At 52.6% G+C, this 138,606-nt stretch overlaps 6 protein-coding genes across 7 annotated transcripts in view; 4 read left to right on the forward strand and 2 right to left on the reverse strand.

Moving 5' to 3' along the window:
• The window catches only part of FIBCD1 (fibrinogen C domain containing 1), a gene marked incomplete at both ends in the record, with an annotated part of 13,466 nt that extends 5,979 nt beyond the window's left edge, over positions 1–7,487 (reverse strand). Inside the window, 4 exons of the mRNA XM_084272364.1 lie at positions 18–154; positions 908–1,067; positions 2,061–2,537; positions 7,416–7,487. Coding sequence (XP_084128490.1) covers positions 18–154; positions 908–1,067; positions 2,061–2,537; positions 7,416–7,487 — 846 coding nt within the window. The remainder of the gene's footprint in view (positions 1–17; positions 155–907; positions 1,068–2,060; positions 2,538–7,415) is intronic.
• A 13,261-nt stretch (positions 7,488–20,748) lies between these two features.
• Positions 20,749–41,323, forward strand: LAMC3 (laminin subunit gamma 3; the record flags this gene model as incomplete). The annotated part of the gene is made up of 29 exons (XM_084272724.1): positions 20,749–21,148; positions 24,970–25,274; positions 25,459–25,589; positions 26,437–26,603; positions 26,998–27,186; positions 27,351–27,468; positions 27,555–27,653; positions 27,928–28,064; positions 29,507–29,623; positions 29,933–30,131; positions 30,317–30,429; positions 30,662–30,880; positions 32,782–32,970; positions 33,056–33,301; positions 33,653–33,806; positions 33,906–34,048; positions 34,137–34,315; positions 34,414–34,552; positions 35,019–35,224; positions 35,489–35,565; positions 35,701–35,835; positions 36,186–36,330; positions 36,457–36,612; positions 36,930–37,032; positions 37,131–37,330; positions 37,585–37,731; positions 37,938–38,037; positions 38,653–38,893; positions 41,272–41,323. Exons 1-29 carry the CDS (start codon positions 20,776–20,778, stop codon positions 41,321–41,323), a joined length of 4,779 nt encoding a protein of 1,592 aa, XP_084128850.1. The 5' UTR covers positions 20,749–20,775.
• A 108-nt stretch (positions 41,324–41,431) lies between these two features.
• Positions 41,432–53,178, forward strand: AIF1L (allograft inflammatory factor 1 like; the record flags this gene model as incomplete). 2 transcript variants are annotated; one of them, XM_084272360.1, is made up of 5 exons in its annotated part: positions 41,432–41,509; positions 45,662–45,728; positions 48,755–48,796; positions 49,909–50,071; positions 51,678–53,178. In XM_084272360.1, 5 exons carry the CDS (start codon positions 41,432–41,434, stop codon positions 51,763–51,765), a joined length of 438 nt encoding a protein of 145 aa, XP_084128486.1. In that variant the 3' UTR covers positions 51,766–53,178. The 2 variants fall into 2 exon arrangements, with proteins under 2 accessions (XP_084128486.1, XP_084128487.1); XM_084272361.1 differs by lacking the exon at positions 41,432–41,509 and adding an exon at positions 42,553–42,670.
• Positions 53,179–54,604: 1,426 nt separating this feature from the next.
• NUP214 (nucleoporin 214) lies at positions 54,605–98,903 on the forward strand (the record flags this gene model as incomplete). The annotated part of the gene is made up of 36 exons (XM_084272520.1): positions 54,605–54,646; positions 56,111–56,306; positions 57,085–57,236; positions 57,490–57,694; positions 58,162–58,232; positions 58,556–58,619; positions 59,304–59,407; positions 59,988–60,094; positions 60,760–60,826; positions 61,334–61,457; positions 63,293–63,454; positions 64,465–64,918; positions 66,185–66,360; positions 67,013–67,104; positions 67,712–67,801; positions 68,172–68,321; positions 68,554–68,712; positions 70,893–70,996; positions 71,480–71,662; positions 72,136–72,221; positions 72,322–72,405; positions 72,738–72,983; positions 73,672–73,833; positions 74,782–74,890; positions 77,903–77,978; positions 78,630–78,738; positions 80,085–80,190; positions 82,222–82,295; positions 84,117–85,883; positions 87,382–87,452; positions 87,984–88,140; positions 90,323–90,472; positions 93,403–93,574; positions 97,034–97,176; positions 98,004–98,028; positions 98,693–98,903. 36 exons carry the CDS (start codon positions 54,605–54,607, stop codon positions 98,724–98,726), a joined length of 6,273 nt encoding a protein of 2,090 aa, XP_084128646.1. The 3' UTR covers positions 98,727–98,903.
• A 6,265-nt stretch (positions 98,904–105,168) lies between these two features.
• FAM78A (family with sequence similarity 78 member A) lies at positions 105,169–119,153 on the reverse strand. Its single transcript, XM_084272373.1, has 2 exons — positions 118,513–119,153; positions 105,169–109,834 (listed from the first exon to the last, which is right to left on the reverse strand). Exons 1-2 carry the CDS (start codon positions 118,773–118,775, stop codon positions 109,306–109,308), a joined length of 792 nt encoding a protein of 263 aa, XP_084128499.1. The 5' UTR covers positions 118,776–119,153; the 3' UTR covers positions 105,169–109,305.
• Positions 119,154–125,411: 6,258 nt separating this feature from the next.
• Positions 125,412–138,606, forward strand: part of PLPP7 (phospholipid phosphatase 7 (inactive)) — a 13,469-nt gene continuing 274 nt past the window's right edge. Inside the window, exons 1-2 of the mRNA XM_084272578.1 lie at positions 125,412–125,958; positions 138,017–138,606. The exon at positions 138,017–138,606 is cut by the window's right edge and continues 274 nt beyond it. Coding sequence (XP_084128704.1) covers positions 125,508–125,958; positions 138,017–138,381 — 816 coding nt within the window. The 5' untranslated portion in view covers positions 125,412–125,507 and the 3' untranslated portion in view covers positions 138,382–138,606. The remainder of the gene's footprint in view (positions 125,959–138,016) is intronic.

A 138,606-nucleotide genomic window follows, 5' to 3' on the forward strand; every position in this document is an offset into this window, starting at 1 on the left:
GCACAGCGGCAGCTTACCGTCCAGCCACCCCCGTCAGTCGTCATGTCGCAGTAGACCTGGAAGCCAGAGGGATAGTGCATGGGGAAGATGGAGTAAATCCCATCCTCTTGCTGTCCGCTCGCATAGATGTCAAAGCAGTCTCGGGGCCGGGAGCCTGCAGTGTGGCATTGGGGTGGGGTGGGACGAGAGGGAAGCTGGTTAATTAATGCTCTAATTTAATGTCTTGCCATTTCTTTCAGGCTCTCAACCTCGCTGCCAGCTCTAGTTGGATGCTCGGTGCTGCCTTGTTCTTCCCCTCCTTTCTCCTCCGATGCTCAGAGTGAGCAGTGCCTGGGGGGGTGACACAGCCACCAACGGGGACTCCCCGCCGGGCAGCTGGCAGGGACCAACCCGTGTCCCCCTGTGATGGCAAGGGCAGGCTGGGACCCAGCTGGGGAGGAGGGAGCGGATGCCGGGGGGCAGCTGCAGGCAGAGCGTGGGCACGTGCTCGCTGCCCCGGGACAGCCTTACTCAGCTTCATCTGAACCGAACGATGATGAGTGTGGCTGTTCCTCCCCAGCCCCATTGCGGCGCTGCTGCCAGCACCCAAATGAAGTCGGGGGGTGTGGAGGGGTGTGTGTGTGTCACTTCATGCTCTGCTTTTGCCCCTGCTACATCTGCGCAGGGGGCAGGTAGGTCTGCAGAGTGCAAGGTGGCTTCTGTGCTGGTTTATGGGCCACACGGTGAGAAACATGCAACCCCCCTCCTGCCCCACCTCCCCCATTTACTGCAGCCCCCCCCCGCCCCCAGCTGAATGAAATCCCTTCTCCCAGGTGGTTGTCTCCATCCCCTCTTCTTGGGAGAGACCTGCTGAGAGCAGCCCCAGGCGCATCCCTCTCCCCAGGGATGGATGGGGCCAGGGGCTCACCGTTGGAGCAGCCCCGGGGCCGTGCTCCTCTGGCTGATGCTCGCTGCAGGTCGGCCTTGAGCCGGGGCCGGGCACCGCCGCGCTCCCTCTGCAGCGCTTCCAGCACGTCGCTGACGGAGCTCACCAGCCGAGCCATGTTGGTCTGGCTCTCCGAGAGCAGCTGTGGGTAAGAGATGTGTTGGGGACACACACACACACACACAAGGTTAAATGTGGTTAAACCCCTTCCACCCCCAGCTTTGCCATCTCCCCACCGTGGGGATGCTCTGCCTGCTCCCACTGGTCCCAAGTGCCTGTGGGCAGCAACGCTCCCTGCCAGGGGATGGGCTGGTGAGGGTCAGATTGGGATGTAAAAGCCACAGCAGATCCCATACAGCATCTGTGGTGCTTTTTGGCCTGGGGTCAGGGTCCAGACAGCACCTATTGTCATTGGGCCTGAGGAATCCCTGAACCTGGGTGCGCCGGTGCCGCCACCCCGCGGGATAAAGAGCATCTCTGGGCAAAGGGATGGGATGATGGAGGCGGCAGGAATAGCCGTGTCCTGAGACAGCCGCCAGCTCTCCACTGTCCCCCGAGGTGACCCAGGCCAGGCAAGTGACGTGGGGTGCCTGCAGCAGAGCAGCAGGACGGGGAGCGAAGAGCAGAGCAGCCCTGGCCAGAGGGTGATGAGCACCACAAGGGACGGGCACAGAGCCGAGCATCCAGCCATGCCCTGGGTCTTGCTACAACACCCACCAGACCCCAGCATACCCAGGTAAACATTTCAACACAGCTCAGGGCCTGGGAAATTTGGGGGACTGTAAATAAGAGGGGGGGTGATGGCTGCAAGAACAGCTCTTCCCGTGGTCCTGTGCTGTACTTGGCTCTGCTTGGAGCCCCCAGGCTGGACTGGGAGCTGGGAGACCCTCAATGTGAGAGGCTGCACCGGGGTGGTTGGGCAGCTGGGTACAGGCAGCTTATGACCTGGAGAGGAGGTTGCACTTCCTAACTCACAATTTCTAAGCACCTGCCTTAAACCTCAGCTCCTTCTCCTGGGGGTCTGCCCTGGATGCCGTGGGCAGGGGCTTCAAGCAAGCAGCCATGCTCTGGGGACAGTGTGTGTGGGGGTCTGTCCCCAAAGGAGCAGCGTGTGGTACCCCCAGCCCCAGCTCACCTGGATGAGCCTGCCCTGCTCGCTCTGCAGGGCGCTGAGCTCCTGCCCCATGGCGCTGTGCCCCTTCTTGAGCCCATCGCAGTCGGCGCGCAGCTGCACGGCGTGTGTCAGCAGCTTGGCCACCTCATCCGCCACGGTGACCAGCAAGACCTTCTGCTGGCTCTTGGTGGCCTTGGCCTCGGCGTCGTGGTCGGTGACGGCGCGCAGCACGGAGCTCTGCAGCCCCTCCAGGCGCCCGAAGGTGCCCGCAGCGTCGGGGCAGTTGGGGTCGATGAAGATGTTGATGCGGGAGCTGTCGGCTCTCTCGATGGTGACCAGCGCGTTGGCCTCCTCGGGGTTGGTGCTGATCACGGGCGGTGACTCGGTGACGGGCGTGTGGTAGTGGTTCATGAAGAGGATGGCCCCTGTCACCGTCACGGCCAGGAGGACAGCCACCGACAGCAGGACGGTGCACAGGATGTACCCACAGCTCGTCCTCTGCGGACAGAGACACAGACACCATCAGGACCCATCCGGATGGACCCATCCCGCTCCCCTTCATCCCGGAGGCGGCGTTCAACCCCTCACAGGATTTGGGGGGGGGATCCAGCGATGAGGGAAGTGATGTTGGACACGGAGATGGTGGCAGAGGAAGGGATGCAGGCACCCCGGGGAGCCCTGGGGTTCTGCCAGGGATGCGGAGACCACGGGCACTCGGCAAGGAAAGCAGCTGAACCCACCTGGGACCCCGAGGTATGAAATAATAAAGAGAGGGAGCGTGCAGCAGCCGCATGCTCCGGCTGGCATGTTTTATTTAAGGTGGTGATACTGGGCTGGAGCAGCCCCAGCTCCTGGGAGGGGCGTGGGTGGGTCCCTGCTGCCCTGGGCACAAAAAGCAGAGAGGGGAGAAGAAGGGAAAGAATCCCCAGTGTCCCAGGACCACAGGGAAAGGGAGGAGGCGAGGGAAGGCCATCCCCAGCAGCAAGGAGCAGCTGTGGGTCAGTGTTGGGACAGACCTGAGCGCCATGGGGACCACTTTGCACAGGACATCTCCTGGCTGCAGGGTAGAGGGCTATGCATCCCTATTCCCTTCATCCTCTCAGTGCCTGCCAGGGAGCAGAGTTGCTACCAAAGCCCTTCCCAGCGCCTCCCAGTGACGGGGAGTCCCTGTGGGGAAGGGTCTGTGACCCCTGTGAGCTGTGCTGCTCCAGGGTCCCACGGGCTCAGCCGGCAGGAGCTGCCCCATGTGCACCAAGAGCCTTTTCTCCTCGCAAACCGCGAAGTGCCAACGCTGTCAGCATGGAGGGACCACGGCACCACCCAGCCACACCACCCCCTGTGCCCCCCCCCCCCCACTGCCTCCCCTCCTCATTACACCTGCGGGACAGAGGCTGTGATTTTCCCCTGACCCCAGCCACGGCTGTCACAAGGAATTGCAGGGCTGCCAGAAAGCTGCAGATTCGGAGAGACAAAGGCTACTTTCCCTAGAAACGAGGGGAAAATTGCTGCATCTGCAAAGATTTCCCAAGCCCTGTCCCCTCCTGTGCACATCTATCTGGAGTGACACCTTCCTTCAAGCACCCTTCATTTCATTCATTTGCATTAAGGTGACCGTGGCTGCGGCGGGGCTGGCTGGGCAGGGGCTGGGGGGTGGGCTGCGAGTGCCCTGCCAGCCCTGTGGGGATGCTCCAGGTTCCCCCCCACCTAGCCCAAGGAGCAAGGCTGGAATGCAAAGAGCATTGGGCTGACTGGGAAACCAGCCTGTGGGGACCTTGGTATCAAGGCTCAACCCCTCGGTGTGCTTGGGAAGGAGAGGTCAAAGGCGGGGGTAAGGAGAGGTTTTGGGAAGAGGAGGGTTGAGGAGTTTGCCCAGAGTTTGCAGACGTGGAGCCATGGCTCAGGGGCACCAGGAGCAGCGGGAGAGTGGCTGACAGAAGTGGGAGATGCCCATCGCTGATGCCCTCACATGGACACCTGGGACCTGGGCTTGACCCAGTCCCTCAGCACCCTTCCAGCGCAGAAGTGACAGGAGGGATGGCAGCTGACCAGATGACATCAAGTGGTTCGAGATCCATGGGGTGAGCAAGGACCGTGTCCCCAAAAGCTGTTGCAGCACCTTCAACTCCCTGGTTCTGCACCCTCCTGCCCTACATGCTGCTGCTCCCAACACACTGATGTCCCCAGCTCACAACGTGCCTGACGGGACGCAGGGATGGGCTGCAATGACTGAGGGACCCATTGGAGCACCAAGAGTTTCAGGAGCAGAGCTCTGCACGGACGATGCTCAGAGCCCCACAGCCATGCAAATCCCAACTGGGCTTTAACACCCCAAAACCTGCAACTTTGCCCAGGATCTACATCCTGCTATCCTTCCAGGCTGTGAGCCCAGCATCGCTGCCCTCCTCCCAGCACCAGGAACTGGGGCAGGAGCGGGGGGCTGATCCCCCTCACACTGAACCACCCCTGCTCACAGCCACAGGATCCTGAGCAGCGGCAGCTGTACAAGTCCCGCAGCATTTTGCTGGCAGGTTGTGTTACCTGGCAACCTGCAGTGGGGAGAGGAGGGAAACACTCAGCCAGCGGCACTAGCAACACTCCGAACTGGGGTGTGGGTCCCCCCAAACCTGCCCTGCAGCTGCCCACCCAGCTCCCAGCACGGGCCTTGCAGCTGCCTCCCCCTGCCCACCACAGCTCTCGTGGCTCTGGGGGTTTCTGCTGCCTGTGACAGGGTGTTGGGCTCCTAGATCCCCTGGCTGAGGCTCCCAGGCAGCTGCAGGACATCTCCCTCTTGACCATGTGGCAGCTGCCTGGGTTGCTGATGACAACCTGCCTGGGGACATCCATGGGGTTGGGGGGGTCCTGATGTTTCCAAATCACCTCCTCCTGAAGGGAGGAGAAGCTGCGAGCTGTTCAGGTCGAGCAGAGCTTCACTTGCAGACCTGCTTCGGACCTGGGACTGGAGATCCAGAGGAAGCCCCAGGCAGGAATTGATGCACTGTTGCCTCCCTGGTGTAAAAGCACGCTGGGCTCTCCGTGCCCTCTCTGTGTATGACCACTGTGCCCCAAGGGGTTGGGGTCCCCAGCACCCCAGCCACGCTGCGTGAGCATCCTTACACCATTGTGCCCCCACCCCGCACCCCCCAGCCCCCTCAGGCAGCAGGACAGGAGAGCGGCTGCGCTGGGTGTGGGACACGGCAGCTCCAGCACACGCAGCCTGCGGGGAGGGAAGGACACAGCCGGCTTGTTCCCGGGGCAGCCGGAGCGGAGCCGGAGGTGGGCTGTTACGCGGGGAGCATGGATGGAGAGCGGTGGCGGGAGAGGCTGAGCCCTGGCGTGGGCGATGCTCTCTGAAGAGGAGGGTCCCTTTGCTCCTGCTGAAGCCTCTGCTCTTTGCTGAGCTCTGCACTGTGGGATGCTGGGCAGTGGCTGCGGGCAGCCCCGGGGGGCTCTCCCCTCGAGCCGTGCCCCCAGTCAGGTACAAACCAGGACCCCGGTTGCGTTTCCGAGGCAGGTAGACACTGTGGTTTGCATCACCTGGGCTCAGCTGCTGGGACAAACTTCAGTCCAGGTACCCCCACCTTACCACCGCCCCAGGACCTCTCTGAAGGAGCCCCAGGGCAGCAAGGGCCGGACCCCTCCCCCTCCCCTCTCCCCAAACCGTTGCTCACTCCAGAGCTGCTCACGCAGCTCATTTCGCATCCCAGCCGCTCGCCCTGCGCTGCTCTGCTGCCCGTCTCCCTTCTCCCTGCCTGCCCAGCTCTGCCGCTGCTGCTCAGCGCTGTGCGGGGCTGCACCCCCCTGTCCCTGCCAGCCCTGTACCCCAAGCATACCCCCCCCCCCCCTTCACCCCGCTGCTCCGCTCGCTCCCCGCAGGCTCGGAGGCTGATGAACTGAATTTCGCTCCCGGTACCTGCTCTCCCCCGTCATCCAAAGCCAGGCGCTGCCACCGCTCCCACACAGCGCGCTTTGCGGCTCGCAGGGAGGAGAGGAGAGGGCTGGGGAGCACGTCGGAGCCGGCTCCATCGGTGAGCACCCAGGCGGGCTGGGATGGGTTTCCACCCTGGAGCTGAGGGGAGCTGGGAGCCCAGCACAGCAAACTCTGCACCCCCCCCCCCCCTTGCGACCCCCCTGCACAAGCCGTAGGCTCTGGGCTGTGTTGTCCAGCCCCATACAGGCGGTGGGGCTGGATCCATCCTGCCCAGCTCATTCTTGGGGCTAAGGGGGGGGGCACAAAGCCGGGGGGCTAGCGGCAGCCTGGCTCTAGCCGGACGACACCGCTCGGACCCCTGCGGGGAAGGGCTGTGTACCGGGGATGCAGCTCTGCAGGGATGGGGAGAGGAGAGTGAGGTTTCTCTTGGGGGGTGTCTGGGCCCTCCCGTGCTGCTCGGGGTGAGCAGCCCCTCTCTGGCAAGGTGAGGAAGCCGCTCGGCATGGATGGGCTGAGTGGGGAGAAGAGAGCTCAGAGGAGGGTGTGCAGGGGGAGAAGTCAGGCAGAAGTCCCTTCCCCTCATCGCTGGAGGGGGCTCAGGGAGGTGGCAGATCTGTAGGGGGGCAAGTTGGCCTCACAGCCAGGGCCAGCTGCTCCTCACCATCCTCACCCAGCAGCACCTGGGTACGGAGGGAAGGCAAATGCTGCCAGCTCCTGGCTCCTTCCCTTGACTCCCAGACTCCGTGGGTGACTGGCTTTCCCTCGGCGTCCTTGCCCGTACCCAACACCTCATCCCTTCCTGCCCCAGCCCTGCCAGCTCCAGCACCCCCGGAGGCCGGAGGCCAGGCAGCTGCCCCCTCCCTGGGCCGGAGCAGCGGGTACACGTGCGGTGGGTCGTGCACACCGGCTCCGGCACGTGCCGGGTCCCCCCGCGTCGCCGCGTGCTTCACCGCACCCCACCGCAACACCGGCCTCTCCCCCAGAAACCAGTGGAGGTGCGGTGGGGGGTCCCCCGGAGGTTAAGAGAAGGCCAAGCAGTTGGGAGTCCCCGAACCTCTGGCTGCAGCAGGGAGTTGAGGTGCCGAATCCCTTCCGAAGGGTTACTGAAGCAGTTTGAAACGTGCAGTGGTTTTGGGAGGGGTGTGTGTGCCAGCGCCGGAGCATCACCCGCTGCCTGCCCGAGGGGCACCCCGGCGCTGGGGGGGGTGAGGGGGCACCGGCTGCAAATACATCAACTCAATGATCTGGGGGGGGTTGGTGGGGGGGGGTGGCAGACCCGGGGGGGTCCGCATGGGAGAGATTGGGGGGCAGCTCAGCTCAGCCTGCTGGAGTGCACCAGGAGAAAAGCTTGGTGGTGAGAACTGAGGGGAGGGGGGGGAGACACACGACACACACACTTCGGTTGGACCCCCCGGGTTGGCTCCTGCCCCGCCGCCCCTGCCCCGTACCTGCGATTTCTCCTGCTGCCCGTCCTCAAGTTGCGAGGCTCCTCCCATGGTTTTCCAGCGCTCGTTCCCCATCGCGCCGCAACTTCCAGCCCAAGTACCCGGTACCCACCCCCCAGGACCCTCTCCCCAGCAGCGCAGCCCCCGGCCCGCCCGCGCTGCCCGGCTGGCCGCGGCGGGAGGACGGGCGGCGGCGGCGGAGGGAGGGAAGGGAGGGAGGGAAGGGAGGGAGGAAGAGGAGGGAGGGAAGGAGGGAGGACACGGGCACGGACACGGGGGTGGATCTTCCCTCCCCGCCCGCCCCGCTCCCCCCGCCCGCTCGCCCCTGCCCCGGGGGGCTCTTCCCGCTGCTCCCCCCTCCCCCCAGTTCCTTCCCGCTCCCCCGCGGGTCTATCCCGGCCCCGCTCCGGGGACTCCCCCCGGCCCCCCAGCACTGCCCTGCGCCCCTCTGCCCGCCCCGGCGCTCCGGAGTCACTCCGGAGCCGAGGCCCTGTCTCCTGCCCCGGGGCTCCGCGGCCGCCCCCCCCACACCCCCGGACTGCCCAAATGTGGCAGCGCAGCTGGAGGAACGGCAGCAGGTAAGGCAGGGGTTGGGGCCAGGGGGGTGACACGGGGGGCAGGTGGGGGGTGGGTGCCCTTTCTAAAGCTCCAGTCCCCAGTTCGGCATCCCACGCGGAAGGGGCTCAGTCCCACCAGTGGGCAAGGTGCTGGGCAGGGCGCTGGGCAGGGAGGGTGGGGCACTGCCCCCACCCAAACCCTTGTGCCCGAGGGTAGCTAAAGCACTCGGCCCTGTTAGGAAAACCCAGCACACGGTGGGAAAGGTGGTGCTGGGCGGGGAAGGGGGGTGGGGGGGAGCAGCAGGGACCCCCCACCAAGCACACAAGGTCACACCAATGCCCACTGGAGCATCACTTGCCCAAACCCTCACGTTCCCAGCCCAAAGCAGGGGTGCTGGCCCTGCATGCTGCCAGCTCCTGTGTGTGTCCCCCCAGCCTGATTTACCCCCTCCTCTCTGGGCGTGGATGTGGCTTCTTTAAATTTGCAGCACCTTGTTTCAATCTTTGCTGGTTGTCTGACCCCTGGGCAGGGGTGTTGCTAAGAGGTTGAGAAGAGCATCGTGAGAGAAGCGATGGTTCAGCCCTGTGTTAATCCAGTTGGGGGGGGGGGGGGGAGGCTGGGTTCTCTCTTGATGCCAAGAAACCCCCAGGAAACCTGCCAGGGGGAGCCTGCAGCCCCCCCCCCCCCCTGCCCCCCCCCCCCCCCCCCCCGCCTCCCCCTGAATACTCCCACCACTGCACTGCAGGGCTGTCCCCTGGGCAGGCAGCACAGCAGGGCTGGGGGTCACTCTGCACCCCCCAATATGGGTCTCTGTCCCAGGGACTCAGCCTGGGTTGGGACCACCCCAGCAGCTTCTCGTGCAGCAGATATGGTGCAGGGGCAGCAGGCTGTGTGTGCTGGGGGCCAGGAGTCCAAGGTGCTCCTCTCCAGGACACATGAGACATTTTGGGGAGTGCCATGCATGCCGGGCTGATGAACAGTGCCAGAGGGGTCTCTGGGGTGGTGAGGGAAGCGCAGCCATCACCTTGAGTGGGCAGGGGTTGTGTGTCTCTGTATGTTGTCTCCTGGCGAGGAGCAAATCCTGCCTTTGGCTGTGGAGATGTTGTGTGGCTTTACCGGGCGATGCTCATGGCCAGCAGCCCAGCTCCCTCCCCACAGACAGCTTTCAAGGACTTCCCTTTACAGCTGAGACCGTCCAACTCATTCCACCAGTGGGGTGTTCAGTGTGTTTCCACCAGCCAGGCTCAGTGCCCACCCCCCCAGCACCACTCAGCCATTCTGGAAGCAGGAGGCTGTGGGTGCCCGGGAGGCTGTTTTAGCTGAACTCCAAACAATAAAAACTTATCATTAAAAAGAAATGTATCTTGGCTTCATGTGGCCTGGCAGCGTGGGGAGGAGTGATTCAGTGGCTTGTCAGCCCTGGGTGTTAGGCACGCCGAGCTGCACAACTGGACACTCTCCAAGCCCAGCAACTCATTTTCCGCAGATGGAGCTGGGACCGTGCAGGGCGCTGATGTTTAATTTGCAATCCAACATACCTTGACATAACCCACAGCTGAATCGCTGGCATGGGATGGGATGCTTGGAATCCCACTGGGTGTGTGGGGGGGGTGTCTGAGCAGGGCTGGCCCCTCACAGCCCCCACCAGGCATGGGGTGTCCCCTCTGTATGCTGATACAAGGGTGCTGGTGAGGGTGTGGGTGCAGGGTCTGGCTTGGTGGGTCCCAGTGCCATTCCTGGTGCCCAGCCTGGTGTGTGGCTCTCCAAGCTGTGGCAATGCAGGTGCCAGCCTGGCGTAGGGTACCATGTTTCTGGGAGCCTGAGTGATGCCCAGGGTGAGCCCTACCCATGCCTGCTGCTCAGCCCTGCCAGAGGCTGGTGGGGACGCTGGCCTGGCTTGTCACTGACTCACATGGAGCTGTGTCACCTTGTGTTACCCATCACAGGGCCTGGCTGGAGCTGAGGCACTGGGAGAACCTGGGAAGGGGCATCCCTGGCTGGCTGAGCCCTACACTCCAGCCCTGCCACCCTCAGCAGCCCCCATGGGCTTGGATCTGGCCCTGTGGGCTGTGCAGGGAAGGGTTGGATGCTGAGCTTAGAGCCATGTCCCCAAGGACTTGGGCACACACCCTGGCCGTGGGCCCCCCCTGGGGCTGACAGCCGCTTAGCTGGGTGAGGAGGGGGGTTTCTGCCAGCATCCCAGCCCAGATCGATAGGCAGACGAGGGGATGATTCATGTCTCAGGCTGTGGCCCGAGGGCAAAAATGGGAGAGCTGTTTGATGTGAGGATGCTGGCAGGCCACTGCTGCTGCGGGTCCTGCCGGGAGCTGCCGCTCCTGGCGGCATTTCCCCTCCCCAGCCTGCTCTGCCCACGCTGCCCGGGGGTCCAGGCTTGGCCTGGGGGAAGGAAACAACCGAAGCAACGTGGGCTCAGGCCCATGCACTAAAATTAATCTTTATTTTTTTGAATTTCAGACACTATCTTCTACTTTCTGGTCCAAGACGGTGAGCAGAGTTGCAGCGGTGGTGGCTGGGCTTGGGTTGGCTCCATGTCCCCTCCAGAGAGCAGGACACCGTGACACAGAGCTCAGTGGCACTTCACCCCCCTCGTTGTCTTCAGCCAGCACTTGGTTTGCATCCCCAGGATATGATGGGGATCCAGGAGGTAAGAGGACCAATGTCCCATGGGTCCAATCCAGCGAGGGGCTGCGCAGGGCAGAACCACTCTGTTATTTACCCTCCAACACACAGACTGATGCTGAGGCTGGGGAAAAGGCTGATGGGGAAGGGGGGGGGACAGACCCCCTCCCCGAGGAACCACGTGTGCTTTCCTTGGCAGGGTGCCACTGGAGGCAGAGAGCCATCGCTGCGCACACGCGGCGTCAGACATCATCATCATATTAATAATGAAAGGGCAGCTCCTTCAAAGCTCTTCGCCCCTGCGCCGGCGAGAGCGCGGAATGCAGAGGAGATGCGTGAGCCTCATCCCAAGCAGCCGTGGGGAGAGCACTGCCATGCCCGGACAGTCCTCTGGTGGGGCTGTTGACCTGCCGGGTCCCCTCCTGGGGTGCTCTCCCTGCTGTGAGTTTGGCTGCCGGGGTGTCCCTGTGTTGGGAGTGGGGCAGCCTGTGGTGCTCCTCCTGTCCCGTCACTGCCCCGTGCAGGATGCCCCGTCCCTCCCCTCATCTCCCTGGGAAAGGCTGTTTGGGCTGCTGGGGAAAGAGCCCCTCTTGCAAGGGCAGAGCCTCTGTCCATCATTTCACCACGGCACTCGCTGTGCCAGGGCCTTTTCTTTCCGCTGGAGGAATCGATAGTCAGACAATGAGACAAACCTCCTGCAGGGAGGGCTTGGGCTGCAGCCAAAAGTGGGTCCCTGGCAGCAGCTCCGGGGGCAGCTCTTCTGCTCAGCCTCGTGCAAGACCTTTGGGTTTCCAAAAAAAACCCCAACCCCTTCTGTAAGGCATCTCTTTTGTCCAGAGCATCCCTGAGGCTGGTCACTCTTTGTGGGGGTCTCAGCAGGACCGGAGAGGGGGCTGAGCATCTCCTCACCTCTCTCTGCCCAAGCCCCTCCTCTACCTTTTGCCCTGGTAGGGACTGGGAAGGTTTCACTGTGGATGCCCTGTTTTGGGGTGGGGGAGTCAACCCCACCCTGTGCTGGGTGCAGGCAGAGCACCCTGTGCCCACCCCATGTCCATGTGCTCTCCCTGGCATCGCACATGTTTGGGAGGGAGGGTGGAGGGTCTCGCCCTGCAGCAATGCCCTAGGTAGGGGGGACCCTGCTGTGTGTCACCCCCCCTTTCCTACCCAGCCCTTTCTCAGGCTTTTTTTCCCCCTCCCTCCAAACACAACAAACCCCCCAAATCCTCCACAGCTGAGAAAGCTCTTTGTGTTCCTCTTCTCCCTCTGCCTCCCGTGGCAGGGTATCGATTGAAGCTGATGCACTGTAATCCGCTGCTTCTGTGAAAAGTTGGCATCCCAGATCCCCTGAAGGGCCAGATCCTGACCCCACGTGGGTCTCGCTCCTCCGCCAGACTCGGGGCACAGCAGGGAGGCTGTGTCCCCCCCCATCCCTCCCCATCCCTCCCCATCCCATCCCATCTCTGGGGCTAAGTGCTTGAGGATGGGGGGGTATAGTGGGAGCAGCTGCTGGGTGGGAAAAGGTGCTGGGCTGGAGTGGAGCCCAAATCAGATCCTGCTGGGATGAATGGCTGCAGCACTGAGCATCCAAAGGAGCCCTCCTGCCCCCACCTCCCCCGGTGAGGCAGGAGACAGTGGGACAAGGGGACATCAGAGCTGGTGAGGGGGCTGGCTGTGGGCTCGGCTCAGCATGGAGTGGGTGTGCAGAGCAGAGCAATTCAGCTTCTTGGCATCTAAGGAGGGCTGTGGGGAGCTGGGGCTGTGCCCCCACCCGCAAGAGGCTTGTTGTGGGGTGCACAGCTGTTAATCGGCAGGGCAGGACCACAGCTGGAGACCCCCTGTAAGCCCCACTCTGTGCTTGCAGCCCCCCCCCCTTCCCCCTCCACTCTCCCACCCTGCTCCATCGCTCTGCTGCTCCATCTTCTCCTTACTGGTGGCAAATGGGCCGGAGCTCTGGGAAGCGAGGGGAGAAAAACCAGCCAAAAAAGCCTCCAAAAACCACAGGCAAGATTTTAATTTAAAACCTTTTCCTGCATGAAGAGCAGCAGCCCAGGCCATCTGGAAGAGCATATGCAGGTGAGCGGGAGGTGGCGGTGCCTCCCCCAGCTCCCTCGCCTGCAGCAGCCCCCCGAAAGGCTGGTTAAAAACTAACCCCATCGGGGTGTGGGAGGGGTGGGGAGTGAGGGGGGCACGCACTCTGATCTCCCAGCCAGCAGCCTGGGGGAGCCCCAGCTTCTGCTGCTGAGACCTCTCTGTTTAATTGTTACACTGGTAGGAAGAGTGATGAGGAATCCCAACACAAACTGCAAAGCATCCGAGTTTACTGTGAGAGATTAATGCGGTGGTTTAATTGTTAACTGCAGGAGCAGGATGGGAAAGCATCAGTCCGGGGCTGGGAGGAGGAAGGTCAGCCTTGCTCAGCCATACCCACATCCACCCCTATCCCCCAGCAATCAATGAAACCCAAATTAGCAGATTTACTCATCAGAGGAGTCCTCCATTGGCTGAGCATCACATCCAGCATCCTAAAGCCCCAAGTCTCCTAGCAACTCCCCGGAGCTGCCTCTGCCCACCCGTTAACCCCTTCCCTGGACCACCCCCAGCACCACACGCTGCACCCAGTGCTTCGAGGGCATCACTGCTGCACGGGGGGGTTTATCCAGCAAATAAATCTGTGGTGATACCCAAAGGATGCTCACGCTGCTCGGATGGATGGGTGAGCCAAGCCGGGCTCATTAGTCAAGACTTGGAGCTTTTTATTCTTGATGGCACAGAGAAGTCCTCAGGTTTGTGTATGGATAGCAGGGGGATGTGTGGTTAAACATCGTGGTATTTTGGAAAGGTTTCACCCTCCTGGCTTGTGGAGATGCTGGGAAAAGGTCAGGGAAACCCCACATTGTGGCCAGTCCATGCAGCTCCCAGCTGGCATCAGCGTCAGGAGAAGCAGAGCACGAATCTCCCAGCCCCTTCCAACCCTTTCAGTAATAAATCAATGATAACCTTTCTCTGGGAAGCGGGTGAGGAGTCCTGAGACCGCTCTCCTAACCTCCCTGCACAATAAAATGCCCTTGGAAGTGCCAAATCTCAGCAGGACATGGTGTGATGCCCGGGCTGAAGGGAGTGAAGTTGCTCCATTATTGGTGTCATTTCAGTTCTGATGTCTGATACCCCCTTGTTTTGATCAGAAGGCTGGAAACAAGGGTTAGGAAAAAAAAATACAGTGAAAAATAAGAGTTGACATGAGGGAAAAAACAAAACCCCAACAAACAGTCTTGGGTTTGGGTTTTTTTTTTTCAAAGTGTCTTAATATTTATGGGCTGGGAAGTCCATCTGAAGATCATGTGCCCCTGAAAAGGATAAATCACTTCTCTTTCTTTAATGTGCTTTGTTGGGCTTTAGCTGAAACATCATCATAAAATTACCAAATTGAAATTTTAAAGTTGGGGGGGGAGGGAAGGGGGAGAGGGAAGAGGGGGATATCTGGAGGGTTTGTTGCTGCTTCTATTTTCTTATTGCCAAATAAAATACAATTAAAGCAGTGGTTTATATGCCAGCCGGCACGGCTAACGTTGGGTTTCTGACGGCACTTTTTCCCTGTCAGCCAATGAAAATAAATGATGCAGGATTACCAGTGAGCATCCAGCCTCTGTGGCTGCAGGGGAACTCGGAGCGACAGGCATTGGAGTAGGAAACAGAGGGATTTTAGTCCTGCTCTAAGTGGAAATATCTGGGGACATTACCCACAGAGTTCTGCCACAGCCCGGAGCCATGCTTTGCCTTGACTGCTCTCCCAGTGCTTCCCAGTCTAACCCAGTCGCTGGTTAATTAACTCAGGAACCCCCGATACTTTTAGGGTGGCCCTGAACAGACCCATGTGGGTCCAGTCCCACGTGGGGCTCACTCCTGTGGTGGTGGCTGCCGGCGGCTGCCAAGGGCTGAGCTGCTGACTGCACCGAAATCCCCGTGGTAATTGGATGAGGGTACTGGTTTTCATGAGGATATTAAATCAGAGCCCCAGCCCCAGTGCAGGGTGATGTGCTTGGGAATATAAAGACACGGCAGATCACATTATAGGGTGGGGGGTATTTCTCCTGCTTTAAAGTCAAAGGTATGACAACAGCTTCTTACCTGTCACAGAGTCTGTTGGGCCATCTCTCACTGATGGGTGGGAGAGGAAGAGGGGAGGGAAAAAGGACCCAGAGGGTGATTTCAGCCATGGGCTGTGGTGGCAACGCTGATGCCAGTGTCCTGGAGTTGGAAAGGTCCCAGGGGCTTCATGGGCAGGAGCTCGTTGCCACCCTCCCAAGCTGGTGATCCCTGTGGGATCAGTCTAGGCAGTCACTTAGCAACTGAGGGGGCTCCAGCGCCCTCCCAGTTATCCGTTTAACTGGGCGTCTGCTGGTGGGGACCATCTGGTGGCATCTGCTGCTGCTCAGCTGTCATTGACCCACCTCATGGGTGGGGTACCCAGGGATGTGTCCAGGGACCAGGGTTGGGGACAACCATGCCAGGCACATACCATGGCTCCTGCCATGGGGGGGAAGGATGGATGGATGGATGGATGGATGGATGGATGGATGGATGGATGGATGGATGGGAGGACTTTTCCCCACCCATAACAGGGAGGCAGGGGAGGACAGACAGATATGCCTCATTAGCCAACAAGTTGGCCTCAGGTGATGCTAACAAGCCCATTAAAGGGGTTTATCAAGGGAGGCCCTGGGCTAGCAGGGAAGGCTGCTGGTCTTATCTGAGATGCTGCTTTTGTGCTGAGGGAGCCTAAGCTGCTACTTGTTAATTAGAAAGGCTTCAAGGAGGTTTGTACTGGTTGGCCTCGCTTGTGAGCTGCTGTAATATGATGAGTGATTAGGGATTCTGAAGCTTTTTAGTGGGTATCATTAAGCTACTGATGAGTTCAGGCAGGGAAAAGGACTTTTTGGCTGTTCCTGGATCTGGCTGCTCTGTGCTGACCTGGCTCTTCCTCCTTTTGTGGTCCCTGACCTCCTGAGCCTTGATGAGGTGGGTGAAGCCTGTGTCCTGGGGAGATGATGGCTCGGCTGTCACTCTGTGTCCTTGGGTTGAGCCAGATCTGGTGTCCTTCAACTCATCTGGGAGATGATGAGCTTGTGGTCGTGCATGAGTGAAGCTGGAATGTCCCTATTTTTACTGCCAGGTACTGAGAAAATCTGGGGATGATTATCTCTGAAAAGGTGGCTTCCAGCCTGTTTGTGCATCAGGGGAAGAGGGGGGGTGATGCCTGTCCTAGCAATTGCTTTAGGAGAATTCTGCCCCCAGAGACCTCACTTCCCACTTATGGGGTTTGCCCACTTCTCAGGGTGCTGCTGGTGGAGCCACCTCATTCTGGGGACATTTCTCCCAAGGGCCAACATCCCTGCCCCTTCCCCCTGGGGCACAGCAGGAGCCAAAAATCTGCTGCTTTTTTTTCTCTGCCCTCTCTTATCTTCTCCAGTCTGCCTTGGCAAAACTTCATCAGCCCAGCAGCATCCTGCTCCGTCGTGGTCTAGTTGGCATCACTAGTGCTGTATTTACGGCGGTGTTAATTAAATACTTTCTGCAATCAGTGCTGCACATGACCCTGCTCCTCGAGCCGGGCTGGGCTGTAATGTGCCATCACCGAGTGAGAACATGACTGCTGCCGTCCTGGGGAATTTCTAATAGAGATTTACTCATCCCAGGCCTCCCATTTCTCTGTTCTGTGACATTTTGCAAAGTTCAGGTTTACAAAACAAGCCGGCGAGCAGAAGAGATGCTCCAGACGTTATTTACTCTGCACGTGCCGTTCCCCACTTGATGGGCTCTTCATGTTGTGGTGGGCAGGATTGGGGAGGGGGGTGGTGGGGGGTGAGCTGCCAGTTATTCTTTCCTGGGCTGGTTGTCTCTGCCCAAGGGATGGTTGTTTTTGATGAGGACTGCTCCACCACCCTGCCACAGAGGCCTTGGTGCTGGAGATCTCTGGTCCTCACACAGCCCTGCATGCCAGGAGAGCAGCAGGGCACTGCTGACTGAGAAGCTCACGGCATTGCCTGGCCACACCTGCCTCCATACCCTGCTCTCCCAAAGGATGGGGTGGGAGTGGGTACGGCTGCTGCCCTGGAGGGGCCAGGCAGGGCAGGGAGGTGGGGCTGCTGTGGTTTGAAGGGGTTATTTGTGCTGCTCAGCCGCTCTGCTTTTAAAAATAAGCCTGTGCTCAGCGGTGGGGTGGTGTGGGGAGTGTGGGAGGCCCCTGGCTGCCGGCCGAATCCCATTAGCGTGCGACAGCATCCCAGGGGCTCGGCTACGGGCGGAATAGCCCCTTTCAGCAGATCTCTGGTGCAGGAGCTGCCTGCTCTGGGAGGTCTGTGCTGAAACCTGGGGGTGAGGAACGGGCAGGAGGGGGAGTCCATCCTGGCAGGGGGCATTGAGACTTGGAGACTCACCCCTCCTGTCACAGAGATGCACTGGCACAAAGAGGTACCCGGTGCCTCTCCGACCTGCTCCCAGCTCCTGGGGGCTTCGGTGGTGGGACCTGAGGTAAACAGCTGAGCTGGGTCACCAAACATCCTTCTTCTCTTCTTTCTGGGCTCCATCAGAAGAGAGATGGTCAGCAGGGACAGGAAGGGGATTGTCCCTCTCTGCTCAGCCCTTGTAAGGCCCCAGCTGGAGTCCTGTGTCCAGAGCTGGGGTCCTGATACAAGGAAGATGTGGGGCTGTTGGAGAGGGGTCAGAGGAGCCACGGAGATGATCAGAGGGCTGGAGCAGCTCCCCTATGAAGAGAGCTGGGCTGGTTCAGCCTGGAGAAGAGAAGGCTGTGGGGGGACCTCATTGCAGCCTCCCAGTCCCTGAAGGGAGCAGAGGAACAGGAGGGGAATCAGCTTGTTAAAGGGCAGAGACTGGCAGGACAAGGGGGATGGAGTGAAGCTGAAGGAGGGAAGGGTTAGATGAGATATTAGGGGGAAGTTCTTTCCAGAGAGAGTGGTGAGGGGCTGGAACAGGCTGCCCAGAGAGGGGGTGGGTGCCCCATCCCTGGGGATGTTCAAGGCCAGGTTGGATGGGGCCCTGGGCAACCTTGTGTAGCTCCAGGCCTGGAGGTTGGTGTCCCTGCCTGTGACAGGGGGGTTGGAGCTCTGTGATCCTTGGGGTCCCTTCCAACCTAGACCAGTCTGTGATTTTATGACAGAGCTGGCCAAGGGAGACCTCATCTTACCCAGTGCTACAGCAGGAGCAGCTCATCCCTTCTGGGGAAGATTCCTCTGGAAACTGATTGCATACGCATCTTGCAGTCCTGGCTCAGGGTGCAGCCGGAGTTGGGGTACTGACCCTGCTCCCAGCCCCATGGGCAGCGGAGGCAGGTAAGTGGTTGGAGGCACCCAATTCCATACCCAAGAGCCCTGCTGAAACCCAGCCCTGCTCCCAGCTTTGAGCTGGGTTGCAGGAGGCTGTGGGCTCTCACACACCTCACTCCCGCCCCGTGCCTGCTTGTCAGGTTTGATCAGAAGGAGGATCAGTCGGCCCTGCTCGCTCTCTCTCCAGATTTAATTAACAGGCCTTTCATCTCTACCCTGAAGGAATCTGCTATCTTCTGTCTCCTTAATTAACGTTCATTAAGCAAATCAGAAGAACGTTTTCTCCTTACCGCCTCCGTGGCTCTTAACCCTTGCAGGGCACCAGGTCTGTGCCTGGGCAGGAGAAGGTTCCTGGGCTGCGATGGCAAGATGGGGTGTCACCACAGCCTTTGTCACTGCGTCTCCACCGTGCTTGGACCGAAGTCCTGGGATGGTGGCTGAAGTCTCTGCTGGAGGAGAGGACTTCAGGTGAGGTTGGGCCTTGCTATACCAGTGGGGCTGGGGGCAAAGCCCAGCTCTGACTGCTAGTATGAACACCCTTGTTGAAGCTCACCCATGTCCCTGGAAGACAAGCAGTTTCCCATCACCAACTTTAGCTCTTCATCCTGTCCATGGCAGGGTGATGCAGCTGTGGGTGAAGGTTTTGCTGTGAGAAGCCGCCATCCAGACCCAGTAGGCATTGCAGCACAGGAAAGATGTGTCCAGCATCTTGCCAGAGAAAAGGGGATTATTTGGGGCTGCTCCTGCCCTTATCTTGTGGACTGGAGTTAGAGGGGATGGTCTTTTTCCTTGCTTTTGGGGGACATTTGTGGGGGACAGGGTTACACCAAGACCCTGGGCTGCTTCGTCCCCCTGTGAGCCCCAGCAGGGTGGCTGCCAGTCACCAGGCCATGAGGGTTATATGCAGAGATGGGGTCTCCCACCTCCCAGGTTTGCTCTCTCAGTTGACCCAAGGAAACCTGACTGGAGGGAGTTGCTGTTCTCTGCCTGTGCATGGGAGAGGAGCTGAGCCTTTCCAGCTGGCCTTCACCCCCAGTCGCCAGAGCAGTGCTGGACCATGAGTGAGGGACAGATCATGTCCAGAGCACCTGTCCTGTGCACAGCAAGTGCAGGGCAGCTCCTTGAATAGGCACGAGGGTGTCACCACTGGTTCCATCAAGCTCTGTCCCCACGGGCCATCCCCCTGTGCCAGGTGGGCCACGTTGGAGAAGGAGGTGGGGTTGGGATGCCCATCAGCTTTGCCTGAATCCATTGTGCATCCCACAAGCAGTCATTGAGCCCTGGTTGCGTGATGTCATCGCTGTTTAATCCAGACCTCTCTGCAAGAGGGGATGGACCAGACAGAGAAATCATCTGCTGGGTGTAACATCTGGAAGGTGAGGAGGTGGCAAACCCATGACAGGAGAGAACCCCTCCTACCCAGATCTTTCAGCAAGGGGGAAAAAGCCAAACACCTGGAAACCTTCATCCCTGCAGGATGCAAATCCCCTTAGAACTGGTGGTGGAGATGCACAAGGCAATTACTGAGCTTAAAAAACCCTTCTCTCTCTCTCCCCAGAGACTGACAGTGGGTTTGCCACCGGCCGCCCGCTCCCAGGCAGCTGCTGCACGTCTCGGTGCTGGGAAACTCGCCCTTCCCAGCGGAGCTGGCTCTGGCTGTCAGAGCCTGGGTCAATATATGGTAATGGGGCTTTGAAACGGTGCTGCTGCTGCGGGAGCCGCTGCCGAAGCCTCTGATTCACAGCTTCCCTCCGGTGCTTTCTCCCCGCAGCGTGCACAGAGGAGGAGAATAAAATAAATAAGAGTAGAAGGGAGGGGGAGGAAGGGAGCTTAAATTATAAATGAGGGCTAAGTTTCCAGGGCTCCTGAGGGCAGCTCAGCTCAGCGAGGGCGGTGGGGAGGGGCGGAGGTGCTGGTCCCCTGTGCACCCCATCTTTGCAGATTGAAGAGTGGGGCTAATGGGGGTCAGGGGCTGCCCAGGAGTGTGGTACTGGGGGAGCCTGCCTGTCTCTCTGCTTGTTGTCACCATCCTGTCCCCATGGGTTGGTCCTGGAGGGTGCCACAGTCCCAAGAGGGATCCCCTCTTGGCACGGATTGTAATTAGTGTTACCTGAGGAGATGCTAATGAGGAATGGTGACTGCCTGGTTTTACTGCCCCGTGGAGATGCTTCCACAGGGATGTGCCCTTACCCTGATCCAGGGGACTGGGCTGCCCCATGGCAGCAGGCAGGGATGGGACTCCCACCTGTGAGTGTGAGGCATTGGGGGTGTCACAGACGCACAGCCTGCTGGGCTGGTGTGAGCAGGGGAGCAGCAGGGTCCCCATAAATCACTGTGGAGGGAGAAAAGGGTACTGGAGGGGTGCTGGCTCTGCCTTTCCTCCCCTCCACCGCAGTGATTTTTGGGGCTGTGAGCAAATTGGTGACCCCCACCAATTTAAGGAAAAACCCCACGAGGGGCATGAATGGCCACAAGCTCATCCCCAGGGCTGGGGCATGGAGGAACTCGGCTCCATCCCTGCAGGCGATGGAGCATCCTCCCTCGCCCCTGTTCCCCAAGCAGCAGGGCTGGGGTGCACCCCGCTGCGGGGGACCCATCCTGCCTGTCCCCGCTGCCTGGGGACCGGGGGTGGTCTGGGGGGAAACCCAAACCCCGCAGCCCGGGCTCGCACACGAAGTTTTCGACATTCCCAGCAGCTTCCACAAGATGGACCTCGGAGCAAGAGGAGGTGCCGGGCAAGGCGACCCGTCCCATCCCATCCCGTCCCGCCTGCTCCCGCCGTGCCAGCCCGAGGAGGCTCAGAGTCCGGCCGGGCGAGCCCCGCCATGGCACGGCCTCCCGGGCTCTGTCTGCTGGCTCTGCTGGGGCTGGGGCTGGGGGCTCGGGGCTCCCCCGCCTGCCAGGACCCCCACGGCCAGCCCCGCCGCTGCATGCCCATCTTTGAGAACGCTGCTTTTGGCCGTGCTGCCCAGGCCACCAACACGTGCGGGTCCCCTCCTGAGGACTACTGCCTGCAGATGGGCGCCCGGCACGCCAGCACTCTGTGCCACCGCTGCGATGCCACCGACCCCCAGCACCACCACAACGCCTCCTTCCTCACCGACTTCCACAGCCAGGAGGAGAGCACTTGGTGGCAGAGCCAGTCCATGGCCTTCGGCATCCAGCACCCCAATTCTGTCAACATCACCCTTCATCTGGGTAAGTGCCGGCGGGAGCTCTCGTGGTGCTGGTGAGGGATACTGGGTGGTGGTTGCATCAAAACCTGGGTGTATGGGCAGGGAGGTGGATGCTCCTGCGCCCTGCAGCTTGTGGTGCTGCTTTTGGGTTAAAGACAGGATCCTCTTGAGGACTTTTAGGGGGTGTGAGGAGGGGGATGCCCTCTGCGAAGTGCTGCGGGTCGGTAACTGAATGGACCTGGGGAGGGTCCATCAGCTGAGCCCCAGTCCATTGCAAAGTTGGGATGTCAGCAGCTGTGCCAGCATGGCCAAGAGTGTCTGCTCCCTCATTCCCCCCCAGGGCTGCTTTTTCCTGATGATGCAAGTTTGTGGAGCCAGGCGACTCCCTGCCCATGGCCACCCACCCAGAGAGCCCCGTCTGCTGGGGTGTGGGGAGCACTGTGGGTTTTGCCCTTGTGTGTTGCCAAGGATGCTGGGTATGTCTTGCAGGGGGAGAGTTTTGCAGTGTGCAGCCCCAGCAGCTTTCCCCAGCTGGGAATCGACCCCCACATTTTAAATAGTGTGCAAGCTGCCCCCCTTGGAGGGCACGTGAAGCCACGGGATGTGCCTGGCTTTTGAAAAGGGTTTTTTATTTAACATTTTCCTGCCATCTGAACTGCCCTGGCTACTGGCCAGTGCTGTAAAGTCTTCACTCTCCTGGCCATCTCCTGCTGTCTGTGTGTCCAAGGGGGGGGGGGGGGTGTGGGGGTGTGGTTGGAGCCAGTAAGGGGACAGTTGAGCACTGATGTGGCATGGAGCCGTGCTGGTGGGACCCGTCGGATCGGGCTGGGCTGGTGGTGGAGGGTCTGTGTGTGCCCCAGCAGAGATGCTGGAGCTGCCCAGCTGGGCGGAGGTCGCTGCTTTCCCAGCCTCCTGCGAGCGGGCGGACATCTGGTCCTCGTCCCCGGGCCAGGGCTGGGCTCCCCACCGGGCATGAGAAGCGATGCTGGAGGAGCCCACCAGCCCCACTCCCTGCTCCTGCCAGCCCCCTAGGAGGAGGGGACCTGCCAGCCCCTTGCTTGTCTCACACAGACTGTCAAATCCCCCCAGAGTCCTTTGTATCTGACCTGGAGCACAGACAACCCGAATACAACCAATGCAGCTGAACGCCACCATCGGCTCCTCCAGTGTCCAGTTACCCCCTGCTGCAGGTGACTCCCAACCTGGATTTTCTTCCCTTTGGCCTCTGGGATGACCAGGAGAGCTTGTGGTCACTGGTCTCAACCCAGCACATGGATATGTGCAGGCTCCCAGCAGGCTGATGTGAGCAGTGGCCCCTTCCTCCAGTCCTCAGGGCTTGCTTCCCAGTCTCTGCCATTCTCCTGGCCCTTCCCTGGGTAGTCAGGTTTCCAGTGGAGTCTTGTCCAGCCCCTGTGACCACCCTGCTGTTTGTCTTCTGTTAACACATCAGTACATTGCACCGAACTCATCTTTAACCCTGGTCCCCATGTCCCTTCCTGAGCTGGAGCATCCCCCTGTAACCGTACCCTTCATCCAGCAGGGTTCATATATATTCCCAAGCTAAAAAGTGCCGTGTTGGTGCCCAGTGCGTTGCTGCCTGACCTTTCCCACAGCTGCTGAGCCCTGTTATTGTCCCAGCTGCAGAATTCTTACTGCTACCTTACTGCTTTCACTTGGGGTAAGGAGGAAAAGCCCCCCTCGGGACGTGGGCCAGGACAAGTCTGAGCTCCACCAAGTAACCGGGGTTTTTAACCCACGCAGTGCATCCCTGCTCTGCTCAGTCCTGAGTCCAACGTCGTGTAGTTTCTCCAGCACAGTTACCTGGGGAGCTTATTAAATAAGATATCGAATGAGTTGGACAAGACTTGTGTTTACCTGCGCGCTGTTGATTGGCATTAATTAGATTATCATCCTTTAAATCTCTTCTCCATGAGGTTTTAGCTGTGCAGTTGCAGCACATCGGACTTGGAGCGGATCGATAATCCGGAGCGCCCGTGGCCATTGCGTTTACACTGTCAGGTGTCAGGGAGGAACCCAAGATACCAGTGGGCTTGCAAAGGCAACAGGCAGTGAGGCTCCTTGGGTAGCACTCTGAATGCCAGCAGCTCGTGTCGGAGCATCGTTAGGCACTGGCTGTGTCTGTGACTCCGATGTTCGTGTGGGATGTGAGCAGCAGGTTCCTAAAGCTGAGGTCTGGGGGGGCTGGAGGTGACTAAGGAGGCAGAGGTGATGTGACTGTCCCAAACGCCCCTTTCTCCTCTCAAACCCTTGCCTGGAAGTGCTGGTGTCATATGAGCTGCAGTTTGGCATCTGCAGGAGGTGGGTGAATACATTTTTGGGGGACAGCTGAGCTGGAAGAGCATCCAGGGGTCCTGCTGCTGTCCCCCTCAGCCCCACCTCTCAGCCAACCCCCTGTCCCACAGTACACCAGGCTTTGGGACATGTCACAGCAGGAAAGGGGACACAACTGACCTGGATTGTTTTCTGTATTTTATTTTCTTTTCCCCTAAGCAGAATTCTGCTGATTTAAAAAAAAATCCATCTGGTAAAAGCAGCCACTCCCTTGGGACAATTCCCCACGGCAGCGAGTCTCCTCCATCCCAAGCTGGAGGCACCACTCCGGCTCCCCCCGTCCAGCCGCCCCCTCCCCTCTTGTAGGGCCGCTCAGGCTGTTTATTGACCCAGTGCCGAGCTCCCTTCCTCTCCCAGAGGAAACTGCTCTGGCCAGCGATGGCCCTGACCTCCCTGTTTTGATAGACATCCCCCATGGGACCCCGCTGTCTGGGAACTGGCGCCCGTCAGGCATCCCCCTCCACGGGGTGCAGGGCAGAGGCACCCCCACTGCCACCAGCCCATTGGGGAGTCAGTGTGGGGAGAGGCACAGGGGAGCATGGTGATGGTGGCACAACCCAGTCCTGGCCCTTGTAAGCTCTGGGTGGGCTGGGAGTGGGTCTGTGCCTTCGCTGAGTGCTCGGCTGGGTGCTCCCTGTATCCCTGATGGGAGACAGCTGCTTTTCCCAGCGCCGGTAGCCAGGCTGCCTCGGCTCCCCCGCAGCAAAGTCGCAGCGCATATGCGACAGTATTCATATGGGCCCAATTAAAGGCTTGTTTTCCTAGTCCCGGAATAACCCCTCTAACATTCCCAACTCATTATCTTTTCAAATAAAGCCAAAACCTTGCAGCTAATTGTTTTGCGCTGTCAGGAGCAGCGCTGTTATGGAGCAATCCAGCCTTTGAGCTGGTCCTTCATCTCTGGCAATTAAGCGGTTCTGATGTTCACTTTGGTGTTTTCTTTCCCTCTTTTTGCTAATTCTTTCAAGCGCTTTCAGAGCTGCACCAGCCACCCCGGGGATTGGTGGCCTCTATTTGTCTTCCTCCCAGCAAAGACAGCAGCGATGCTGGGTACCGGCACGCAGCTCCCTGGGAAGGGACCGGCCTTGACACTTTCCACCTCCCCATCCCTGTGTGTCTGTGGCTCTGGGGATGCTGCTCAGTGCCGTGGGCCTGACTCTTCCTTCCCCTGGATGCTGGTTAGAGCCCAGCTTTGCAGCGGCCCCTTGCTCAAGCAACCTGCCTGGGGCATCCATGCAATGAATGGGTCATGGGGTGAGGGCTGATTTGGGGATGGACCGGGTTTGGGCAGCAGTGAGGAGGAGCAGTTGAGGGCAGCTGGATGAGGATTTCTCCTCTTTCAGCTGAGGTAGGGAGAAGGGAATGGTGGGAGTGGGGGGGTGCTGGCAGCCATACAGGACAGGGCACCAGGGTTTCAACCCTGGTACAAGCTGTGCTGCACATCAAGTGGCCGGGAAAGGGTGACAGCGTGGTGTCTCTGTCTGTCCCCAGGCAAAGCCTACGAGATCACTTACGTACGGCTGAAGTTCCACACCAGTCGCCCCGAGAGCTTCGCCATCTACAAGCGCAGCCACGCCGAGGGGCCCTGGGTGCCCTTCCAGTACTACAGTGCATCCTGTGAGAAGACCTACGGGAAGCCGCAGCGGCACTACCTGCGGCCGGGGGAGGACGAGCAGGTGGCTTTCTGCACCGATGAATTCAGTGACATCTCCCCGCTGAGCGGGGGCAACGTGGCCTTCTCCACCCTCGAGGGACGGCCCAGCGCCTACAATTTTGATGGGAGCCCCGCACTGCAGGTGCTGTCAGGGAGGAGGGGATGTACAGCTCCCCCCTCCCCCCCCACCCCCCCCGGACTGGGTGTAAAAGTGCCCATGGTGCTCTGCACCCTGGTAGGAAAAGGTGCAGGATGCATCCCAGTTGGGATGGGGAGTGGGTGGCCCATTCCGCTCGCTGAGGTGCCCCCCGCTGTGTTCCCTGCAGGAGTGGGTGACTGTCACCGACCTGCTCATCTCCTTGAACCGGCTCAACACGTTCGGGGATGACATCTTCAAGGACCCCAAGGTGCTGCAGTCGTACTACTACGCCATCTCTGACTTCTCTGTCGGCGGCAGGTGAGGAGCAGCAGAGCTGGGGTGAGGGCAGGAGCGGGAGGACCTTCCTGGGGCCGTGGGGATGCAGCAGCTGATCCCCACCTCGGCCTTGTTTGAGTTGCGTTTTTGGGACAAACTGGAGCTGATAGTAGAGAGACGAGTGATGGAACCTGGGACCCTTTGAGCTGTGTACAAAGGAGGCCTTTTCCCTGTGGCTCTGTTTGCCACCAGCAGAATTTGCTTTGCCCCCTCCCGGCCCCATGGCTCTTAATGGCCATGGGTGTCATGAGGCTCCTCCTGTGAGTCTGCCCGGTCCCTGACCACAGCAAAAGTGGAGTCCCGGGCTGCACACAGGGATGTCCCAAGGCCACAGAGGCTGATAGAATCAGCATGGCCACAGCCTGGGGAGCCAGAGCAGCTGGCTGTGGGATGGGGAAGCTGGTGTGGGACAGAGACATCAGTGGTACCCACAGGGTGCTGCCTGTGGGCTGTGCTGCGCATGCCTTTCCCTGGCTGGGAGGAGTGGGAATCCTTGACATCCTTGGCAGCAGAGTTGGGGCTGCTCCCAGCCGGCCAGCAGCCCCCGTCACTGTCATCTGCCCCCAGGCCCCAGCAGCTGGAGCTGGTTAGCATCTCACACAGGCCACCCTCAGTGTGTGACCCCCCCAGCTCCCCAGGCCAGGAGTGCTACAGGGATGCGTGGGGCAGCCTCAACACTGGCACAGCCCAAACTGCTCTCTGCCCTCTCATACCCCACAGCTGCCCCAGGCGAGCTGACCCATCAGTGGGGCTGCATGGTGCATGGCCTGGGCACCGTCCCACTGCACCCACACCGGTGCTCAGAGCAGCTTCTCTGCTCTCACTGCAGGTGCAAGTGCAACGGCCACGCCAGTGAGTGTGCACCAGACGAGGCTGGGCAGCTGGTCTGCGTGTGCCAGCACAACACCACTGGCACCGACTGCGAGCGCTGCCAGCCCTTCTACCAGGACCGGCCCTGGGCTCGTGGCACCGCTGAGGCCGCCAACGAGTGTCTCCGTGAGTATGTCCCGGGCTGGCTCCATGGTCACAGCGTGTGGCTGGCCCTGGCAGGCTGCACCAGTGCTGCACCCGCTCATCCTGCAGCTCCCACCCTTCCTGCACGGGAAGAAAGTGCCCACTCTGTTTTGTGAGGCTGCTCTGACCAGGCAGGGAGGATTTGCACCCCAGCACCCTGAGGATCCCCCGACATTTCCTCACCCCACGAGTGCAGCCATCTGCTCCATGCATGGTCCTGCACCCACCCCTTCTCCCAAGGGGAGGCACTGCCAAAGGCAGAGCCAAGCAGCCCCTCTGACTCATCCATCCCCACAGGAGGTTGCTTTCACCCTTGGCTGAGCCCTGTACCCCCCCCACGTGCTGACCACCCCTTCTGCATCCCCCTCTTCCCCAGCTTGCAACTGCAGTGGCCGCTCAGAAGAGTGCTTCTACGACCGGGAGCTGTACCGCCGCAGCGGGCACGGGGGTCACTGCCGCAACTGCCGCGACAACACGGCCGGACCCCACTGCGAGCGCTGCCGGCAGAACCACTACCGCTGGGACCAGCAGGCAGCCTGCCAGCCCTGCCACTGCCACCCCGCAGGTACGTGGGGCTGTGCTGAGCCAGGCTCTGACTGCAAACCCCCTTGTCCTGGCTGGGAGGGATGGGTTTGGTTGGGTTTCCCTTGCCCAGGGTCTCCCCCTGTCCCCCCTTTGAGTCTCGCCCTGGCTGGGGAAGAGCTTCAGGGCTGGCCGGGGTCCCCACAGGCTCGCTGCAGCCTCAGTGTGACAGCTCGGGTACCTGCCTCTGCAAAGCCAACGTGACGGGCTGGAAGTGCGAGCGCTGCAAGGATGGCTACCACAGCCTCAGCGAAGGTGGCTGCAGGTGAGGAGGAACCCACCTGCTGATGGGGACAGCAGCTGGACAGGACAGGGTTTTTTCACTTCATGCCTTCATTTTGCCCTATCCAGACCCTGTGCCTGTGACCCGGTGGGCAGCGTGGGCACCTGTGACCCCAACACGGGGCACTGCACCTGCAAGGAGAGGGTGGAGGGGCACTTGTGCAACAGGTATGGGATGGGACCATGGGATGGGACCATGGCCCCTTTCCTGGCTGGGATCTGTGCCAGGGGTTGGTGGGGGAAATTGCTTCCACAGGGCAGCTCCCAGCACCCCCCCCCCCCCCCCCGACCCCTCCCAGGGATAGGAATCCTGAGGGATGGTGAGGCTGTGGGGACTGGGTTCACTCATGGCTGCCACCAATGTCCCCCCGGGATGCTGCTGTGGTCCTCCACCAATGTGGTGGCCTCCTGCCATGTGTCCCTGTTTCTTCCCCACACCCAGGTGCCAGCCAGGCTGGTTTAACCTGCATCCCCAAAATCCTGCCGGCTGCATCAGTTGCTTCTGCTATGGCCACTCCACTGCCTGCGTGGCAGCAGATGGCTACGAGGTCACCTACATCCGCTCTGACTTCAGCCAAGGTACCCACCCTGGCAGGGGAAACGGAGGGCACTCTGGGGCTGAGCATCCTGCTCTGGGGCTGACTGGTGTTTATGGTTGGAGGGGGTTTTGTCCATGTTAAACCACTGGTTTTGTCCCCGACTCTGTGGGGACAGGCTCTTCCTGGCTCCCCATGGTGTCCCTCCGTGCCGAGCTGATCCCAGGACTGTGCATGGCTGAGGAAGGGCTGTGGGGCCAGGCACAGCTCTCCCACCACACCAAGCGCTGCAGGAACACTAAAAATCAGCTCAGAAAGATGAAAACTAAAAGGCTGGAGCCTGGCGGGACCCTTTATCCCCTCCTCTCCTCATCTTTGGCTGGGATAAGGCCGGACAGGCCGGGGCCAGGGAAGCAGGATGCTCTTGCCCAGCCGCAGCCAGGGCTGTGCGCGACGGGGCTGGATGCGTGCGGGATGCTCGGGGAAACCCTGCCATCTGCCGCACAGCCTGACGTGTGCAGCCCTGGCTGCGGGCACACCGTGAGCCCCTGCTCGCTGGGGACCACCCAACCTGCACCCCAGCAGGGTACAGGCACCCAGCTCTCTGCCGAGCCCGTATCCCGATGGGGGGGATGTGCCGGTGAGCAGAGGGATGCGAACGCACCAGGCGTGAGTTTCTCCCAGTTGCCTTTAAACCACGATCGCTGCTGGGATGCCCCCCGATGCCGTGATCCCTCCCGATGCTGTGCTGCCTTCTGCAGCCTTGAAATGGAGCCAGGGGCTTCTTCCACTTGTCGTGCTGCCAATTTGGGGGTTCTCCTTTCAGCACGGGTTTGGCAGAGCCCTGGGCTGGGTTGCAAGAGGCTCAGCACAGCCGGGGCAGTGCAGGGCAGGGCGCAGCCACCCACCCTCCTAAACGCTCCCCCAAAACGCTCCCCCTGTCTGCAGCTGAGCTGGGTCAGCTGGAAGCTTCCTGTGCTGGGTGAAAGGGTCCAGATTTGGGATGATATGTTAATTGAGTGCAGCCCACTCCACAGCCAGGGAGGGATTTCCAAGTGTTCTTCCTGCGGGCGCCCAGGGCTGGAAGAAATCGCTCACCCTGGGAAGCTGGGGGGAGCTTAACCAATTTCCGAAGGAAAGCAACTTAATGCAATTACGCCCCATCTCTGCCTGGGCTTCCTGTGCTCTCCAGCCCTCAGTAACATTGGAACCGCAGCACAGGCAGTGGGGGGGAGTTTAAAGATAATAATTTCCTCCAAATCTAAAAAAATAAACAGCTGGAAGGATGCTGGGGACACTCTGTGGTGCATGGGAGCACAAAGCCTGAGCAGAGCAGGGTGTTACAAACCCGTGGTTCCTTATAGGAGCCTGGAGAGTCTTGGGAGGAGAGATAGAGCCCCTAAAAGCAGCAGCCTGCTGGTACTGGGCTACTGGGGACTTGCTGCTCTGTTCACCCATGCACTGCTGCTGTCTGTCATCACACAGGGCTGGAGGGATGGGCTGCCACAGCTCCAGGCAGTGCAGACCTGCCTCTACGTTGGGCTGATGGAGAGGTTGTCCTCGAGTGGGATGGAGAGGAGCCAGTGGATTTTCTTGCACCAGGTATTGTGTGTTCTGGACCCCAGGGGTCCTGCTCTGATGTGGAAACCCCCCATCTGGTGTTTTTGGGGGACATTCCACCTCTAAGCTGGGGCCTGAGGTGCTGGGCTCCATCCCAAAGATGAGCATGTTTCAGTAACATGAGGTGAGGCACTGGGGGGATTAGAATAGTGGGTTGGGGTACCAGGAGAGCAGACTGGAGCCAGCCCTGCTCTAGGAGGGTGATGGTGGCTCCTGGTGATGCTGGTGGGAACAGGACCATGTAGGGGTACATCCGTGTTCCACAGACTTTGGTCCTCTCTTCCCTTCCAGAGAAGTTCCTGCAGAACCAACGTCTCAGTTACGGGCAGCTCCTGTCCCTGCTGCTGGGAGTGGAGGAGAACGGGATGGGGATGGAGACCGGAGTGCTCCTGCCCCGGGTCCAGCTGGTGCTGGAGGGCGAGGGGATGGAGATCACCATGTCCAGCAGTGAGAGCCACCCCCAGCACGGAAAGCAGGCTGTCACCTTCAGGTACCCATCACAGTGCTTTGGGATGGGACACAGTGTGTCTGATCTCTGTGCTGTGGGGTCCAGCCCTGTTCCCTGCCCCCTTGGGAATTTGACCATCACTGTGCCTGGGGCTGGGGCTGAGCTGTTCTGTGGTGGGTGGCTGTTGGGCTGGCCCTGTCCTTTCTCCCACGCTCCTTCTCCTACAGGCTGCACGAGGCAGAGGAGGGTGCAGAGCCTTCACTGTCGGCCTTCAGCTTCCAGCGCCTGCTCTCCAACCTGACCACTCTCCGCCTCCGTGTGAGCCTGGGCACCATGCAAGGTGGGTGGCTCCACGCAGTGTCCCCACGGGGACCGAGCTGGGATGGGGCTGAGGACATGGACAGCATCACACTCTTGGGGACGTGATGGGGCTGTGAACACCCCTGGGCTCTCCAGGTGTTATTTTGGGGTCTCCTACACCTGTCTGGAGCATTCCCAGGCAGGATGGAGAGAGCAAGGACTGGTGGGGAGGACACGCCATCCCATCCTCATACTACTCTCCCCTCTCACAGGCCGGCTGTCCCTGAGCGAGGTCCAGCTCACGTCCGCCCGCCCCGGGCCAGGGGCAGGGGCAGGTTGGGTGGAGGGGTGCACGTGCCCCCCGGGCTACACCGGGCAGTTCTGCCAGTCCTGCGCGCCCGGCTTCAAGCGGGAGACGCCCTTCGGCAGCCCCTTCGTCAGCTGCGTGCCCTGCGCCTGCAACCAGCACGGGGACTGCCACCCTGACACAGGTCTGCACCCCTCCTGGCACCCACTCACCCTGTTGCTGTGGGCATGGATGGCAAACATGGGGCTTTGCTCATGTGTGAGGGATGCTGGAACCCACCCGTGAGGTGTCGGTACCCAAAACTCAGAGGTGGAGTTGCTTGGCTGGTTTTAGGGGCTGGGCTCATACCCATGGAGGTAATTAGCAGACAATTAAGTAGTATTTAAGAGGGGCGCCTTGCACGGTGCTTTATGACCTTAAAGGAGGAGAAAGGAAGGGTGCTGGTCTCCAGAGGGGTGGGGATGCAGGGGTGAGGGGAGGAGAGAGGCAGAGGGTGTCAGGACAGGCAGGGCTGCCCAAGGAGAGGGACAGGACCAGACACAGTTTGTGGGCAAACTGGGGTGAACCTGAGCAGAGAAACAAGCAGAAGACCAGGCAAACACAGCCGTGTAGGTGTGCAGGGAAGGGATGTGCCAGGTCTTGTGCTGCCAGCCTCAGCTCTGCTCTACCTCCAGATCTCAGAGGTACATGACTGCAGCAGAGCTGCAGCTTTAAGGGAGGAAAACCCAAAAGCAAAGTCCTTAGGGAAGCCTGGCTGTGTCCGGGTGGTTCAAAGGGTGCTGGTGGCTGTGTCTGGATAGTTTGAAGGGTGCTGGCTCTGCCCTGTCCTGCCAGGCAAACCAGCTGGATGGATTTTTGTCAGTGAAGGGGGCAGGATTGTAACCCCCTGCCCTGGAACTTGAGGTGAGTGATGAATCCAGCACTGGCCTCACCGCTGTCAGCCCTGGGGAAAGGCAGATCAGAGCCCTGAGGGGCTTGTGAGATGCTGCCTTGCTCCCCGTCCACCCCTGCACAGAGCAGTAGCTCTGATCAGTGCCAAAAAGAGCCTGGAAATAAGATGATGCTTTAGGTACCCAGAGGGAGAGCCTGGGGCTCCTCACTGCCCGGCTCCCCTCTGCAAGGAGCAGCAGCAGTGTGGCAGGGCTGGAAGGGGCTGGAAGAGGCATTGTTGTGCTCAGCGAGTGCCCCTGCCCTGCCAGAGGAAGCACGGCAGCAGCTCTGCAAACTCGCCCTCATCTCGGGGCCAAGGGCTGGCACCACCAGCTGCACGATCCCCAGGGACGGGGGCCAGGCTTTTGATGTCCCAGCCCTGGCACTGCCAGCCCAGCCAGCCCTCACACTTCCTTTCATTTGTTCTTCCACTCCTTCCTGACACCCCCTTTTCTTTATTTTCCATCATCTGGCTTTGCCTGGATGTGGGGAAGACGGAAAAACACCCATTTCCTCTTGTACAGCGCTCCTGGTATGACCCAACCCCACAAACGACAGGGAAAAATCCTCTCCCTGGCTCCTTTCCTCTCTCCAGTCAAGCGGAGCATCTGCCCGGTGTTGAGGGGGTGCCTTGAGCATCCTTCCTCCTCCTCCTCCTCCTCGCGGCTGATTTTGGAAGGCAGTGACTCACCGGCTGGGCTCGCAAGGAGACGCTCGCTCCCCGCTGCGTGCCGGCCGGCTCTGGTGTTTTCCTTGCCAGGCTGGGAACGCCGTGCCTTCTGGCTGGGAAATGTGTTGTCGATTATCGGAGGCGCCGACAGACTCTGTGCACGGCGATGGTGCTGCCGGAGAGTGCCAGGGCGGCCGGTCCCCGCGCTGCGGGGGAGCGTGGGGCTGGCGCTGGGCCCCGCCGTCCTCTCCAAAAGCTTCTCCCTTGAGCACAGACGGGACAGGGAGAGGGGAAAAAAAAAGTTCTGAGTCCTTCTTGGTGATGTGCAATCCCAGCGTGATCCTTCGGCTGGAGCTGCACATCCCTCTGGGCACCTGCGGTGCGCCACGGTCATGGGCACCCGGCTCTCCATCTCCCCTGTGGTCCCTGCTGTTCTTCTGGACTGGGTTTTTGCAGACCCTCAGCTCCCTTTTTCCTCCTCGCAGGGCACTGCCGGTGCTTGCACAACACGGAGGGTCCATCCTGTGAGCGCTGCAGCCCCGGGTTTTATGGCAACCCCTTCACCGGGCGCTTTGATGACTGCAAGCCCTGCCCCTGCCCCGGCGGCTCGCCCTGCACCGAGATGCCAGGCAGCAGGGAGGTGGTCTGCACCCACTGCCCCCCGGGGCAGAGAGGTGAGGCTGGGGGGTGAGTGAGGGAGGGGGCTGCAGGCAAGCGCTGGCACAGCTGGACCCTCCTCCACCTTTTTGCCTTCCCCAGGGAAACGCTGCGAGCTCTGTGATGATGGGTTTTTCGGGGACCCCTTGGGGCAGAGGGGTCCTGTGCATCCCTGCATCCCCTGCCAGTGTCATGGGAACGTGGATCTCAATGCTGTGGGAAACTGTGATCCTGTGTCTGGCCGGTGCCTGCGCTGCCTCTACAACACGACGGGCGAGCGCTGTGAGAGGTGTCAGCCAGGCTTCTACGGGGACGCGCTGGCTCCCAATCCTGCTGGGAAGTGTGCACGTATGTATGGCTTTGGGGGCTGACCCTGCTCCCCTGGGTGCCACCGCAGCCAAAATCCTCCCACTGGTGGGGGCAGAGGGTGTAAGGGGGGTGCCCAGCAGCTCGAGAGCTGATGGATGGTGTCTGTTGGCCCCAAATGCTCAGGAATGGCCTTTCCTCCCTCTCTTTGCTGCAGTCCCTCCCTGGAGACACCCAGCTCTGCTGGGGCCCAGACTCTTGGAGCCCTGTTTGATTGCAGCGGGGGGGATGCAGCCCTCCACGTTGTGAGGGGCTCAGCCCCAGCACCCCATTCCCCCTGCCCCACCTGCCAGCCCCACGCTGGGATGCAGAGCAGTATTTTGTCTCCCACAGCTTGTGACTGCAACCCCCATGGTTCAGTCCCGGGGCTGGAGGGCTGCGATCCTGGCACGGGCCAGTGCCACTGCCTCCCACACGTAACGGGAAGAACCTGTGGGCTCTGCCAGCCTGGCTACTATGGCCTGCAGCCTGCTGTGGGGTGCAGGAGGTACGTGGGGCTGCGAGGCCACAGCGGTGGCTCTGCATCCCAGCTTCGCCCGTCATCACATCTCTTGCTCATTTGTCACCCTCCATCTCTCGGTGCCAGCTGCAAGTGCCACTCGATGGGGTCACGGGAGAGCGGGTGCCACGCGGTGACCGGGCAGTGCTCCTGTCAGCAGGGTGTCACAGGGAAGCAGTGTGACCGATGCCACCACGGCTTCTTTGGCTTCTCTGCCAGGGGCTGCCGAGGTAACAGGGATGGGGACTGCACCTCGGTCCCTAACCCAGAGGGTTGGCAGCCACAGCATGACGTGAGGCCTTTCTGCTGCCACCGTAGCCTGCAACTGCTCGCCGCTGGGCTCCGTCACCCCGCAGTGCCACGAGAACAGCACCTGCCTCTGCCGCTCCGGCTTCGTGGGCTACAAGTGTGACCGGTGTGAGGCCAACTTCTTCCTCGCCCCGCAGAGCTCTGGCTGCCAGCAGTGTCCTGCCTGCTACGGGCTGGTGAAGGACGAGGTACCCTCAGGCTGGTGCCCTGCTGAGGTGGGTGCAGCAGCTCAGCCTCTGTGCTGCTTCACTGTCCCCCATGCCCCCCCCCCGTGTCTCACCCACAGGCTGACCGGCTGAAGGCCAGGCTGCAGGAGATGGAGGAATGGCTGCAAGAACCAGGCTGCGACGCCCGCCCAGGCCAGTCCCTCATGCTGGGAGACGTGCCCCGGGGAGACGGGCTGCCCAGCTCTCACCTCCTGCAAGGTACGGGGGATATCTCTTCCCTCTATCCTAGGGGGAGCCCCATGACAGCCTTCAGGCACCCCCTATTCCCACTGTGATGTGCTGGGTGGGTCCCAAGGCAGCACGGGGATCAGCACGGGTGATGGGGTGACTGAGAAGGGGAGGACAGCCCAGGGCACGGTCAGGGGGGACATGCCTTGTTGCGTAGGACAGCGCTGCACTGTTCTACATGGGACATCCTGGGGATGCTTGCACCCATGAGGTTTAGAAGCAGCCGGTGATGGACATTTCTCAGGGCTGAGCATCAGCACATGGGGTGCCCTTTGGATGCTGCATCCCTGCATCCCTTCTGAGCACCCAGGAGGGACTCTCTGTCCCTCTTATTAGCAGGCAGGGGCTTGGGGCTCAGGCATGGGGCAGCCCCACCAGCAAAAGGGGAGCTCCAAGTACCAATGTGGGCAACAGCAGCTGGTTGTGCTGCCTGCAGGTGCCCGGGCCACCCTCTCGGCACAGGTGACATGGCTGGCAGGGGCGTTGGGCACTGCACAGGGCCGTCTCAGCAATGCCAGCCAGGCCACCGGCTGCTCTGGCCATGGACCCCCCAAGACCTGCATCCTGCTGGCAGAGATCGGGGCTGTGCTGCAGTCGGTGCAGCGGGAGATCCTGCACGCCGCGGACACCCTGGCTACAATGGTGCGAGTCCCACCAGCCCTGGGCTCCCAAGGGGGGCTGGTGGCCATCCTGGGGGACAGTGGGATGTGCAGGGCTGGTGGGGTTGGACATGACCATTGGGCATAGCCCTTCTTGTAGCTGAGTCAAGACGAGCCACTTCCCTTGATCCTCTTTGCAAACCTCCTCCAGCCCATGAGGTTGTTCTTGGTGTCGGGCTGGAGGATCCCTGGCTCCAAGGGTCCCTGCTCCCTGATGGGGTCTCACTCCTGATGTTTGTGTTTCAAGGAGATACCCCAGAAAATCCCTCAGCAGCCCACGAACTGGAGCCGCCGGGCGCTGGAGGCACGGGAGCTGGCTGAGAGGTGTGTGCCCATGAGCTGGGTCCCGACATGCGTGGGCAGAGGAGGCTGCCTGCCCAGCTCAGGATGCAGGGTGGCCACTCCTTTCCTAAGAGACCAATCCTAATGCCCTCTCTCCGGATGTCCTTGTCCCTGCAGCCACGAGGATGCCATGGTGCGGGTGGAGGCGGTGGTCAGAAGAGCACTGCGTGCCTCCAATGCCAGCTCCCAGCTCCTGCAGAGCATGCTGGAGGGGAACACAACGTGGGATGTGCAGCGTGAGCTGGAGGCCGGGTGAGGAGCTGACAACAAAGTGGGGGTCTGACAGCAAAGGGGGGTCTGGCTGCAATGGGGGGGCCTGGCAGCAGAGAGGTCCTGGCAAGGCACCACAGCTCCTGGCCAGGTCACTGTTACAGGTCTCGGTCACAGTGACTTGGCATCTGCCCAACAGGGATGTGCTGAGTCCCGTCAAACTCATTGCACCATATTGCTGCAAAGTGGAGAGAGTGCCAGGGCCATCTGTGCTGGGGGTGTTTCAGGGAAACCCCCAGCGTTTCTCCCTCTGGCACCAGGTCTCACACTGTCATCTCCATCCTCCAAGGGGCTGGAGAGCCCCAGGTGACAATGGCATCCTGTCCACGTAGGTACGAGGAGGTCCAGCAGGCACGGGAGGAGCTGAGTGCCAGCGTGGCTGAGGTGGCAGCAGAGGCCAGGAGAGCTTTCGCTGCCGTGCAGCAGGCAAACACAGACATGGCCAAGAACCTTCTGCAGGTGGCCGCACTGGGGCAGGTGAGCAGCAGCCAAGCGAAGGCTCTTGCTTGCACCCCTACCCCGTGCTTTGCTCACTGGACAGAGCTGCCTCCCAAGCTGGGAGGTGCTCTCATGGAGCCTTCAGCATCCCTGACCCCACGGCAGGCACCGCCTGATGCTGGAGCCCTGGCGCAGGAGCTGGCAGTGCTGGAGAGGGCAGCAGAGGCACAGGAGCCGTCGGTGCAGCGGGCCATCGAGGTGTCCCATTCTCTGGCAGCTGAACTGCGCCAGGAGCTACAGAAGAGTCGTGGCTTCGGGCAGGTAACTGCGGCTCCGTTGTGTGGGGTGTCTCTGCAAGGTGAGTGACAGGAGCCCCATGTTCCAGCCGGAGCTGCAGGCATGCTGGGCACAGCCCTCTCCTGCCCCTCACCCCCGGCACAGGAGGGTTAGGTGAGCCCCGTCCCCACGCCTGCAGGCAGGGGCTTGGCAGCAGATCCTTTGGGAGACATCTCCCCGCTGTTTCCCGGATCTCCCAAGGACCTGGCCTGACACGTGGCAGCGGGCTGGGTCCCACATTTCTCAGTTGGGCGCAGCTCTTCATCCCCTCCTCAGCCTCACTCCTGCTCTCCTCTCCTCAGCTGCGGGACCGGGCTGGCTCTGCCCACAGCATGGCCACCCTGGCTGTCTCACATGGAAAAGCTGTGCTCTCTGATACAGAGTCTCTCCTGGCCAGCTTGGAAGGTAAAAAGGCACCAGCCACAGCTTGGCTCTCACCATGCTGGCTCTGGGTGCCAAGGGGGGAAAGGGAGATTTTGGTGACAGCCAGGTTGTCCCCACAGGCATGAAGAAGGTGCTGGGGCATCGGAAGGGCCAGGCTGCCCTGAGCAGGAGGATGGCAGTTGTGCGGGACAGGGTGATGGTGGAGGCCAAGAGGAAGATTAAACATGCAGGAAAGATGCTGGGAAACTCCTTGTCCATCTCCAGCACGGCCCAGAGGACGGCTGGGGAGGCTGAGCAAATCTCTGGGGAGAACGCCAAGGTCTGAGCAGAGGGATGTAGGGTGCAGGGAGCCTGTGCCAGGCTGTGGGGCACAGCTGGGCTGGCAGCCATCACAGGCAGAGCCCAACCTGCTGCAAGCAGGGCTGCAGAATTCCTAAACGCAGCTTCTGCTGCCCCCCCAGCACAACCCACCCTTGTCTGGAAGGGTGCACCTCACTAGGGTCCCAGCCTAGAAGCCAGTCACAGTCCCCTGCGTGTCCTCAGCTGACTGTCCCCATCTCCATCCCTTTGCAGAGGGCACAGGCTGTGCTGCAGGAGAGCAAGCAGGCCCACAAGCACGCCAGCCAGCTTGCCATGCGTGCCAACGAGACCCAGCGGCAGCTCTCCCAGCAGGAACATGTGGCTGAGCAGCTCAGGGAGGACCTGGAGGAAGCACACCGGGTAAGCTGAGGCTGCCTGGGCAGGCTGCATCCTCCAGAGCCTGGCAGGGGCTTTGCCCACACACAGAGCGTAAGGAGAAACCTGGCTTTTGGCGTCCACTGTATGGTGAATGCCATGGTGACATTCCTGGGATCCCCTCCCCTTTCCTGCCCCGCCAAGGGTCAATGGTGTCCCTAATCTGGATGTCTGTCTGTCTGTCTTGGAAGGTGGGGACAGAGGTGAGTGAGATGGCAAAAAGTCTCCAGGAAGCCCGGGGGTTGCTCACCTCAGACATCAAGACCCTGAACGATCTGCTGAGCAGCCTAGGTGAGACCCGGCTGGGAGCGGGTGGTGGGGACCCAGGAAAGGGCCAGGCTTTCGGGGCCCAGGGTGAGCTGCTCGCTGGTGCTGGGTCTCCTGTTTGCTGCCCATCTGGGGTGAGCTGGGTGCCCTTCAGCTGAGATCACTCATGGTCTTAGCAAAGCTTCTTGAGAGATCATGTCTGGAGGAAAACCCTCACGCAGAATGAACTGGGGCTTGCTGAACGTGTGGGGGCCTGGTGTGGGGACACTGCCCTCCCCTGGCATCTCCAGGTGGGCCAAGGGCTCAGCTCTCTGGAACTGAGAGAGGTTTGCTCCTTGTTACTGGTTGGTTTTGCTCCAGCTCCTCCTGCTTTGATCATCTGGGTACATTTCTGAGCACTCCACAGCTCCTCCATCTGAGAAGTTTTGCTAAGGGCTGGAAATCATCACCCATCTGTAAGACACAGACGTGCCCATGCCCTCCCTGGAGCCACAGTCCCCTTCGCTTACCTGTGATCACTGGGAAGCTGCAATGCCTCCATGCCCCACTGCACCCGCTCCCTCCAGTTCGCAGGCGCCGAGGGTCTGAGGCTCTGGAGCATGTCCAGAGTCTCTCATCTGTGTCCTTTCCCCTTCCCAGGCAACCTGGAGCAAACCACACAGGTGGAAGCGGTGCTGAGCGCCGGGCGGCTGCAGCTGGAGCAGCTGTGGCTGCGCCTAACGGCGCCGGATGCCCTGGCCAGGCAGCTCAGCCTCCTGCAGCAAGAGGCAGCGCGGCAGCAGGAGAAGATCCAGGCGTTCGAGAGTGACTTGGCAGAGATCCGAGCCGACAAGCAAAACCTGGAGGACATTGTGCGGAGCCTCCCCGAAGGCTGCTCAAAGTGGGGATGACAGGTCCCTGGCCACTGCCCCAGCACCTCCGTGTCCCTCCTGCGCAGGGAATGGCAGAGGGAAGGACACCCTGCGTTCACCAGCATCGCTCCCTCCCGCTGCTCCTCACACTGCCCTCCACACACTACCACACAGCAGGCCCTCAGCTGCACCAGTTCTGGCTCTGTGTCCCCAGAGCTCCGTGGCGTGGCTTCAGCCACCAGCTCTGCCCTTGAGGCAGGGGGACAACCAGCTACCAGGGACCACTGACTGCAGGAGACAGAGCCACACAGGGTTTGTCCCTCAACACGGAGTGAGCGCAGAACCCTCACTGCTGGGTAGGGAACAGCTTATCAAGTATGTAAAGTCCCAAAGCCCGAACAGTCCCTCCCACCCCAGAGACGAGGGAGGCTGTTGTACACACGCTGGATGCAGGTTCTGCTCCACAGCACCCTGCACATGCTGTGGTCACGGAGGCACAGAGATGAATCACGCTGAAGCCAGGCAGAGAGCTGCTCACTTGAGGGCATGCTGCTTGCCTACTTGCCTGCTTCCCAGGGCAAGGAAGTTTGCAGCAGAGGAGGGCTGAACCAAGGCCAGGCAGAAGCAAAGCTGCGCCCTCAACCAGCTCCTTGCAGGCAGGTGGGGCATCCTCTCCCTACTGCAGGATAAGTGCAGCTCTGCTTTTGCTGTTTCCCTGCCCCAGGGTAGCTCAAGGTTGCCACTGCTCACATCTCCAGTCTTTCTGTCCTGTCCCACCTCTGCTTGGCTGCCTGGATGTCACCAGGTCTGGATATAAACCAGCTCAATTGACAGCAGTCCCAGGGGCTGGGTGGCACAGGAACGCACGGGGAAGGGAGGCAGGAGAGCCGACGCTTGCATCTGCACCACCCCAGAGCCCCCCACCAACACCCACACACCCTTCCCACCAAAGAGGCCTCGAACGGGCTGGTGCCATCAGGCTGTGCAGCCAGCGTGGGCTGGATGGGGAGCAGCTGGACAGGGCCAGCTCCTGCCAGTGTCACTCCCACTGGGTGACAGAGGTCGGTGGCTGCAGCGCCTTTAAAGGAAAGGCATGTGTGCTCACCCCCTGCTCCCATGCGGGCTGGTCTGTGGGGCCACGCAGGCAGCAGGTCCTTGTTCAGCCCAGCCTGCGCTGGCTGTGCTGTTGTTCCAGGTTGCAACTGAAGTCACTCCCCTAAGACCGGTGTTGAATCCCCTGGCTGGAGATCAGTTCACTCTGTAACCTGTTTTACTCGTGCCCTTCCACTCCCGGTGCTGGAAATCAGGTTTGCTAAAAGTCTTTTGTAACTCTCTTACATAAAACTGCTGCCGTGATGTTGGAACTCTCCCCCCCTCAGTGCTGTCTGCAGTGGGTCCAGTGGGCTGGAAGCGACCTAGGCTTTTCCTACCTTGAACAAACCCATCTCCCTCCTAATTCTGCACAAAAGCTGCCCAAGGAGTGGGCTGCTGGAGCGGCGGCACTGCAGGAATGTAATGGCAGGGGGTCCCCTTTCGCTGCCCGAGGACAGCCCCTCCAAAAGCAAAACCATGTAGCAATGAGAGCACAGCGGGATTCTTTCTGGACAAGAGGTGGGGAGCCACAGCCACTTACTGTCTCCCTGGGAGGACAATTATACTTCTCCAATCAACACACACATTTGCTGCTGTTAGAGAAATGTCACGCCTTTGCCTTGTGCCTGCTGCTGAAGATGTGGTTCTTTCTCCCTCCTGCTCTCCCTGGAACTCCTTTTTTTAGCTGGTGACACCTGCCTAGAGCTGTATCCATTAAAAATTCTTAATATAATACACAGCTGCCCATCCACCTGAGTGCTTGGCGGCAGGAGGGCACACACCGACCCCGCGCTCTCTGCTTGCTCAAGGAGCAGGAGGAGCTGCACCCAGGGTTGAAATGCAGCCGGCTCTCCGGCGGCTGCCTGAAGCTTCCTCCTGAAACCCATTTTAGTCCAGGTCTTCAAAAAAACGGTGCCTGGCTGAGATTGAGAGGGGAGCGAGGGTCTTGAGTGCAACCTCCCGCGTTAGGTCCTGTCCAGGACATGCATCAGCTGGGTCCTGTCTTGTCCTGATGCTCCAGGGCTTATCCAGTAGCGAACTGCTACCGAAATCGGTGCGGGGTGTGTGTGTGTGCGGGGGGTGTACCTGCCAAAGGTGGGGGGCTCCGGGACGGCTCCCGGCAGCCGCTGTCTCTTCCCATCCCACCGCATCCCTCCCGCCGGGACCGGCCCGGCAGCGCTCCGCCGCTTCCCCACCTTGCTCTGCACTGAGCGGTTCTCCAGCAAGAGCCCGGCGAGCTGCTGCACCCCGCGGGCACCGGGCTTGCATCCCCCCACCTCCCCCCCTCCGCCCCACTAACCGCCCCACCCCACAGGAGCCGCCTGGAGCGGGGCGGCCGCCGTGAGCCGCCCGTTCTCAGGCGGTGAAAGGGTTAACGGTGTGGGGGGCGGAGGGCCCGCACCGCCCGCCCGGCCCGGCCCGGCCCTACCCGCCCCTACTTAAGGCGGTGGCGGGCGCGGGGCGGCTCCCGAGAGATGGCGGCTCCGCGCCGGCCGAGCGGCGGGGGGCTGCGGCGGGCCCCGCAGGACGGGCGGCTGGAGGAGATCAACAAGGTGGGGCTGGGGCCGCCCCCTTCTCATACACCCCCTGCTTAGATACAAACCTTGCCGGGGGCAGCCCCGCAGGGACCGGGCGGAGGGCTCTGCGGGGAGGGTGTGCGGGATGGGGATGAGTATGATGGGGAAGGGGGCTGCGGCGGTGCCAGGCAGGGAAGAGGAGGGAGAAGGCAGGGGCAGGCGGAGCTGCCAGCCCTCCCCTTAGCCTGTGTCCCCCTCGCGGGGGGGATGTCCAGCTCGATAGAGACCGGCGGTGGCTCCGCGAAGGGCTGGGGTGTTGCTCCCCATCCCCTCGGCGCTGCCCTGGCAGGAGGCTCTTCCCTTGCCGGTGCCCCGCAGCCCGGCCCGCGAGGCTCGCCGTGTGCCGGTGGATGCTCGGTGGCTGGCTGCCATGCAAGTCCCTTCGGGAACCTGCTCCTGCAAGAATAGGAGCTATTGTTCTCCCGGAGGGCTTCAGCCTCCCCTCTGCTGCACCTAGAGCTTGAGTCTCTTCTCCCAGGAGTGAGAGGAGCTTCTGTGGCTCAGAAGAGCTGATTAAAGCCTTTCTAGTTTTGAATTGTAGGGGTTGAATGGTTGGGTGTCTCACCAGCCTTGGGCAAGGGGGATGGCAGCTCCTGGATTAGTCCAAAGTACACTGGGCTCTGTGCCCTTCATGCCAGGGTCAGGCAGGGTCCTCTCCCTGCAGCTTTGGGCTTGCCCCACATCCCTTGTTCTGCAGGGGCAGCTCTGTTGGCATCCCTCTTGTCCAGGAGCGGCTCTGGAGGTGAAAAGAAAGTTTTAACCTTGGGATTTCTAGGGTCAGTGCTAGGTGGGGTTTGGTGGGCGCTCTCTGATACAGCCAGTGGTGTTTGTGGTGGAGAAATCAAAGCGCTACGTGAGCTGAGAGCTCAGAGGACACACTGGGCTTGCCTTGCCCTTGTGTTGACTGGGAGGTGAAACGTGCCAGCATGTTCCTTCAGGTAGGTCTGAGACAGTGGAGGTGAAGTTTATGTAGGTCACTTGAGAGGGAATTACGTGATTAGAAACCAGGAGGTGCTGCCAAAAAAGAGTTGAAAAACAGGTGCTGGAGCATAAGGTGTAGAACAAGAGCACTTGGCTAAAAAGGAGCCTTTGAGAGCTGCTGTTGGAAGGCAGGCATGACCCCAAGAAGGCATGAAGGTGGGTCTGATGTGTCCCCCATAGCTAAGGTGGTGTTGGCCCCTGGGGGGAGTGGAGTGTGTTGTACCTGTCGCTGCAGATTGTGCTTCTTGAGAGGTGTCCTCCAGCATCATGCCAGCACAGGGTGGGTATGTGATCCTCCAGCTGGCAGGAGCCACTGGGAAGCTATGCTGCCAGGGATGCTGCTGATGGGACATTGCTGTGCCCTGGGGCTGGGGGCTGCTCTTCCTCTCGTGCAAGGGACAGGCTTCTTCCCCTCTCTTTCCCCTAAGCAGCCATCACTTCTGCCAGGCTTTTTCTCTGGGTGAGGCTTGGATGACAGAAAACGAAACCAGCTATGTAACTTCCCACTTATGAGGTGGGAGCTGCTTGTTGGTGTCCTCACTGCCTTGTGTGTTGGCTCAGTGCTAGGAGAGGGGATTTGAGCAGCTAGAAATCAAACTGCAGATAGCATGGGTAGCAGCTGCCCACGGGTCCTGAGAAGCCACTGCACTGCTGTGGCTCTGCCAGCTCAGTGAGATGATGGTGGGGGAGTTTGAAGGGGCTCACACCTCCCCCTGACAGAGCTAACCCTGGGCTGATACTGTGGCTGGAGCCTGGGAGGGTGTTTCCCAAGCTCTGAAGAGCCCCAGGGCTGCAAAGCAGTGAAGTGCTCCTGATAAAACCAATCAGGCCAAATTCCTATCAGGCCTAATCTCATTGTCTCATCCGAACACTGAGCTCCCTCCCAGCCTTGTTTTCCTGGCTGGTTTCTACCCAAAGGCTCTGGCTGGGATAAGGGTCTTTGGCAGGCAGCATCCTGAGTGCGTGCACACTGCTGAAGGACAGCTGAGTCCCACTATTGAATTCTCTCTTCCAGCCTGAAACACTCCTATGGGATCCCCTCTTGGCCGTTCCCCTTTTCCTGGGGAATGGCAATCACATTGTTCAGCCTCGTGCATCAAGGTGGCAGGTCTAATCCAGCACAGATTAGTTTCAACCTAGTTTTACCCTCTAATGCGCTGGGCTGAGGGGAAAGAATTCAGCCTGCCAGAGAGCAGGTGCCTGCTGCTTCCATCCAGGCCAGGCGTGAGCATCCCTCAGCCTTTTCCCAGTCCCAGCAGGCAGGGCAGCTACTTAAACAGCCCAGTAAGAGTTTGGGCTGCTGGTTGGAGGTGCTTTTTTGGGGAGCAAGGATGGGTCTGGCTTTGCTCAGGTTGCCTTGCAGGTAATTGATTGGCTTAGGAAAGTCTCTGCCCAAGAAAGGCTGCTCAGGGCAGGTGTGGGGGAGAGGCTGTGGCTTATTAAGCAGTTCTTATTAATAGAACATTCACCTTAAAATGGGAGCTTTAGCAAAGGGCTCTAGGACGAACTTCAGCCACTCTGGCTGAGCCTGAGTCACAGGCCCTGGGGACTGAATTCCTGCAGGCTATTGTTGCCTTATCGCAGCTGCAGATTCACATACAATGTGGAGGGCAGAATGCCTTTGAAATGCGCTTCCCTATTGCTGCCTTTGGTCTGGAACAGAGCTGTGACACCCATGGGCTGTCCAGGTCCCCCTCCAGTTGAAATGCAAGGGGACTGGGTGCCAGCTGAGTACCCAGTGTCACACATCTTACTCTTGCACAGGATGAAGCTGTGACCTGGAGGTGCTCTGACCCTGTTCTAGTTCTTTAGGATGTTTGGCAAGTTCCTGCTACAGAGGCTGTTGAGTGGCAATGGCAGTAGGTAACACTACTCTGCTCTCTGGTGACTTCTGCTGTTGGCTGAGCCCAGGTCTCGAGGCTGAATTGGGCCCTTTGTGTTGGACTGGTAAATGATACCCCTGGGTAGAAATAACTGAGATAAATGAAACTGAGTTGGCAGAGGAGACTGGAAGAAGGAACTAGGAACTTTGCTTTTTCACCACAGCTTTCAATTTGAGTTGGTGTCCATGGTGATAAGGGAAGTGTGTGTCACGCTGGTATAGTGGATGTGGTCTCTGGTGTCCCATCTGGAGCTCGTGAAATGGGAGGAGGAAAGGACAGTCACTTCTGTCCTAGTGGGCTTCCTGCAGGACCTTAGTTTAGCTGTGCATAAAGGGCTCTCCAGAGCAGTGGCAGTGAAGGTTTGAGGCTGGGGATCCCAGGCTCTTAGTGACCCACTCCTGCCTTGTGAGCCTGGAGAACAGTGGCAAGGAACTCATGCCCCCAAGCAGGGAACAGCCTCAGCCCTCTATCCACACTAACCCCTGGAGGGATTTCTCCTGGACAGGCAGTGCACAAGCTGTGCAGATGTTAATGATTTCTGTGCTGAAGAATGCAGTGTTGTTGCTGAACACAGTCAGTGAGCTGTGCTGGGCTGGCTGGAGCTGGGCGGTGTGGGAGGGAGCAAGACCCCGATGCTCCCAGCTGGGGGGGGGGTGTTGCTGGCAGGGCACAGTGGTAGAGCTGGCTCTGCAAGTTGGAGTCTGTTTTGGGCACCTGAAAGTTTTCTGAGGTGGAGATAGGGACAAGTGACCAGAAGTGGCCCAGGATTTTCCTTTCCAGCCTGAGCAGGGTAGGGGGAAAGATGTGTATGCAGTCTGAGAGTGTGAGCCTGTTCCTTCCCCCAAATATCTGTCCTTTCTTGGGTATGTGATGGTCAGCAAACTTAGTCTTGTCTGTTTGCTAGCCCTCAGAGTTTATCCAAGAGTTTGACATCTGAGATCAGGGTGCTTTCTGCAAGGGCTAGGAGCTCTTGCTGGGAATAGGGGCCTTGGGGGAGCAAAGAGAGGGGCTTTCATGCAGCTATCCCAAAGGCATGTGGGGTCCAGTCCTCCCTGGAGCTGTTGGGGGGAAAATCTGAGACACCAGAATGCGAATGACAAGGTGTGGAGGGATTCAAGCCTCCTGGCACTGTTGCTCAGATGTGGCTCTCTGGGGTTTGCATGGGTCTTTTGGGTAATGCTTCATTCATACACACCCTCTGGGCTGTTTTCCTTAGATCCTTCACCTGGGGGATATTCTATGTTCCCTTTTTCTCCTGTTGTAGGAGTTTCTTTGTGACCCAAAGTTCAGTGATGAAGAAGACCTGGAGGAGAAGTTGGCAGTGTTCAAAGGTGAGAACTGGGGGGAGAGGGGGGGTTCCCTGTCCTTGCAGCCTGACTATTTGCTTTGAACACATTATTTCCTTCAGCACTTAGATTTTACCAGCCTGAGCCTCTCTGCCAAATACAAGGGACTGAGCTGGGATGGATGCCTCCCCATTGCTTGTGGGACTCGGTGAGGCTCCCCAGTGAGGTGGTTTTCCCACACAAAGCTTTGCAGTTCCCCCTCTTGCAGAGCAGGAACGTGTCACCCTGCAGACATCCTGCCTGACGGCTGCTGCTATTGCAAAACCTCCTGTGTGGGGCAAAACCCCTGGGAGCAGTGAAGGAGGACAGTTTCTGTCAGCATACAAGCTGGCTGGTATAATGGACAAGGCAGGAGCTGGACTTTGGGGATTTTTGTGAGTAGGAAGACCTCTTCCCACAGAGAAGAAGGTTTCAGCTGCTTCCTGAAGGAGCTGGGACTTTTGTCTCACTAGATCAGTCTGATCTGGACCTCCCTGAGCCCCTTGGTACTGGAGGCAACAGCAGTAATGTCTCTAGTCCTGTCTATCTCCAGTGGGTCAATACACTTTGGGATTGGGTTTGGACCCTTTGCTGGGGTGGGGGGCAGAGAAGGAGCTCCAAAGCCTGGTTTTGCAGGGTGGCCCCTGGAGCTTGTCCTCAAAGTGGTTAGAGGACAAGATTTGGCGGGACTGTTCTGGCTGCATCCACTTTCCTTCCAAGCAGTGGCTGAAGGCAGTTGAGAAAACATGCCTTCTGCGTCACAGTGCCCTCAAGGCTTGTCCTCAGCCTGGCTCTAACCAAATAAAGCCTGACCTTGCTTCCATTTCAGGCGTTGTCTACACTTTCCCTTTGAATTTTGGCTTTGCAATCCAGCTTGGAAGAAGCTGACAGGGGTTTTGTGATCCCTTACCCTGCTGGGCACAGAGAAGCCTCCTCTGTGTGTGTGTGTGTCCCCTTCTTTTTCTGTTGCCTTTTGTATGGCTTTGGCTTTTGGCTGCAGCCCCAGGTTATTTTTCCCCATCACAATTGGGGCTCTTCAAACATTGCAACTGTAGGTCACAGGCACAGAATTCCCTGTAACGAGAGCCTCTGGCATCTCTTCCCTCTGCCTCGTGAGTTTGCCTCCGTGGCCTGTCCCGCTCCCCAACGCCGCCTCCGGCTCCTCCAACAATCAATTCATTGTGTTATGATGGGGAGGGGAGGGGGAAAGAGTTTCTTCTCTGCCCTGCTGCCTTCCCCAGCTGGGCCCTGGGAGCTCCCGTGCAGTGTTTGTGTAAATCCATTTGTGACAGGACAGACCAAGCCTGATTTTGCCCCACCAAATCCCTGCAGCTGGGATGGGAGGGGAAACTGAATGTGTGAGCTGAGGCTTAGAGCATGATGATGTAAAGCTCCCTCTGTTCCTTCTGCTTTTGGCCAAGAGGCAGCTGAGAAGAAAAGAAAACATGTGCTGGTTACGGCAGAGAAGGGTTTGTGTCCTGGAGCACATGCTGGGGGGCCTGATCCCCACCCAGGGAGGTGGCAGTTCCTTTGCACAAGGTCACTATGGTGGGGCAGAGGATGGGGAGAGCCAGTTCCACATCAAGCATCGCTTTGGCCCATAGGCACACGTGTGACAGCCCCACTGCCATCTAGGATTGGTTGCTTAATGCTTGAAGGGAGATGTTTATTCCTGCCTGGAGCATGAACAGCTTTGGGCTGTAGGTGGTACTTCTGTAGGTCTGTCCTAGTCAGCTCACAACAGCAATAACCCACCAGGTGAAGACATGCCAAGCTATTCCTCTGTCTGTCCATTCCCTGCCCACCAGTCCAGCTATCCCAGCACCTTCCTTCAGAGGCACAGGTTGTGGGAAGGCTCCAATGTGTGAAATCTCTCCTTCCCTTTGGCTGCTTAAATTAGCCTGCTGCTTCTCTGTTCACGCTCATCTGTTTGCTGGTGTCCCTGGAGCAGAGGCAAAAGGCCTCTTCCCTTGGGGGGGAAAGGAGCTCTTGCTTAATTTGAGTCCTTGGAGGCTGTTCTGGGGGGTGAGTGCTAACTGCAGGGCAAAGGGAAGCTTCTCCAGCTCAGCACGGATGGCTGGTGGCAGCAGGCATCTTGCTCTTCTCACTTAGCAGAACTTGAGATGGTGGGAGCCCCCCTCTGGTGCTTGGAGCTATATTGTCTGCAAGACAGACAAATCCTTGCCTGAAGAGCTTAAAGTCTAAATGAGGAACAGATAGCAAGGTTTGGGGGTGGGGGGGAAGCAGGGTGGTGGGTGGGAAGCACATGGGTGTGTTACTCCAAAGGTCAGGAGCTGCACAGGATTGAAATCCTGGTTTCCTAACTCAATTCAGTGTTCTGTGTGTTCCAGCACACCAGCTTTTCTCCTGCAAAGTGAACCAGAGCTTCCTGAGCAGGCTCTGGCTTTCTCCTAGGATGCAGGAGTTGCCCAGTTCAGTGATGCTTGACAGCAGGCTGGAAGGGCAAGCTGCTGGCTCCAGCATAACTGCTCCTAGACATGTTCTTGTCTTCGTGCTCTTGATGTGGTCCTTGAGTATCTCTGCAGGCAAGTGCTGCTCTGGTAGTGCAGCACAGCATTGGGAAGGCTCCACAGTCTGTCCCTTGCTATTGCAGGCAACCACGTCACTTAATCCCCCTCCTAATCCGATCAAGCTTCATTTTGGGAGTGCTCAGTGGTTTGTTTTCCTTGCTACTCCTTCTGGGAGGCTGTTCCAGGCTTTGTTTTTCTGGCTGGAAACCTCTCAACGCTATTCATGGCTAGCTCATACCTTGTTCTGATGCCAATGTTTTCCTTCAGCTTAAATGAAAAGTGTCCACAATTAAAGAGCACTTAACTTTAAAGCCCTGGAATTGAGATAAGGCTGCTAAAACCAGGTCTTGAGATGGTCTCCCTCTCTGGACTGTTTGCATTCAGCAGTATATCAATCTTATCCCCTCATCTTTTATTTCATTGCTCTAAGCAGGCAGCGCTCCAAAGCCCCACATACCCCTGCTCAAGGTTCCTGCTAACCTGCTTCTGTGTCTCTTCCAGAGAAGTACATGGAGTTTGACCTGAACAACCAAGGCGAGATTGGTGAGTGACCAAGGGATGCAGGTGCTGGGCTGGAAGAGCATCAGGCTGCTGTGGCAGTACCTGCTGCTCTGTCTGCTGCTTCCCTCTGCACTCATGTTGCTGAGGAGGAAAATCTGGGGGCTTTGCCCATGTCCAGCCTTGCTTGGATCTTGATTGCCAGCCAGGGGCTTCCTTAGCTCTCCTGCCCTTGCCTCTCAGCTTTCTCAGTCTTTCTTCACCTACTACAAGATCGAAGCTCTTCTCAATCCTGTTTTCTTCCTGAGTCTCTGCTTAGCTCCTCCACTTCTTTCTGCTCTAAATGCTTTTTTTTCCTCCTCCCTGTTTTTCCACCAAGGCTGCCTTCTCAATCCTCAGCCCTTCCAAAGCTGGGAAGCTGCAGGGCTTGGACAGTCCTGGGTTTTGCTTGGCTTGAGAAGAAGCTGTATAAAACCATGAGCACTTCTAGGGCAGAGAAGCTCTTTGCTTTGCTGGAAGGGGAGGGAAGCAGGGGACTTGGGGTTGAGTGTGGCTCAGGTGAGCAGCCCTAGTTTGGGCTCAGAAAGCACAGGTTTTATAAAGACCCAGCCTTCTTCAGGCCTGGAGCTGATACTGAAGTACAATCACTTGCGTGCTGTGTCCTTCCAGGAGCCTGAGCTGTGGGGAGCTGGAGGGGGGTGACTCAGTGCTGCTGTGTTTCCGGGAGGGAAGGGGCCACAGGTCTCTGCAGTCCTCAAAGCAATGGAAGGAAATGGCCTGTGGTGCTGGGCAGGGGCACCCGCTCCCCACAGCTTGTTTGTCTCCAGCTTTAACCCCGGCGTTGCTTCCCTTCTCCCCATCCCTGTGATTCTTGGCACCAGGCTCTGACCTAGAGAGCAATGTCCCCACGTGTCTCTGGAGCACTTGGAGAGTTCTCCTTCTCCATGTGTGGTGCTTTTATCTTGGACTGTGCAAGTGGGCAGTAGTGCTGTGTACTGGGTGGTGTGGCAGTGGGCTGTACTGGAAAGCATTAAGCAACAGCTTAATGCTGCCAGCCCCAAAGCCCTTAGGTGAGGTGGGAGCTCACAGCTGCATCCCTGGGGTTGGTCTGTGTGCTGTGTGGTCACATCATGACTGCACTGATTATCTTCTTGCAGATTTGATGTCTGTCAAAAGGATGATGGAGAAAATGGGAGCTCCAAAGACCCACCTAGAACTGAAGAAGATGATCTCTGAAGTGACTGGAGGGGTTAGTGAGACCATCTCGTACCAGGACTTCGTCAACATGATGCTTGGCAAACGCTCTGCTGTGCTCAAACTGTGAGTGTCCCCTCGGGGGTGATGCAGGACCGGAGCTGGGAAGCAGAAGTTCTGGCTGGTGGAAGCAGAGCTGTGCTTACTGAGTGGTGGTGGAGGGCAGACAAGGGCCCTTGTGAAAGGGGAGCTTGCAGAGGTGCATCAGGGGGTGTGCAAGCCTGTGTCTAGGCAGAGCAGAGGGGAGTGCTTGCAGTGGAGCTGCCTGCTGTGTGTCAGCACAGGCTTCCTCCCACCTTCTCCATGCACAGTGGTTCCCCTCCTCTCCCGAGGGTGTGTGCAGGCACTCAGCGTTGCAGGACTCCTTCCTGTCCCTTCCCTGTGGCTTCTCTGCTGGCAACGGGGACAGAGGCTTCCTCTGAATGGTGGCAGGACCCAGTCCTGCCAGCACCAGCAGTGCTGGCTCCTGTTTCCCACAGGCTGCTCCCTCCCTGCCTGATTTTGGAGACGGGCAGTGGATGGAGATGGGACACATGCTTCAAACAGCTGGCTTGTGCTGGGAGAGGTTTTCTGCAGTACAGGCTGCCAGCATCAGCCTCCCACGGCCCCCTCTGCCCTCTCAACAGGGCTCTGAAAGTCCTGCTGTAACAAATGGCTTCCAAACACTTGCTTGGCTCTTTCTCCACTCCATTGAAGCCTGACTTTCCCTTTCACAGCCAGAGGCTGGCCCTGCTTTTGTGCCTGTAACCACTTTGAATAGGAGCTGCTCCTCTCCATCCCCCTTACCCCTTTTTGAAGGCAGCTTCAGAAATAAAGCCAGCTTTCAAGGCAGGTTGGGAGGAAGGATCTCGTGCCCACCTCCTGCATGGTCCCTCTAAGCTGGTATGTGCTTGCTGGTGATGTCTCACCTCCCTCTGAGTGCCCTGTGTCTGTGTGGTGGGGTGCTCCTCTTCTGACCCCTGTGCTCCCTCCTTCCTTTCTCCATGGAAGCAGGGTGATCCTGCAGACCTGTCCCATCTCTTCCATCCTTCCTCCCAACTGCAGCAGCTTTCACAGATGGGTCCCTTCTCTTGCTAACAGACGCCCCATTGTCTGCTGGACTCTTTAGAGCAGGAGCAGAAATGTGAAACTCATCCCAAGAGCAGGGCAGTCCTTTGATCCAGTGTGGCAGCTGGCATTCCCAGCCTAGCTGCAGCCCTCAGGGAGGAAGACGGTGCTGGTGGTTGCAGAATGCTTGGGATTCTTGTAGCCAGTGCCTTGCTCCTGCCTCTGCCCTCTTTCCTGGCTGTAATTGCTGTTGTTTGCTCGGGGCTGGGTTTTGAGTGTTCTGCTGTGTGGTTATGCACCAGGTGGGCCAGGAACAGCCTTTGCTTTTACGCATCAGGAGCACTTGGCGTGCAGCGTGCACCATGGGGATTTTGGAAGTAGCAGTCTAAATAAAACATGCTAATCCTCTGGGCTCTGAGAGGAAAACCAGCAGAGGCTTTGAGAACCCATTTCTGGAAGCTGGTGGCACTGCCCTCTGGCTTTCTCCCCTGTTAATTATCGCATGCTCTTTGCATAGAAGGCAGATGCTTATTTTCCAGCAGGTAAAACAATCCCTCAGTGATGGGTAAAAAATGTACCTGCTTTTTTTTTTTCTTTCATTGGTGTCATCTGTTGTATTTTGCAGGGTGATGATGTTTGAAGGAAAAGCCAATGAAGGCAACCCAAAACCTTCTGGTCCACCTCCAGAGAGAGACATAGCCAGCCTCCCTTGAAGAGGACAGGCTGAAGAGCTGGCACTGTTTGCTTTGCTGGTCTGTAACGGAGGTTACCTGTGCTTTGTTACTCTTCGCTGTGGACAGTCCTAGTTTTCAACTAACCTGCCTTAGAGGAACAGCAAGGGAAGCTGGAGCTGCCCAGCTCGTGTCTTTCTGCTGCATCCCTTAGCCACCTTGATCTGTTAGACAGGCGCTGTAGCACCAAGTGTAATGTGAGACCAAAAAAAAAAAGAGAAAATAACCCTGTGATCTTACTCTTTCCTCTGCCCTTCCTGCATCTCTCAAGACGAGGAGCTCCTTTCCTCCGAGCGTGTGCATTCAGAGCTGTGCTTGTCGTGACAGGTTCCTAAAGGACCTCGCTGCCAGGCGTTGGTGCTTCTCTGGCAAAACCCCCCTAGAGCAACTTCGTGGGTGCAAAGAAATAAGTGCCTTCTGCTCCGTCCTACCCTTCCTGACTTTGGGCTAGTTCTTCCGCTCCTGACCTCCCCAAAATACAAGTCAGGGTCCCAGCTCTGTGGCCAAGTGAATGTGGGAAGGTGCATGGGACAGGGAGATCTGCCTGCAGCTTGGAGGTGAGCATGGCTAGCAGCAGGGATGGCTTCTGGCCGCTCCCTGGGTTCATCCTGCACTCAGATCTCGGTGGGTCCATCACCAGCCGCTGCAAGTGAAGGTGATTAAAGCTATCTTAGGGAACCCTTTCCTGGGAAATCTCCTCCTGGATCTGGTGAGGAGAGTAACCTCTGAGTGGGTGGCTGTCTGTCCTGTCCACTGAGGGTGGAAATGAGCGTGGTGTTATGCTGCGCAGCCCCTCGGGACAGCCATGGGGAGGCTGAACCCTCAGGTGGAAGGAAGCCGGGTGACCCAACGGAGTGGGTGAGGATCTGTCCTCACACAGCTGCTCGGTCCCTCCGGTTTTTGCAGACCTCCCTGTCTGTTTCAGCTCAGTCCCCATGGCCATCAGGAACAATTCCCTTATGGATTAGCCCTCAGGTTTGTGAAATAAGAATGATTCTAAGTGTGGAGTATGAGCTGGGCTCCAGATGGAGCTGGGCCTGTGCTATCCACACTCTGGTTACTGCGGGGAGTCCTGTTCCCTACACAACTTCTGGAATCCAGATGTTTGCTCTTTGCCCTTTCCCTTCTCTTTTCTTAAACGTTCTTGGCAGCTTTTAACTTTTTTTTTAAAAAAAATCATGGTTTAATAAATAAATTTTTAAAAGGAAGTCCGGATGCTTAACTCTACTAGGCTGATTGTTCCTGCCAAAGGCTGCACTTTTAAATAGTTATAATAATAAAATTTCTCACTCCTGTTTGCATGAAAACCAAAACTGTAACAGAGAGGAAAAAAACATGAGCAAAAGCAGCACCAGTCTACTTGAAATGACTGAAAATAAATCTTCTGAAGCTACACTCTGTGTCAGTGTATTTAGTTTAGCTCCTCTGAAGCTTGCTCCATGTGCTTGGTTGCAGATTAAAGTGAGCTGGTTTCCAAGTCTGTTAATATAAACCCTTAAATAGATCCTGGAGATAGGTCTGAACTGTCTTGATCTGATCTTTATCTGCAGTAACTGACCAAAGGCCATGGCGTTTGTGTTGCAAAATGCAGAGGTCACTGCTTGAAAGGTCTTTTTTTCCTAACTTAAAGCAAGCAGGTGCCAGGGCCTGTTTTAAGGAATAACCTGTTTATCAAGAACAAGCACTTGTCTCTCTCAAAAGCAGTTTGGGATTTTTTTTCATCCTCTACTGCTGCTGCAATTGACTGAGGTTCTTGTCTGATGTATTGGAATGGAGACCAAGCTTCCCTGGGGAACAACTGCAGACGCTTTTTCCATGCATTCCTCAAAAGGATGGACTTGCCCTCGGATCAGAGCGCTGTGCCTGCTTTCTGCTGCCTGTTAGCCTCTGGGAATGCACCTGCTTTTCTGGGCTGTGTCTTAGAGCTATTGTTCAGTTAGAAAGTAAAGGGAGCATGTTACACCAGGGAGGGTTGGTTCGGGTCACTGCCCAAAGCCATTGCTGCTGCTGTCTCTCTTAAAATCCTGGTCCTGGAGAAGAGCAGCAGTGCCTGGGGTGTTGGAAAGAGCCTCTCAGCCTATCCTTGTCCCCACAGGGCTCAGTGCTAACGCCATGTGTGCCCTGTGCTGGCACCTTGATGGGGGGGGGGGGGGTCGAACCCCCTGACCGTGAGGCAGGAGGGAACAAGGGGAGGGGGGGGCGAAGCTCCGATCCTGCTGTGACTGAGAACACGCTGGTTTCGCGGAGCACAGTGCGCCTGTCCCTGCGCACAGGGCTCCCTCCTCTCCAGCTCAGCCTCCCTTGCCCATGGGTATATGGGGAGGGGTGGGGGGGCTGCCCCGAGCCCCGGCCCCTGTGCTCCCGCTGCCTCGAGCTGGGGCTCTGCGCGGGGCGAAGCTCCCGAGCCCCGTCCCGAGGGCTGGGCGCGGGGTGGGAAGGGGATCAGCTGCTGCCGGCCACCGCCCCGCTGGGCCAGGCCAGGCCCCGCCGTCCACCCCGGGGGCCGCCCCACCGGGCTGGGGCTCCTGACGGCGGCCCGCAGCACCCAGCGCGGCCAAGCCAGGCCCCGCCTCGGCAGATAAAGGACAACGGGCTGAGCGGACGCGGCGCTTGGCCGGTCCCTGCGCCGAGCGGGGTCTCAGCCGCTCCCCGGCGGAGCTGAGCGCCGCCGCCGTTGTAACGAGGCGGGGCCTGCTGGAGGACTTGTGCCGCGGCGGGCAGTAGAGAGCTGGGGCTAGAGCGGCCCCGCTAGCAGCGGAAGTGCGCGCACACGGTACGGGCGGGCAGAGGGTTTCCTGGCAGCGCCGGAGCGGGCAGCGCCATGGGGGACGATATGGACGTTATCCCGGAGCGGGAGATGAAGGTGAGCGGCGGGCGGGCTGGGAGGGGGCGGCCCGGGGCTCGGCTCGGGCGGTGGAGGAGCTGGCGGGGCCTTGGCTCCAGCCAGCGGCGTTGGCTGGGGCCTGGAGAGGGGGGCGGCGGGCTGTGGTGAGGGGCCGGCTCGGGCCGCGGGGCTCGGGGAAGGCCGGGCTGCGGGGGCGGTAGGCGGCGGGAGGGCCGTGGTGAGGGCCGCGGGGGGTTTGGGGGCGGGTGGGAGGTGGTAGTGTCGGCTGGGGGTCCCGGCGGGGCCGCCTGCGGTATCCCCGCGGGGCTTGGGGAGCACTTGAGGCGTTTTAGCGGAGGCTGGTGCCTGCCTGGGGAGTGGAAGTGATGGAGGGGTCATGGTAGCGCTGCCTGGGGGAGGAGAGACGTTGGGGGGCGGTTGGAGGAACCTTGTTTTGGGAAGGGAGTAACGGGTTTGTGGGTCCTGGCAGCCTGGCTTGTGCTGGGAATCTGCCTTTGGGAGCAGCAGCCGTGTGGCTGCCTGCCATGGGGCAGCGTGAAGCGGAGCCTGTGGTGTGGTGCCTGTGGCTCTTGGGTGTCACTGTGTGAGTGGAGGCACGGGGATGGATTCCTGAGTCCCCTGTGAGCCCTTGTGCAGCGTCTTTCTGCTCACTCACCTTTGGAAACAAGCACTTGGGGTGGTTGTTTTGCAGAAGGGTTCTGTGCTCTGCAGCCTCCTCAGGTTGCAGGGGTGCACTTAGTGCTTTGGCAGTAATTTGGAAATAAAGCTCAGGTGCTTGATTTGAGTTACAGCGGTTGGATCCAGCGCTCTGTTCAACCACTGGTCCCTTGGGCAGGCAGCCTCCTTCCTAAGGGAAGCCTCAGGTTTTGTGTGGTAACAGGGCAACTGCTGTTTCTCAGTTTGGTTTGTGTTTTTGGAGTTTTTTATCTCTTGGCCTGCTTTTTTCTTCCTCCTTTTACAAAAGGGCAATGTAAATTAGGAGAGAAGCAGGTGCAAAAAATAAGTCTGATTATACAGATTAATTACTGAGGAGGTGTGTGTCATATGTTCTCTGTCATAAATTACAGTAGCAAACAGAGATGCATCTAAGCAGATGTGTGGCTTGTAGCTTTGGAGCAAAAAGTTTTGTTTGAGTGTGTGGAATCTCTGTTTTATTCCCTTCTCTTTCTCTTCTGTATGTGGTGGCTGGTTTTGTTGTGTTTCTGAGGAGGTTGGATGTCCTGGACAGGTTCAGCTTCTACAGGTTCTATGAACATAGGCAGTGGGTAGAAGAGAGATTCAGCCAATGGAAAAGGTGTGGTGTGACCTCAGTTTTTCTTTGGTGAGACAGAAAATGTGATGGCTAGCAACAGGGTGGGTGTGGACTCTACCTTGGTGGGTGTTTTGCAGCTTTTCAACTTAATATCTTAAAGAAACTGAAGCAAACTATTCCTTTTTGCCAGAGGAAAAGGGTACAGCTACTTTCCAACTCTCTCACAACAGGACTTTCAGTTCAGAGCACTAAAGAAGGTCCGTATCTTCGATGCTCCGGATGATCTTCCCAAAGAGCGCTCCAGTCTCCTTGCAGTGTCCAACAAATATGGGCTGGTCTTTGCTGGTGGAGGAACCAGCCTGCAGGTGTTTCACACTAGAAACCTTCTCATGCAGAACCAGCCAGGAGAAGACCCCAACACAATTGGTAAGGCAGATTTATGTCTCGTGATCTTTGCAGACACAGCTTTGTATGAATTGTTTTGATACAGAGCTCTTGGCTTCTCATAGAGCCCTTCCCATGTTCCTCTGTGCATTTATATTACCACATTTTCTGGTATTTGCTGTAGCTCTGGCTGAAATGAAGTACAGTTGTCACCGGGATGCTCTGTGCTTGCTCCTGTTCCAGTGTCATTCAGGTTTCAACACCTGTGTTGAGTGCCAGACTGAGCATGACTGAGAATGTCCCCCTTTCCTTACAGCCACACACTGTTTGGCAGCCAGTCTCTGAGCTGTCAGCCTGTGTGTGCAGCAGGCATGTGTGTGAGTGGAAGGACAGAGTTCTCCCACTTAGTTGGCCGCTCTGACTAAGCAGCTGTCCTGCAAAGGAGAAAGTACTTGCTGCTTCACCACCTGAGTGCAAAATACACCCAGGTGCACAATGGTTTGTGTTCTCCCGCTGTCATTAGTAACTGTACCATCCAAGGTATTCATGTGCATACACAAGTAAAACCAAAAACCTGCCTGCTTACCTTTCCTCCAGGTTCCTGAGGAAGGACTTTTCTTAGGAATTTGGCAACTCTTGAGACTGTGTGGATAGGGATGAAGGGGTTTGCTGTCGCTCAGGTTTTCCATGTTAGCTTTCACAGCTGCTGTTGATGGAGCTGGTGACTTTTTCATTCTAATGGTACTGTTTTTAAAAGAACAATCCTTGCTATTTAAATTTATCTCCTTCATTCTCTCTTTCTTTCCTTTTGTGTTTTAAGCTGAGAACATTCAGAGTACCGTAGTTCCCATGAAGTTTCCTGTGCAGCACCTGGCACTGAGCTGTGATAATCTCACGCTCTCTGTCTGTATGATGTCCAGTGAGATCGGTTCCTTCATTGGCTTTTTTGATGTCAGAACATTTTTAAATCAGGTAAAGCCTATGCAAAGTGTATTTGTTGTTTTTGAAGTTACAGCAGGAGGAGAGGCATACCTTGGCTGGGAATTTGTGTGTCTCTGTGGGGAGCTGTCTTGTAAAGGATTTGCTCAGTAGACTCAAAATCTGCTGCTTATTTTTACCAGTCATTAATTTATAGGAAAGTCAAAAATACTGTGGGTTATGACTTTGGGGGAACTTGGTTTTGTCCTCAGCTTCCCCTGTCTCATATATTTGTCTTTCCTAAAAGGCCAAGCAGCAGAAACGTGCATTTGCTTATCACAAACTGGCCAAGGACTCGGGAAGCGCAGCCACGGTCAATGACCTGAAGTGGAACCCTGCTAGTCCTGCCATGGTGGCCATCTGCCTGTCCGATGGCAGCATCTCTGTGCTGCAGGTCACAGACTCTGTGAAGGTCTATGCCACGCTGCCTTCCTCTGTAGCTGTTACATCTGGTGAGTGGCAGCCTTGGATAACGTGCAGGGTGTCCGGCGATGAAGCAGGTTGATGGGTGTGAAAAGATGGGCTGCTTGTCTGGGGAGGAGGTTTCTTAAATTTCTTCATGTAAAAGAAGAATTTAAACTCTCTAAGACTCAGAAATTGTGTTAGAGTGTAACTGCTCATTCCCAGTTGACTGGAGGAGCAGCATCTTGTGGGTGTCACTTGTGCCCACCAGTGGTTTGTGCTGCTTCAGGCTTGGCTGTCATTTCTAAGGAAGCATGCAAATGAGTTATCATCTGTTGGATTTTAATCGTGCAGTCTTGTTTTCTCTGTGACTGGGTGACTCCCTGTTGAATTCAGATTTTGGCTTTTTATTTCCCCAGGGGACAAATTGTTGCCTTAATTTATTGTCCTGGCTTTTGTGGGGCCCCGTAACTCTCCCATTCCTTAGTGCTAATGAAAGTCTCTTTTTTTTCCTTAGTGTGTTGGAGTCCAAAGGGAAAACAACTGGCTGTAGGGAGGCAAAATGGCACTGTGGTGCAGTATCTACCTGTAAGTATTGTTGCTAGCAAGGCCTCATGTCTGCAATTTGCTTTACTTTCTTTGCAACACAAGCTATAGAATTTGGTCGAGTGGCACATGGCGTGAGCTGTGTGAGGCTGGCCAAGCCCTTCAGCAATACTCAAGTGTCTTAGACAAATGCTGGGTTTAATTTAAGGCTTGCACAGAAAAAGCCATGATTTCAGAGTGCCACGTGATGATTATTAAAGGGTGGGTGAGCTGCTCTAAACCAGTTGTCTAGGATTTCTGTGAAACTTGCTGTTAGCTTTGTTTATTGGCTTTTTCTTTGCATTGAAGAGGAATTTTACTTGCAGAATCTACAGGAGAAGAAAGTAATCCCTTGTCCTCCCTTTTACGACTCGGACAATCCTGTTAAAGGTATATCTTTTTGTTTCTTTTTAACATGTTTTCTCTTTCAAAATACTTTACTTGTTCCTCCTCAGAATGGTTTTAGTTATAGCAGTTGTATACTGCACTGGTTATGTAATTACAATATGAGTTTTAAATACTTGGAAATGATTATATGCTTTATCTCTGGCGTGCATAGAAAAATTAAGTCTGCAGAGTACTTGACTGTACCTAGAATGTTTTAAACACACACTTTAAAAGCTATTTTTTTTGCTTGCTGATGTGATAGACAGTACTGTCACAAGTAGTGTCTCTTTAATATGAAGATTTCTGGGTATAAATCCTGTTCTCATATTTTGTATGAGTTTCATTTCATCGTTTTGACTGTTCAATAAAATGTCAAGGCAGCAAGTTGGGAGAAGCAGAAACAATTTGGATATGCCAAAATAGCATTGTGTTGCCTGGGATGTCATCAAGCAAGTCAAATGTATTCTTTTGGTTTGTTCTTTCAATTTCTGGGATCAAATAGTTTTTCTACTTAATAAGACTGGTGATGTGTGGTCAGATCATTGCAATCCTTTATCTGGATAGTTGAGAAGTTAGTGATTCCTGGTTTGTTTTGCCTTTGTGTGCTGTGCACCGCTCAAATCAAGGAAGAAGGAAGTATCACTCTGAAATATTTCTGGGTGAGGTATTTGTTTCCTTCTCTTTCAGTTCTTGATGTCCTGTGGATTGGCACGTATGTCTTCACTATTGTGTATGCAGCAGCAGATGGGACACTGGAAACGCCTCCAGAAGTGGTGGTGGCTGTACTGCCTGTAAGTACCAGCAAATCACTGCAACAGAAATGTTTGTTGTTTGGTTTTGAACTTGTTTATTACAATGGCAGGTTGCTTTTATTAGTCACATTGGCATCATGTAGAATGTGAGTTTGGTACTGCTGTGAATTGGGGCTGGGTTTGTGGGGGGATTGAGTGGAGGGAGTAATACCCACCTGAAAACCCATCAGTAACCTGTTCTCTGCAGACATGAAGACTTTTAGCCTCTGAAGGGCACACTTGGGAATAAAACCCTACCTGATGTGGAGCTGTGATATATTTTCTTTGTCTAGATTAGGGATGTTTTTAGGCCTGATGATATGCTCTTGATGTTGGCTTATTCATTGCTGGGGGTGGGGTTGTGGGATCTAAACCCTCTGTTAACCTATTTCTTGCCTGTTTATCTTTTGGCGGAGGGTTTTGGTTTATTTGCTTTGTTCTTTGTCTTTGAAGCGATCTCCTGTTGCCTGATATCTCTTGAAGCTTGTGGCAATTATTGATGTACCCTGATAGGGCCATATTTATGGGAGATAACTTGATTTTTACATTGGAAGGTGAATTATCAATGTTTACCTTGCAGAAAAAGGAAGAGAAGAGACCAGAGAAGTTTGTGAATTTCATGGAGCCTTGTTATGGGAGCTGCACGGAGAGGCAACATCATTACTTCCTCAACTATGTTGAGGAATGGTGAGTGGCAGGAATCACAGCAAAGTGTTTCTCTTGTTACAGAGCTCTTGAGTAGCCAGTTCTTCTCAGTGTATTGTATTCCTCCCTTTTGTAAACCATATTAATACCTGAATATGGGACAAATGAAATTGTGATTGTGAAAATGCTTTGCCTAAGTACAGCTAACTTCTCCTGGGTGCCTTGTCTGTCTGCCAATGTACTCATTTGCCTGGTGAGGATATGTATTACTGTTTAGAATCTGTCATAACAATTTCATTGTAAGTTATAGGTTGGGTAAAGTGTGACCTTTTGTCTTGTCTTGTTTAATTGTGTCTCTGTGTGAAGAAGCTGCTCCTAGCTTTTCAAATACCTGACTTGGTCATTATTTATAATGATACAGCTGCTGTCAGATTGCTGGTTGGCAGAGGGTTTCAGCCCCAGTGACTCCTTTTAAGGAGTAAAAAGAAAAAAAAATCAAACCATCAAAAGACCCCAGTTCTACAGGAAAAAGTTCTACAGTGACACAACAAATTGTGTTTCCCTCATCTTGGGAGGAAAAAACATTTTCATATCGTTATAATTATATTTTTAGTTATGAATTGGAGAGATGGTAACAAACTGTGGTGCTGGAGAACTTGCTGTGGATTGTTATGCTGGTTTTAACCTGTTTGTGTCCATGCTTACAGGGATCTAGTTCTGGCAGCTTCAGCAGCTTCCACAGAAGTCAGTATTCTTGCCAGGCAAGGTGATCAGGTAATACTTTGTTCCTGTTGGATTTGTGCATATGTACCTCCTCTTTCTTGAAAATCTAAGCAAGTATAACCTAGATGAGATTCTAAATACACTGAGATTGAAAAACCAAAAAAAAACCCCAAAACACACAACACTCCAAAACCAACCAAACCCCTTTCTCTTTACATCTGAGTTGTACAGAATCTTGAGAAGCATAATTCTTAGATGAACAAGAGATACAAGTGACATAAAAGACAAGGATAAACAGAAACACAACTCATTTTTTCATAATTCACTTGGCAGTCTCAAAATCTTATCAAATTCACTATAATAAAGTGACTCACTTGAGGTCATCAGTTGAGGTTAGACATTGTGACTGTGACAGTCTTCAAGACTTTTGGCATTTGTTAATCTGGCAAATGTAAGTAAATGCTCTCTAGCTTTTTTACAGTCTGTATGAGGCTGGAATTCTGAAGGAGGCTGGTCCCAGGAAAGCAGCAGTCAAAATAATAATCTTCCTTTTCACAGAACTGGGAATCGTGGGTTTTGGAGGACTCCAGCAGAGCAGAACTTCCTGTGACAGATAAAAGTGATGACACTCTGCCTGTCGGTGTTGCTGTAGACTACACCAGTAATATGCCCATCCCCATCAGTAAGTCTTGTTAGTCTTTCTTGTGGAATAATCCAATAATAGCAAAATACATGAAAGTTTTTGAAGGGTTCTGTAAGGGACACTAACATGCATCCTGCCTTTTTAAACCAAGCCCACAGCAGGTGTGGGCTTACCTCTGTGTAAAGATTCAAATGGCAAAGTGTTTAATAGGGTTGTTCATCAGTGCTTTCAGCAGCCTGGTGTACTACACTAACAGACATGGCATAAAGCACCTGAGTTATGTCTGTTTCCCAGAGCTAGGATAATAGAGAGTTTAAAGGAGTGATATTCTAACACCAGGAATTGCAAACTGCCTGTGAGGTTTTCTTTATTCTTGTAGCAGCTTATATCCTTTTGTAGAACTGTGTTGTGGTGAAGTACACTTCCACTGAGCTAAAGGAAAAGTGGGTTAGTTTCAAAGCCAGGAAAAGCAAGGATCGTTTAGGTGAATGTGTAGGTTTTAATTCTGCATTAAAGCACAGGGCCTGTACTGGCTGAACCCCGCTGTGCTCTACATATAGCCAGTGCATTGTTGCTGTACCCTCTGTGCTGCCTGAAGGATCTTCAAAGCGCCTTGTCAGAGGCTGAAGGTACATTTGAGCTATTGTGCTGTACCTTAGTGAATTCTGAAAACTCTCCTTTGAAACCCAGAGACAGATTGAAACAGAGATGCCTTCGGGCAGAGTGGAAGGTACTGTAGTCAAGAGCTCCTGAAGAGCACAGGAGGGTGCCGATTAACTGAGAACTTCACCTGAATGAAAACCACAGAAGGGAATTGAGGTCAAACTTTGTACTTGAATGCAAAATTGAGTTAGAAGCATTTTTGTTGTTAATCTATAGTTACTGGATTAAGGAATCTGTCAGGACAGCTCTTTTTAAGCCCAGGTTGCTGCCTCAGAGTTTTCAGGTTTTTGAAGAAGCTTTTTGCTAACATCTCTGTGCTCTCACAGAGTGCAATCAGCTTGGGTTTTGGCTGCCCACTAATTGGCTTTGCAGTTGGCATTAAGTTTGGATTGTAAAGGAATCTCATCTATCCTGGAGCTTGTTCCTGTGTGGAAACTGCCCGTCCCTAGATGCTCTTCCTGAAGAACCAATAAGTAGAGAAACATGTCTGTCTGCAGCACTGTCCAATAAACAAAGCACCATGGTTATAGCAGATTTTCCCTCCATCCTAGGTTGTGGGGTGATGGTGGGCAATGTTTAACTTAAACAGTTGTGGATTTATTTATGTTTTTTAAAGAATTATAGGGAATGCTTTGAGACCTTTAACTCCATTGACAGTATTTCAGACTGAAGCAGACTCTAGGATCAAAGCTGTAGCTGTGCAGGATGCAATTATTTTATCAGAGTTAAAATCACCTAGATATTTGTTGTTGGCTTTCTTTAAAGTTAAGAAGTTTTCTATCTAGCCATTCTCTTTTGTATTTAATGTGTATGAATGTTAAGGATGTGACAGGAGCCAATGGAACGTAGGGATTGTGGAAGGGCATAGAGGAGGGAATGGCATATAAGTGGGAAAAAAAGGACTCCAAAATATGAAAAAGCTTGGCACAGGAACTCCTGGTTGAAAGTTGGACTTTGTCATTCAGGAGATGACATTTGAGTGTCAAAATAACCCTTCATTTATTAATTTATGACGCACAGAGTCAGGAATAGGAAGGGAAAAAGAGAATTGGGCACTCACAGGGAAGCAGAGGAACAAAGAGGCAAGTGAAAGCAAGAAGGGAGAAATGTAAGAAACATTGTGCTAAGCAAGTCATGTGGAGGTGCCAGTGCCAACAGGGAGTGAACAGGAAACTTTGACTGCAGGACTTAAATTATGCTGTCTCTGGCAGGTGATGACAAGACCCTTCCCCCAGCTCCAGTTCTGATCCTGCTCTCTACGGATGGTGTCCTCTGCCCGTTTTACATGATCAATCAAAACCCAGGGGTCAGGTCGCTTATTGTGACCCCGGAGCCGTTGCTGTTAGTAGGGGAGAGAGTTCCCAAATCAGGAGGTAAGTGTTCTGGTGGGCTAGGGAAACACTTGTGTTTGTGGATCTTTGCCATCTTCATCTGAAGCTCGGTAGTCCATGGGTGTGATCACAGAAAATACTTCTCTTCTTTGTAGTGATAATGGGGAGCAGTTCTTGGGTGTTTTGTGCTCCCAGGACTATTCTTTTACAAGCACATCAGTGAAATTATCTCAAGCACTCTGCACACTGTGGACTTAGATTCCATTATGGAATCACCCTTTGGGGAACAGTGACAAATTCTAGAAGGCCCTTTGGGGTGTGACTGGAACCACAGCAGGGACTGCAGGCTCTGCCTGGAGACAAGGATCAAGCACTGTGTGGGCCCAGAGCACGGTCTGTCTGCTGCAGAGAGGTGATGGCTTTCCTTCATGTGTTTTGCCACAACAGGCTGTGATAAGAACCAGGGTGTTTGGCTGCAGCAGAAGCATGTTTAAACAACAGCTTTCTGCAGCACTGTGAAAATTGTGTTAGCAGGTGAAGAGTAGCAGTTTTATCTGAGTTTTACATGTCTTGGCAGCTTCCTATGGTGGGGTGGGCAGGTAAGCTGATTGTTTCCCTTGTCTGCACGCACTCCTAATTGCAAACCCAGCGTTTGCTTCTCCTTCTCCAAGCAGAATGCTTCTGTTTGGCAGGCTGCCCCTCTGCAGCACTGGCTGACTTGTGTGCTGACAGCCTCTTTTATTTGAGATGGCAGGAACCTCATCGAAATCAATGGGGAAAGGTGAAGCCTTTTCACAGGAAGTTCCAGGCAATATCAATCTAGACAGGCTGTAGTGTTGATCGTGGCTTGGACTGTGTGTGTTTCTATATCACTTACTGGGTTTGGGGACTGAACCCAGCCCTCTCCTCTCTCCTCCTCACTGTACTGTCTGTCCAGTGAGTGAGATGATGTTTAACTGTCCCTGGCAAATAGCATGTAGCCATGTGGTACCTTCTGCCATTGGTCAGTACAGCCAAATGAGTCTCTTCCTCCTCTGTTTGTCTTCCTGCAGGAAGCACTGCCACAACTCCGACCACCCCTCCAACTTCTTCAAAGCCTGACACAGCACCAGGTGCTGCTCCTGCTGCCCCTTCCTCAAGTCAGCCTCCTGCAGCAGCTGGAGCAGCTACCTTTTCCTTTATGCCTTCAACTGTGAAGATGCCTGGCACCACAGGCGGTGATCCTCCACCATACCCCTTCGCCACTGATGCCTCCAAGCAATCCCTGGCTCCCAGTCAGACTGGAGCAGCAACGTTCTCTTTCTCCTCAGCTTCTCCTAAGGCATCCATGACTCCTGCTTCTTCTGCAAGCACTACAGCCACTGCCACCACATTCTCATTTGGATCCATGAACTTTAAACCTGCCGCAGACAGCTCACCGGGGCCAGCACTCTCCACAACACCTGTTGCACAGAAGATATCTTTTGCCCCTTTAGCTTCTTCAGTCAAAGTGAACCTCAATGAGAAGTAAATAGATTTAATAGTTAATGCAGTGGCTGAATACTTAAATTGCTCTAGGTGTGGACAACAGGTGGTAGTTCTGAAGATGATTTCTGGAGCTTTCACAGCTGTTCCTCATGCTCCCAGGAAAGCACTGAGGAAGCCTCTCTTTCTCCAAGACATAGCTGTCTTGGCTGTGAAAATCCATAGTGCTTCCCATGCTAGAGGCTATATTTGTTCATGGGCAAAATACTATTCAAGGGGTGGTATCTGGGATCTGAAATCCTGGATGTCTTGGATGTATTTGGTGTGGTGGTGATAGCACAAGTTTTTTTGAATTTTTATTGAAGGTTCCTTACCCCCAACCTAAAGAGTAACTCATGGAGCTGTGAGGAAGCTGTATCCATAGTTTGTGGATTTCTTTTTGGCACCGGTGTTCAGTAGAGAAAGTGCCAAACATTTTGGTTTTATTCTTAAATGGGTGCTTGGTCACTGAACACAGGATCTGGAATATTCAAAGCTTGTTCCTGCCAACTGAAAGAAAACTTAACGTTGATTAGGAACTATGCAAAATGGATTTGAGTGATGAGTGTACTCAGATTTCACATACCCACTCTTCCCTCCAACTCCTGAGACTTGTTTTCTGCTTTTAGAAAGAATGGCTTAAAGCACAGAGCTGTGTTAATTGGAGCTGCTTTCTGTGGAGAGCAATTTTCATGTAAATGTATCACAAGAAATTTCTGATGGTTCAAATGATTATTTTTCAATTAGAATAATCTTTCCTGCACCAGGATCTGATGGTGGCTCATACAGCTTTTTAAATTTAGTGTTTTGTGTATAAAGCAAATGATACGCTTGCGAATTGGCTGGATATTTAAATTGGCTGCCTTGAGGAGCTGAGTTTGCAGATTGAGTAGAAATTCCTGTTTTCTTGCAGAATTTCTGTTTGAGCCTTGCTGCAAAGGCTGAGGCTGAAGGGCAGCTCGGATTTGCTGTAGTTGGCATTTTGGTTGGAAATGATGAGGTGCATTTGAAGCAGGGTAGTGCTTCTTGCTGGTATTTGACTTGCTCAGTGGGTTTATGGTAGCAGTCTTTGTGGTTCTACATCCTCAGAAAAGATCCTGAATGGATCCTTCACGTTGTTGTCCAGAATCTATGCTTGTTACTTTGTATCTGGAGCTTGAGTTGTTGATTGCAGAGGATGTTAATTCATTATAACGTACTGCTTTATTTTGGATGGAGGAAGAACAACCAGGACCATGTCAGAGCTGAAGGATGTTCTTTGTCTTGCAGGTTCTCTGCTGTAGGCACCTCTTCTCCCACTAGCAGCAGTAGTCAATGCACTTCCACTATGTTTTCATTCTCAACCGCTTCAAAAAATGCTTCTGGAGGTTCCCTGAGCCAGTCCACACCCCTGGCAGCTGCTCCTACAACGTCACTGAAGGCTTCAAGCCCTGCGCCCACCACAGGTAGGAGTCTGATATATATTGCTGGGAACAATGCTTTACAATGCTCTCAGAGTTTTGGGACATAGTGAGCTTCATTTGACTTTTCTAGGGGTTTTTGCTGCTTTTACTGATGTGGAGACTTCCTGCTTTGCACACTATAATCATGTGATGGACTCAATACTGAAACCACAACATTTTCCCATTTGTGCACTTAGTTCTCCCCCAGCCATATGTGAAATGAGTATGTTCAACTGCTGAAGTTCCTCCAGAAGTTGTGGTGTTTTCAGTGCTCTGGAGCACAGCTCTGATTGAGAATGTTTCTGGGCAGTCACAAAAATCGGTGCCCTATCTTGCACCTGAAGTAGCCACAGGTGAAAACAAGTGACTAAATTAGCATTTGTTTGTTAGCAGAATAATATTCTGTTCTCTCAAAGAACTGTGTGACTGGGGGTTTTGAGCTCCTTGAGGAGCAATGCAGCCAGATACTGGAGAGTGATGGCTGTTGCTATTAGCAGAGAAGTTGGATGGGAGTGAAACAGGACCGAAGGAAGGGGTGTTCTTGCACTGGAGCTCATGGAATCCTACCACTGCTGGTTTTGGATTTGACAGTGCTGATGGTGGTTGTGTCTGATCCCAACCTGTCTTCTCAAGACCATTTCTCTTTAAATTCCAGCGGCACGTCCTGCTCAAAATACACCTGTAGCTTCTTTACTACAGAAGCCAGCCAAAATCACCCCTGCTGCAGCAAAGCCAAGCTCTACACAGGTAATGGGAACTTGGGTGGATTCATTAGAGGGTGAATGGTTTTTTGATGGACAATGAGTTGCTTGGAATTCATTGGTCTGAGTGACTACTCCTTGGTCAAAGAATTAGCCCGCTTTTGACATTAAAATAGCAGCAAATTTGTGGGGCTAAAACTCTGTTCTTTGCATGTCTTGAGAGCTGTGTCTGATGTATGTTGTCATAATCAGAATTGTAGAAACTAATTCTTCTTGTCGTTATGGAAACCAGGGTGTACAGCTTTCCAAGCTAATAGGAAGTCAAGAGATGCCTTGTCTGTGTATAGAGAGAGACACACAATTTGTTGGATATTAAAAGCAAAATGGTAATACAGAGCAGCACACACAAAATTCCTTTGCTTTCATGAAGTTTTAGCCATGTTGTCTCCATCTAGTCCACAGTCCTACTTTAAACACACATGTACCAGTCATAGTTCACTGTGGAACTAGTGTTTAGGCTTATGATAATTGTCTTCCTGGTGACTGGTGTCTGAATGGAGTTTCTAACAGCAGACCTTTCTTCATATTCTAAGCTCCCTGTTGCTAAGGATGGATTCCTAACACTGGTTTTTGGTTGGTTTTGTTTTTTTCAGGGCAAATCAGCACTCCCCAGCACAGCTCTAGAGAAACAGACCCACCAGTGGAAGGATTCAGATCCTGTTGTAGCAGGAATCAGAGAAGAGGTGAGATTTTAAAGCTGTTTTCTTTATTTTAGAAGCAGTAAGACCACAGCATAGATACAAAGACCTTTTCAGTTCACCCATGTTCTGATGGTGCCTGTCAGTAGTTTAGGAATCAAAGTGGAAGTTTTTCTCAAGATAATCAGCCTGGTTTCTAATTGTTGTTTGTGTGTCCTGTTCAGTCACCTTTAATTTCAGTCACTGTGCTGGAATTGAGTGTTCTTTGCTGTTAAGGGTCAGTAAGAATGTCCTGCTTTGGCTGCAGAGTGGCAGGTGTTTGTGGTGTATTAGAGACGTTATCCAAGATCTGTGACAGCTGTTCCAGACCCTGCTGTGTTTCAGTGGCTGTGCTTTTTTCTGCTTGACTTTGTAGATTGCACATTTTCAAAAGGAGATGGAGGAGCTGAAGGCCCGGACTTCCAAAGCCTGTTTTCAAGTGGGTACTCCAGAGGAAATGAAGATGTTACGAACTGAGTCAGATGATCTTCACACTTTCCTCTTGGAAATTAAAGAGACAACAGAGGTGAGCAGAGTGTCTTCAAACTGTTGAACTCCCCAGGTTCCTCACCTGTCGTTCCCATATAACCTGCTAAAGCTGAAGCGACGTAGATGGAACATCTGATGCTGCTGCTTTGATGTGGGGGTGACACCTGCATTTGTGCTGTCAGGCAGACACTTTCAGAAGCCCCTGTGCTAGAGGTGGCAATGGGAAAATGTTACTTACCTCATCCCATTTGTTCTATTTCTATCTGCAGTCACTTCATGGAGATATTAGTATTCTGAAGACAACCTTGCTGGAAGGATTTGCAGGGATAGAAGAAGCGAGAGAACAGAATGAACGGAATCGCAGCTTGGGGTATTTAAACTTGATCTATAAGAAACCTTTGGATCCTAAGAGTGAAGCACAACTTCAGGTATGAAGCATGTCAGCCCAAATTCTAACCTAGAGACTTAAATAAAATAAAACTGAGATTTGTGTGTGCAGGTACCCAAGCAGTTTAGTTCTGCCCTCAGCTTTTGCTGTTTCAGTGTAGTCTAGTAAAAGTGTGATTGAGTTTTGTTTTCCATGAGTTTGCAAAACGTGCTCAAAATCTGCTCCTAAAGCTCCTCTGTGTTCTTGCTATTTGCAGTGATGATTCAACCCCCCTGCTGAAGTAGTTCACCTGAGATCCAAGTTTATTCTAAGCTTAGGAGGTGACTCTTGACATCCTGCTCCTTCTCAGCCTGTAGTGGTTGATTAGGGTTTTCAGTTACAAGAATGTGAGGCTTTTTCCAGCACTTGGTGGAAGAGTTCTTGGAATGATTTTCATCTTCAGCAAGTGCATTATGAAACAGTTTGATGATTTATTATGACTTAGAGAATTGTGTGGTTAATTTCATGGATGGCAGAGCATAAAGCTAAATGATATTCTAAAAGCTGGGGCACAAAGGAAAATAACCAGCAGTACATAAAGATGCTTTCAAAAGACATGAAAGAAACTAGAGGTGAAGCACTGTTTTTATCAGAGCTCTGGTGATGAGAGGGCTATTTAACCCTAAGCAAAATAGAGCGAAAGCCTCCTACAAATGATACTTGCTCTCTTATACCCTGATAAATTCCCTCAAGGAGTTTGACTTAGGAGGCTGAAGACATAATTGAATGTCATCTTTGTTACAGTATCAAGAGTGTCCACACAGAGTCACTAGGAATCTGCTGATGTGAAGCAATTCCTTTCAGGTCTGATCTCTTAATATTTGCCTGGATTCTGTGGATTGATTCATGGCCTTCACTGTATGCCTGCTTTGATGTCCAGTATACCTCTGTGACATTTCAAGCTTAGGCTTGTGACTTCAGAAAGAGGATAATCTTGACACACTGGTTTTGCTGATCTAGAGAAAGGACCATGAGGAAAGAGTAACAGCATGGAGAGAAGTGGAAGTGGATTGGGTGTAGGGAGGGAGCTTTCAGGTCAGCTTTCTGAAAGTTTGTAAGAAAGGGCTTTAGTCCAACTCTTAAATCTCGTTCCAGCTACATCATCCCTATTCTCCTAGGCCAGACAAACTCACTTAGTCAACTTCATTTATTAGTTTTCAATGAAGTTTTAATGACCCTGAGGCTTTTTTGATGTCCAGCTGTAGCAATTTGCTGCCCAGAGAGTTGCTACTATAAGCATTGTATAGTTACTGGAGAGAGGAGACCTGTGCTTGGTAGTAACAGTAAGCTCACAGTAAGACTGGATTTGGTTTCAGGTTGGGTATGTCACATTAGAATTTCAGTCTGAAGCTTGAAAATAGTTGTAGTAGAACTTTTCCTAAGCTGTGTCACCTGGCTGCTTCTTCATTGTATTCAAACAAACATTCTGTTGGCACCAGCTGAAACCAACTGCACTTTCTGTTTCCTTTTTACTAGATGGGAGCTTAAGACATGTTCATGCCATGACAGGCCAGAGAGACAACAAGAATGAGACTGAACACTGCTTTTGTTTAGGGAGCAGGGCTTGCAGCCAGAGGTCTCTGGCTATGTTGTGCCAGTTATGCAACTATGTTGTCACTTTACTCTCTCTGTGCCTCTCTTGGTTTCCTTATTCTTTCCTACCTATAAAAATCAAGTTAATTCCTTGCCTTAATGTGAAAGTTGTGAGCATTTCTGATTCCTTAATGAATCATAGTCTGTGAATTCTGCTGTCCTAGAGCCATGTGAATAGCCTGCACAGCTTTGATCAGCTATAATTGTTACAAGTTTCAGCATTGTAAAATGGGACCAAATGACTCATCCTCTGAAAACGAGGTTTGGAAGAAGGTTTGGTTTGTATAATGCCTGATGTTTGGTAAAACCCTTTCTGTAAAGACTTACCAATGTTTTATAAACATTACAGAAAGTATTATTTCTAGTTGAGAGCTGGGATAAAACATCCAAGCCAAGCCCTGTGTGTACCTCGTTGATAAGTCGATTTTCACAATGTTGGGTTCTGTTGTACTGATGAAACTTTCCAGGCAGAAATATGGGAAAGTGCAGCATGTCTTGCACTGAACAAGCTCAAAGGGCCTTCAGAAATCTCAGTTTTAGCTGAAGCAGCTGAAGTGAATTAAAAGCTGTGTTTATTTTGCATGGTAGGAAATCCGGCGCCTGCACCAGTATGTGAAGTTTGCTGTTCAGGATGTGAATGACGTTCTGGACTTGGAGTGGGATCGGCATCTGGAGCAGCAGAGGAAGCAGAAGTAAGTATCTGAAACTGGAATACTGGAGGAACATGTCAGTGAATTGGGCTTTGGTCTCTAATCAATTAAGAATATGATCTTTCTCAAGGGAGTTTAGGAGTGAAGCTTGACTAAGACACCTAATGGGAGCTCTAGGTTCAGGCTGTCTGACTTGCTTCACATCTGTGTATGGTGTAAATAATGCTTATAAAAAACTAAGCTTTATAGAAAGCAAATGTATCCATTGGTAGCAGCTAATGAAGCCTCTCAAATAAATTCAACACCTTGAAGTAAATGAGCAAAATGAATATATGTGCAGCATATTCCAAGGAGAAGTATACATTTGAGATGAACTGAACTACTTTGGTGTTCAAACTAAAGCATGTTTGACCTCATGGAGGTCAAAGTAGCTGGAACTTCTAAACCACTCTGTGTATACATGCCTGCTTTTGGCCAGATGTATAGAATGGACCTTATCCCTGTCTCTTCATCTGATGTCTTAAGGTGTTTGATAGTTCCTGAGCGGGAGACTTTGTTTAACACCCTGGCTAATAACCGGGAAATAATCAGTCAGCAGAGGAAGAAGCTAAATCAGCTCGTGAACAGCCTGCAGCAGCTCCGCCTGTATAACCGGACATCTCAGTGGAGTGTTCCCAGTGATACATCTTCTCTTAGCAGCACTCAGAGGTATGTGAAACACAAGTTGCTGAGTGGTGTTGACACTCCTTCTGTCTTGCTCGTGCAAGGGTGTATCTAAAGAATGATGTCCTGTGGATGTGGTGTTCATGGTGTGGGAGGACAGGATGTCCTAAAAATGATACTAAGCGTGCCTAGGTGATAGAGAAGCTCAGTAGTTGTATTCTGTGAAGCACTTCAGTACTTGTCAGAAATTTCCCCTAAAAGTTAACTTTGTTTTTGTGGGTTTTTTGATAGTAATCAGGATGATAGAGCCTCTGGGCTGACGTACTGATTGTCTGAATCCAGGGCAAGAAGTGAATGGCTCTTAAGAGCTTCCAAAGTAATTAAAAATGCATGTGTTTAAATATCACAGTATCTAGAGAAGCCAGTGGTTCTAGTGGCTTCCTTGGTCACCTGCTGTTCATGATCTGGTTGGTTTCTTTCTGCTGATCATGATTTTTCACTGCTCTGCCTTGTCCCAGTTTTGACAGTGACCTTGAAAGCCTGCGCAGTGCCTTGATGAAATCTACCTTGGAATCACCTGTCAAACCTCTGCCTAAAGTACCTGGTAATTTATTCTTTCTTCCTGGCATTCACACTGTAAATGTGAATTCTTTTTTCTGACTTGCAGTTTGATTACAGACTAATAGCTGTCTTTGGTTTTCTAGCTAAATTATCCACTGTGAAACAAGCTCAGCTGAGGAATTTCCTAGCCAAGAGGAAAACTCCACCAATTAGGTCTACAGCTCCAGGTAAACCTTTAGTTACTGTAGAGGCCTGAGGTGCTTTCCAGGAGGGTGACTTACCTGCTATGGGAATTAATCCTGAAATTAGCTTTTGGCAGCTCACTCCTCAACCCCTGCTTCTTATTTCCTGTTTCCCCCATCTGCTTCCAGTAAGAATTTCCTTCCGTTACTGTCCTGTTGCAGGCTGCCTTTCCTGGCAGCTAAGAAGTCAGATTCTATCAGTGCAGGATTAAAACAAGCTAGCAGAAGAGCATCCTAAAGTAGCTTGTCTTCCTCTTGGCTGTCAGGCTGGATTGTTCCCTCAAATTTTTGTGTGATTTTTGTTTCTGATATTGCAGCAAACTTGTCCCGATCTGCCTTCTTGTCTACAAGATATTATGAAGATTTGGATGAAGTCAGTTCAACATCCTCAGTTTCCCAGTCACTGGAGAATGAAGATACACAGGCAGTGGACCAGGAAGAGGAGGCTGCTCCAGTCCAAGTCCCTCGTCATGCTCCTGTGGTCCGAACTCCCTCTGTCCAGCCTGGTTTGATGGCTCAGTCTCCATCCTTTGGGAAACAGCACGTCTCCCTGGGATCTTTGTGTGGGTTGTTTTTCTAGTGTCTCTCCTATTCTGTGTGTGTAACCAGTATATCCTTTGCCAGTGCTTTAGGTCCTGGAGAAATTGCATTGCAGTGTGGAGATTTACACAGCCAGCTTTCCAGAAGCAGTTAGCAGAGTCTCATTGTAACCTCATGAACTTGAGCCAAAAGCACTGAGATGTCTTGATTCATTGACTGTGTTTTTTTCTGATAGGTTCTTTCTTTCAGGTAGTATTTACCATAGATAAGCATCACCTTCCTTCAGTAATTTGCTGTTACTTCTTAAAACAATGTCCAAAGATCAGGAGGGTGAAGTACTACTGCATTTGACTGGCGTGGCTGAGGTTAGGAGTTCTGAGTCACAGTAAAAACTACATTTGTATACACTCAGTTTTCCTTGTGCAAGTGAGGTTTTTTAATCTCTCTAGCCAGAGAGAAAAATAAGGTGTCAGCAGAAGTGTCTGTAACAGCAAACCAAAAGTCATCTAATGCATGGAAATGACAGCTATTGAGGCTTGCTCAGTTCATTGGGATACACAAACTGCCAGGGACAGATTGTGTTGATTGTCTAAAAGGCCTGTGCGTCCGTCTTGTCAGAAGGAAGCTGTGTGTTTAGAGGAAAGGCTTTCAAGTCTCCCTGATTTGTAGAGATACAGTGAACTGTAATGGTTTTGTTTATTTGTTTTTTAGTGCCTGTGTCTTCGAACAGAATCATACCACAAGGAGCAGACAGTACAATGCTTGCAACAAAGACTGTGAAACATGGGGCCCCTGCTCCCACTGTCACTGTTCCAGCACCACAGGCAGCTGCTGCTGCAGCTCTGCGGAGGCAGATGGCTAACCAGTCCCCAGGTAAAAGGATGGATAATTGCCCAAGTGACCTCTGAGCAGCTGAACGAGGCTTTCACAGGAATTTAGTGCTCTCAGAGGAGAAGGTTGTCAAACAAAATGTGACATAGATCTATATTTGTTGCACTTCTGAGCTATCCAGTGTTTCTTTGTCTTACTTCCTGTAATCTACTAGACAAAATGCCTGAGAAACATCCACATCGGGTTTCTTTGTGCCCCTTCTCATCTGTGCAGTGGCAGAAATGTCGATGACTCTTTAGAGATCCTGGTGTAACAATCGATCTGTGTGCAGGAAACTGTTGGTGAGCAGTGAGAGAATGTCACACTGCATTAATAAGTCTTCATTATTAGCCATGCAGTTAAAGATCTGAATTGTAAACCAGTTTTAATATTGGTCAGTTAAAGGTGAACTGTTGAGTTAAGCCTTGGACCTGCTTGTAAGGTTTTGTGTTGACAGGAGAAAGGTTCCCCAATTTCAGCTTTTCTCAAGAATGGTTTCAGTGTTTCTCACTGCTTCCCCAGTGCTGCAGCATTAGTGCAGAACAGAAAATTCAGTTACTGGTGGAGAAATCAGATTAGTTTATTTTCCTTGCCTGGGGAGAGCATAAGTGCAGAATGTGACATGAATTCTGGCAGTGGCTGGGGTGTAACTACACGGGTCATTTTTGTTACCCTGAAATGTTACAGTGTGGGTAAGGTAATGGAAAGTTCATTAGAACAATTAGGTTTGATCAGCTAATGAGAAATGTACCAACTATATAGAAAGCTGCCCAGTTCTTTGGTGCGCCTACTGAAGGCTGAGATACCAAATGTTTTGGGTCAGGTACACCACATACCTTCTAGAAAGTTGGAAGGATGGCTTTTGGAGTTCCTCATAGGCACTATATGGAATGAAATCCTAAAAAAAGGGATCATCTTACTTTTTTCTCATTCTTCTTTTTCCCCTTAAAGCTGTAAGCACCTCCCTGACTGAATCAACTCTGAAGAATGTTCCCCAGGTGGTGAATGTGAGAGAACTCAAGACCAATGCGCTGACCCCAGCTGTCTCCACTGTCATAGGGTGAGTGCTCCCCTTCGCTCTGCTGGCCTTCGGTAGCACTTGCAATAGAGCACATCTGCCGGTGGGGAGCAGTAGAAGTATTTTACATGGTCTGAGTATGTAAAACCTGAAGTGAGTGCGTTTAAAGAAGAGTATTGAGTGTGTGGAATGAAAGGAAGAAATATTTTCTTTCCAGGTCACTCAAGGATTTGCTAATTGCTTGTCCTGAACAAACGATGAGACCACTATTAACCTCCTTGTCCATTAGTCTGAAAAGCATTTTAGTGCCTCCTCTCCTTTTGGGATCCAGTGGTTTTACTGCTAATAGACACTTTGGATCTGGTATCTCTGCAGTCACTACCGCTGTTCTGCTCCTTTCTATGAGGGAAGTGCACTCTTCTGTCACTGAGTGTGGTCTGTGGCCTTAAGCTGTCCAGATGCTGCTCTACTTTGTCATCCATTACAGAGAAAAACTTTCTCTGGAGTTATGCCTCTTCTGTCTCTTCCCAGACTCGCCCCTGAGGCTGGAAGAACTGTGCTCTGGCTTTTCTGGAAATGAGATCAGAATTTTGACTGAAGGGTTGGGTGTTAGTAGGGACTGATGACTGGAAAAATACAGAGCTGCTGCTTCTGAGCATTGTCTTCTGGTATTTAACCTTGAATTTAAGTTCTCTTGTGAGTTAGTTGTAACGCTCTGCTTTCCTACTTCTCTGCCTCCTACAGACAACAGCCAGCTCAGCTCATTCCAGAGATTTCTGTCTTATCACCAGTCTCTGTCACCAACCACAAAACTAGTCCTTTTCCCTGTCATCATAATGACCTTGAAACTGTCTTTGCTTGAAGTTCCTACTATTGCTTAAGACCAAGATAGTGCCTGGCTGTTTCATGGGGGAGACAAAAGTGCTCCAGAAAAGGCCGAGCAAAGTCAGGCTTACTGCATAAAGCAGAATAAACTCACCACATACATCTGATCTTAAGTCCGTATGGAATTGTAGATGCATTTGGTGTATTAACTGGGAAACAGTTTGGGAGCTTTTTACTGTTTTATGTTCTCCTAAAAGTGATAAAGTGAGAAGGGAAAAGGCAAAGATACATCTTTTCAAAGTAAAATTTGCAGACAACTCTCCTTGGGAAGTTTTGCCTAAAGCAGTGGTATGACCAGGAACAGTTCTTCCCCTTTTGTTTCATCATAACTGTGATGAAAGAAGTAGAATGCTGGCTGTACTCTGCAAGGATGGGAGTGAGCAATACATATCTGAGATTTGGTTTTTGCCTGAACTGTAGTTAAAGACCTGTCTTACTTTCAAGTAGTTTTAGACTGGCAATATTGATTGATCTCTAATTTATAGAGCACCAGCTAGCTTAATACCTCGAAGGCTTTTTACAGTCTTATTTTATAGCTGACCTCATAAAAAATATACTCTAAAAAATTCTACCCAAATGAACCTATGCCTGCCAGTCAGATTCAGCACTAAAATAAAGAGCATTCACCCCACAAAGTTAATTAATCAGATTTTGCTACTTCAGGCATCCTGGCTGTCTCTTACCACCACAGCACACTCTTTGGGTTGTTAAGCAGTAATGGTTTTTCTGCTGTTACCAGTTGTTTGGTGGCCTGTGGCTGGGTGTGTTGGTGGTCCCTGTCCAGTTGCTCATATATAGTTTTCAGTACAAATAAGCCCTCTCTCCATAACTGAAATCAAATCCAGGATTTTCATGGTCTTACCAGAGAAGCTGTGGGTCAAGTGATCTTGAAGCTTTTCTGGAGAAGAGGTCCCACCATGTCACCAATTTAACAGATCTTCTGTTTCCTTTGTTGAGGGTTTGTATGAACTGGAAATACAGCTTCATCTTCCCAACATGAACGCTTTCCAGTGCTCATCTGAAATTTTCCTTGTTTGCTTTACTTCTGCTCTGGTCAGAGGGCAAATCCAGACCATGGAACATAGTGCTTGTTGCTGGAAGGAAGGACTTACTAGTAATGCAAAGCCCAAACCCCTGTCCAAGCTATGCAAAGTCACAGTTCCATGTGTGTTCCCTTCCTTTGGAATGTAGTAGGAAACTTCTGTGAGCTGGCCTGTAGCTGACCATGTAGTAAATGCAGTTTGGGAGATGTTACGCTGGGGAGAGACGTAATTTCTGATCCCACGTTCATTTATTGTCTGGGATTTGCACCTTCAGCCTTTTCTATGATACAGAGATTGCTTATTGCCTCTGGGGACACCTGTCCTGAGTCAAGATGGAAAGAGTCTGCTAGAGTAAGAGGAAGCTGGCCTTTGCGACCACGAGCGTGCAGTCAGTGTTGGATTTATGTTTCTGAAGGATGCTGTTATTGGCCATTAAAGCTGGTGATCCAGGGTCTTAAGGAGAGGCTAAAACTGTGTGGCTGTTCCCAAGTTAGGGTAGTTTTGTGTGTTAAAGGCCCACAGCATGTAGGATTCTTCACTGCAGAAGAGCTGCTGGTCTGCAGCAGTTCTCTGGACTCGGATGTACAATTTGGTTTGTGATTTAAATTCCCAATCCCTTAATGTAGGTTAAGGGTGAACTTGATCGCAGTTCTTGCTGTGACTTCATTAATGTCTATACTACACTTTACAGATGTGAAGTGCTTCCCCCCTCATCCCCAGCTTTGTCTCAGCATTTGAGAGAGCTGCATGTGCTTGTCTGTGCTCTGCTCTATGAAGGAAGCTGCTTAAATTTGTTATCCACTAGGCATAAAATTGTAATCTCCTTACCTGCTGCTTTTTCATCAGCTCTGTAAAATAGAAAGGCCTGACTCTCTTCAGAGCTGAGTGTGTGAAGAAGACTTGATCGTTTAAGTCCAGAGCTTTAAACACATTTGCAGGCTTGCTCTGCTAAATGGGGCTGCTTCGTTTAAGAGGTTTATTCCCTAATCAGATTTGTTCGTTTGGTGTAGTGTGTGGAATCTTTAATAATGGTGGTTGTTCAAGACCTCTGGAAGCTGTGCTTTTTGATTAGAATGTCTTCTTTTAGACTGGTCATTCATTTAATGCTTTGTTTTTTCTTTTTCAGGTCATCTGTACCTCACTCTGCAGCCCAGGCGGTCCACCAAGTTTTGGCAACTGTTGCTACAAATCAAGCTAAACAGGTATCTTGATACAGAACCCTTTGCCTATGGAATACTGTACCTGGGCACGCTCAGCACAGTTTGGGGGTTTAATTGTTAGTTAATAGGTCATCTAAAAATCTCTCCACAGCTTGTCCTGCATTCTTGGCAAACCAATAATTTATCAGCAACCTCGACAGTGTGATGCCAGGCGTATCTCTGTTATGTCTTCCCTTTCCTCTTTTGAATATCTGTGGCTTTCTAATGGCTGTAGCCTTGCAGCAGTAAGGCTTGCAACTAACAGCAAACTGTATTAGGTAGATGTGCTGTGCAATCAAAGGAAAGCGTAGTTTACCTATCCTGTTATTCCACTGATAACACTTCTTATTGGTCAACAAGGTGCTAGGTTTTACGCCTGCACATCAAAAAAACCCCCATGGAGCAGCAGTCTTTGTTCCTGGAATTGTTGTGCTGTTGCCCACAGAGGGTTACTGGCCTCCACAAGAGACATGTTGAAAGAGTATTGAGCCTGTATTTAAGTGTCAAGACTGGTGGGGACTTAAAAGTGCTTCAACCACCTTCCTCTAGTTTATTCTTAAGTCATCGTAGGGTTTTTGTAATAACAGACCAGGATCAGAAGGACCTTTGTTAATGGACAGACAACACTGACCTGAAGTGCTTCTGTATTTTTAGACACCTCTAACAAGCACACTTAAGGGACAGACTCCACCTTCCTCTGTGTGCTCACCCTGTCCTGTGGCATCTACATCTGGTACAACAACATCTGGCAGCAAAATATCAGGTAAGATGGAAATAAGGTCCACGTGTCTCTTTGCACCCATCAGGGTGTACAGTCCAGAAAATGAAGACACTGTGAAGCTGCTCTGACACTCTTGGGAGAATTTGAAAAAACAAAGTACAGAAGAGGGGAAGTGGGTTTCTGTGTGGCCCTGAATTCTGTCCCTACATCTGCAGCTAGGATTCAGTGATACAGCTCCTCAGAGTTTCAGAATGTATAACCCTTGACAAGAAACTTCGAAAGCACATCTACCAAAGGCTGCTGTGGTTTGACAGCAAACCAAGAACAGATAAATTTGCTGGTTTGGTTTTAAACATGAGAAGTTGTTGCATTTGTGCAGGAAAGTGATTACATCCTGAAGTAACAGGAATAATTGTTTCATATGTTGATGTCTGATGAGTATTTCTGTACTGTAGCAGCACCGCAGCAGTACCTGAACTAGCTTGAAATGAGAGAATCAGGTGCTGGGTCTGTTGTGCACTGGGCCAATTTCAAAGCAATACTGGGGTCTGTTGCACGTAGCTTAGAAGCTCCATTCACATCATTCAGTGCAAACAGGGGAAGAAGAAACTGTTAGGGAAGGAAGGAATTGATTTTTAATGTATATTAGGTAATAATGCTTGTATTGGACATGGTTTTATAAGCCTCTTGCATAAATGTCTGGAATCTGTCTCTTGCCTTTAATCCGTGGATGTAGGTTGCCTCTTAGCTGGGGGTGAGAAGCAGAAAACCCAGCTAGGAGTCACATTTTGATTTGGCAAATGCTTCTTAAAAATTTTGTTTATTGAATATCTCAGCTCCTGAATTTGGTAGCACTTCCTTTCTATTTCAGATGTGTTTTGATATGTTGAGAGATTGTACCAAGGCTTTTTTGATGATCACTTCATTTTTAATTGTCAAGACAGATGACACCTGTCTTTGCTCTGATCAGATCTATATTATTACCTGGAGCTTTTTAAATACTTCATCTGTTCCCTGACATTCTAACAGCAGCAGTAATGTTTCTGTGCACAAATACCAGACCTGGTATAAGTGGCAAAAAAATCTTTGTTTCCAGTTGATACAATTGCAATCTGTGTGTGGAGATATTTATAGAATCATAGAATGGCATGGGTTGGAAGGGACCCCAGGGATCACAGAGCTCCAACCCCCCTGCCACAGGCAGGGACACCAACCTCCAGGCCTGGATCTGCACAAGACTGCCCAGGGCCCCATCCAACCTGGCCTTGGACACCCCCAGGGATGGGACACCCACCACCTCTCTGGGCAGGCTGTTCCTTTCTTTTTTGGTAGTTGGATGGCAAGGTGCTTGCTTTCTTATTTGTAATCCTTGTTCTTGTAACTTACAGGACAAGGAGCAGTGAAAACAGTTACAGCTGCGACATCTTCTGCAGTGACATCAGCTCCAGCAACAACTGCACAGCTTAACAAAGCATTCTCATTTTCTTCTGTGGGGTCTGTATGAATGTTAACATTTCTTTGTAGTTGATGCTAAATATGAGTGCATCAGCTGTTACCTACACACATTACTTACAAGCTGTATAGTAGAGTGGGGGGCACCAGGGTTCTTGAAAGATCTTTGAGCTTGTGGAAGCCAGCGTGACTGAGGACTGAAGGTCTGTGAGGATTTGAGGCTGTATTTGGTTGCTTTGAGATTGTTCAGCCTGTAACTAATCAAGAAAATCAAGAGTAAATAAGGACTGGCTTTATTTTCAGAGTTATCTGTAGTGGGCTATTGAACAAGCCATGCATTGCTGTGTTCCTCAGCATTGGGTGACGCTTTGAGATTAGAGACTGTGACTGTGGTTGGAGCACCCACTCATGGGGTGATGCACTGTGTTCTCACTGACTGTCCTTGAGTGCACGTCACTGCTTCTGGGAGTCAGAGAAGAACCTTTATGCTGTCTTGTATGTTGGAGTTAAGAGGAAAAAGAGGCACAGCATAGCTGGTGTTAAACCTTTTTCTTTATTTAGTGAACAAAGAGCAGTAGCAGGCAGGTCATCCCTAGCAAGTTGTACAGAGGCGTGCAAGGATGAACTTTGGCTTTACAGCAGCAGGAGAAGAGGTTGAACACTGAAAGCTTCTGCTCTCAGAGAAGAAAGAAAGAAAGAACCTGAACATATTAACACATGTCACCTCTGAAGATGGATTCCAAAGAGATTGGTGTCAGGTTTTCTAGTCTGGACATACGTAGACAGGTTTGAAATATTAGCAGAGATTTAAGAGACAGGCTGGAATTCCTAATTAGGACTTGAAATTTGTGCTGATGGTCAAATTTGCTGATTTACCTATTTTAGTAAAACAAATCCCCTGTTTTGGCTTGGAAAGTAGTATGTTCATGAAAGCAGCTAGAGAGTCCCTGTGCCATCTGGTGACTCCTGTTATGTAACAATGATATAGAACAAGGCACATGTAGTGAAAGTATAGTTACTCTGAGATCACTCTTATGGAGTGTTTTCTCAGGGATGACAAAAACATTTCTTTGATTGGAGGAGAGGGACAGCTCCTTAAAGCTGATTGTTTGAAGTTCTGCACCTTTACTTACCTACTACTGAAGTCAATTTCTCTTTATGAAGTGGGTAACATTAAGCATTTCAGAACACCACGCTTTCAAATGGCTGGTTTCTTTCAGTCTTAACTATTTCTCTGCAAGTTTTAAGTGGATGTTACCCAAATGCCTTGCTGTGTTCTTCAAAGGGCTAAAATAGTCCTTCTGAGAGATGGAAGTTCAGATTGAAAAAGCAAACAAACCCTGCCTTTGTCCCAGGCTACAGTGCCTCAGTCTGTAAACCATATGTTAAACACAGTGTGTTTGTCAGTGATGTCTTCATTACGTGGCCTGACTTCTACATCAGCAGCTGGTCTTTGAGAATTGAAGGAAGTTTTAAAAGCCTCAGGGAATGAACGTCTCTGGAGGACCCCAGTGCTTATTATGAAAAATCACAGGATTTTTGCAAGACAGGATATTTTTAGTGTGAAATAGTAATGGAACCTCTTTAATTTCTGTCTTGCTATGAGTGATCTCCTTTTTGACAGGTAGTAGTATCCAGTTGTTCCCTTTTGTACATGCACTGGCTCTTGGCTTTTAGGTCTTTTAAATAGATTCTCATCATGCTGTGGCTTCTGCTCTTGATAGTCTACCAAAAGCTATCAGGATTTGGTGCATGGTGTTCAGCTGCCAAGCTCAACGGGGAAGAAATACACAGCAGAGTGGAAGGAGTATGGGAGGGTGAGGAGTGGTGAGAAGAACTTTGATCTCTGACTCTTTAACCCTCTGGAAGCATTGTCAGAGGGGAAACAAATGGAGCCCAGTCTGTATGTGTGCTTCTCTCTGCCTGTTTAGTTCTTGGAGAAACTTCTTGTACCTGACTTGGTGTGAGACTGTACTGAAAATCTGAGTCTCAGAATTGTGTTAATCGTGGAGTTGGAAGTGCCAGGACTTGGAGCTAAGTGTCATTCTTTCCCTTTCTCTTCTTTCCTCCTAGGCCTGGGTTTAATTTTGGTGGTGTCACATCAGCTGCTTCATCACCGACGCTGCCCAGCCTCGCTTCCTCACAAGGTTAGTTTGGAAGAGTGTGCAAGCTCCATCTCTTGCCTGCTAAGAGAACACTTACTCTTCCTAATTCATACAGCTGTTGGTTTATGTTGCAGTTCTATTATTAAAATTGCAGTAGCTGCAATAACATTATATGCATATACTGGATTATGCCCTGTAATGCACAGAAATCTAGGCCACCTGCCTCTCAATTAAGAGTAAGCAAAATATTTGCTGCCAAGAACATCTAGGAGGTTCTAGCTTATGAAAAGGGTAATATCTGCAGTCATCTCCTCTGCTGTCTTTAATCCATAGATGTTAAATCAGCCGAGGTGGTCTGGTGCAGAAGGCTGTCATTAAGCAGAATGAGCATTCAGGAATGGGAGGGGAGTGTTTGGGGTGGCTTTTTGTTGCTTCTAAAATTGAGGTGACAGTATGTAGGCTGCCTTTCCATTGCATAAGCAGATTGTATTTGCCTGGTCTGAAAAAGGGGATTCATACATCTGCTTGTCAATGTTCTTGAAGCTTTCTGCCTCTGATTTAAGCCTTGTAGAAGAGCCTGTATGGGCAAAAACTCACTTCCAGTGTTACTGGTTGCTCTAATAAGAGATCTTCTGTTAGAAATCTTGGCTTGCTTATATCCTTAGACCATCACAGCCACAGCAATTCTGCTAATGCTTTGCTGATATTAAGCAGAGAGAACTAACTTGGCTTAAAACTTGAATATTCAGTTATCATAAGAGCTTAGGTAAATAATGCTGATTAAAAGGAGAGAGGGAGGTGCAGGAGACAGGCTTGTAAACCAAAGCATTGTGTGAGGACAGTTACCTCATGCTGCTTCGTGTGATGGTAGAAGCCCCTTTGCCTTTGTTAGGTAGACATGGAAGAACAGACAGAATTTCAGTGCCTCAGGAGGGAAACAAATGTTACATTATTCAGTGTCAGTGATATACTTAAATATACTTAATGCACTTACAGGGTAAAACCCACGGATAATACCAGCTGTGCTAAGAAGCTTTTATTCATTTGTTAGTTGATCTCCATGCAGATTTCCTGTACCTGGTCCAAATCAACCCATAGTCCAAATACCAGTGCAGTGTTTCTTCAAGTCAGAATTTGTTTGTTGGTGCTCAGAAATCAAATGATAGTACATCAAATAAAGCAAGTCTGGCATCCCTCAAAACCTCAGCAGCTTCATGCTGTTGGGCAGCAGTATATCTTATAAGTAGAATTGCTTTAGCAGTTGTATTAGAGCTCTTCTTTAGTCTTTCAAAGCTGAAAACAGGCTACGTGGAAACTGGTTGTTAGTCTGTAAATAGTTGAATTCATAAGGAAAGATCTGATTCTCTAGAAGACTCTTTTTCAGTGTTGGAAAGTATTTTTGTGACCCAAACTCTGATCTGAACTATTGGTTTAAACAGAATTCTGTAGTAAATGTCAGGAATTGCTTAGCTTAAACCAAGTAAGAAGGGGTAAAAATGGTACTAACAGCAAATGGTCTGTAGCAACCAGGTCTTTCATATTTTCATCAAACTGCTCAAAAAGAGATAGGAAACAAAGGCCAAAATTACCTCTACTTGGAGTAGGATGGTTAAGTGGAGGCTATGATGTGAAAATAATAGTGTTTGTCACTGCAACCCTGTTTATGAAGGCTTCAGATGTCACTGTTGTCTCCTGAATGCTCATGGAAGTGGCCCTTACCTGATGGGCTGAGGCTTTATAGTTTTGAGTTGAGCACTGTGTCTCGTAACGACCTGTGAAACACTAAAGCATGCCATTATTGTACAAATGATGAGTGAGCTTTGCATATCATAAATGTGTAACTTATCTTTCTCTCCCTGACAGCCCCAGCTAAAGACTCTACCCAGCCTGATTCATTTTCACTTTCTGGGGGTACTAAATTTGCAGTAGGCCCTGAGAGCTCCTTTGCTTTTGGGTCCATCAAGTCAGCAAGTACTCCAGGAGCCTTAGGAGCAAATAGCTCCTCAGCAGACAGCACCCAGTCAAACAAACCTGCTGCAACAACAACATCTGCTCCCTCCACAGCCGCTAGCAAGTTGGATGTCACCCCATCTAAATCAGGAGATCACTTGTTTCAGAGCAACCTTGCTGGGGAAACTCTTGGGAGCTTCTCAGGACTACGGGTTGGTCAAGTGGATGATAATGCCAAGACCACTACTAAAGCACCATCAACCAGTGTAGCGGGATCACAGTCAACTAAAACATCTACAATACCTTCTGGGTTTACTTTTGGTGCTCCCCTGCCATTAGGAAAAGCTGGAGAAGGTGCTTCAACCTCAGTCACGTCGGCTGCCACGGCATCCCCATCCATCAGCACTAGTGCCACAGGCAGTCTCTTTGGCAATGTCCAGTTAACCAACACAGGGTCTTCTGGGGTATTCAATCTTGGAAGCTCTAGTGGCAGCAAACCCACTTTTTCATTTGGTATTCAGCAACCAAGCAGTATGAGCACATCCACCTCTACCCCTTCTACTCTCCCTGCTTCAACATCCCTTTCATTTGGAAATTTCTTGAGTTCATCACAAACTTCTGTCCCTGCTGCAACTTCTAACAAGGGTGCAGGGGATGCCAAGTTACCATCTGTGTCCGAAAAGCCATCTGAAAATGAAGCTGGAGCAGCTGGATCTTCACCTCCACTGACACAGTCACCACAGCCACAGATACAGCTTTCAGAGCCTGTTAAAGAACCCACTTTACCGCCGGCCACAGCGGGGGACACAGTCTCTGCAGGTTCTGGCACCACATCTGTAGCACTTCCCCCTGATGCCACTGCTACTCCTGCCTCCACAGGTGATTTGAAGGCACCAGTGCCTCCTGCTGTCTCTGCATCTGCCCTACCAGACCATAACGTCTCAGTGACAACCTCTACAACAAACATTGCCTCTCCTGCAGAAACAACAAGTGTGGTGGCTGCCACCTCTGACGTTACTACAAACATTCAGAGCCCAGCTGTTGCTGCCTCTGTGTTTGCCCCCACGTCTGCAGGCTCATCGGTGTTCTCTCAGCCTCCAAGTTCCAGCACTTCTGGCTCAGCATTTAGCCAGCCTACGAGTGATACAACTTCCACTCCTTCCACACCATCTGTTTTTGGACAACTGCCAGCAGGTACCACAGCATCCTCTCCCTTTGGACAGCTCACCAGCAATACCTTGTCCACTGCCACCGCTACCACACAGGCTGCCAGCTCAGCTTTTGGAACTTCTGCTTTTGGCACCACCACTACTGGGGGCTTTGGTCAGCCAGCTTTTGGACAAACACTGACCTTTGGGCAACCAGCAAGCAGTTCTTCAGGTGGTTTTACCTTTAGCCAGTCTGGGTTTGGGACAATGCCAGCCTTTGTTCAGCCAGCAGCTTCCACAGCAGCCTCGAGCAGCGGTAATGTTTTTGGAGCACCAGCTAGCACCAACAGTGCCAGCTCCTTTTCCTTTGGACAGCCATCTGCCAGCACTGGAGGTGGGTTGTTTGGACAAAGCAGCTCTTCAGTGTTTGGTCAGAACACTGGCTTTGGGCAAGGAGGATCTGTCTTTGGGAGCGCCGCTGCTGTTACTACTACAGCATCTTCTGCTGGGTTCAGCTTCTGCCAAGCTTCAGGTAAGGACAAACTGGAGGAGATGCAGTATCCCAGTGGTGCTGTCTGGCTGAAGGACAAAAAGCAGTATATTGCTGGGGAAAGTATGATGGGTTTTTTTAATGTCTTCCCCCACCACGACACTTGGTGGTTTGTGGTGGGGTGTTCCAGTTTGTAAGGAGTTGCAGTGCTGGTAAGGAGGAGACTAATGTTGGTGACCAAAGAAGCTTTTGCTCTGCTTCACAGTTCAGCAGTAGGCCTCTGAAGGCAGACTTTCCAATTCACCCTTCCATTTGTTCTATGCTTACAAGTCTACCTCAACTTAAGTTTGACTTGTGTATTGTCCTGCCTGTTGCACAATAAATGGGTTGGATTCAGCATAGTATAAAAGCTCTTAAAGCAGTATATTGTAAATTCTTACACTGAAGTGTCAAGGCAGCTCTGAGGCCATACTCAAGGCAGCAACTGCAGATGCAGCACTTCTTTGGTGGGCTACATTCAGTATGTGTAACAGTGGATGTATGGCCAGGTACAGTACTGTATCGTGAGCTGGGGTGGCAAGAAACATCTGTTAAGCCATCAAAGTGATGGATTGGCAAGGAATTAATCTGTTAAATCTGCTTTTGCATTTGGAAACACCTCATAATTAAATATAGGGACATGTGACCATCAGCTATGTGTCCACACAGTTCAATTGAGTACTTGGGCAGACTGAACCACCTTTGTCAGTCTTTTTTGTTCTCTGCATCGCCACAATATCTTGTTGCTTGGGTTGGGTTTTTTTCCCCTCAAAGCTTTGTCTGTACAATGCTTAGAGAGCTCCCAGGGAAAAGGCAAAAGTACATAGTAATAATAGAGAACATGTATTTCCAAGGAAGAAAAAGTAATTAGGCTAATTTAATTAAAAACAATGCCACTGTAGGCAAACTGCTTGCTCCTTTTAACTACTGTAACAGCGAGCAGTTAAATTGGGGGAAGTGAACTCTGCTTGAGAAAAGGTGTTCCTAATTATAGAAATGCAAGTTTTGTTACAAAATGCACATTTAAGTGAACTGAGAAGAAGAATGTGGAGTTCTTTCTTCTTAATCAAAACATTTCATTATCTATAACAGGAATCTTTAGGTAACAAAGCTCAGATCCTCCCTACACTAGGGAAATCAGAATGCTCCAGTGCCTGTTCATGACTTGCAGCTTTATTACAGCAGTGGTAATAGAAATCTGGTTCTCTTTTCTATTGTTAGCAGCGATTCCACAAGTAAAAAAGCTGTTTATTTTCTGTTTGGTTTTAAGTTGGCCAAAGAGAAAAGGAGAATGACTTTCAAATAAACTTTCTGTGGGTATTTATTATTTGCGTGTTGGCAGTTTGTCCAACCTGGATACATTAGGTAACATCACCTGTATCCCTGTGTTTTGGCATGGCAGAACTGTCCTCTCCCTGTTCTGGATTAGTGTCACCTCCCTGAATCATTTTATATCCTAGTAATAGTTCTGGTGGTTTATTTTCCTTTCTTTTCTTGACAGGTTTTGGTTCTAGCAACACAGCTCCTGTGTTTGGGCAAGCAGCTAATACTGGAGGCACTGTCTTTGGCCAGGCAAGTATTTATTGTTTTTCCAGAAACAAGGGACTGTTACATATAGTGGGCTTGTTCAGGGCTCCCTACCTATTTCATACATATATGTATTAAAAACCCACAAAAACCTAAAGAACAAACTCCCCCCAGTTTGACATGCTCAGTACAAGGTGTCCCAGACTGTACCAACAATATTTGGTATTGTAATGGGCGTCAAAGCAGCATCTGTGTGAATGTTTTCCAAAGGGTTTGGAGACACAAATGGTTTATCACATGCAGGATAAGATAGAAATGGGAGAAAGCCACCTGGCTTCATTCAGTGCCCAGTGGAAAGTGTAGGGCATGTTTCAAAGCCGTGATTCTGTACCAAAGACAAGGTTTAAGAGGGACTCAGGCAACATTTCATTGCATTATGTGTTGGAAGGTAATTGTTTGCTGGTTCATCAGCCTCTTGGTAAATTCAAGGAGTAGGCCAGAGAGAAAAATCAGCTTTTGAGCAATGTGCTACTTTGACTTCTCTTAAATCCCTTTTCTGTCCATTTTGTGTTCCAGCAGCCATCATCTTCTGGTGGAGGCTTGTTTGGAACTGGAAATGGTGGGAGAGGTGGAGGTTTCTTCAGTGGTTTGGGAGGAAAGCCAAGTCAGGATGCAGCCAATAAGAATCCTTTCGGCTCCTCCAGTGGAGGATTTGGATCTGCAGCTTCCCAGAGTAAGTGAACAAAACAAGAATACAAAATGTGCTGTGATTTCCATCTGCTTTTTGCAATCCCATCTGCTTTTCTGCCATTAGTTGTCTTTGAGTAAATTCTGTGTTAACATGAAAGGCTTCTGGGGCAGCAGAGACTATGCATGATGTGTAATCTGGAATTTTTCATATAGGTTTATGGAAAACAAGGAAGGAAGCTGTTGAAACAAACCAGCAGATGCAAGAAGCGTGAAGAATCCCAGTATTCTTCAGGGAATTCTTGGCCAAATGCTTCTTTAAAATAGAATAATCTAAATTCTTGTCACTGAATTTCTGCTTCAACTTTGAAAGTTAGAAAGTTTGAATTTTTCTCATCTGCCCTAAGACTGTAAATGTTGTTAAGAATCCCATGCCCAAGTGAAACCAAGTTAACAGGTGCATGATGGATAGCAGGTTCTTCATCTCTGTCCTAAAAATGGCTCTCTGTGCAGCACGTTACCTTACCAAAATTTGTGGTAATATATGGATAAACTCCAAGTCATTTTTCATGTCTAGGAGGAGATGTGAATCTTTTCAGTCTCATGGATGTAGTAAGAAATATATTCAGTGGTTGGTCTGGGGATCTAGTCTGTTCTGGTAAGGAACCAAAATTATTGAGTTCTGCATATCAGTTTTTATCCAGATTTGACAGACAGGGTGAGTCTCTTACAGATAAACTCTCAGAAACATCATGAAAGCTGGGTAGATGAGAGAAATTGTTTAAAGCCCTCTTTGGAAGGAGGGATTCAGCACCTGTCCTTTCTTTTGCTGCAGTTGTCAGCTAAAAGGCATCAGTCTGCACGTGTGTCTTAGCTAAATCCGTCTGTGCGTGAGGTGCCAAACCAGCCCTCCCACGTTGCTTTTTGCCCAACCAGCCTAACAAAAGGAGGTTTGAAAAGCAGTTAACATTAGAGCTACCAGGTTCCTTTGCACCAGGGGTTTTGAGGGACTATTAGACTGTCTTTCTAGAAGCTATAAAGGATTAACAGTAAATGCAAGAATCAATTACTCGCTGTTACTGTAAAGATTTTTATTTTATTTTTTAAGTTGCCAGAGACAAGTTAAGTTAAAAACTCATTAGTCTTGAGTTTTCTGGGTTAACAGGTCTTGGCAATACTCTAAAGTTTGAGCTGAGATGCATGTGTGCTATGGTCTGCTGTAGCAATTTAAAATACTGGCAGATTCTCCCATGTCTTTCACGTGCAGCTATTGCAGACCTGTGCTTATAAAGTATGGTTGTATGTCACAGAAGCTCTTCATAATGCTTTAACTGTGTCTCTTATTTAATGACTGTCCAGCTTCTTTATTTCATCACTTTTGACTTGGGTCTGGCAGAATGGAAAAGTAGAAAGGGTGTAGTCCAGCAGGTAAGAAGCACAAAGAAGGGGAAGCAGTGGCTCAGACATAAAAGAAGTTGAAGGAAGAAAAGCACAGAATGAGCTACAAGTGGCTCAAAGTAGCACTTGAAGTCTTGGGAAAGCAAATCCATTTCTTTTATTACAACTTCAGTGATCCATTGGGATTAATAGTTGAGGTCAATTGTCTAACCTTGCTAATTTAGATCTCCTTTATTGTAGTGCTGGGGTTTGTGGTGAAATAAAACAGATGGTTCACCAGAGAAAGCTTTGGTTATTCTGTGTCTTGCCACTAGGTGTGAGAAACCTGTGTGTGGCCTTGTGAAAGATGGAAACTTGAGTAGTTTCTCAGTGAGGCTGGGAAAGTTTGGCTCCTTCTTTAAGGTCCTGTCCAATAGTCATATTAAGAAGTACTGCCAGAAGAGCTGAGAATCTTTAATTTGTCTTGGAATGACATTTGTATTGTCAAGAGAGACTGATTCAGGCTGCTGTGATTCCTCACTTGAGGGATTATCTGTTAGTGGCTGAGGCTCAGGATGCTACTAAACAAATCATCCATCACTGTGCTTTGCTAGATTACAGCAATAAAGGGTTGTTAGTGGTCTGTTAGATCCAGAATTGTTTGGTGGAACTGCAAAGCCCTGTAGGAACAGGGGAAGACTCTGCTTCTATCTGCAGAGAACTGTTTTAGATCTGTTTGTTTTGTGCTGGGGAGTTGGGGAAATAAGAAGGGTTTCCTTTCCTCCTGATCCAGGTAATGAAACATAGCATTTGTCTGTTATGAGCTTCATGAGTATTCTTCACCTACACAGGTTCTTCTAACTTATTTGGAAACAGTGGGGCAAAGACCTTTGGATTTGGCAACTCATCTTTTGGGGAGCAGAAGCCTACAGGCACTTTCAGCTCTGGTGGAGGAAGTGTGGCATCTCAAGGCTTTGGATTCTCCAGCCCAACCAAAGCAGGTACTTTCTTACCCCACCCACTGTGAACACCCACACTTACCTGTGAGATACATAGTGGAGTATTCTACCATTTAGGTGTCTACAGTTGACTCACTGCATGTACAGAAATTGTCTCTGAGCAGTAAATAAGAATTAACTAATGACTTAATGAATAGGACTGTAAATCTTTGCCTTGAACCCACCATGAAAGTCTCATGTGCAGAAAAGCACCCAGTAAACTATGTTTTTCAGGTGCTTGTTCCAGAAATCCCCATTGCAGTTTGAACAGAGCTGTGTGACTGACTTCTGTTCTTACATCCCCTGCAATGAATAGTACACAACACATAACTGAATACACTTTTCCTGTTTTAGATGCTTCCTTGGAATATTGCCTTTCAGACATCACTCTGGGTTTTGTAACCCTTGTTGTCCCCATTTCTGCATGTGAGTGAATGCATGTGTGTCTACAGGGAGAAAGATTCCTCATAAAATTTGTATTGGCCATGCTTCAGGACCTTCTTTTTTGGAAATCAGTTTGACTTGTCATTATTATCACTTTCTTCTGTAGTTCAGTTCTCTCTGAGATAATTGAATCAAATATTGGAAATTTCCAAAGCCTCTTTTCTTCTTATTGTCACCTGCCCAGAGAAAGGGCCACAAAAGTAGTGGTGACTGCAATATGTTCATTAGAACTGAATGCAAAATGTTCCTTGTATTCATTACCAGGTAAAAATGGAGGCCTGAAGGGTCAGGCAGAGTTTCTCCTCTACCCTAAGACTAAGTGAACATTGAATGTACATGTTCTGCTCCAAGTGTATCCACTGAATTTTCATCCCTGGGGAAAGTAGGGGTGCCTTGGTCATCCTTGAAGTTACCTTGAGACAGTGGTGCTCAGGAGCTCCCTTTGGAGCAGCAGTGCTTTGAGAGGAAGGACACTCTGTGCTTCCACAGTAGCTGTAGTGATGGGGCTGAGAGCTTAATGTTGATGTTATCAGATCCATCAGCCATTTGTAAGGTGTCTCTGGAGTGCTGCATTCTGCTTGATAGTGGGCTGAGTTTCTTATCTCAAGAGTACCTCCCAGCTGTTATTTTTGCTGCAGGAGGAGAGGGGCATTGCCAAAGGAAGTTTTTCCAGTCACCCAACAACTCTTCCCTTGCTTCTGTTTATTTTATTCTCAAAATCCTTCTTGAGATAGGATTTTCAAGAGGTTTCTTCAGAAGGCACATCCAGTTACACAGAGCCCCCCACATCCTTCCCTCCTCTGGTTATTTTTGCTAAATCCTGAAATGAATAGTGTGTCTTCATCTCCTGCAGTGGAAGGGTTTTCTTGATTTGGAGCCCCCTTTGCCCTGGGTTCACTACTTGCAGTTTTGCTTTCCTTTCTCCACTATTTTGTTAACATGCATTGCAAAAGAGAGTGTGTGGTGAGCAACACTTCAGCCCCTCTGATAAACACTCTTAACTTCCTAGAGGTAGAGGTAACAAGATATCTGATCTGTGTTTAAATAATTCAGACCTAGCATTTATTTTTTCCAGACCTCTTGTGTTTACAGCCAAACAGTATCCATTACCTTGACACAGACTGGAATTTCACCCAGGGTATTAAAACGTGTGGTGGTATCCCAGTCCCCAGCCCTAGTCAAACAAAAGAGCAGGTGTCCTTCACATTCCCAAGTGTCAGTTAGAAACAGGCCAATAATATTAGCAGATGAACACAGAATAAAACAATCTGGGTAGAAGTCCATTCAGAGTTGCAGCAGGCAGCTTAAACCCTGAATAGGAATTGCCAAGAGCAGGGTTCAGTTCTTCATTCCCTGCAGGAATCGTGGAGTTCTGCTGAGCTGGCATTTAATCATTGAATTTCTACCACTTAAACTGAGCTTAGGTAATACCCAACCTCTTGAATCATTTTGCATCATTGGGGAATAGGACAAGGGGCAGTGGGTGCAAGCTGGAGCAGAGGAGGTTCCATGTGAATATAAGGAGGAACTTTTTCTCTGTGAGGGTGACAGAGCCCTGGGACAGGCTGCCCAGAGAGGCTGTGGAGTTTCCTTCTCTGGAGACATTCAAATCCGCCTGGACGTGTCCCTGTGTGATTGAGTCTGGGTGAGCCTGCTCTGGCAGGGGGTTGGACTAGGTGATCTTTTGGGATCCCTTCCAACTCCTAATGCTCTGTGATTCTCAGGACTTGTGTACATCCTCATCCTCCCTGAGCTTTAGGTTAGGAGCCAGGGTGAAGCACTGCAACCAAACCACTGCAGCAAATGCTCGTGAGGCTGGCTGACCTTCATGGGAGGCTCTTCGTTGGGCATCGTTATGGGCAATTCCTTTGGGTAGTGACTTGTATAGACAGTGATGAGCAGAGCTTTACTTTAAAACTGACTGCATAAGCTAAGCTGCTTTTTGCTCTGGTAAGAAGTGCTAGTTTTGTGCTGAAGGATGGTTGTGGGGTTGGGGTTTTTTAATAATAAAAGCACCTCTCTCACCTGTTGTACATACCTTCACTGTAACGTGGTTACTGTGCATGCCTGCTGTCTCACAGCTAAGACACTGGTCTCTCTTATATAAAGCAAGTAGACACTCCTTCACAGTGTGAAAACATGTATGATATATTACCACCTTTCAGTACAGCTCTGAGGATCAAGTTCATCTTACACTCAAATGTTCAAGAGACCCAGAATGGGACTTCCTTCCCGATCATCTCTTAATTCAGTTGTAGTTTCTTGCATGCATTTAGATCCTTTCCTTACCCATGCCTTCTGAAACAAAATACCATACAGTTTGGAACCTTTGTGGCAGTGAGTTTCATAAATGCTGTGTCCATGTGGTAAGATGAACAGCATCATTATGGAGATTGTGTGCTTGGAAATGAAGCTCTTGTCTTCTCTGCCTGGATTATTGTTTACATGATGTTCTCGTCCCTTTTTTGTTTTGCCTCTGTTTTGCTCAGGTGGCTTCGGTGCTGCTCCAGTGTTTGGCAGCCCTCCTACTTTTGGGGGATCCCCTGGGTTTGGAGGGGGGCCAGCATTCGGTTCAGCCCCAACCTTTTCAAGCCCTCTGGGCTCAACGGGAGGCAAAGTGTTCGGCGAGGGCACAGCAGCAGCCAGCGCTGGAGGATTTGGGTAAGCCAACCAGGGTCCAGGGCTTGGGGAAGTAGGTTTTTGTCATGCAAGAATATTATTGTCTTAGATACCTCTGCATTAACATAAAGAATGTATTATGTGATTGATTGCTAAGCTCAAAAGGCCCTTGGTTTGGGGTTTTTTAATATATATTTTTTAAAGGCATAAAACAAAGACTTGAACCCCCCAAGGAAATAAAGTGCATGATCTCATTTTTATACTGAAACTACTATGTTAAATCTTTAGCTTTAGAGGTGGGGGGGGAAGTGTGAGTCATCTTGCAAGTGTCTAAGGGAATGCAGTAGCATTTGCTGTGAGCACACCTAATGAGTTAAAGTGTAGGGCTATGAACTATGCCTAGCACAGAAAATAATAAATATCACTATCTGTAGCTCTGTCTAGCCACCTTATCCACTTGTGAGATTTGAGCTAGAGGCACTAATGAGAATTCCATCTGTTCTCTCACATTTTTTTTTGGTGGGGGGTGGGAGGAAGCACTTCTAACAGCCTGAGCTCCCAGAGTGATTTGTGTTTATCCTACACTGATTGTTTTTACCTGTTTTGTTACCCCTTAAGCCTGTGCTTGGCACCACTTTATTCCTTGGTTTGTTCAGCAAATCTGGAATCTCAAACCTTGCAAAGCAGCTTCTGCCATACACAGCAAATGCACTTCTTCAGCATAGTGCTACCAGCAAGCAACTCTCCTTCATGCCCTACAATTGTATTCAGACCTAACAGATCCAATTAAGAAAAAACCCACAAAGCAAAACAAACTTCCAGTGAAAAGAGGAAACTGGATGCCTTCCCAATCTTAGTGTTTACATATTTCACAAGTGTTTGTCTTCAGTTTCAGGAGGAACTGCCTTTATGTAAGGCATGTTAGTACATCCAGAAGTGTAGCTTGTTTGTTCCACATGAGGTTAAGCAAAATCCCATCAGCTGTGGGAGGCTTCAAATAGGTGGTTCTGCTACATCCAGAACTTTGGTTTAGCAAGTTGGAGAGCCCCTTTGGAAAAGGGTAAAAACAGAGGCAGCTTAATTAAATCTGCACCAAGAAGGATGTGCTTGTAGGGATGACTTAATTCAAGTCAACTGGTATTTAATTAAATCTCCACCAAGAAAGATGAAGCTTGTGACTGAGCTTCAAGTCAAGTGGTGTTTTGCTCAGTTCCAATTTTGAGCCATTGTGCTGTGGGATTTTGTGCTGAAACTGGATGTGCTCAGTGGCAACATTGGAAACTTAAAATGGGATTCAGAACAAGCAGCGTGGTGATGCAAACAGAGGTCTTGCCTAAGCAGTCTGCAGACTCAAAGAGAATTCAGTGGCTTAACTTGTGGTGGGAAGCTTTGAGAACTTCTCTATTGGAAAGGTGCAGACTCAGATTGATATTTTCAGAGTTGCCTGAGGGAAGTGATTTTGAATTTTTTTAAGTGTGCAGAATTTCCAGGCAGCTCTACAGAACCCCAAACCTCACCACAAGATTTTGAGCAACAGTTTGATTCTGCAGTATAACGTAGCATCTGTGCAGGACTTCCTTTCTGCCCTTTCTCTTGAAGTAAAACCTTAAAAAAAAAAACCCAAATCCAGGGTTGTGTGGTGTTAGTTCTGAGTTCCCTGCTAACTTAAAACCACGTGATTGCTGTTTCAATTCTGAAAAATCTGCATCATTTGATAAATGACTTGAGCATCAAAAATAGAAACCACTACACTTCTTCAAAGCCTGCAGTTCAGACTGTTTGTGAGCAGATAACGTTTTGCTTTCATAAACTAACCTCAAGTGCCTCTCAATTCTGGGTTGTTTTTTTGTATAGGAGCTTTACAAAAGACCTGGAAATCTGGGCAAGATAGGTTTGATTAAATTGTTACCAGGCAATGACTGTCTCTCATGTCAAATCTGTCCATAGCTTAAGCTGTTTCTTCCCTCCTCCTGCGCTTAACGTTTTCCAACAGGCGTGTTTCTTGTAGCTGCAGCTGAGAGAAGCAGTTTGAACCACGAGTTTCCTTGTCACTGTTTTCACATCCTCTTCGTTTCCCTGGGTAGATGTGGTTTGTGTGTGTTTATTGGCATAGTCCTGAGGAGATGGAGCTCTGTCAAATTCTCTTCTCAAATGCATCGCCCCATCTTGCTGCTTTTAAGAAAGAACTACAAACCCTGTTCTGCTCTGCTGAGAGGACCACGTTTGTGGTTCTGAGCTGAAGTTGTCTTCAAAGTACATGGGTTGAGAGCCAAAAGAGAGGCAGAGGTGATGCTTTGCAGGGCTGAAGATGCAAAGTCCCTGAACTGCCTGTTATGTCTAATGCTGTGTGTGGAAGTCATGTGCATGGCTGGTGGTGTTTGGGATAGGAGAGGTGACGTCCTTTACCAGGTGACTTGTCTGTCACACCGCTGCAGGGGTTGTCTCTTATCTGGAGAGATATGTTTTGATGTGATGGGGGTTTTGGTCGGTGTTTTGTTTTCCTTTTAAGTCTGGTAGATCTAGATGGGTGGAGAGGTGAGTTAACGTGCTGTCAGCTCGTATTTTGAGTCAGAAGTGACAGGAGCTTGTGTGGAAAGCTGCCACAGTGTTTGATTTGGGCAGCCCAGGGAAGGATTGGCACTGGGTTAGTACCAGTAGTTTTATGCACTTGCACAACGTGTCATTTAAAAATTTAGTGTCTCCTGTTGCCTAGATTGTTAGAGAAACACTCGTGTTCTCAGTGCACTTCATACACTCAGGATTGGGAGAGGTGTATGAGGGGGCCAAGAAGCATAATGGATCTTATGGGTTCATTAGTTGGTCATGTTGATGGCTCTAAAATGCCTGGCTGGAGCATGTGGGTGAAGAAAGGACACCAACTTCCACATCTAAAAGTGATTCTTCAGTCCCAAAAACCAATTGGGGAAATAATCCAAAAGTGTGGGGGGAAGTGCCAGGCTGGGGCAGATCTCCAGGGAAGCACTGGAACAGCGTGGGGTTCCCAGTGGGTTGAGGAGAGAGGGCAGTTGAGACCTGCAGACAGGTTACAGGGGCAGTGGGTAAGGGGCTTTCTGAAACATGGGCCATGAGCACCTCATACCAATTCTGGGTTTGCTGCCTTGTTTGTGGAACAAAATGACACTGAACTATTTGGGCTTAAAGGGTGAAAACTACACGCAGGGTGAATTAATATCTCCCATTTGATGGCTGGAGTTAGTATTTCCAAGCACTTGAAACCAGACTCTGTGTAAGCATGAACATGTTTGCCTTCCTGCCTTACAAATGGGAGCTGAACAGATGTTTGTATGGACAGTGGGTTTTTTCCCAAACCTGAAATTCCGTTTCCAGAATGAATGATTCCAATTCCCACTTCAGGTGGTCTCACCCTTTTGATGTATCTTCATTTAAGGAGCACAGGGTTATCATCGTGGGTATGGGGACAAACTTCCAGGTTTAAGTGTGGAGATGCTTACAAATAAATGTTTTCTCTTTAAACTGCAGGTTTGGTGGTACCAGTAACAACACAGCATCGTTTGGCACGCTGGCAAATCAAAACACCCTGACGTTTGGATCGCTCTCCCAGCAGGGTACCGGTTTCGGCACACAGAACAGTGGTTTCTCAGCTTTTGGGACAGGTGGAGGAGGTAGGAGAAGCTAAAATAGAATGAACTTAGCTGGCCTTGTATCTCTGGTTTTCCATGGAATTCGGGCATGACTGCTCAGCTCCTGGTCAAAAATCTTCCTGGGGATTTTTTGGACAGGGAAGGCACCTGTCCTGGAGAGCTGAGTTGCAGGGTGGGGTGTAGTGTCTCCGCAGGCTTTAGCTCGTGATTCCACTGCTGGTTTGCTGTGTGGTATGTCAGTGTCACTCTTCATCTGCACACCTCAATGGATTATTGCTTTTCACCCCTTTTTGTGGGGCTGTTCTTTCTTCTCAAAGGCAAATCCTGAGACAGATTTACCTCTGCACATGGTGCTGAAGAGAGTTATCTGTCCTTAGCCTCAAAAGCATAAACACAGCAAAACTGAGCTGCACCACCAGTAGCCAAATGTTTATCTGATGTAATTCTGTGAAGCTGCAGGGGTTTACCCAGGGCTGAGAGCTGTGCCACTGAGAGAGGACCTGCTTGGTGGGGGCCTGCCTGGCACCACAGGCTTGCATTAAGCACAAACTCCACGTTCAGAAAGCAGCCCTCCCCTTTCCTGGAGAGGTGAACAAACCAGGCACATTGCGCAAGGCGGCTGCTAACGAGTGGACTGGCTGATTAGCAGTGAAAGCAAAGCCCTCTTAGGAACCCAGACAAGTCAGTTCTCTTCTAGATGGAGATATGACTTTCATTGTTTGCCCATCGCTCTTTCCCTGCCCTAAGGCTGGAACGAAATGTTTTTCAGTCTGTGTCTGGGAGGGGACACTTACTACAGATCTTATTCATTTAACCTTTTAACAATTACCTTTCTGGGTCTCTTTCAGGGTTTGGTTTTGGCTCACCCAACACGTAAGTGCCATTTTGTGTCTAACTCTTCATTACACAGAGAAATAGAATCAGAATAGAAGAGTTGAAGGGCTTATAAGAACAAGCTTTGAAAGTAGCAGTAACATAGCATTTCTGATTTCCTTTTTTAGTGGAGCTGCATAGAGCTCCAAGTCCAGGCTCTGGAAATGTGCCTGCCAGTGAGGTTAATCTTTTATATAAGAGAGAATTTTCAGTTAGCTCATGCTCTTTCCCCACCTCTCAGGGACATGATGTGTGTGTGAATCTAGGATCTACTCCATTTATCGGGTTGAAACAGGGAATGAAATAAATCGTTGCTTTTCTGGCTGAACTGGGGTGATTTACAGCTAAAAGAACAGGACTAAGAGCTGAGGTGAACTCTCTCATCTGCTCTGCCACTGTTTTGCTGAGTTACTTCTAGCAAGTGTCTTACTTTGTTTCCCTGTCAAGTTACCTGCAGACAGTAGGCTCTAGACTAAAAGTAATTATTTCCAGCTCGTGTGTGTCGATACAGTGTCAGGTAAAAGATGCTGGAAAAGCCAGTGTGATCTCATGAGAAGCTTCTGATACCAGGGAGATGAAATTTGAGAGATCTGATGAATTAATACTGCCTGAGGGGGAGACTCTAGCACTCACTGCTGTGTTGGGTTTTTTCCTTGCTCCACAGATCTTCCTCTGGATTTAGCGGATGGAGAAGCTAAGACCACCCTGAGCTCTCCGGTAGAACTGTGCTGTAGCTCCTGTGCTCATGAGTTACCTACATGATCAATGTCCTGACAGCTTTTTCTTTTAAATACAAGTTCTCAAACCTATTTTTAAGGAAAAGATTTTGCTTATTTTTATGCAACACCTGTTCTTGCTCTATATTAAACTATTTTATCTGCCTTGATGGTATTTGTGTTGGAAGGGCTTCTCCCCTCAGTCTAGAAGAATTAGATCTACACTGTGGTTACCAGCCCAATACTGGACTTGGCTTTCTGTTGGTCATCCCTTGCCTGGAGAAAAGAGTAGCTCAAGCTGGTTCCTGATACAAAACCAGCACATTTTTCATTGAAGAGAGAATGACTGATCATCCCTAGGCACTTAGGAAGGGACTGAAGTTTGCCCTGCTAATTTTAAGTATAGAATGGGGCACGTGTTTATCTTGCTGAAGTGCTAAAACTGAGTCATGTGTGAGCCAGAGGCTCAGTGGAGAAATAGGAAATTATCTGAGAAGAATCTGGCAGCGTGCAGAACACGTTCCCATGGCAGTAACATTCAGCAAAGAGGTGGGAAGCAAACGCTCTCACTATTTTTACCTTTCTGTCAATTTTGCAGAACTCAGAAAATAGAACTCAGGTTATAGGGAGAACTTCTGGCCCTTGAATTTGAAGTGTGACCTCCATCCAGAGGCATTAGTGATTTTGCAGCTTATGGCTTTGGCTGTTGGATTCTGCTGCCAGCTGCAGGGGTTTTTCTGACACGTAGGAGATTGTACTTTTTCCCTGTAGCTCTTCCCTTTAGTCAATAACATTTGGGAAATTCTCATCTGTTTAGACTTGAACATACTGAGCAAATGTTTTAAAGAATGCCCTGAAGGTGTTCTGGACAAACTCTTTCTGTTTGGTGCATCTGACCTCCACAGAACCCTGAAATGATGTAATGGGGTTTTGTTGCTCTATGAAAAGTGCATTGGAAATAGCAGCTTGGGTGCTATTGAATAGGTGCAGATGGGGATGGGTTTGTTGTCTTGGTCCTGCTTGGACATTTTGGGGTACTTCTGCCTTTTGTATTTTCAGTAGAAATGTTCTAATGTTTATTTTTTTTTTAATTTTTATTTTTTAGTTCCACACAATATGATGCCAGGTGTCACTTTCTGGTGTGGTGGGGGTATGGTCACTTTTTGGAACTGTAAATAGTTGACAACTGGTTGTTTTCAGACCCAGTGCTATAAACTGAGTTCTTGCATCTATTAACAGTTCCTGAGCTAATCATTTTCTTCAAGTCAACTCAAACCATTAGTGCTGGACCCAACTCCTGTCCTAGGTGAGCAAAGACATTCCTGGCTCTGCATCTGGGAATGACACTAGGTAGGTTCCCTTTGCCAGAGGAAACCCACTGAAACGTGGGGAATACAGTGTATGAGGAGGGCTTATGTAGATACAGAGAGGCTTTGCAAAGCTGTAAAGTTTTACATGTGCCCTGGATGTTGGACCCTGGCACACCCCATGTCGTAGTGGAGATGGCACTGGTGCTGGGTTAATGCTCTCCCTTCCCTGCTGAGGGAACAGAGCCAGCACCAGCGATCCTGGGACCCTGAAACTAGAACAGAGGAGAAAATGGTCTGAAATGTACTGGTTTGGAGGTGGGAGAACAAGCTGAAGATAGGTTGAAGTGTACCCTCAGGGTATGTTTTCCTTGACTGTACAACACTCCTGAAGGCCTAGAGGTGATCCTGCTGGTCTGCTTTCCTTCCTTCCTTTATAAATAGCAGCTGACCCAAACCAGTGACCTTAAATTCTTTGCATTAATCTCCCCTTGCTGTGGCATGCGACACCTCCTAGCAAGGCTGTATCAGCTGTGCTCCCCCAGATAGCTAATAAACCTCTTGCTATGGAGAAGATTGGCTTGGCATGTGATGTTGGTGTGCTGAGCCAGTTAAGGTTTCTTTTTTGGAATGATGGGAGCAGTTGGGGGTTGTCCCTGCTGTGTTCTATGGGACCTGTTTATCTCCTTTACCCTCTGAAGAGCCACAAGAACTGCTCCAGAACCTGAGTTTTCTTGCAGTGCTTCCAAACCCAACCCCCTGAACTATCTGCCCTTGAGAAGCAGGTGCTGCTCCTGGTTTCCATAGTAGCTGCTGGAGGAGCTGAGCAGCATAGAGAGGCTGGTCGTGACCACAAGCCTACAGGAATAAGCACAAGATGAGGCAAAGTTGGCTCTGGGGGGGAAAAAAACTGCATTTTTTTATTAGATGACTCAAGGGTTTGGCAAGTGTGTGTGTGTGGCACTCAGTTGGTGGCTCCCAGAAGCTGTTAGCGTCTGTCATCTCTCTTAGGTGGCCAGTGATCTCCTGGCCTCAGTCCAGGCTTTTGCAGACAGGTGTCCAGCTGCAGGAAGCCCCCAGCTTGGCTGTTCTGGTACAGGAGCTGAGGACTGGCTGGGCTTGGAGCCCTCACTTCATTAGCTGTGGTGTCCACGCTTGTTCACCCCCGAAGGACTAACAGCATCCCTTTCAGGGCTGCTCTGATGGAGCTTGTCACTCTGGGCTAATGCAGTTGGGCCTTTTTTTCCCCCCCCTGCCATTTCAGTAGAAGAGACCTTCCAAGGCTTTGATCAAAGCTGGAATCTTAATTATTCCTAGGGAAAGAACACATTTAATTTCCACATGCCTCCTGAGACTGCGCCATGGGCTCGAGGTGGTGGAGAGCAGAGTGCTGGTGATGCTGTGTGATGGAGGAGCCTGAGGCATAGTGAGGATCTCCCCAAACCCAGGGAGAGACCAGACCTGGGGATTTCTGCTGCCTGAAAGGCTGGAAGAGCACTAGGGAAGAGAGCCTTTTTCTGGGCAAAGGGCAAAGTGTCACTTCATTAGGCACAAAGAGAATTATTTAAGCTCCTGTTTTAAAGGCTTTTGCTGTATAACACTTGGTACTGCAGAATACAGGTGTCTTGTGGAGTACCAGTGGTCTCAGCTGTACCTCTCTCTCTGGATCTCCCTCCTGGGAGATCTGCACTGTAGCAGTGTGGTGCAGAGGTGTGAACTGAGACACATACCAGTGGCATCCCTCTGCTGTCAAACCAAGGAGGGATCTCCAGGCTGAAGTTCTTCCTGTGCTGCTGGGTTATATCCCTCACCTCACCACATCCCTCCTGGGCACCTCCCTGCCTTGAGCAGTGCCATGGGCAGAGCTGGCATGCTGCTGACCAAAGCCCTGGCTGATTCTCCATGGGGGAAAATGTAGATGTGCTTTTGATGTGACCATCCTGCTCAGGGTGGGCTTATTGGCCTCAGCAGTGACCTGCCACAGTGCATGGAGTGTCTCGGGACGAGTAGCAACCCTCTGAGAGATGGTGGAGTGTGAAAAAGTGCTGCTGAACATCTCAGACCCTTGATCCAGGGAGCAAGGCCACAGAAAGGTGAGTGCAGGTGGTGGCACCACCTCTCCTCCCACCCCTTTGCCCAGGAACCAGGGCCATGGTCATGGCTGGGGCCAGTCTCTGCCCCTTGGCAGCAGCCCTGCCTGGAGCTGCCTCCCGTCACCCTGCGAACGTGTCCCTGCCCAGAGGATGGAGTGACATCTTAGTTATCCCTTCTTGGTTTTCATCTGTCCTGCCCTTGTGGGTTCCTTGCAGCGTTGCTTACAAGGAAAACTAACCCTGCACGAGGCCTTGGCGTGAGTGTGTCTGGCAGGTCTGAGGGAGTTCTTGTTCCTAGATAAATGCCATGGTGAGGCTGGGGAAGAGATGGCCACAGCTCAGCAGGGTGACCAGCCCTTGCCCCACACCAAAACCAGCCTCGTCCTTCCTCCCTCCTGCAGCAGTGATGCCCCAGGGTCCCCCAGCTCTTAAAAAAAGACCAGCTCTTCCTCACTGAGGGCTGAGCTTGGACCCACTGGCACACTTTCTGCCCCTGTGCACCTATGTGTGCCCTGACCTCCTGCCCCAGCTCCCCGAGGACCCTGTTATGCTCAGCACATTCCCTGTCTCGCAGCATCCCCACCTCATTGTTCTGCGGCTTTCAGCAGGTCACAAAGCTCCTTCTCTGCAATTGTGTCTGTGCCTCCTGCCCCACAATTGGGACTCCTCCATACGTGCCCTTATCCCTCCATACGTGCCTCTATCCTGTCTGGGCATACTCTGTGCCCCCAGAGCCTGTATCTGAACTCATCCTGTTCCCTGAACACGAGATACAAATGAAGCTGTGTCTAGCCAGCAAGCACTTCAAACAATGTGGTGGGGCTGTTGCTTGGCCCTGGTGCTGTGACATTGCTCCTGGCCTTGGGCTGCGGTCCTGCCTCCTTGCAGCATCCCCTTCCAATCCTAGAAGGTATGGGTAACCCCTCCACCACCCCCCCCTTCCCTCGTGGCAGGGTGCTGGAGGTGCTCCTCGATCCATGCTCCTTGCAGAACATCCCTTGGGTCCTGCTCCAGAGGAGCTTTGGTGTTCTGAGCACACACTGCTTAAGTGATGTCAGAACAGCTTCTGCATCAAAGGCAAACAGCTGTTCTGGTGTGAGGGGGAAATGGGGGGCAGCCCTGAAGTTACAAATCATGGTGGGGTCAGACTGGGCTCTCCAGTGCCACAGTCCCATGTGTGGGATTGTTGCCAGGACTCTGTACCCAGGAGGTTTGTGGGGACACACAGATCCCGCTGCAGGCAGCCTTGGCAATCCCATGCAGGTTGTCTGAGTTGCTCTGCTCTAATTACATCTGTGCAGCACATGATGCAGTAGTATTATTGTTTTCATAGGTGCTTCAAGGCTCTTTGCTGTGTTGCTACAAATATTTTGCTTTAAAACTTGAAAATATGAAGGGATAGCAAGGGGTGTTTGCAGCTGCTGCCCAGGGGCAGCTTAACGGGCTGTGAGAGAGAAGAAACGGGAACCAAAACCTGATTTGCATCAGCAGAGGGAATTCCCCGTGAGAAGTTCTGAGCAGGGGCTGTGGAGGCATTATCTTCACACCAAGGAGCTGCTGCTTCTGTCTGCTTAAAACTGGGGTTAGAAAAGCATCAAGCCAAGCGAGCCAGCCTCTGGAGAGGTTGGGTTTGATCTGTGACCACACATTTGCAGGCACATGGGGATAAAGGATGGACACTGGTGTTACCTGAGGCACCAGACCTGGGCTCTCCCCTCACTGGGGCTCTGCTGCCTTCAGCAGCCTCCATCCTTCCTCCCGTCCTCCTGCTCCTTCCCAGCAGCCTTTCCCCTGTCTCTGTGCAGACAGTAAGTGACTGGCCACTTTCAGCCTCTTTGGGGTGTCACCCAAAACAGCTGTGTGTTGGCTAGTGTCCCCTCTCTACCCCTCCCTCCTTCCAAAACTAGGACATCTAAATTTAACCTGCTATCAACAGATGAGGCTGGAGAGTTTCCACTCTGGGAAGGAATCCCACTCAGACCCTCTCCTCTGCTCGGGCTCCATCCATTGTGCATTCCTTTCCCCGAGCCGTGACCTCCCCTACGTTTCATTCCTGCCCTTCCCCTGCAGCATTTGGGTTCGTGTGGCTGCTGCCTGCTGGTGGAGCGTCCCTGACCGACCAAGCACCTCAGTGGTTTGGGGTGGTGGTGCCAGGTCTCCCCCCTGCCAGGCAGCAGCGGGCAAAAGGCTCTGGTGCTGCAAAGGTTAGCTGGAGCCTTAAAGGGGATTAGCAGGCTTGTAACGGGGGGTTGTTTGCTCAAGGGAGGTGCAGTGAAGGGCAGATGTTGGTGTGAGGTTCATCATGTGGGGGTATCCCCCCCAGGTAAGGGTCCAGCACTGGGAAAGCCCCGAGTGTGGTGCAGCTCCACCAGCACAACTGGGAGGGTCCTGGGGTGCTGGGTGGGAGCTGATCTTGCAGCAGACAGAGCGAATCTTTGCTGCTCCTTGGGCAAACCTTGGTGCTTCGTTGTGGGCTGGATCTGAGAGCAGCAGAACTACTGAAATAACCAGCAACAGAGCAGAGCACTGCATCTTTTCCCTGGGAGCAGCCAGGGGGAAGGCAGCCTGGGGCAGAAGCTGGGGTCCAGACCAGGGTGCCCTGGTGATTAGCAGCTGAGCATGGGGGATGTGTTGCTCCCTTGGGCTGGCCCCCCTTTCCTCTCCAAAAAGAATTTCAGCAGTTTACTGGAAAGCAAATGAAACTTCAATGTGAAATCTGTTTTTTTAGGGGGGAAATAAATGATACAGTGAGCACAGGGGGGTATTTCATACCCAGCCCAGCGCTGAGGCAGCTTTTAACTGCTGCATTGCCCTGGTTTGAAAGGAAGGAGCTGCGTTGCTGCCCAGCGTGCTGGGGCCTGGCTGGGGGCTGTGTGCTCTCCCCAGATGCAGCACTTTGAGCATCAGGAAACCAAACTGCACGGAAGTTGGGCAGCTGCCTGTGCCAACCAGCTCAGCTCCATCCCGCTGTCGCAAGATGCTCAGCAGCCTGGTACTGAAAAACGCAGGATGTCGGCTGGTATTTTTAACCAGAAATCTCCCTGCTCTATCACATTTGGTGCAAGAACCGAAATGGAGAGGAAACTCCATGATGCTGGTGGCAAATACAGTGTTTATCACCACCTTGAACTGTAAGTGCAGGGGTGTTGGAGCCCCTTCTTTAAAATCACCCGCCACCCAAACGACAGCAGGCAGGCACATTTGAAAACTTCACTTTATTTCTCTGTTATAAAAGCAGGGTTTGTTTTTTTTTTGTGGGGTTTTTGTTGTTTTTATTTTTTTTTCACATCTCTGTAAGTGTCCAGACTCGGTACAGCTCGGGTTTGTTTTCACAGTATCTCTGCAAGACCAAGGACAATTCTTATTGCTGCGCCAGGAGCCAGGGCAGGAGGGATGGGGCATGGGGGCTTGGGCAGCCCTGGCCTTACCTCTGCTGTGGGACCCAGCCTTGCTCTCAGCTCCACAGCTCTCCCTCTCCCCACTGTGGCTTAGTATTTCTGTGGATGCTCCGAGGGGCTGTCCCTCTCTCCTCACAGCTCATCTCGGTGTTAAAGGTAGGAAAGGAGAACCCAAGGGCCTGTGATGCTCCTGGGCATGTCAGCCATGCTCAAAGGTGTCTGCCAGCCCCGGCCCCACTGCTGGGTGCAGGTGAGGGTCTTGGCCAGCACCCAGCCCTGCTGCTTCCCACCCTGGATCGCTGCTGGGTTTGGACAGGAACGGTCAGACTGTGCTCAGCTGGGGCTGTGAGGAGCCGAGCATCGGTGACAAGAGAGGTGAGGCAGGTGAGACATGCATACGTCAGCGTCCTGCGTTGGTGCCCCATCACCTTCCCCATGTACCCTTTGGGCATGCCTGGTTCTGCCTCTGCAGCACCTTATCAGTGCAGGGTGCCTGTGTCCCCAGGCGTTTTGAGTCCCTGTGGGACCCTGCCAGTCCCCATCCTACCCGTATGGCTGCTAACTGGCCGCACCGACAGCGGTGGCTTTAGCACCCCTTCCCTCCAGCCACCATTCCTTCCTACTTCCATCTGTGCCCGTCAGTTTTGTCATGAAGCAGCATTTTTTGGGGGGGAGGGTGGGAGGGAACCCCCCAACAAACCAACCCATCACCTTTAATTGCAACGCGTGGCATCTCGGAAGAGGCAGCGTCGCTTGTCTGTGCCGTGTCCGGTGACGTGAATGGGGGTGGAGGGGCACGGGTCAACCTAGGCACGGGGTAAGGGCGTTCTTTAGGAAGGGAGAAGCCCATGCAAAGCCGACCCCAATGTGAAATCTGAATTCCATAGTTACTGCTCAGTGCAACGGGATGGGTCAGCCGGGAGGTCGCTATCGAATCGCATGGACGCATCCAGCCCGCAGGGTGGAGGGAGTAGGAGGAACCAGAATTGCTTAATGCACTGGGGAGACTAAGTCCAACACAAAGCTAAGTGGAAAAGGACGTAGGTGTTCCCTGAATGTGGTTTTTGGTGACTGAGAAGAAATCTTTCCTTGGAATTCCTTCGTGCAGCTAGTTAAGACACCCGGGTCTGATTTCTTCGACCCAGGACTGTAAGTACTCAGCACCTGGAGACAAAGTGAATACCAGACAACAAAAATACCCCTTTCTGCTCCCACCCGTGGGACTGCCTGCAAGTGCATCTCTGCAGAAGCTGGGATGCAGGGAAGTGTTACCAGCCACTCGCTCACCGCTCGCGTTTCATCCTCTTCTGTGTGTATTGCCTAGGAGAAAATGCAGACGTGTCCCAGCGGGCTGTGCCAGTGGAGCTATACTTAGGCTTTGAATCCGTGTAAGAAAATGGAGTTTAATACAGAGAGTGACTGTGCAAGTCAAGAGTCTCCCCAGCTTCATCCTTCGCAGTCCCAAAGCCTGGATTTAGGCAACCTTTGGCTCATGGATTTGGGTTTGATCCGGTCTATTTGTTCGTGAGCTTCTTGTAATGCTGGGCTTCCTGCCTTGGAGAGGGCGGCTCCGCGGCCGAGCATCTCTGAGCAGCAGTGTGTGGAGGAGGGCGGGCTCCCCTGGGAATGGGGGTATGGCTGCAGGGACCCAGGACCCTTGTGTGCTGGTTTGAGACTGTTGTGGGGGCCTGGGGGGACGACACACATCATCATCTAGGCATGCGTTCCCCAGGCAGGTGTGATGTTGAACCTGTTGCCAAAGTAGGTGATGTGGCTTTGGAGAAGTGAAGAGAGGAGGATTCCTTGCTGTGGATGCCCTGTGTGGAGGATGAAGATGGCAATAGCAGCGAATTGGTGCGTCTCCGAGGGGAGAGCCTTCTGAGCAGCGCGTGTGGTTGTGGGACCTGTTCAGGCCAGCTCAGCAGGGCTGGGCTGGGATCTGGAGTGCTGAGCTCTCTCTGGTTTAGCTCTCGGGGCAAATCGTTAACAACACGCAGAAATGTTATCACAGGGAAGGAGCTGCAAAGGGAAGGGGAAGTGATCTGCCCCAGGCCATGTGTGCTGCAGCAAGAGAGCAGATCTGCTGCTCCTCGTCCTGTGCCCTGGCCTCCAGATGCCATCTCTTTTGCAGAACTTCCTCTCCCTGCAAACCCTCCTGTACAAACGGCTCCTCCGTGCACATCTGGTTATCTCTGAAGCCATCTGGTCTTTCTTAAACCCTCCCAGTTCCACCTCCTGCTCGGAACACACCTCACAGGAGGACCTGCGCCCCAGACACGGGTGTTGCCCTGCTCGCACCTTCTCATGCGTTACCCTTGGCTACACAGATGTTCATGCCACAACCAGACAGGTACAGTACCGTGGTCTTTGTGCTCCATCCCTGGTTGTGTAGGTCATGAAGTCATTTGGAAGAACACTACCTGCTACCCCTGGCGTGATTTGGTATCATGGGCAGAAGAGCTTTTCATAACGTTGGCTTCCAGGGCTGGCTGGGGATGGGTGTCTGTTATTTTCAGACGTGGCGGTTCCTGAATTATGGATATTGCTGGGTAGGCTTGGCAGATAAGATCTGCCCCTCACTTACACCCATGCATCTCCAGTGACTTCAGAAGGATCCTTTTTATATCCTGCTCTTCTTACAGCACCGTCGTTTGGATTTCACGGGGAAAACGGGGCAACAAAGCGTCACCCAACAGCAGCTGGTGCACGAGCTGTTGGCTCTTACACCATGAGAGGTGAGACCGTGAGCTAGCTGGGCAAACATCTGTGTGCCCTAAGGACAGACCCGGTGGGACATCCCCCCCTCCCCTTGCTTTACGTTGCCTGCCAGGGCCACAATTCCAGCTGTGGGATTACCCCATAGGATAACGCTAACGGGAGGCCGCGATCACCAAGCTTGCTTGCTGCCCCTTCTGCAGAGCAGGGAGGTGGCCTGGTGGCTCCCACTCAAGAGACATCCCACAGCAGGTTTGTTATTTGCATTGCTTTGAAACTGAGATTATTCCCATGCTGCTTTATTCCAGGTTTAAAGCCAGGAAGGTTCTCTTTATCACACTTCTTCCCATCTCATGCCCTTTTCATCCATCAGCCTGCACCAATCGATTCCTCGTTCCAAAGCTTCTTCCCAGATGTTCCCTAGAAAGGACATTCTGCCTGGTGATGGGTTTTTTGTTGGTTTTTCAAACGTAGCTTTAAGGCAAAAGTTTGGCAATGCAAAGCAAAGTCTACATAAGGCCGCATGACTTGTATTTGCAACTCAGAACCTTACAGCTTAGAAAAAAACCCAACCAAAACAAAACAAAAAACCCCCAATAAAAATCCTTATCTTTAAATAGTCAACTTCTTGTTCCAGGAACTTGTTTCATTCTCAACTAAAAAGGAAAAAAAAAATAATCTTTAGAATCCCAACTCAAATGTTCTTGTTGTTCTGGGCAGTCTGGACAAGCTGATGAGACTGAATTTCAAATAGTAACTAAAGAAGGGAAGAGGGGGGAGAAAAAAAAAAAGCTATACGGGTAGACATCAGTGTTGGTTTCTTCCCTTAGGAATCCAGTGATGAGACAGACCCCAGTCCAAGGTCTCCTCTAGCTTTAGCACAGTGAAATCCGTCCCAATGGGAGAAGGTAGAATGGTTGCATTTGTTGAATGAATAAAAAGTGCATTTTGATTTTGCTCAGATTATAGGTGTGTGTTCTAATACCTAAGTGATTGTTTTACTCTGCTTTTGTTCTCTCCCTTTCAGTGCCGGGACGCCAGGTCTACATTACCGGTGCTTTGGAGGTATCACCACGAGCGGTGGTCCATCCTTTGGCCTCCACATGAGTACCTGAGCATCATTGGCATTGGGTTTGACAAGGGCACTGGGTGGTATTGGCTCATTCTTGCTAAGGACCTGGGGCTGCTCTTGAGCAGAGGGCTCCTGCAGCTTGGCACGGTGCCCCAAGGGTCTGCTGGGGTTGACCTCGATGCCCAGCCTCATGCGCCATTTGATAGTCTGCAAGGTCACCATCTCGTTGGTGGCCGTGTTGGTTGCAACCAGCCAGGTGGTGAAGCTCTGATCCCGGTGGATGCTCGTGAGCTTGGCCACGTTGCTCTCGCTGACGGGCACCGCCCACGTCACGCTCGGGTAGAAGTTGTCGTTCATGCTGATGTTGAACTTGGACTCCTTCTTCGTGGGACCCACGATGGTGCAGGTTTCTGTTGTGTTTCCATACCAGGGGTAGTTCACTCCATCCGAGTCACTGATGGCCTGGATTTTCCCATCCAGTAGGTCCGGAAGCTCCCAACTTGACCTGGCATAATCAACAAATTATGGATAATGCGTTAATTAATTAGTTTAGAAACATACAGGACTTCAAGGAAGGAGAGGAAGCAGTTGTGGACATATTCCCCCTTTAGCTTTTACTGGAGATTGTGCCTTTCACACCATCCTGCCAAAAAAGCTCATCCCTGCTGTTAAAACTGTGTCTGGGAATGTCCAGAACATCATGATGGTTGAAGTCTGTCCTGCTGCTGAACCTCACCAAGGAGCCATCGCCCCGCAGGGCCAGGGCTTTCCTTGCAGGGACCAGTGGCTACCTGGACCTGTTCAAGGTAGGTCGGTGTGTGTTTAGGGAAGGCTGCAAAGGGTGTAGGTGCTCAGGAGAGCTCCAGGGTTGCAGGTATCCTCTTGCAGCTCCTTGGCAGTTTGAGCATGGCTGAACACAAGGACTCACTCCAGCACCACGTTCAGGACCTCAGCTCTTGCACTGGTGAGAGCAGGGCTTGGGGCTGAGTCACCTTCTCTCCATTCTGCATCTGGAATATTGTGTCCAGTTCTGGGCCTCTCGGTCCTAGAAGGACAGGGAACTACTCAAAAGAGCCCAGTGCAGGGCCACCAAAGTGATGGAGTGGAACACCTTCCTTACGAGGACAGGCTGAGGGACCTGGGTCTCTTTAGCCTGGAGAAGAGGAGACCGAGGAGTGACCTCATCAGTGTCTACAAATATGTAAAGGGTAAGAGTCAGGAGGACAGAGCCAGGCTCTGCTCAGTGATGGCAGCGATAGGACACAGGGCAATGGGTGCAAGCTGAAGAGAAGAAGTTCCATGGGAATACAGGGAGAAACTTTGTCACTGTGAGAGTGACAGAGCCCTGGGACAGGCTGCCCAGAGAGGCTGTGGTATCTCCTTCTCTGGAGACATTCAAACCTGCCTGGATGCGTTCCTGTGTGACCTCATCTAGGTGATCCTGCTCTGGCAGGGGGGTTGGACTAGATGATCTTTTCAGATCCCTGCCAGTCTGTGATTCTGTGAATAGCACAAAATCTCCCATGTTGGCAGAAGAATGGGCAAGCTTGGAGCTGGGGGTGATGTGACAGGACCCCAAATCAGCAGAAGAGAAACCCAGTCCTCGGCTGGACCATAAATCCTCCCGCTGCCCCGTTCTGCTCCTTCTCTCCAGTCCCAACCTGCAAACGCTCATTTTCTCTCCAGATAAGCTGCTGTCCCTCCCTGCTGTCTGCCTGGCACTGGAAGTGTAACCCATCCTTCTCCAGCCCTCGGACAGACCCAGTTCAAAGGCTGCGCTCCGGGCTCTGCGCCGGGGATGGTATTACAGTAATCAGAGAATCCCAGGTCAGCTGAGCCGTCTGGGTGCTGTGCCCTGCCACCAGCAGAAAGGTCAGCCTTTCGAGCAAGAAAGTAAGTGACAACGGTCCTTGTCCCCTTGGCATGAAGCACACCTTGGGTGGGGTTTGGGTTTTTTTTTCCTTTTAAATTAATTCCAGTCTAATTCTCAAGACTGGGTTTGCCGGTGGAAGCAAATCACTGCACGCCTCTCGGGGGGAGGCACTAAGGTGGGGTAACACAGACCACGTGCTCGGCCCAGCCTGGGTGTTTTAAGGCCACTCTTTGATGAATCAGACTGCTAGAGGTGGTCCTCATTTACCTTCTACCTCTTGCTTATGAAGCAGCCCCCACCACCATCACCAATCCGCCACTGTGTCCCCACTGCCGCAGTGGCAGGAGAGACCGTGTGGCAGCCACAGCAGCTGGCTCCCAGCAGCTCCCAGCATGGCATTTACACTTCCCCCTGCCATGGGGTTGGGATGCTGGGATGTGCATCAGCCTCTCCCCTGGTCCCCCTGCCATAAGCCCTGTAGCTCCCTTTCTGTGAGGACAGGGTTAATCTTGGGAGAGACACAGAGGGGATGCACTCAGGCTCAGACTAACTGCCTGAGCCCTCAGTAAGTCCAGTGCTGCAGCTTAAAATAGCCCCTGACTGGAGCGGGTGCTGTGGATGGGTGCTGATGGGTTTTGGGGGGGGGGGGTGGGGGGGCACACATCAGTCCTGGCCGGTTCTGCCGCAGCGAGCTTTGGGCTGAGCTGCTCCCCTCCACTGGCCAGGACTAACGTGACTGTCTCAGAAGGCTGTTCTGATTGTTAATTAGTTAATGACCGTGAAGTGCCTCCATGTTTGTAACCACTGGATCGTTCAGCTGTTTGCTGTAAATGTCTGGCTGTAGCTAGAAGATCCCGCGGGGGGGGTGAAGGGGGGTGTTAGAGATGTGATTTATCTTCTTCTCATGCGTGTGGGGGTCCTAGCAACCCCCTCCCCCATACCCCCCCCTCCCCCTGCACCGCAGCAGCGTCGGGAGTGATGAGCTGCACCGCGGCGGCTGGTTTGCAGGTCAGGCGGCCTGGCAGGAACCGCGGGCAAAGCAGGACACGGGATGCTCCAGGGGATGCAGGGATGCTCTGAGCAGCAGGACCGCGGAGGAAGGCGGGGGGGGTGGGGGCGGGGGTTTAGCAGCAGACGGGGGTTATGCAAGCGCAACATCTTCCCGCGCAGATTTACGGGCTGCTGTCAGCTCCGCTCCGCAGCTGCAGCATCCTCCCTCCGGAGCGTGTAGCCAGCAGGCAGAGGGAGTCCTTTCCTTGGGAGAGAATTTTTAGCAAAGGCACCCAAAAGGAGATCCCTGAACGGCCCTGCCAGCACCCCCATCCCCCGGAGAGATGCTTATACGCTTTCCTCTCTAAAGCTGAGCCATCCTGGCTCACTGGAAAGGGAGATGCTCGGGGGATGTGGGATGAACTCAGGCAGGCGGGTGAGTGGAGGTCGTGCTCTGCGGCCCCCACCTCCTCCCTGCCACACAGCCCAGCTCTGAAACACCATCTGGGGGCTCTTTCTCTCTTTCAGCAGATGGCTCAGGATTACTTCCCATTCAGGAGGTGGCGGGTACTCCGCTTAGTTGTCACCCAGGGATGAGACGTGACAGTTTCCTGGAGGTTTGTGCTGTGATGGGAGTGCTGCAAAGGTGCAGCCACAGCATCCCTGTGAGTGTGTGGATGCTGAACCAGGACCCGAGATGTTGATAACCCCCTCCCCTCACCCCTGGGCTGCTCCAGCCTACTGGGAGGAGAATCAGGAGGAGGATGCTCAGACATCACAGGTCAACTTGTCCCCATCTTCATTCCCAGTAGACACACCTGACCTCAGACCAGTAAGGAATTACGGGACTTTCTCAGGGTTTAAACAAGAGCAAAAAGGTGGAGCTGTCTCAGGGCCTGGGCAGGTTGCTGAGAGCAGGATGCTGCCTGCAGAGCCTGAGAAACTCCCCACCACAAAGCTGAGGTGTTCGTGAGCAGCGTGGCCGTGCTCGGGGCGGCTCAGAAGCACACCCCGCTTCAGGAAAGGCGTGGGCCTGGAGGGGGAAGAGGAAACTAGCCTGTCTTTCTCTGTGGGGTACGCTGTAATTCTAGCCAGCATGGTTAACCCCAGGGCTTTCAAAGCCATTGTACTTTATCTGCAGAGCTCGGAGGTTAAAAAAAGAAAGAGGCCTTATGATGGTCCCATGAGTGGAGCACAAGCAGAGGCTGCGCAGCGGCTGCTGCTGCTGGTGGTGGTTGCCCCTTGCCTGCTGCTACAGCAAAGCCTGGTGCCAGCAGGGTTGGTAACCTCTGCTCACAGAGCCTGTCTGTGTTAAATAATACACCAATGACTGTCCTTTCAGATGATTTTGGAAAGAACGCTGTGGAATGATCTTTGGCTGCATCAGCATCTTTCTGTGGTGGTGGCGAGCCAAGGAAAGACCAGAAATTGCCCAGTAAACACTTTGCTGACAATAGCAGGGGAGAGGTATGGAAGGAAACCAACGTATCTGGTTTCATAGGTTTGCTATAGCTGATCAGCCCCAAAATCGGTGGTTTCTGCCTTGTAACACCAACAAGCTTGCTTCTGCCATCTCTGAAACCTTCAGAGTTGGTATGAGCATGGCTAGAGACCGGACTTGCCAATAAGCCCCTCTCAACAAACATCTTGCTACCAGGAGAAGGAACTCTGAGCTATTTCTTGTGGCACCGCTGCGGCCCTGCTGCTGACAGCCGAGCAGCTTTATGTAGGTTTTAGCCTCCCCAGTCCTCACTCAGATGCGTTCCTTCCTATTCCATCACGTGAAAGGAAGCCCCTGGCTTAGCCATCACCCTCTGGGTGGCTGCCCCACAGCCGAAACCAACGCAATCACTGCGGTGCCCTGCGCAGCGACAGCGAATCCCAGCACAGCAGCCTCCAGCCTCAGGCACCCGCAGTGACAGGGGTATGTTCAGTTAACCTTTTCCGACAGGCATCAGGCCCTATCCTATCCTCAGCCCCAGGTCCTTAAAGCCAGCTCCTAATTAGTCATAGGCCAGGCCAACTTGCACAACCTCCTGCTTTCCAACACCCTTCCTTTCCCCCAGCTCCCCCAGTGAGAGATGCTCTGGTCAGGTGCTTGGCACAGGTACCAGCACAATGCGTGGGTGCAGTGAAAAGCTGTCTTGGGGATCTCACCTCCCTGCTCCTCCCTGCCTCCCCCTGCTGCTGTGCCTGTGCTGAATGGAAGCCTGACAATAGGAGTGGCTTTGTTTTAATTTGGCCCTTCCAGTGCCTCTCTCACCTGCCCTGACACATCAAGCGATTCAAGCCAGGGCTCTAGAAAAGAACAGGAAGGAAATTTAAGATGTTCTTGCCCAGCTGAGCTGGTCAGAAGTGTGATGCTGTGGTCCCTCTCCCTCCCCATCCTCCAGCTGCGCTGTCCTGCCTTGTCGCTTGAACCGGCGCCGATAATTGATGCATGATGGTTCAGGGAGTAAAACCAGCAGAAAAACTGGAATTAAGGGACAAATTTCTCCTGGTTTAGCTGAGCAGGCTGGGGTCAGAGCAGACAACGTGTTTAAGTGGGATGAGGCGCATGCTCACAACACAGGTAAGGGCCAAGGGCCACGCAAGGGCAGCCAAGCCTAAACCCTCAGCGGGGTAAATTCCCATGGTGAGCTGACCTCCCTTCGCTTCCCACGGAAGGCAGAACCTTTCCTCCTTTGGTTGAATCTGGTTTTAATTGTGTTTTCCCTCCCGAGGACTGGGGTTTATTCTCTTGACAAGTTGATTTCTCGAGTTCATTGTGTCTCTGCTGCAGGGCACGGAAGATTTAATCTCGCAAGAGCGAGATGCCTGGTTAATGCAAAGTGATGATGTAATGCTGCCCAGCTGCCCCATCAGGTCCTCCTGGGGAGGAATATCTACCTGAAACTTCTCCAGATCCTTGGCTGATCGTATTCAAACTCTGATGTATTCATCTTTCTGCTTTGCATATCTCCATCTGCACTGTTTCTTGCATATCTCCATGGAGATGAAGAAACAAGGCTGGATAATGCCATTCCAACCTTGCACAGCTGCTGACGTGGGTCCCACCAGGTGCTGCATGACCAGCTACAGACACCAGCACCCACCCCAGGAGATGCCGATGGGGACCAGCTCTGCTGCCTGATCCTGATGCCTCCCATTGCCCAGCAGCTTCCATCCCCAAGGATATGAGGTAAAGCCCTGCTCAGGGGGGGTCAGTAATACCCACCATGGGGCTGACCAGGGGTTTGCCCCAATTCTGCACAGAGTGGGGGGGCAGAGAGCACATCCACACCCTCACACTGGGAGTTCTCACACTCCCAGCAGCCCCCACTGACTCGCACATAAAATAACACCAGCAGTTCCATGTTACCTGAGCTTCAACTATTCCTTTACCTTTAAAAACCTCCACATTTAGCCCCAAAACTGCCAGTGCCACTTTAAGCGCCTGTGTCGATATTATCCCCTCCTCAGCTAACATCCCTATAGCAGCGTTATGCACAGCTCCATCTGCTCCAGTATTTCTCAGCTGTTTCTGTCCTCAGCCCAATGGGCAGCTTATACACAGCTAACAACTTTGGAGCATGAAAGTGAAAAATTAATCCAAAGCCTGCCCTAAGCATCAGCACTCTGGTTGGCAGACTGATTTTTTAATATATATATATTTTTAAATATTGGTTTATATAAAATATTTAAACAATATATTATTCATATATTAATATATTATATATAAGCATATATTATTATTTGAATAATATATATTATTACCTTGAATATATATTATTTGGTGTATATATATATTATTTGGAGTTTTCTTTTTGCCTGTCACCACAGTGATTAATAATATATATGTTCCTGTAGCTTCTTCATCATGGAAAGTTGGGACAAATCCTCTGTTGGCATAAATCAGTGCAGCTCCGTGGAGGTCAGCGGGATTACGTTGAGTTACGCTGGCTGAAGGCTTGGCCCATCCTTTCAGCTAGGTTTGTGTCCTGTCTCTCTCTATATATAAAGGTCTTCTAAGAGGGTGTTTCAATGGTGTTGAAAGAGGCCTTTCCTCCCAAACGCCTTTATTTATAGCTTTCAGATGGCGTTGGGTCTATAGAAGGAGAGTGGAGGAGCAGACCGATTCCTCCTTACGTTTGGGTAACTCTTTTATTTTTTAAATATCAGTTAAATGTCAATGAAGCTCCTGGGAAAGCAAAAAAATTCCTCTTTTCCATGATTTTCTGGGTAAGAACTCTCCTTCATAGCTGCAGTGTTTCATTCTGGGTACCTGCTGGCAGCACACAGCTCACAGATACAACTTTTGGGTTTGTCTCAGAACCTTCCTGCCAGGGAAGGCTGTAGGAAATTCCCACTTCAACCAGGGGGGAAACTCAGGTGCAGAGGAACAAAAGGACACGCAGAGGTTCGTAGCCTACAGCAGCACTGGCAGAGCAGCTCTCTGCCCAGCTCTCTTTATTGCAGGGGATGTGAGCTGTATTTATATACACTGGACTTTTCTGTTTCCCTCTGCAGCTGGTGGCTAAAGACAGGATTTCTAAATGAGCCTGAGAATTACACATGCAAATCCCGAAGGCCTGGAATTGGGAACATCTGAGCAACAAATTGTCCTTGCTAAAGATGGTGTTGGAGCCAAAAAGCCTACAGATTTTGGGCCTGTTGTAAGTACTTTTAAAAATCATCCCTCGGTGAGGCTCCCCTCTGGTGCTTGCGAGGTGCCAGGTTGCTTCTCCAGGCACTTTCTGCTTGAGCAGAGAGGGGACACGGGGACAGAAGGGGGAACAGTCTGTCACTTAGGGGTGCTCCTCAGCAAGCCCTCCCCTCCAGCCCACATCTTACAAGGCGTATTTGCTTTACGTCTGAGATGCTGAACCCATGTCCTTATCTGGGCTCGCAGGGAGGGAAGGAGGAAGGGATGGAGGGGGTGGGGGTTGAGGCCTTCAGGAAGGCACTGCGCTAAGTCAGAGTTTGTCCTGCTCTCCACCTCTGCTCCGTGTTCCCATCCTCCCTCAGCCTTCCTCCCTTGGCCTTTTATTTTTTTAAGCCACCCAGAATGACCCCCGAGGGGCTGAGCCGGCGTCCCCCTGGTTTTTCACTTCAGATGAGAGACTAGGAGTGCTGCTTAGTCCTGACCTTTCCTGTCCTTTCTCCCTTTTTCCCCAGAGACCCGGCAGCATCAGCACCTCCAGCTACCCAACCATCTGCCAGCACTGGGCTCTGCAGTCCGGGGCTCGTCCCTGTGGTCGGACAGAGGGATTCCTGCCGCACCAGGAGCCTGTACCTGGTGCTGCCCAGCGCCCTGAGCTGCAGAATCGCTGCTCAGTGCAGGCAGTCAGAGATCAGGTGCTGCTGCTGATTTAACCACGGGCCAAAGCCTGCAGCAGCGCATGGTGAGCAATCTGGTGGTGGGGGGGGGATCGGGCAGATGTGACTTTTTCCGGTGGGGACAGAGGTGACATTCTAATTTGACTCATTCCTGTTTCACTATGACTGCCTGGCCAGTAAGAAGGGGCTTTTGGTGTGCAAACAGCCCCTGTGTTCCCCCTACCTCACAGACATACCTCCACATTCCCGCTCTTACGTTACTCCAAGCGATGGCAACGTGAATTATTCCCCCTGCTCCGAGGAGATGCAAGAGGTTTGGTTACCAAGGGGTTAAATCCGTCTTGTTCTTTCCCTGCAGCCTGCCTGCTACCGTGGGCAAAGCAAGCAGGGTTCCTCCTCTGACGTTAAAGTCTGTTCCCAAAGCTGGTGGGCTACCGAGCTGGGAGCCGTGGTGGCACGCTGCAGCGGCACCACGGCACACTGGGGACGGCACCGTGCCACAAGTGTCAGCCCTCGGGTTTCCCTGCGGCTCATCAGGGCACAGATTTACCCCAGATTTACCCCGTAAAGGGATGGGGAGGGATGCTGATGAGAGGAGCTGGCGGTCAGGGGAGCCCCTTGAGTAAAACACGTACCCAAACAAGGGGTGCCTGGCGTGGCAGGGCTGACCTGGGATCTCAGGATCTCAGAAACTGTTGTGAGATACAGAATTGCTTTTGGGTTCCTAACAGAACAAGTGGGGCTCGGTTAGGGCTCGGGCACATCCCCAGGACAGGAGAAGAACACCCAGTCCTTTCCAAGGGCAGGGACAAGCTCTCCTATATTTTAAACATACCAGAAAGTCCCGCTCGGTTGCAGTGGAGCTGGGGCTTAAAATCAAACCACCAAGGTCATAATTTTTGGCTTAACCCAGTCCTTCCCAGGCAGGCCATGGTTCTCCTGCACCTTCCTTCCCATCAGGCAAACGCACCCGGCTCGCACGCGCTCTTGGAAATACTTACATGCCCTGCTCCCCGTAGTGATTGTAAAATTCCATGTGGCTGCAAGCCTGGATCCAGCCCACGATCCAGGTCTCCTTCTTGGGAATAGGGGGCACCAACACTTGCGCAGAGGCTCGGAAGTGAGGGGTCCGGTAGCGCAGGACCACGCTGGAGGACTCGTCGATGCTGGTGGGGATGGGATCGATGGAGGCTTTGACTTCAATCACCGAAATGCTTTCCCGGAAAACTTTGGATTTGCAGCTAATACTCTGAATACAGCCCATGGCATACCCCGAATACAGTCCAACGCAGCTCCGAGGGTACTCCAGCAATCCTGGGGAATATTAGGCATTGAAATTGTCTGGTGCTAGATCAATTACAGATCTTCTTGGTTTGTAATCTCAAAACTGATATCCATAGGATAGAAAATTCATCACGTAAAGCCTTAATTGGAGTATCTGTCTTACACGTACTGCTCCTATTTTGAGGTTAGCTGCACTTCAGAAGCAAAAGGGCCTTTAAATTTTGTTTCCCCTCTTAATGACCCATTAAACCCCTCCCTCAAACAGTCTTTGGGTTAAAGAAAAGGGCTCTTGAGTTCAATAAATAGCGGTGGTGTTCTTAGCTGATATATTTAGTCTTTCCTCAGCCGTGGTCTGTCATTCACCATCAAACATAGGGCCAGACGGTATTTCCCTTTATTCTTTGGATGAAAAGCAGAATGTTGATAGACACATCTATATAAATAATGAAATAGTTTTTTAGCCCCAGCTTGTCACAACCGGTGTGGATTTCCACTTCCTGACTTGCAGTTGTTCATAACTTCCTTTCGCACAAAATTACAATAATAACAGACAGAAACGGCGGGTGGAAAATGCCCAAAGTAGCCAAATCTTCTGTTTCAGGGGCTCCTCTGCCAGCGGTGCCCGAGCTGCGGTTTTGGGTTTGGGTTTTGTTGCTGCTTTTGGTTTTTCTCCCTTAGAAATGAAGCCGTAAAGAATCAATCGGAGGGTCCTGGTCACGCAGGCGGGCTCCGGGGGCTGCGCAAGCTGGGGTAGAGGCGGTAGCGAGCCTCCCCCGCTCCGCCCGGGGCCGCGCCGCGCTCCGCGCCCGCTCAGCACCGCGGAATCGCCGCCCGTGACATCCCGCCGCCACGCACCGGCCCGGGAAGCGCCGGCTCCGCGGCTCCCCCTTCTTCTTCCTCCTCCTCTTCTTCGTCGAGCGGGTCTCCGCAGCGGCGTCCGACCTTCCTCCTCCTTCTCCTCCTCCTCCTCCTCCCGCCGCCGCCGCCGCTCCCGGGCGAGCCGGCTGCGCTTCAACCGGCGGGGCTCATGGGTGGGCGGCCGGGGGGTTTGCCCCGCACACGCGTTGGGGGCCCCGCGGTCCTTTTGCAGGGCGGTCACAGCATCCCGCGGCGCCGGGGGGAGCAGCGCCCGAGCACCGGCCGCGCCGCCCAGCCCCGGCCGCCGCCGCGCACCGCGCCGGGCTCCCCTGCGCTGCGCGGGGGCGAGGTGCGGCGGGGAGGGTGGGGATGGGGAGGGTGGGGGGGGGAGGCGGGGAGGGCTCCTTCTCTCGCTGGGTTATGATGGGGGGGTGGGGGTTAATCCTTCGCCTCTTTGCTAGATGCCCGGGGAGGTGAGAGGAGCGGGATCGGTGCCCCCGCCTCCCGGCTGCCGCAAGCTTCCTCCTCTCTCGCAACACATTCGTGCGTACCGGGGACGGCGCCGGGTTTCAGCCTCGCCGGCGGAGCGAAGGGGTTTGTGCGGGGGGGGGGGGAGGGAGGTTCCCGCACCGCCCCGATCGCCACCGCGGCATCAAAAAGGACACCGGGTCAAACTTTGCAGAAACTCGCCCGTAGCCTTTCCGGACCCCCGGGTGTGCCCGGCCGCTCCCGCCGCCTGCCCGGGCAGGGATCCCGGCATGACAGCGGCTCCTCCGCCCGGCCGGCCCGGCGGGGGGGTCGGCAGCAGGTCTCGGCCACCCCCAAGCCGCCCCCCCTCCTCCCTGCCTCCCTGTCCTCCCTCCTTCGCCCAGTCCCATCCCTCCCCCTGCATTTCGCTTTTAAACTGCAGCTGTTGAAGCTAAACCCCCTTTGCACAACCAGCATTTCCTCCCGCAGCTCCGTGAATTGTGGGTAATGTAGTTTGGCTTTTTTTAGACACATCTTTTTTCTTCCCCCCTTTTTTTTTTTTCTTCTTCTACTTCTTTTTTTTAAAAAAAATTTAACGTTTTTTCTCTTGATTTCTTAGATTCAGATTTTCCTCTCCTGGCTGGAGCTCGGTTGGTAGGTTTGGTAAAAGGATGCTCTGCTTATGTGCAAAACCTACAGCTGGGTGGGCTGTGATTCGAGCGAGTGCAGAGCTCTCCATAGCAGCAAAGGGATGAGGGAATAGCTGGAACAGAGAGACACACACACATCAGAGGCAGCAGTGGCCTGTAGGAAAGTTGTAAACTTGTATTCTGGCTGGTTTTGGAAGCAGTGTTGCTGGCTGGTCCTGCTGACCACCAGCCAGTTCAGCATCCGAATTTCAAGAGCTGGGCACCAGATGAGGTGTGTCTGTCATGGTTTGTGGCAGTAGCTCTGTGTGTTGGGTGTTACACAGGGTGCTGGGTGTGCTTGTCCCTCATGACTTGTTTCAAAATAGGGAACCCAGGGCACTGATGGGTAAAAATTGCTTTGCCAGTGCCAGTCATGGTACGTATAGTGATGCAGAGTTAAGTAAAGGCCTTCTAATCCTTCCCACCCCATGCTCTCTGCAGGCTTGGTTAGCTCACACAGTGACTGGTGTTTTTAACACTGCGTGCTTGCTGTCTGCCCTCCAGCAGGTAGGAGAGACTGGAGCTACTGGGTGATCCTGACAAGTGAATCCTATGGGGCCAGCAGAGGCAGATCTGCTCTGTTCTGTGGGAAAAGCAGGGTATGGTTTCTTTCTGTACATTTCCCAAAGCATCAGTGAAATATTTATTTCCAATCTCATTGTCCCTGTGAAGGGCACATTTAGTCACTCACCCTCTGCCAGATGCAAACACTAAGAACACGCCTGAGTTACGAGCAAGTAACTTACTATCACGTAGTACAAGGAAGAATGAAAAGGAGCATCCCCAAGTGAAATATCCAGTCGCTTCAGCAGCCTCCAGAAGGTGCTGAAATACTTTGACATTTCCAAGGCTCTTTCACACTTTTCAAACAAGCTCGTCACAGTTTCTTGGAGCATTATGAGTCTGGTGAAACTCGTGTGTTCTGCTGCTCTGGTTTCCCTGAAGCTTCAGCCAGGTCTTGCTTCAACTTGGCTGTCTCTGGTGTTCTGGTCAACTAGGAAATTGTGTTAGCTCATGCTAATTAAATCAGCTTTTCATCTTCAGCTGGAATTTGATTTGGGTTTTGGTTGTGCCTGTGTCCGCTGAGATCATAGAAATGCAGACTGGTCTGGGTTGGAAGGGACCCCAAGGGTCACAGAGCTCCAACCCTCTACCACAGGCAGGGCCACCAACCTCCAGGCCTGGAGCTACACAAGGTTGCCCAGAGCCCCATCCAACCTGGCCTTGAACATCCCCAGGGATGGGGCATCCACCCCCTCTCTGGGCAGCCTGTTCCAGCCCCTCACCACTCTCTCTGTAAAAAAGAGTGATGCTGTAAGCAGCACACCCCACCCCAGTGGCATTAGGCTGTATGCAGAAGAGTTCCCATGCCTGAGAGTGGATGCGCTGATGGAATTGCTGGGGACATGAGGCCAAGCTGTGATAAGTAAGAATCTGTAAGTAAGTGTCTGGTGATGCCCTGAGTTGCATTTCCTTCCACTGTTCCTTTGACGCACCTCCCCATGTCTCACCGTAGTGCAGATGTGCTCCACTCCTGCTGTTGCTCCCTCGGCATCCTGGCCTGTGTCGCGCCTCCATCTCCTTCCAGCACCTTTTCCAGGCTTACCAAAGGCAGGGACTCTCCCTCACTGCCTCAGCAGTGACAGGTAAAGCCAGCCCACCAGAGCTGTGCGATGCCACGCTAACGAGCCTGACCACGTGTGCTGTAAACGCTGCAGAGTATCCTATTTAACTTTGTCCAAGCCCTCTTCTTCCCCCTGGAAGATCCCCGCAGGCACCCCACAGGTTTACTTGTGAGCACTCCATCATGAGCAGTACTTCTTGGCTGCCAGAGCCTGGGGTGCACCAAAGCTGCCAGTGAATTGCTGTGAAAGGGACCATCGCTGACCCTTCTGTCCCACCTACGCCTCCAGCATGACCTGCATGGCTGCACTGGCCACTGACAGCATGTGTGGCCACAGCACCACAGGGACCACAGCACTGGCACTGGGCAGACACAGTGTGTGGAGCTGCCGGATTCATCTGTCTGGATTTGCCCGTCTGAGCCTTCTCTGGGGTGCTCGATGTCCTGTGTGGATCGGGTGTCAGGCCTGGAATAGCCCCGCTGGAGCAGGGAGACAGCGGGTTTAGCAGGGATATTTATAAAGCCCTGGTTTTGTGGCTGTTTGTGAGCATCGTGGCCCCAGTGCAGCCATCAGGGATGTTTTCCTCCTGAGCTCGGTTCTCCCCCAGGACAGGCAGTGATGGCCCAGCTGGCTGCAGGACAGACCAGATCACTTTCCTGTCTCGTGGCACTTTGGGCAGGGTTTGCTCCCCTCCCAGGGTTTTGCCACCCTCCCTCCACTGTCCCCTTCCCACCTGGGTGCATGGCTGGGCTGTGGGGGGCAGCTCTGTGGGTAAGGCAGAGAAATTCCCCCTTCTCTGTGTCAGCAGAAGACACAGACACCAGATTAAAATAACTCCCAGGGCTTGGAAGGTATTTTTTTCCCTGTGACAGCTCCTGAGGAACACGCTCAGTAATAGCTCAGCATCCTTGGCATGGGGAAGAGGAAGATGAGGAGGAAGACACCACCCTCCCCAATTCTGCAGGCTCCTGGCCACCAGCACTTCAGCCCTCTGCTCACAGACACTCTCAAGGATCCCCACACAGCAGCAGCCCTGCGAAGAGCCAGAGAAGCAGGGAAGCTGTCCAGCGGGGAGGTGACAGCCGTAGCCACCTTAGGAAGCAGTGACAGTGGTTATCTCCCCAGCGGATGTCAGGTGGGTTGAGAGTTTCCACGTGCCTGGGAGCAGGATGAGGGCAGGCAGACAGGGACGGGGCGCTGACTTCCCCCATAGTGTGAGAATGCCACTGCGCAGCCAGAGATCAGACAGGAGCTGGTGGGTGTCAGTGATGTGGCAGTGTCTGTGCACGCTCCCGGGCTGCCGTAGCCCCACGTGGTACCTGAACCGAACAGGGTTGTGGTTTACAGGCTGGGGAGGGGATGAGCTCTTCCCCTGGCTAGGAGCATCACCACAAACTAGAGGTGGGGCCCTGTGACTCACCTCTGGCCAGTCTGTCAGAGGGGCTCACACTGGATGGATGGTTTAGCACTTAAACTCTCCAGTGGATTATGGACAAGGCTTTATAAGATATCTTGGTGCCTGATGCCCAGGTTACCCATGCCAGTACTGACCTCTGCAACTGAACACTTGTGTAGGCAAATGTCACTGGCACCGAGAGATGTGCCTGCTCTGCTTCTCTGGGCAAGATTCATTTCCTCTGCTTCTCCATCCATGGGGGATTTTCCAGCCTATTTCCATAGGAATAATCCCATCTCTTGAGCATGGGAGTGGTGTGACACTGCCCGGGGAAGGTACCTGAAGATCTGTCTCATGCGGTTGTTGTCCTTCGGGCTGGAGTTGCTGAGATAGATGGTCTCTCCCAGCAGTGCTTGAGGCTTAGATCCACTCAGCTGCAATTCAGGGACTGTAACAAGACCATCCAAGCCCGTGAAGCAGAGCTGCAAGTGCAGATGGGATGATCTCAGGGGGTCACTGGTGATCGGTGGGTGGGGGATGTCTCCGGGGGGCTCACCGCAGCCGCGCTGGGGAGCTGACGGCAGCTGTGCGCAGATGAAGCGATGGAGCACGAAGTGCTGTTGCAGGAGGGACAGTGGGACTTGCCTGTCCTCTGTGGGAGGACTCCCCAGGGTCTTGCACGAGCCTCCCTGCTCCCCATCCCGCAATGCCCCCTCCCCTGGGGCAGTACCGGTGCTGCTGATGGCAGCCGCAGCTCCGGGACGCGGGTACCGCCTGTCACCTGCTCTCAGCCTGGGATCTGCGGTGCTGGATGACATGGCAGAAGCGAGCAGTATTTAGGCCACGCTCGGTGCTGAGGGCAGGGGGATGGGAATTCGTTAGCAGAGCCGTGCTTCTTTTAACCAGGAGGCAGGTGATGCTTCTCCTGGGCTGAGCGATGGAAGTCACTGCAGGGGCACACCCTGAGCAGCGAGAGGGGATGGGGCTGGTGATGTTTGAAGGGTATCCGGACCAGGGAGGGGAATGGTGATATCTAGGGTGTCCTGGCAGGGGTGAGGCACTGCAGAACAGACAGATCAAGGAGATCCCCAGGGAAAAAGCCCCTTGGGGGGAAGCCCCTGAGCAATGCCCAGCCTCAGAGCTTGAAAAGCCAGGCTGCACAGCCCATGGTAGAAGCAACACCAAGGAGGGAGGGGAAGGAGGGAGGGATGCTGCGATCGCCTCCAGCTCTGACTCTGATATTGAAATCTTAATTGTAGTACAAAAAGAACTACATTTCCCAGTTTCCCTTGCAGCCCAGGGGAATAAGCAATTGGGAGATTTAAATAGACCAGGCCAGAAGCAACCAACCTTTGGCACAATGCTTTTCCCTCCTCTTCTTCCAATCTATTGGCTGTTTAACCTTTTTCCCTGGCACTGGAGTGGCTGCCAAGCCTGGCATTAATTTTCCTTCCAAGCTTGCTAGGCCCATGAAGTAAACAGCCATGTGCATTCCTTACTCTATATTTAACAGCTGCAGGCTGTGCTGGGGGCAACTGGAACAGAGGGGAACCTTTGTAGCTTCCCAATTTCACAGCTTGTGAGGGTGGGAGTGGGGGGAAGCTCTCTGCAGGGAGAAGAGGGATTTCTCTCCTTGCCGGTATTTGCAAAGCAGGTTGTGTTAGAGAGAGACTGCAATGCCAGCATCCCAGCCACGGTCCAGGGCAAGAGACAGGAGCAATGTCCTCAACAGGGCTGAGTTCCTCTCCCTGAATCAACCCTTGAAGGGGAACCAGGAGAGCAGGAGCTCCAGCAGAAAGCAGAGCGCCCAGGCCGGGGCAGCTGGTGCCCAGAACAACAACCCCAAGGAGCGGAGACAGTCACAGCAGCTGCCCGAAGAGGACTGCATGCAGCTCAACCCCTCCTTCAAGGGAATCGCCTTCAACTCCCTGCTGGCCATCGATATCTGCATGTCCAAGAGGCTGGGAGTGTGTGCTAACAGAGCCTCCTCCTGGGGTGGTGCCCGCTCCATGATTAACCTCCTGGGGATAACGGGGCACGGCATCCCCTGGATTGCAGGTACCCTCATCTGCCTGGTGAAGAGCAGCACGCTGGCAGGTCAAGAGGTCCTCATGAACCTGCTGCTAGGTGAGTGGCAAACCTCCCTCCCTGCCGGGAAAGCCCAGCCCTAGTCATAAGGGACAGCAGTGCTGGGACTCCTCCTCTGAGTGCTCCCAGGCACCGATGTGGCCAGGAAGCAGCGAGTGACCTTTGGGGTGAATGCTGCACTCAGCGTCCGTCTCGGTCTGGGGTACCACGGGTGATGGATGTTGTCTAAGAGGGGTGGAGAAATGCTGGTAGCTGGTGACACCCACAGAGTAGGGGCAGGTCCCTGGTCCTGCGCAGGGCAGGGTTGTCCAGCCATGCTGAGGAAGTGTCTGTGATGTGCAGGTGGATGCCAGCAGCGATGTCCTGTGTTTAATCTTTGGTCATCTGCCTCGGTGGTTTGATAGGAGGGGAAAACGTCACCATTTTAACCTTTAATCTGTAGATCAGAGCCTGAGGCTATCCTTTTGAGAGAAAACCCCCCAGATTTCCATACCCTCACCACGTTCCTGAGCAGACCCTGGCTCCATGTCTCAGCCACCGCGGGATGGAGTCCCATCTCCTTCCCTGCTGCGGTTTGATCTCGCATCCTCCTTCCCGTGAGGACCTTTCATGCTGCTGTCCCCGTTTCCATGCGCTAATTTGACCCAAAGGCTGTGCAGACGGGTGGGATCTCTCTGGCTCTCCCGATAGTCCTTTCCTGTGTGGTGGTCTGTGTCCTTGTTTCTGGAGGTTGGGATGTGTTAAAGCTCAGATGCCTTCTGAGGTGAGCAGGGCCCATCCCACCCACCTGGACTGATGTCCCACCAGTGACCAGGCTGAGCCCTAGGCAGGACTTGCTTTTGATCCTCACCCCAACCTATACTGGCTATGTCTACCTGAGGACCTTGCTCTTCTCTCTCTCCTGCCTTTGGCATGGGACCCAATTACTGTATTTTCCCTTGTGACTAATGACTATCTCAGCCAGCTGTGAACTGCCCCAGTGTTTCACCCTTTCCCAAAAATGCTCCCGCTTTTGGTTGGTAAGAGAAACTGAAAGCATTAGACTTGGGCCTTTGCTTCTCAGGAAGCCTTCTGTGGGGGACATGGGGGCATCTTATTTCAGAGGCACCTCAGGGAAGGGATGTTACGTATGCAGGGGCTGACTGCGACATGATACGGGCTCCAGAGTTCTTTCGTAACTTCATCCTTTGGAGAGGGTGAAGCTTGTGCTGAACTGGCTTGAAAAGCACAGTGGTAGCTGCCTTTTCTCCCCTCTGCCTTTGAAAGAGACTGTCCTCGTGCTGTGACATCTAATGAAGGGAGGCCATCGCGGGGAAGAAGCCAGAATAGCATCGGTGTGATGCAGAGCCCGCCGACGTCAGCAGTTCTTCCAGGGGCTCCTCAGTGTGCTGGGGTCAACCTCTCGCAGAGCACAGGAGCTCCATTTAAAAGGGCACGAGGATGAAATAGTAGGTGACTAACATCAACTGGCAGTTTCCAGAAGTCTCTTGACCAGGGAGCCTTTTGACAGTTTTGGAGCCTGAAAACTGACCCCTTTGCCTCCAAAATATTTGTGATCCTCACAAAGACGTGATGCCACTTTTGGCTTAACAACAAGAAAGGTTTTTCTCACCCTTCTGTTGCTGTGTGAGGAGACCAAAGCTACCTCCAGGCTGTCTGGAAACTTTGAGTACCAGGTGGTTTCTGGGAGACCTCAGCCCTGTACCACCACCAGCATCTCCAGGTCTCTGGAGCTCAGATGGGCTGCCTGAGGATATCTCAGGGCACAGGTTCTGAAGTCTTGCTTCCTTGCCAGGATGCACTACTCCCATCCCTCTTCTCTGCCCACCAAGAGAGAAAACAGTTAAATGATGCAAAGGTCTGTTTCACACCATGACTCGACAGCTCCGTAGGTCTGGCAGCCTCCAAAGAGCTCTGCTTCGCCCTCCAAGTAGACAATGCTGACTGGAGGGGCTGACCAAGATGCCCTGAGCCTCAGCAGGACTCGTGTCACCCCACAGAGCAGCTCTCTGCTGTGAGCATGGCCTTGGTTTGATATTTAAGACTGCAGTCAGAAACTCTGGGTATCCAAGGAGCTGCTGCATTGCTGGTGGAGGGCAGAGTCTGCCCAGGGAGTGTGGGGCTGGGGGATCTAGAAAGGTCCTGTGGGAAGGGGGGGGGTTGTGGAGATGGAAAGGGCACAGCAGGACTGCTGTGTCTGGTGTCCTTGGTCCCTGTCTCTGTGGTTTTCCATCGGGATGCAGCGTAAAGCCCTCCTGGGTAAGGACAGGTCAGAGGGAAGGGAACCTCCTGGTGCTTCCCTGGTCTCCTGGGAAGAAGGAAGCAGGGAAGTCGGGGTTATCTACGTTACCCCTTCCTCACCTCCCCATCTCCCCTCCCTCCCCCCTGTCCCCCCCTCCCTCCCCACGCCGTTTGCAGAGAGTTTGATACATCAAGCAGAATTTCTGATGCAGTCTCTGGGCAGGGAGCCAGCCCATCACAGAGCGCTTGTTTAGGATTCGCAATCAGGCTTTCAAGGCGAGGAGACAGGAGACTGCTGAAATGGGACCAGGAACCTGGCAGAAGCACCACTGCAGATGGAGGGGGGGCACTTGTGCCTGAGGAGCCCTTGGCAGGAGCTTTGCCAGCCCATGCGGGAGCATTTAGGGTGATGGGTGGAGGGGAAGGGGGGGGGTCTGACCCTGGGATGCTCCATCCATCCCAACTGCAGATGTTTGATTAGCAACCCCAAGCAATGTTTTCCCTCCATGGTTGTCATCTGTGATGGAATTTATTGATTCTCCTGGTCGGAATCTCTTCCAGCGAATGCCAAACAGCCAGAGCAGCACGCTCACAGCCTGTTACTGAAAAGATGGGAGAAATAGCTGTGCCCACTGTAAAAATCCCTCTGCCAGAATGTGCTTTCAGGAAGACAAGCCCAGCGGTGCCAGCCCTGGCTGCTGAAGAGTCCTGAAGAAACTCTGCACCCCCCCCCATCCCAGCCAAATTGAGAGAATCATAATGCAAGGGACCTCCCTCCCCCCCCCCCAATTTTAGAGTTCACTGTATTCATCTGCTGGTGTGGGAACTTTTAGGGCTGTTGAAGCTTTTCTCTGCAACCACAAGGATTTAATGAAAACCAAGGGGCTTAGAAAATCATTTGAACCTTGTGGTTGGGCTTTTGGGGTGAAAAATAAGTATGAAACTTTCCCTAAAATTCCCAGATCTGCCTCAGAACCAGACAGAAACTCCATTAAACCCTGGGGGAAGCAGTACCTCGGTTTCTGGTTCTGATCCATCTGGTGAGGATGTGGATCCAAATTTAGTGACTCATTGACTGCAAAGCCAGCAAAGAACATTTGGATCATCGATCTAACCCACGGCAAAATACAGGCTGTGGCACATCCCTTAATTTATTCCTGTTCAATTTGTTAAGGGAAAAAACCCAAACACTCAATCTGATGCACAATTACGAGTGAGGGTGAACTTGTCAGGACCATTTCTGTACTGCTGCTGTGGCAGGGACTCTCCTAAGCGCCTTGCCTTCAGTTTGAGTCTCCTCTTTCCTCCCTTGTGCTTGCATGCCCTCATCTCCTCAGCTGAAGAGCTCTTTTAGCCAGCATCTCTTCTGCCTTTCAATATTTTGGATAGTGCTCAAGTCATTTTTTTCACCTCCTATTCATTAAGCTAAACAGATTGATCTCATTAGACCCATGGTCTGTCCAGGGCTGGGCACTTGTTTTACTGTGATGGGGATGGAAAATGGTCATCTGCCCAAAGTGGTCACCACGGTGAAGCCCACCTGTTGTGTTTAGAGCCAAAGGGCCTTTGCTGTCAGAGATTACCTGCGTGGTTAACCCTTGCATGTAAGATAGGTGTCGGTGCTGGGTGAAACACCAGCCCTTAACTGGTTCTGCTTTGGTCGTGGCTCCATGGTCTCCTCTCCCCCATGGGTGGGGAGAAGAGAACCTAGGTCTTCCCTTTGCACTCTGCATCTCCTGTGAGCAGCTGCTGTCTTGGGGACATGGGTCCCAGCCCTTATCCATCACCAGCTGGCTCTGCATCCCCCTTCTGAGGGGCGGGTTGGCTCTTTGGTGCTGTCACTAAGCATTTATCGCCTTCCAGTAAAGCAGTGCCGCGGGCTGTGGGCGTATCGTCACAGGCAGGCTGAGGATGGGTGGCTTGCCATGGGAGGGGAACGGGAGGGGAGCCCAGGGTCACTTCTCTGCTCTCAAAGACCAGCAAGAAGACAATTTTTGCTCTCTCCAGCCTTGTCCCTGAATACTGACCTTGCTTTAGTCTGACCAGCAACCGAGCTGTGATACTCCAAGGCACAGCCCTGCAGAGCTTTGACTTTATCTTGAGCCATATATATATTTATTTATATATATATATATATATATATAAATATAAATATGTACACATGGCCAGGACTCTGCAGTCACACCCCAGCAGCTTCCAAGCAAGAAAAGAGGTGGGTTAGGAAGGAAAGAGAGTGAGAAATGCCATCACCAGGGCTCCCGAGACCCTGCTCCAACAACACGGAGGTGCTTCGGGTATTGTCACGGTTTTTTCCTTGGAGCCCATGTGGTGAGTGTTCAGCTGGCACAGCCTGCTGCTGGTAAAGGTCACAGAGTAGATTAAATGCCCAGGCAGTACAGACAAGCTCAGTCTGTTGAGCCTCGGGGCTCGGCCGCCCTGGCCTGGCAGCGAGGCCAGGGAGTTGCAGGGCAGAGGGATCAGTCTGTAGGGAGCAGAGCTTGCTAAGCCCACAGCCCCAGAGCATCTCTGTGGCTAGATGTGTCTGTTTTTTCCCCTTTCACTTTCCCACTGTGAGGGTTTTTCTGGGCCAGGTGGGGCAGGTGATGTTTCGGCTGGGAAGGGGAGAGCAGCTCAGGAGCTGATGCTCTGCATGAACCATCCCCTCCTTGTAAAGCCTGACTTATGGAAGAAGCTCAGCCCCTGTCCTGCTTCCCTCCCAGCCCTGCTGGTGCCCACTGAGATGTCAGTGTGTTTGCAGCACATCTGCCCAGCGAGCTGGAAACGTTTAAATGTCAGGTAACCATGCATGACTGACCCATGCTGGGTACCAGGCAGAGGCAACCACGGAGATGCCCACTCTCTGCATCCAGCACCGAGACGCAGGGCCAGCCTGGCGTTAGGTACTCCTCTGCATCCCACCAGCCTGCTAATCTGCATCTTGTCCCGCTCAGATGGAGCAGCTAAAGTCCCTTTGGTGGGTGCCATCCTCACCCTTCATCCCCTCAGAGCAGACTGAGCTCTGAACAGCACACGGTGTCCAGCTCACCCGGCTTCCCTGCACCCCCCCCTCCCTTCCTCACCCGCTTCCTCTGCGCACTGATCACTGCAGGCAGGCTGGCAAGTCTGCAGTGTCCCTTCAGATCAAGGACAGCCAGTGACACGCTGGCACACATCTGGCTGCAGCTGGAGCAGGCCGGGGGGGTATTTCTGGGGACCCTCCTAGGGTCTCTGACAGATTCATGGTCTGATCAGTCCCCCCAGCACCGGTGAGCACCCAGGATCTCAAGTCCTGGCTGAGGAGGCTCTGAGGATGCCCAGAGCCCTGCAGCCCTTGGGGAACTGCGAGAAGATGAAATCCAACCCTCACTGAGCCAGCCAAGTCTGTGTGCCCCAGCCTGAGTGCAGAGTGAAAGAGAGAGGAATAAAAAGTGCGAGGGTTGTTGAATGGGAAGAAGGGGAATAAACACGGGAAATGAGTCATCCCTATGTCTGTCACTCCGGGAACAGCTTCCCAGTGCCCCTGCCTGGAGCTCTGAGGGGACAGTAGCTGTTTCACTCGGGCAGAGCCAGCTCTGAGGGAGAAGCTGAGCCAGGCTCTGGCCCGAAGGGAGATCCTGAGAAAGGGGCGAGCGTGTTTGTGCCCAATGTGCCTTGACAGGAGCAGCGATGGGGAAGAGGAAGGTGGAGGAGCCTTGGGCAGCGAGGTGAGTTGCTGGGAAGAGCGGTGGGTAGGGAGAGACTGTCGGGAATCCCGCTCCAGGCCAGGTTTGGTGGAGCATGGGGATGGCAGAGGGAAATCAGATGAACTGCCCCTTTTTTCTTCCCCATGTAAGAAAGCTCTGTGTTTTCACCTGGAGCACGGTTCTGGCCTCCCTCTCCATTTCTGTCTATACAGGGATGCTCTCAGACCTAAGTGATCAGGGTCTAACGCACCATGAGATGTGATGGTTGGCAACCCTCAGAGCACTGCAGCAGCCCCAATTTGTATGGGGGGAGATTTTTGGGTGATTTGCCTTATTGAAGGCAATGGGGTGTAAACATGAGCCTAAGCAGTGCTGAGCCTGAGCGAGGAGCTCAGCATTGGTGGGCTGGGAGATGCTGTTGTTCATCAGCCCGAGGCTGTGTCCCTCCTCCAGCTCATCCCGTTCAATGTCATGGTGCTTGTGTGTGTTGTGGTCCGTGGTTCTGGGATGTGCTGGTATTACCTGCTGTAGCGTGCAGGGGCTTTGCAAGCTGTCAGAGCCCTTCTGGGAGGCAGCTGAGCCATCCGAGGGGCTCATTTCCCTCCTCCCTGTGCTCACTCTCTTGCCTGCATCTTGTCCCCAGGCCGTGCAGACCCCCAGCACCGCAGCCCTGCTCAGTAATTGATGCTGAGATACAAATTGCCCAGCTCCCAGAGGCACAATATTTCCAAGGGGGAAACTCCAGGCAGCCTGTGTTTGCACTCAGGGCTGTTTCTAATCATCTAGGATATAGAGGGTCTATTTTTAGTTTGGGGCTTGGGTTTGGGTTGGGTTTTTTGTTTTAATTAATCACACAATGCTGCTCTCCACCATTTATTCACCTCCCCGTGGCCACTTACCCCGCTCTGCTGCTTGTTCAGCCAAAAAATAACCTCCCCCCCTAAAAATGCTGCAGTGTCTGATTCATTGGTTCTCCGCCGTGTCATGCAATCTGTGCCTTTTGTCAGCACTTACACCTAATAGTACCGCATTTGGGGAAGAAAATGGAGTAGAAGAGGTTACTTCCAGAGGAGTGGAGCTCTTCCAGCTGCCACTGACTCCACCGGAGAGAGGGTGAAGATGCTTTTGAAACCTGCATCTTTCATTAATGTCAACTGGTCAAGGCTGCGAACGGCTCGTTTTCCAGGTCAGGGAGCCTAATGCCTGCGGGAGATGTGGGAAGTTCAGAGTAAGTAAAAAGAAAAATGGGGGGGAAAAAAAGTCGAATTCTAATTATGGAGCAAAAGAAGCTGTTTCCAGGGAATGCGATTTGCCCAAAGTTCACTCCTGAGCGAGGTTGGCTGATCTGGCAACTGCAGGACTTCCAACGCCAGCTTTGTCCCTGCCCATGGCCTCAGCAGCTGTGGGGGGGAGCACATGGCATCTCTGCAGGGTTGGTGTGGCCTTCAGCGTGGTGGGACCTGTGTCAGGGCAGGCTGCAGGCTCCAAAGCCCAGGCCAGGAGTTCTGCCAGCTTTTTCCTGTTTTAAAACAGGGGATGAGGAGAGTGGGGATGAGGAGGGTGGGGATGTCTGGCACATGGCTGTTTCCATGTTTGGGTGTCTCCTGAGTCACAGGAGCATTCCTGGGCATTTACCTCCCCCTTTCCCTCTCCCCGTGTGCTCAGCCACAGCGCTGGGAGGCTGAGACCAGCTTGTGGCTGTTTCTGGTCCCCATCTCAGAGGCTGGGCTCTGGAGAGCTGCCTTGTCTCATCCCAGCAGCCCCTCGTGTGTGAAGTCATGTGTGTGATGGCTGCAGGACCAGACGAGGCCAAGGGCTTTTTCAGCTTTCTCCTTCCCCCTCCCCGCCCCCCGCCCCTCCTGCCCCCAGCATTGCACCCAGGTTGTTTTTCCTCAGCCATTTTGACAATGTGTTTATATAAACATCTCAGCTGGAATCTGCTGCTGTCCCTGGAGATGCTACCTGGCTTTTACATGGGGCAGGCGATGCCCCACTACCCCAAAGGTGCTCACCCCATGCTCAACCTCTTTCAGCGCCCTCCCCCCCATCTCCGTAAGGGACAGCAGCAGAGGTGGAGAGATGGCACCTTGGGTGCTGGGACAGACAGGACCTTACAGTGACAGGGGACATCCAACTGTTCCGACTTCCCTTAAACATGAGCTTGGCTCTGCTGCAGCCATGCTCCAGGTTTATCCTTGTGCCCTATCAGCACAGGGCTCCCCTCTCCACTCGCCTCCACCCTTAATGGGCTCCTAACATTTGGTGGTAGGAGTGAGGCTGATAATTGTTTTCCTTTTCTTATTAATAGATATAAAACACCTGCCCAGGGGGCTCACTTTCAGCTCATTTAATGTGCATCCGATGCCAGATGTTGGCTATTTACAATACCAAGGTGATCTCTGATGCTAAAATTGTTGCAGGCTGGCAGGGCTTGCTCTTGGGTTTGTGCTTTAAGGAAGTTTTAAATGTGAACAGAGTTTCTTGCGATGAGATGGCTTTGCAGTGGGAATCTGAAGGATTTGTTCCCTTTAACACCAGGTTAGAGAGGGAAATTCTGGATCTTTTTCAGAGGAACATGAACAGAGTGATGGGCAAGAGCTAATCCTTCCTTTGCTCTTTGAAACCCAGCTCTACCTGGGATTGTACATCCAGTGCTGCCTGTGTTTTAAATCCTATGTAGATCTGGGGGGAGAAAGGCATGATGGAAAAAAAATGCTTAAAATGAAAATGTTTTGCTCTTCTCATCTCAGCCCTTGGTCAGGTGGCACTTTGCCATCTCTGCTACGCCTGCCTCCAGAGAGCAGCGCTGGTAAATCAGCTGCAGGCTCCCTTCTGCAGTCTCTCCCAGGGCTGTAATTCCTCCAGCCCTCGGTCCTGCTGGCCTGAAGGATTTTCATGTCTCTGCGTTAGGGACAGGGGAAGGACAGACCAAAGGGTGACGATGCTGATTGGGACGTGGCTGGCGGGTGCAAGGTTAAGGGGTCTTCAGATGCAACCGCTTTGGTGGCCCTCAGAGTGCAGAGACACCCACCTGCAGCTGGACCCACCGAGGGTGCTTAAGAGACAATTAACCCTTTGGCTGCCTAACGCCGGAGCGGATGTGCCCAGCTGAGGAGGGAGGATTTGGGGTTGCACTGAGCTGAAGGAGAGAGTGAGGGAGGGAAAAGCAAGTGAGCTGAAGTCCAAGCTGGGTATGTAGGTCAAGGAATTGCAAGGGAATAGGACCTGGGCTGAGCAACGGCCCCGTCGGTATCCGTTTCTGAAGGATGGGCCGTTGGCGCTGCTGTCAGCGGCAGCGCATCGTGCTGATTCACTCTGGCAGCGCCTGCCCGCCGGCAGCAGCAGCAGGAGAGGGCAGGGGTGCAGCACGGCTCCCCGGGGCTTTGTGGGAGGGATCTATGGAGACACTGAGCTGGGTGAGGGCGGTGGGACCCTCCATGCCTTGGGGGGGGGGGGGGGGGGGGGACAGCGCAGGGCAGGCTGCCGGGTCTGTTTCATGAAGAAGTTTGGTTGGTGGAAGGAACAGAAAGTGCAGGAGGAAGTGTCAGAGAAAGCACCAGACAGAGATCTTTGGGTTTCCTCTTTTAACGGCAGATTAACCCCCGGTTTTAAGGCTGTCGTGCCTTCCGAGCTTGAGGTGTGGGCAGGCAAGGCTTCCTGCTTCCTGCGCATCCTTTGACGAAAATCCAACCTAGCAGCACTGAAGGCCCGTTTTATTCATCTTCTGAATGGAAGGATTATTAAAACGGCTCTCTGGCTTTTTCTCCATGCCCTGAGCACCTCTGTGCTCACACGCCTGCATCCCTCAACTTGCCCTGACATCACCTTTGACTGGAAAATAATCCGTAAGCACATAATGCTAACGGACAGTGGTGAGCACCACGCGTGGCTGGAGCACACGATGCTCGAGCTGCTGATCTTTGGTGGGGAATGATCTGTAGTGGGTACATTGAACACCATGGAGGAGATGCTGGGGATCCTTTGTGATGCCCAGGCTGGTTTCTGAGTCCTGGCTGGGCTCCTCAGTAATGCTATAAGCTGCTGACTTCAGCAGGAACAGCTTGGGTTGGAGTCTTGTCAGTGCTGGTGCATCATCTCTCTGAAGGGAACGCACAAGTCTGGGTTCCTGACATTGCATCCCAGAGCTTCAGCTCCCACTCAGCTCATGTCCAGGGTGAGGTGGGATGGATGGGCAATGCAGCCAACGAGCCCTGCAAATCAGATCCTGAAGCACTTTGCTGAGTTGGGGCCATGGGAGGTCACCTTGGTGGGGGTGAGGAGCTGGGCTGGGGGGATTTAGGAAGCCCAAATGTGAGCAGAGACCATAATGGCTGGACAGCCCCAGCACTTCGTTACCCTCAGTGGCTTTGAGCCCTGCCAATGGCATTTGGCCTCAGCAGGAAGCTGTGGTGAGTGGATGCTCCAGAGCTATGCACCCTGGGTTTGAAACTCCTCTCTGCCTTTCTCCCCTGCAAAAACAACCCTGAAAAATAATATCAGCAAAACCTAAAGCATGGAGAACTGCTCTGCCCAAAGAGCATTGGGGTCCACTGCTGCAGACTGCAGCCCTCATCCTGCTCCCAGCCCATCTGCTGGTCCCATCGGGCAGGCTCTGAGCAGAGTCCCCTGTCCTGCTCCTCAGCCCATCGCTTCTGCTGCAGGGCCAGTGTGGTGACCCATTTCCTGGCATCCCTCTGCCACCCGGAGCCTCACTTGTTCAGATGCCACCCCTGAACCTTTCTGTCACGTCAGCCACCTGCTTCTTGGTGTGTTTCAGCTGGAGTCCCACTGCTGCCTGTGCTGCCCCTCCTGCCAGCAAGGAGCTGGTGCCTGAACCTCTTCCTCTGCTCCTTCTCCCCTCCACAGCTCGGAGAGCCCAGGAGTGGCTGGGGCAGGAGGTCCAGGGAGGTCCCACCATCTACCATTCCCATGCAAGACGCCCTGCAGATGGGGAAGAAAATTAACCCTCCCATACAGAAAGAATTTGGCCAGGATAAATATCATCTCCTCCCCAAAGTGGTGCTGGGGGCTGGCTGCGCAGAGGTGGCACGCTGCCGGAGGTGGGCGAGCGGAGCTGCCGTGACAGCTCCTGGCTTCCCAGCTCCTGCCAGGTACTGAGCAGGCAGGAGGAGCCGCCTGCCTCCAATATGCTGTCTCATTTCCCATCCCTGCTGCCACCGCACTCCCATCCATCCTCCTGAAACCTTGTCAGCTCTCAAGGAATCACCTTTCTCCGGGCCCAGGAACCAGGCAACTGGCCCCTTGCATTCCTGCTGAGGGAGCAGGCTGTGCTCACCATGGTATATATCTCCTTGTCATCGCTGCAAGGAGCTGAAATCAGCACTCTGACTAATTAGGAGGGCTGGGGAAAAGCAGATGAGGGGATTAAAGAAGAATAAAATTGATGCTAGGAAATAGAAATGACAGTACCTGTCAGCTGGGGCAAAGGGGGTGGGATGAAGAGGAGGATGATGAAGACAAGTGTTGATAGGCTTCTCTCCCGAAGCACTTAGGGAAGAAAGGCGGTTTGGTGTTGAGACCTGGGGCAGAAGCTCTTTTTTCTTAATTGTGTGGCTTTCCCCTTGGCTCACCATCTCTTAATGCTCTCTCCTTACTCAAATCTGCAGTGCAGTGTGTGTCCCGATGGCTGGGGCCAGGCAGCAGGGAGCTGGTGGGCTTGGGAGAGGACGATGGACAGCACCACAAAGTGCCGTGGGGCATCTTTCCTCCCTCTGAGTGCTCACTGCAGCCTGGTCACCCAGGCAGGGGGTTGCTGGATGGGGTTTCTGCAGCACGGGGTGATGGATGGGAACAGAAACACCCGGTCCAGTGGTTTGGGGGCCAAAAGAGTTTTAATTTTAGCTTTACCAGTTGCTCCCTTCTTCCCCAGGCAGGTCGCTTGCCTCTGTGGTTTGGGTTTCTCCTCTGTGAGCTGGTGATAACGGTAATTGCCTTTTCCATGGGTGAACTGGGAGGGCTGATTAACATTTGGGTGGTGATCTGAGGAGGGGCGGGGGGCGGGTTGCACGCAGCTGAACCGTGGACACCCCGTCTGGAACTGAATCCAAACCTTTATGTAAAGACAGTGACAATCCTTGAACCTTCTGCCTTGAAAACTGCCCTCGACTCTGCTTCTGCCTCTGACCTCTGCCTCCTCGTTTCTCCTTCTGTAGCCCTGCTCCTGGACATCATGATTGTGGCTGGTTTGCAGAAGCTGGCCAAGAGGAAGGGCCCCTATGACATCAACCCTGGCTTGTTGGACTACCTGACCATGGACACCTATGCGTTTCCAGCCGGGCACGCCAGCCGGGCAGCCATGATCTCCAAGTTCTTCCTCAACCACCTGGTCTTGGCCATCCCTCTCCGGATCTTGCTGGTCCTCTGGGCCTTCTGCGTGGGCTTTTCCCGCGTCATGATCGGACGGCACCACATCACAGATGTCCTGTCTGGCTTTGTTTTTGGCTACTTGCAGTTCATGCTGGTGGAGTTGATATGGATGTCTTCCAACACGTGTCAGATGTTGATATCCATCTGGTGAACGTGGGGGACTCGATGCCTTTCCGCTGGAAACCAACAGATACTCTGAGTCTCCCTCCTGGTATTTTCTACGTGTTGTTTGTTGGAAGCAGTTGTAACTTCCATGAGTTAGTGGCGGTTTTTAATGTTGCTTCCCCACCTGAAACACCCCCCCACCCCTGCTCCCCAATGGTTCCTGCAATGGATTGGGTTTTAGCAACAAAGGGCCGTGCCTGTGTTTTGGCCA

This window comes from Gallinula chloropus, assembly GCF_964237585.1.
Source record: "Gallinula chloropus genome assembly, chromosome: 18".
In the NCBI taxonomy this organism is placed as follows: domain Eukaryota; kingdom Metazoa; phylum Chordata; class Aves; order Gruiformes; family Rallidae; genus Gallinula; species Gallinula chloropus.

Bases quoted from the DNA above. Each gene is read 5' to 3' on its own strand.
- FAM78A (XM_084272373.1), bottom strand. From the start codon at position 118,775: ATGGGCTGTATTCAGAGTATTAGCTGCAAATCCAAAGTTTTCCGGGAA. The intron at 109,835-118,512 runs GTAAGTATTTCC...TGATTATGCCAG, and splicing joins CACTACGGGGAGCAGGGCAT to GTCAAGTTGGGAGCTTCCGG.